The 144179-nt window shown below is 41.3% G+C and overlaps 2 protein-coding genes and 1 long non-coding RNA gene across 4 annotated transcripts in view; 2 read left to right on the top strand and 1 right to left on the bottom strand.

Annotated features, from left to right (window-relative positions):
* Window positions 1–11339: 11339 nt before the first annotated feature.
* On the top strand, window positions 11340–119238 carry nova1 (NOVA alternative splicing regulator 1). 2 transcript variants are annotated; one of them, XM_061898072.1, is made up of 4 exons: window positions 11340–11583; window positions 44630–44773; window positions 105461–105627; window positions 108630–119238. In XM_061898072.1, the coding sequence occupies exons 1-4, from the start codon at window positions 11415–11417 to the stop codon at window positions 109647–109649; spliced, it is 1500 nt and encodes a 499-aa protein (XP_061754056.1). In that variant the 5' UTR covers window positions 11340–11414; the 3' UTR covers window positions 109650–119238. The 2 variants fall into 2 exon arrangements, with proteins under 2 accessions (XP_061754056.1, XP_061754057.1); XM_061898073.1 differs by lacking the exon at window positions 11340–11583 and adding an exon at window positions 35592–35869.
* On the bottom strand, window positions 20035–68186 carry LOC133551406 (uncharacterized). Its single transcript, XR_009806490.1, has 3 exons — window positions 68049–68186; window positions 66666–66696; window positions 20035–20599 (listed from the first exon to the last, which is right to left on the bottom strand). It is a non-coding gene; the product is annotated as an uncharacterized LOC133551406 (long non-coding RNA).
* A 19918-nt stretch (window positions 119239–139156) lies between the features above and the next one.
* nccrp1 (P1, F-box associated domain containing) overlaps window positions 139157–144179 on the top strand; it is a 12377-nt gene continuing 7354 nt past the window's right edge. The window contains exons 1-2 of the mRNA XM_061898069.1: window positions 139157–139622; window positions 144055–144135. Coding sequence (XP_061754053.1) covers window positions 139481–139622; window positions 144055–144135 — 223 coding nt within the window. The 5' untranslated portion in view covers window positions 139157–139480. The remainder of the gene's footprint in view (window positions 139623–144054; window positions 144136–144179) is intronic.

Below are 144179 nucleotides of genomic sequence, written 5' to 3' on the forward strand. Positions count from 1 at the left end.
ATGCCCACCTGCTGCCGGGCACTAATCAGAGAGCTATTTATTCACCTTGCTCGCTGGCTTCGTTGTTTGCAGTATGCACCATGTTATGTTTGGTTATTCCTGTGTCCTAGTTCGAGAGTCCTGTGCAAAGATTGACCTTAACCTCTGCATTCGATAGGCACGCGTCCTTTTTGTTTGTTTCCTGTTTTTGGTTTGTGTATGATTTATGAAGAATAAATCATATCCTACTTTCACACTTTCGTCTGGAGTTGTCCGTCTGCATCTTTGTAAAACGACCCCGCATAAACAGTATCGGCCACATATATCTATATTTTTTGTTTCTTAAAGGGACGCACACATCGAGGCTTCTGAGTGACACTCAAACGCACAGGTCAGCTGTCTAATAGTTTGCTTCTTGTGTAGGCAAAGCAGGAACAACAGCGTGTAACAATAAATTAAATCTTTATTGCTTTAAGAAGGGGGACCGGAGGGTGTGTTCCAACTATCGTGGGATCACACTCCTCAGCCTTCCCGGTAAGGTTTATTCAGGTGTACTGGAGAGGAGGCTACGTCGGATAGTCGAACCTCGGATTCAGGAGGAACAGTGTGGTTTTCGTCCTGGTCGTGGAACTGTGAACCAGCTCTATACTCTCGGCAGGGTTCTTGAGGGTGCATGGGAGTTTGCCCAACCAGTTTACATGTGCTTTGTGGACGTGGAGAAGGCATTCGACGTGTCGGGAAGTCCTGTGGGGAGTGCTCAGAGAGTATGGGGTATCGGACTGTCTTATTGTGGCGGTCCGTTCCCTGTACGATCAGTGCTAGAGCTTGGTCCGCATTGCCGGCAGTAAGTCGAACACATTTCCAGTGAGGGTTGGACTCCGCCAAGGCTGTCCTTTGTCACCGATTCTGTTCATAACTTTTATGGACAGAATTTCTAGGCGCAGTCAAGGCGTTGAGGGGTTCCGGTTTGGTAACCGCAGGATTAGGTCTCTGCTTTTTGCAGATGATGTGGTCCTGATGGCTTCATCTGACCGGGATCTTCAGCTCTCGCTGGATCGGTTCGCAGCCGAGTGTGAAGCGACCGGAATGAGAATCAGCACCTCCAAGTCGAGTCCATGGTTCTCGCCCGGAAAAGGGTGGAGTGCCATCTCCGGGTTGGGGAGGAGACCCTGCCCCAAGTGGAGGAATTCAAGTACCTAGGAGTCTTGTTCACGAGTGAGGGAAGAGTGGATCGTGAGATCGACAGGCGGATCGGTGCGGCGTCTTCAGTAATGCGGACGTTGTACCGATCCGTTGTGGTGAAGAAGGAGCTGAGCCGGAAGGCAAAGCTCTCAATTTACCGGTCGATCTACGTTCCCATCCTCACCTATGGTCATGAGCTTTGGGTCATGACCGAAAGGATAAGATCACGGGTACAAGCGGCCGAAATGAGTTTCCTCCGCCGTGTGGCGGGGCTCTCCCTTAAAGATAGGGTGAGAAGCTCTGCCATCCGGGAGGAACTCAAAGTAGAGCCGCTGCTCCTTCACATCGAGAGGAGCCAGATGAGGTGGTTCGGGCATCTGGTCAGGATGCCACCCGAACGCCTCCCTAGGGAGGTGTTTAGGGCACGTCCAACCGGTAGGAGGCCACGGGGAAGACCCAGGACACGTTGGGAAGACTATGTCTCCCGGCTGGCCTGGGAACGCTTCGGGATCCCCCGGGAAGAGCTAGACGAAGTGGCTGGGGAGAGGGAAGTCTGGGTTTCCCTGCTTAGGCTGTTGCCCCCGCGACCCGACCTCGGATAAGCGGAAGATGATGGATGGATGGATTTATTGCTCAAACGGCAACATTTTCGTCCTCTCTTGTAGTTCAGACCTATACTTCCTCCTCCTGTCTACTGTGCTAAGCCTGCTAAGTAATGTAACATATTAACATTAAGCAATGCACCATCATGCTCACTTGCTAGTTTGCATAAATATATACATCCATCCATTTTCTGCCGCTTATTCCCTTTGGGGTCACGGGGGCATACTTGCCAACCCTCACGGATTTTCCGGGAGACTCCCGAAATTCAGCGCCTCTCCCGAAAACATCCCAGAACAAATTTTCTCCCGAAAATCTCATGAAATTCAGGCGTAGTTGGAGGCCACGCCCCCTCCAGCTCCATGCAAACCTGACTCAATGTTGTGACCCTCTTAAACAGGACAATACTGCCATCTACTGTACATAGAATAGAATGTACATATATTCTACATTAAAAAAAACAAAAAAAACTTAGATTTATATCGCGCTTTTCTAAACACTCATTTGGTGAATTATACGGCACCCCTCTTAACCGCGCCCCCCACCCCAACCACGCCCCCAACTACGCCTCCGCCCACCACCCGAAATCGGAGGTCTCAAGGTTGGCAAGTATGCGTGGGCGGCGCTGGTGCCTAACTCAGCTACAATCGGGCGGAAGGCGGGGTACACCCTGCACAAAACGCCACCTCATCACAGGGCCTACACAGATAGACAACATTTTACACTCACATTCACACACTAGGGCCAATTTAGTGTTGCCAATCAACCTATCCCCAGGTGCATGTCTTTGGAGGTGGGAGGAAGCCGGAGTACCCGGAGGGAACCCATGCATTCACGGGGAGAACATGCAAACTCCACACAGAAAGATCCCGAGCCCGGGATTGAACCCTGACTACTCAGGACCTTCGTATTGTGAGACGGATGCACTAACCTCTCTGCCACCGTGAAACCCAAAATTTGTATATTCATTCAATATTTATATATCCGTAGCAAGCCAATTAACAGCAGTTTTCTAACTCGCAAAGCTGACTTCACAAAGAGGCAGCAATTACATGTTACAGAAGTTGAATTGTGATGATAATTTCTCCTCGCCTTTCATTTACCAACAGAAAAATTACGCTAGAGCTCCCTCTCAGCAGTTCACAAATGTGGGTAAATGATTGTTTAAGATGGACAAACACTTTTAAGCATAAAACTAACCACGGAGAATGTCTCCAACTTGTGGAGGACCGAGCATACAGCGTACAATAAGCGAGTCTTTAATAGTGTTTTTAATATAGTCATAATCAATATTAGCTATAATGAATTTCAACAAGGGCAGCATGGTGGAAAATAGGTTAGTGCATGTGCCTCACAATACGAAGGTCCAGAGTAGTCCTGAGTTCAATCCCGGGCTCAGGATCTTTCTGTGTGGATTTTGCATGTTCTTCCCGTGACTACGTGGGTTCCCTCCGGGTACTCCGGCTTCCTCCCACTTCCAAAGACATGCACCTGGGGATAGGTTGATTGGCAACACTAAATTGGCCCTAGTGTGTGAATGTGAGTGCGATGAGGTGGCGACTTGTCCAGGGTGTACCCCGCCATCCGCCCAAATGCAGTTGAGATAGGATCCAGCACCACCCGCGACCGCAAAAGGGAAAAGCGGTATAAAATGGATGGATTGATGGAATTGAAACAGTACAGAAAATTGACATTGAGCGCTGAGTGTGTGGTGTTACTGACCTCTAGAGTCTACTGTTAAACCCATGTGGTATAAAACAAGTAATACATCAATACAATAATTGGTGAAATCATGTGCTAATTGAGTTTACGGTTATAAAGAACACTTAAAACATTGACAAGCACAAGATGATTCTATGTGTTATGAATTAAAATAAGCTTCGAAAACACAGCCACTTTTGCCACAAAAACAACAAAAAAGACACAACATTCTTGAAGAACTGTCCAAGAAAAATGTTGGCAAAGTACACACTTTAAAATGCTGGGTTATTTTGATATATCCCAATTTATGAGTTGTGAGTGTTGGGCTAAATTTTGGAGTTATTTTTATGAAGCGCAATTCTTTTTTTTTTTATAAGGGTATGAGTAAGCATTACTCAACTATTGGGTTAAATAATTTAACCCAATACTTTGGTTGCGAATAACCCAACATCAAGTTATCATAACCCAACTTTTTGGTTAAATAATTCAGCGCTAAAGTTGGGTTGAAAAAATTAACCCTAAATGTTGGGTTAACATAACTCAAATAAAGGGTTCGTCCTTTTCTGAACCAGCAGTTGGGTTAAAATTGGTTTATTTTTAACCCAACATTTTTTAGTGTACTGATGAGGTACAAAATGTATCAAAGTTGGCCTCTCACCAAATTGGCTGTCTGCTATTTTTTTATTGAAAAATGTATTTATTGGAGAATTACCTGCCAAAAGTTTGCAGTTGTGTATGTCTGATTTTAAACATCATCGAAAGTGTAATTCAGGAGTTTTCATTGAGGTTATGTTTGCCTTTAGATGGCCACTTGTAACTGTGAATAAAATCCATCCATCCATTTCCCACCGCTTGTCCCTTTCGGGGTCACGGGGGGTGCTGGAGCCAATCCCAGCTGCACTCGTGCGGAAGGCAGGGAGTATATATATATATATATATATACGTATATATATATATAGATATATATATATATATATATATGTATGTATATATATATATATATATATACATATATATATATCTATATATATATCTATATATATATATATATATCTATAGTGCAATAATAGTGTACATGGGAAAACAGTTAAAAAGTTTATTATATGGTAAAAAACAAACAAACTCACTTGCCAGAATTTTACCGTAATATCCTGCGATGAGGTGGCGACTTGTCCAGGGTGTACCCTGCCTACCGCCCGAATCCAGCTGAGATAGGCTCCAGCAGCCCCCGTGATCCCGAAAGGGACAAGCGGTAGAAAATGGATGGATGGATCTACAGTCATTTTTAAAGTGTACAATTTGATGAATAACTTGCTTTGAAATCATTACTCAAGCAGATATTTAAGTATTATTCCTTAACCAAACCTTTTATTTTTTGGTAATTACGTAATATAATATTCTGTTGCCTTATTAGATTATATTAAAGTTGAAAATATATTAATTTGCATGCAGTACATGTATTTGTTTTACGTCAAAATGTAGAGAACATCTATGTTCAGTATGAAAAGATTAAGGCATATTATTTCCGGGCTTTCGCATGATGTGACGGTCCACATCTGGCCCTTGGGCCTTGAGTTTGATTCTTGTGGTCCTTTACCGTACCCAAACCTAAATCTTAAATCAATATCAAAATCTTAGCTCTAAATCTTCAATCTGAACCTAAATGTTAAATCTAAACCTAAATCTAAACGTGAGCACAAAATCTATCGCCAAGTGTAGAAGTGAACATTTAACATTTAGCTCTTACTTTTGGATTTAAGATTTATATTTAACATTTAGGTTTAGATTTAACATTTCCGTTTAACATTTACGTTTAGATTTAAAGGAGCCATATGTAATAATTTCATGTCAAGGCGTCATTAAATGGCCCTGATATATCAAAAGGCATTAATATATCATGTTCTTTTCGAATACCTTTATAACTGATAACAGAAATTCAGCCGGGATATGCTCATATATAAATTAGATTCACAGCCCCGAAATATTGTTATTGTTTTTATTTCGATGTCCCGTCCTCTACCGTTTGACCAATTAGAAAGTCTGTGTCACATCCAGTTTGCCAGTTACACACCGCCACCTTCGTCTGGCTACTGCCACTGGTAAAGTTACTAAATATGTCAGACTTTAGTAAATCTAGAAGGTGTCGTTACAATTCTCAACTTATTAATAACAAAGCCAGGAACAAAACGAGGATTTGTATCAAGGATGCCTTTGAAGGATGGAGATGATTGAAGGCGGAGAATATTTTTTTTAATCTGGCGCCAAATTTGCTAATTTCCTCCTTGATAGGTAAGGCATTTACGTTTTCTTATTACTTGTAATAAATCGAAATGGACATTTCCTATGTAAACTATATTGTCCAAAACAGTCTATGATCTTATCTAACAAAGCTAGTATCTTCCTGCATTGAATGCTTATAGCATGCTAGCCCGGTCAATGACACATCGACATACAGGCTAACGGGGGAAATACATGCCCGTTAGCCTGTATGTCGAAAACAGGAGCGTATTAGAAAGTATTCAGTATAAAACATGTTGGCATCATCTAAAGCCATTACCACGGTGAACTCTAATAGGCACTGATTTTATAGTTTAGCACCTCTCTGTGTGCAATTTCCATTTACTTTCCACCCACAGTCAGAATGTTTCTGTATATGTGTATATCAGGGGTCTCAGACACACGGGCCAATTGCGGCTCGCGAGACGTTATTTTGCGGCCCCCACCTTAATATCAAAGTTTAATGTTAGTGCGGCCCGCGAGTTTTGTTTGAACAGCTCTTGACAGAGTTGTTATCTAGGTCCAAAATGGCTCTTTCAACGTTCTGGGTTGCCTACCCCTGCGTTAGTGGAAAAGCAGCAAATGAGAGACGTTGCCATGGAGACGAGGGTTTTCTTACGTGTATGGCTGCAGACACACTGCAACACCTGTCTGTCAGTAATTATAGTCCTCAATAATCTGGACCGATTCAAACCGTTATTTGTTTTTTTAAATAAATGATAAATGGGTTGTACTTGTATAGCGCTTTTCTACCTTCAAGGTACTCAAAGCGCTTTGACACTACTTCCACATTTACCCATTCACACACACATTCACACACTGATGGAAGGAGCTGCCATGCAAGGCGCTAACCAGCACCCATCAGGAGCAAGGGTGAAGTGTCTTGCTCAGGACACAACCGACATGATGAGGTTGGTACTAGGTGGGGATTGAACCAGGAACCCTCGGGTTGCGCACGTCCACTTTTCCACTGCGCCACGCCGTTTGTATTGTTTAATTTGCATTGCCTCACACAAGGAACACTACATGTATTTGTATATGACGCCGGATAACACTTCGGGAGCCGTCACTTTTTTGCATTCGCTATCCGCCGACCGCCGTGTTGCTGCAGGGAGGAATAGCGGAGTGACACACATTGGGGAAATAACATTATTCTCCGTGCGTCGGCTAAATACAAATATATTCCACAACCCCAAACATGTCTTTTTCAAAGCCTGCATTGAAGAGAAAGGTTTGTGATGAGCAAAGATGATTCCAGGAAAAGTGGGAGATGCAATATCTCTTTGTTGAGCACAGGGACACCCTGACGCATCTTATTTGCACAGAGAAAGTTGCGGTGCACAAGGGATACAATTTGAAACGTCATTATACAACTAGACATGCTGAGGAGTATGCAAAGATTTTTGAAGAAAACTTTTCTTGCGGCCCAGCCTCACTTAGACTCTGTATCCAGTGGCCCCCAGGTGAATTGAGTTTGAGACCCCTGCTGTAAAACAATTAGAAGCACACAGATAGAACGATACTTAGATTTTTTGCAACAGCAACAGCGAACAGTCACTCACAGCAAACCTGAACCACTGTGATGTGGAAGATGGAAGATGTGGAACACAAATTTACCAAAAATGACTCCAGGGCGTGGCCAACTCTGCTGCTCACTGCTCCCCTCACCTCTCACGCATTGGTACTTTACCTTTAACTTTAATATTGAGCATTCACATTTAGATTTAAGATTAATATTAATGGGCAGCACAGTGGGCAGGGGTTAGTGCGTCTGCCTCACAATACGAAGGTCCTGAATAGTCCTGGGTTCAATCCCGGGCTCGGGATCTTTCTGTGTGGAGTTTGCATGTTCTCCCCATGACTGCATGGGTTCCCTCCGGGTACTCCGGTTTCCTCGCACCTCCAAAAACATGCACCGGGGGATAGATTGATTGGCAACACTAAATTGGCCCGAGTGTGCGAATGTGAGTGTGAATATTGTCTGTCTATCTGTGTTTGCCCTGTGATGAGGTCACGACTTGTCCAGGGTGTACTCCGCCTTCTGCCCGATTGTAGCTGGGATAGGCACTGTCACGCTTTCGGCGCACTTGCTGCGCAGAGTTGCCACTTCGTGGATGCACAACGACCAGTCAGCAGGAGTGCAGGTAAGAAACTGATATTTAATATAATAAAACAAAAGAACACTGATACAAAAGGACAAAATAAAGCGCGTGCCTACGCACAGAAGCTAACGCTAAACTTAGCAGGAGACAAAAGTACAAAAATATAACGTGCCGACCGCACGCAAAGATAAGGCGGAATTTATCACATGGAAAGACATACAACAGAATACTTAACGTGACTTGTTGCAAAAGCAAACAATGGACCGAGGAAAAACTGAGGAATCAGGTTGGCTTAAATACACAAATAATAATCAAAAACAGGTGTATGAGGAGCCCGTGAGGAGGAGCACATTACGTTGCCATGGTGACTAAACAAACAGGGAAGTGCTCAAACACAAGGGATCGGCAGAGTCCAGAACTAAACATGAACAAAGACATATAAACGGCAAAACAATAAACGATCCGCGTAGCGGATTGTGACAGGCACCAGCGCCCCCAAAGAAAATGGATGGATGATTATTTAACATTTAGGTTTTGATTTAACGTTGAGGTACAATATTATAGTCAACATTTAAAGGCCTACTGAAACCCACTACTACCGACCACACAGTCTGATAGTTTATATATCAATGATGAAATATTAACATTGCAACACATGCCAATACGGCCTTTTTAGTTTACTAAATTGCAATTTTAAATTTCCCGCGACTTTCTTGTTGAAAATGTCGCGAAATGATGACGCATACACGTAACGTCACTGACGTCAGGAAATATTAGCTCAGCACCAGATACGGCTAAAAGTCGTCTGCTTTAACCGCATAATTACACAGTATTTTGGACATCTGTGTTGCTGAATCTTTTGCAATTTGTTCATTTAATAATGGAGACTAAAAAGAACAATGCTGTTGGTGGAAAGCGGTGGATTGCAGCTGTCTTTAGCACTGAGACACAGCCGATGTTTCTTTGTTTGTTCGGAAGCGGAGCGGTCAAGCGAACATGGATGGGGAAATTGTGATATATAACTTACAGCAGCGGCAGCTGTGAGCTTGGCTTCTTGGCTTCTCTCTGAGACACTTCGTGTTCACCGCAGCCATCCGACCTCAAGGTATGTCTTTACAATCTTTAAAATCTCACTAAAACACTATTAAAACAATAAGCAGATAAGGGATCTTTCAGAATTATCCTAGTAAATGTGTCTAATTACATCTGAAACGCTCACTCTGCCGTTGCCCGGAGACGTCGCTTTTTTTTTTTCTAGTCCTTCACTTTTAATATTGTAATTCATGAATCTTTCATCCTCGCTCAAATTGATGGGGAAATTGTCGCTTTCCCGGTCCGAATTGCTCTTACTGCTGGTGGCTCCCATTATAAACTATGTGAATATGTGTGGAGCTGTCCCGCCAAATTTCTTCCCCCCTACAAAAACCACCCCCCCCATTTACATCCAGGGTCATGATTAATACAGATGTTTTGTTAACGCTGTATTATAAAAATATAGCGCTATATTATAAAAAATATAACGCTATATTATAAAAATACAGACGTTTTGTTAACGCTATATAATAAAAAAAAAAAAAAAAAATAAAAACTATTTACAAACACAAGCTATGGGATGACGCATTTACTCCCGGGGTCACGTTTCCTCACGTTTTCTCTTACATCATCCAATAGCTTGTGTTTGTAATTTTTTTTTTTTTTTTAATAATATAGCATTAACAAAACGTCTGTATTTTTATAATATAATGTTATATTTTTATGATACAGCTATAACAAAACGTCTGTATTAATCATGACCCTGGAAGTAAATGGGGGGGGTGGAGGTTTTTGTAGGGAGGGAAGAAATTTGGCGTGACAGAGCCCTGCAACTCGTGACGTCACGCACACATACTTCCGGTAAAGGCAGGGCTTTTCTATTAGCGACCAAAAGTTGCAAACTTTATTGTGGATGTTCTCTACTAAATCCTTTCAGCAAAAATATGGCAATATCGCAAAATGATCAAGTATGACACATAGAATGGACCTGCTATTCCCGTTTAAAGGCCTACTGAAATTAGATTTTCTTATTCAAACGGGGATAGCAGGTCCATTCTATGTGTCATACTTGATAATTTTGCGATATTGCCATATTTTTGCTGAAAGGATTTATTAGAGAACATCCACGATAAAGTTTGCAACTTTCGGTGCTAAGAGAAATGCCCTGCCTCTAACTGAAGTCGCACACGATGACGTCGCATGTGTGGGGGCTCCTCACATATTCACATTATTTTTAATGGGAGCTTCCAACAAAAAGTGCTATTCGGACCGAGAAAACGACACTTTCCCCATTAATTTGAGTGAGGATGAAAGATTTGTGGTTGAGGATATTGATAGCGACGGACTAGAAAAAAAAAAAAGTTTAAAAAAAACGCGATTGGGACGGATTCCGATGTTTTTAGACACATTTAATAGGATAATTCTGGGAAATCCCTTATCTTTCTATTGTGTTGTTAGTGTTTTAGTTGAGTTAAATAGTACCTGATAGTCGGAAGGGTGTCTCCACGGGTGTCTTGATGCGCAGTGTCTCAGGGGAGTCGACGGCAGCTGCATGGACGACACAAGCTCAGCTTTTCTCCGGTAAGAAGCGACTTTTTAACCACAATTTTCTCACCGAAACCTGCTGGTTGACATTCCGTCGTGATTCATGTTTGCTTGACCGCGCTCTGATCCATAGTAAAGTTTCACCTCCAGGAATTTTAAACAAGGAATCACCGTGTGTTTGTGTGGCTAAAGGCTAAAGCTTCCCAAATCCATCATTTTACTGTGACTTCTCCAATATTAATTGAACAAATTGCAAAAGATTCAGCAACACAGATGTCCAAAAAACTGTATAATTGTGCCGTTTAAGCAGACAACATTTAGCTGTGTGTGTGCGTAGCGCTCATACTTCCTAAAAAACCGTGACGTCTTGCGTACACGTCATCATTACACGACGTTTTGGAGACGAAACTCGCGGGAAATTTAAAATTGTAATTTAGAAAACTAAAAAGGTCGTATTGGCATTTGTTGCAATGTTAATATATCATCATTGATATATAAACTATCAGACTGCGTGGTGGGTAGTAGTGGGTTTCAGTAGGCCTTTAAATGTGATGAAAATCAACTAAATCTGAAAAGTGAGTTAATTCTGAGAAATATATTTGTGATCAAAGTGTGACTGAACTTTTTATATTCGGCACCCTATGCGAGAGAAATGAATTAGTTGTCATGTTTCTTTGCAGACTGCAGCCGGTGTCGCTATTGTGTGTGTGGGATTGGGGGTGCCAGTGACTTTGGTTGAGCGCCTCAACAATAAAGCAGCGTGAAATGAAAAGAGCGCCTTTCATTCAATGGGGTTTATATTTAGCTCGGTGTGTGTGCGTGTGGGAGGGGGGCAGCAGTAAGTGGAGACCCCCAGTCCTGCAGGAGAAGATCCGTTGGACGCCAAAACTTGCTCGTTTGGCGGCGCGCGTCATCGTTTCTTGCGGCGGGAGAGACGCAGAGAAGGAAGAACGCACGTTTTTTTCTCTCTCTCTCCCAGCTCCAGAAAAAAAGATAATGGCCGGTGGTGGCGAAGCAGCCATGGAGCATAACGGGATCTTTTCCACGTCGAACCTGCACAACCTGCAGCAGAGCCACATGGAGGCTGACAACGCGGACTCCCGCAAGCGGCCGCTGGAAACTCCGGAGGAGGAGGCCGGATGTACCAAGCGCACCAACACGGGAGGTGAGGACAACAAAGCCGCTCATCCGCTGTGTTGACGTCGCCTTTCGTTCCGTGTGTGTTGCTTCGACACAAACGCACTGTTGTGGCGCACTTGCTCGCACTTTGGCGTGCACGCCAACATGTAGCACACTGGAACTACCCGGATGTTGCAATCAAAACGGTCAAAAATTGTGAGCTGTGCAGTGATGGATAGGATGGGCATAGTTTGAATTTGAACCGTTCTAGAAAGTTTGGACGGTTTATATCAGGTTTTTTTGGGATAAGATGTCCCCATTTTTTAACTAGAAAAAATATCCCGTTTAAAGGGGAAGTTGCAGTTCCTTCACAATCCCTATCTAAGACAAAAACACACATCCATCCACAAATTTTCTACCGCTTGTCCCTTTTGGGGTTGCAGGGGGTGGTGCTGGAGCCTATCTCAACTGCATTCGAGCCTAACCTGACTGTCGCCAGATCCTTGTAGTTCGCTGAGCTCCACACAAGGATTTGGGCTCGAGGGCAATGCAAACTCCTTCAAGATAGCAAAAAATATTGAACCAATCAGGATCGCCAGGCGGGATTTCATAGATGTGACGTAGTGCCGAAGCGACTGTTTGATTCAAACAACAAGGATCTGGGTTCGAGGGCAATGCAAACTCCTTCAAAATAGTACAAAATATTGAACCAATCAGGATCGCCAGGCGGGATTTCATAGATGTGACGTAGTGCCGAAGCGACTGTTTGATTCACACGACAAGTATCTGGGCTCGAGGGCAATGCAAACTCCTTCAAAATAGTACAAAATATTGAACCAATCAGGATCGCCAGGCGGGATTTCATAGATGTGACGTAGTGCCGAAGCGACTGTATGATTCAAACAACAAGGATCTGGGCTCGAGGGAAATGCAAACTCCTTCAAGATAGCAAAAAATATTGAACCAATCAGGATCGCCAGGCGGGATTTCATAGATGTGACGTAGTGCCGAAGCGACTTTTTGATTCAAACAACAAGGATCTAGGTTCGAGGGCAATGCAAACTCCTTCAAAATAGTACAAAATATTGAACCAATCAGGATCGCCAGGCGGGATTTCATAGATGTGACGTAGTGCCGAAGCGACTGTTTGATTCAAACAACAAGGATCTGGGCTCGAGGGCAATGCAAACTCCTTCAAGATAGCAAAAAATAATGAACCAATCAGGATCGCCAGGCTGGATTTCATAGATGTGACGTAGTGCCGAAGCGACTGTTTGATTCAAACAACAAGGATCTGGGCTCAAGGGCAATGCAAACTCCTTCAAGATAGCAAAAAATAATGAACCAATCAGGATGGCCGGACGGGATTTCATAGATGTGACGTAGTGCCGAAGCGACTGTTTGATTCAAACAACAATGGCGGCATGCGGCGAGGAGTCTTGTGCTGGGATTGATTCTGCTACTGCTACTGTTTTTTCGAATCTATCGAATATTAATTATTGAAAAGATGAACAGAAATTTTCGCTCTATTGTTATCCTATATATCAGCTGTTCTGTTTTGGATTTCCCAGCATCGCTCTCATCAGCGTCACGGGTTGATTAGGATGTGAGTGGTTGAAGTAACACTCATTCAAGATAACAGACAAATGGTTTATCCAATCACATACAATTATTTATTGTTTTACAATCTCCCGCCTTCTGAAATACACCTCCTATTGAGAAGTCCCGGATCCTTGTGTGGAGCTCAGCGAACTACAACGATCTGGCGAGAGTCAGGTTAAGGTGCAACCTGGACAAGTCGGCACCTCATCGCAGGGCCCAAGAACACACATATGTTTTATTTTGTATGCTTTGTAAATCGTAAATACGAGCTTGCAATAAGTATAGCTAACAATGCAGGTCATTGGGATTCGATCTATTCAAATGCTTTAAACTTTGATAGTGCTCTATCAATGTTTTGTATACACGCTGTAATTATACATGTAAGATGGCAACAGGCACATTCATCCATCCATCCATCCATTTTCTGCCGCTTATTCCCGTTCGGGGTCGCGGGGGGCGCTGGCGCCTATCTCAGCTACAATCGGGCATTCATAAGAACATGTATTATTTACGTGTTTTTGTCGACTGGGGCTACTCCAAGGAACTTCAAACTTCTTATTAGGGGTTGAGGTGCTGGGACCATAATAGCTGAATAGACAAGCGTTTGTCAACAACAAAAGCATTTTACACTGGAATTAGGCATATATTCAGGAAGAAGTACGTCATGCCTGCATACAATATCACAACAAATGGTAATCCTTTGGGTATTGTCAGTACTATCAGAAAACAAAGACTAAAACAAACTACAACCAACGCTCGCAATAATTATACAGGTGAAAATAAATAGAGCATGCTCAGCAGCCTAATGTACGCCCAAAACTAAAGAGGAGACATTTTACCAAGGTATGCCTACGTATAAGCTACTGTTTCAAACATTTCAGATTGCCATATAACTTGGTCCACAATATGCAAACATGAATGAGGAATTATTTTATCATGTGATTAGGCTGTCTCCATACGTTTCACATTTCCATGATGACGCTGTAAGTATACATGGAAGAACATGTATTATTTACGTATTTTCGTCATTTTAAAGGCCTACTGAAACCCTCTACTACCCACCACACAGTCTGTTAGTTTATATATCAATGATGAAATATTAACATTGCAACACATGCCAATACGACCTTTTTAGTTGACTAAATTACAATTTTAAATTTCCCGCGAAGTGTCTTGTTGAAAACGTAGGGGAATGCTGACGTGTATGCATGACGTCACAGACTGTTAGGAAATATGAGCGCTGCACACACACACAGCTAAAAGTCGTCTGCTTTAACGGCATTATTACACAGTATTTTGGACATCTGTGTTGCTGAATCTTTTGCAATTTGTTCAATTAATATTGGAGAAGTCAAAGTAGAAAGATGGAGTTGGGAAGCTTTAGCCTTTAGCCACACAAACACATGGTGATTCCTTGTTTAAAATTCCTGGAGGTGAAACTTTACTATGGATCAGAGCGGTCAAGCAAACATGGATCCCGACCAAATGTCAACCAGCAGTTTTCGGTGAGAAAATTGTGGTAAAAAGTCGCCACTTACCGGAGATCTGCTGAGCTTGTGGCGTCCATACAGCTGCCCTCGACTTCCATCAGACACTGGCGTCAACACACCCTTCCGACTATCAGGTACTATTAAACTCACTAAAACACTAGCAACACAATAGAAAGATAAGGGAATTCCCAGAATTATCCTAGTAAATGTGTCTAAAAATATCTGAATCCGTCCCATGGCAATCACGTTTTTTTTTTTGTTTGTTTTGGTTTTTTCTAGTCCGTTGCTATCAATATCCTCAAACACGAACCTTTCATCCTCGCTCAAATTAATGGGGAAATTGTCGTTTTCTCGGTCCGAATAGCTCTTTTTGTTGGAGGCTCCCATTAAGAACAATGTGAGGATGTGTGGAGCCATCAACATGTGACGTCATCATCTGCGACATCCGTTGGAGGCAGGGCTTTTCTGTTAGCAACCAATAGTTGCGAACTTGATCGTCGATGTTCTCTACTAAATCCTTTCAGCGAAAATAATGCAATATTGCGAAATGATCAAGTATGACACATAGAATGGACCTGCTATCTCTGTTTAAATAAGAAAATCTCATTTCAGTAGGCCTTTAAGCATACTGCTGCGCAATTATTTCACAGACGCATTACAACATTTACTAGTTCCCTGAACATCAACTACAACTAATCGTGGCAGATTTCATGACAACCTACTTTGGGACAAATGATGATCCAGAACATAGCTACAAGAGGGGGAAGAGACCCTTCAAATGACTGTCAACATTTTTAAAGATTAATAAACTCACAAAATTAATATATTTCAAGTCAACAAAATTACCGGCAGTAGTGGATAAATCCGCTGGAAAGGGGACACAATACACTATCATCTTCCCTCATCTCTGTCCCCCTGTCTACTGTTGTCACAAACGAAAGCCAATCATTTTAAATTTCCTCTCGTAGATAGGTGGGACAAGTTGGGAATACATCCACTCACAATTCTTCAAAGCATACAAATGAGAGAGAGTGGGTGCTCGTTATGAAGTAGAGCCAATCATATGTTTTTCCTTGTGAGTTGAGGAAGCTGAAAAAAAAATGTGTGGATTTAACGTGTTCTGCATCGTAATATGTGAACACCTGAGGGAAAGTGAAGAGGATACATTTTATTTTTGACGCTATATGAAGCCATCAGCAGGCGAGTCATCGTGAAATTTACACAACTGTAAGTTAAAGGGGAATTGCAGCTTTTTCTTTTAGAATGTTGCCTATTGTTCGCAACTCTTATGAGACAAGAAGAAAAAGGTATTCAGATTTTTTTTTTGCATTCTACTTTGTATTAATCATAGGCCTGGGCCGATATTCGGTAAGTCCTTTAATTGACGATAAATTAAAATGAAGTCAGTAAGTTTTTTCAGCATCGATAAATCGTCATCTGCATGCTTCAAGAGTATTCACGCTTTCCGTCGCTTTCAGCAGCTTCGTACGTTTGTGCTATAGCGGAATGATAAGAAGGGGGTGAATTATCTTGTCATCGTTAAGTGTTGGCGACTTTGTGGGGGAACTTGCAAGGCAAAAAGCCTGCTAGCTTCACACAGTGCAACTAGTTAGCATGCAGCAGCTAACATGGACAAAATGAACACAAAACAAAATACCACTGCACCACTGTGGGAATATTCTAGTTTAAACCTTTGGATCAAGTTGAGCGTATCAACACCAAGTAGCTAGTTAGATAAGCACGACAAACCTGCATGCCCTCTTAAAACTGAGGCATTTGGTTAATTATCCAGGTCAGTGCAAAAATGGTGTGCGTTTATAGAAAATTTGGTTGTTATCACTACATCGCCAAAGACATGCTACCCTTTTATATCGTTGAAAAACCAACATTTCTATTGTGCTGCAAATGTTTGACAGACCTTTGTCATGTTGTCTTGTCATGTCAGTTTTTCCTCGCTGGGAATCTGCCAGTCTTATTTTTTTTTGCATATGACTTGTTAAAGGCCTACTGAAATGAGATTTTCTTATTTAAACAGTGATAGCAGGTCCATTCTATGTGTCATACTTGATCATTTCGCGATATTGCCATATTTTTGCTGAAAGGATTTGTAGAGAACATGGACCATAAAGTTCGCACCTTTTGGTCGCTAATAAAAAATGTGTGAGGGCTCCTCACATCCTCACATTGTTTATAATGGGAGCCTCCAACAAAAAGAGCTATTTGGACCGAGAAAACGACAATTTCCCCATTAATCTGAGCGAGGATGAAAGATTTGTGGCTAAAGATATTGATAGCGAAAGACTAGAAAAAAATAAAATAAAATAAAAAAGTAAAAAAAAAAAAAAATTGCATTGTTAGCGATTCAGATGTTTTTAGACACATTTACTAGAATAATTCTGGGAAATCCCTTATCTTTCTATTGTGTTGCTAGTGTTTTAGTGAGATTATATAGTACCTGATAGTCGGAGGGGTGTGTCCACGGGTGTCTTGATGCCAGTCTCTGAGGTAATTAGTCACGGCAGCAGCAGCACGACAGAAGTTCAGGTGATTCCCGGTAAGAGGCGACTTTTTACCACAATTTTCTCACAGAAACCTGCCGGTTGACAAGTGGTCGGGATCCGTGTTCGCTTGATCGCTCTTATCCATGGTAAAACTTCACTTCCGGGAATTTTAAATAAGGAAACACCGTGTGTTTGTGTGGCTAAAGGCTAAAGCTTCCCACCTCCATCTTTCTACTTTGACTTCTCCATTACTAATTGAACAAATTGCAAAAGATTCAGCAACACAGATGTCCAGAATACTGTTTAATTGCGCGATGAAAAGAGACGGCTTTTAGCCGCTAGTGTTGCTGCGCTAATGTGTCCCCTCCAACTCGAGATGTCACACACACGCGTCATCATTCCGCGACGTTTTCAACAAGAAACTCCGCGGGAAATTTAAAATTGTAATTTAGTAAACTAAACCGGCCGTATTGGCATGTGTTGCAATGTTAATATTTCATCAGTGATATATAAACTATCAGACTGCGTGGTCGGTAGTAGTGGGTTTCAGTAGGCCTTTAAAGGGGAACATTATCACCAGACCTATGTAAGCGTCAATATATACCTTGATGTTGCAGCAAAAAGACCATATATTTTTTTAACCGATTTCCGAACTCTAAATGGGTGAATTTTGGCGAATTAAACGCCTTTCTGTTTATCGCTCATGTGGTGATGACGTCAGAACGTGACGTCTCCGGGGTAATACAGCCGCCATTTTCATTTTCAACACATTACAAACAGCTCTGTTATTTTCGTTTTTTTGACTATTTTTTGGAACCGTGGAGACATCATGCCTCGTCGGTGTGTTGTCGGAGGGTGTAACAACACTAACAGGGAGGGATTCAAGTTGCGCCACTGGCCCGAAGATGCGAAAGTGTCTGCCGCCAGACCGCCATTGAATGTACCAAACTGTCTCCACATTTTACCGGCGATGACAGACATGACACAGAGATGTATGGATAACCTGCAGATGCATTTGCAACGATAAAGTCAACTAAATCACAAAGGTGAGTTTTGTTGATGTTGACTTATGTGCTAATCAGACATATTTGGTTGCTAACATGCTACGCTAATCGATGCTAACATGCTATTTACCGGCGGTGCTAAGGCAGACATGGCACAGAGATGTTTGGATAACCTGCAGATGCATTTGCAACTATAAAGTCAACTGAATCAAAAAGGTGAGTTTTGTTGATGTTGACTGCCAGCTAATCGATGCTAACATGCTATACTAATCGATGCTAACATGCTATTTACCGGCGGTGCTAAAGCAGATATGGCACAGAGATGTATGGATAACCTGCAGATACATTTGCAACTATATTACGTTTCCTTCCACCCACATTTAATGCGAAAAAAACACTTACCAATCGACGGATTTAAGTTGTTCCAGTGTCAAGAGATGCGAAAGTCCTGATCGTTTGGTCCGCACATTTTACCGGCGATGCTAACGCAGCTATTCGGCCATGATATGGCTACGAATAGCGTCAATAGCTATTGGCTCAATAGCTTCAGTTTCTTCTTCAATACTTTCATTCTCCAACCATCCGTTTCAATACATGCGTAATCTGTTGAATCGCTTAAACCGCTGAAATCCGAGCTAATGTCGCTATATCTTGCTGTGGTATCTGCCATTGTTTGTTTACATTGGCAGCACTGTATGACGTCACAGGGAAATGGATCATCGCATCGCAAATAGCGAAAATCAAGCACTTTAAAGCTTTTTTTTAGGGCTACTCGGTGACCGGTAAAATTTAGAAATAAACTTCCAAAAATACAACAAGCCACTGGGAACTGATTTTTATTGTTTTTAACCCTTTTGAAATTATGATAATGTTCCCCTTTAATACATCTGGTTATAAAGTAGAGTTTATATTGTAATTGCATTTTTGTCTAATAATGTCCTAACGTGATTGCCAGAAATTTACAACTCTACCTCTGCCTACACTTTCAATAGTGAAATGAAGCTTTGTTTGTCAATACTTAAAATGTAGCCATTCTATTTATTGTCTTGCTTGTGTATATTTGAGGCCTCTCCCCGAACATGTTGTATTGCTTTTAGTTGTGATTTTCAATCAAGTGCGACATTTTGCTAACCAAGTAAATGTTATTGTTAATATATCTTTGTTTCATTTTACTTGGATATTTAAATGTTTGTTTCTTAATGGGCGTTAATGTATCTCGTATTTGCGTTAGCATTTAAGCTGGCTTATGAGCTACTGCTAGCATGCTTCTCCAGTAAAAGAGCAGTATCACTGGTCAGTTGATTTATTAAAGTGATATCAATCACGGTTTTACAACAATTTTACTATAAAAGGGTAAAACTAATTGTCGGGAGTTGTACCGCCGTTTATCAATTAACCTTTTTTTGTTACATCCCTCCTATACAGCGATCTAAATGTGAGAATTTGGACATAGTTTAAGTGATTCTGATCACACATAGTGACCTATGAGACAAGCGCAAGGTACAATATCGGTTGAAATAAACCACGTAAAAGTGCCGCTAGCAACAAAAGTAACTAACGCCAATGGCCTTCAGTTGGCTGCTTAGCAACTATGAAAACGCACACTAGAGAACACAACTCCCAGCCGGAACTTTCCAGGATCAGAGATGGAATCTCAAGAAACAGATGAACAGAATATGAGAATGTTAGTGCAAAAAATTAGATAGATTAGATAGTACTTTATTTATTCCGTCAGGAGAGTTCCTTCAGGAAAATTAAAATTTTCAATACAATCCCATTCAAGTTTAGACAAACATTACAGGGAGACAGAACAGGATCGCTGACGGGTCTGCCGGCTTCCAGCGCCCCTTACAAAAAAGATGAGATACAGGTAAACAAGGGGGGGAGGGGGGATGGGAGAAAAAAATAGAAGATTAAAATAAAATAAAATAAAAATCGGTCTTAGGCTGGGCCCTGGAGAGGGGGTGCAGACTGAGGCCAAGGGAAAAAAACAACAACTCATAGCCATGGTACACATCCCTCTTCCATGTGTGTAAGAGGGAAACATCAAACATCAAAGAACACAGAGGACATTAAAGACATTAAAGCAGCATATACAAGCAGACACTTCTACATACAGCTATGAATAAAAAGTAAAATAAACATATGCACTGTGGTGGCCTCTGCGGTGTTCCACGCCATCGTCCGCTGGGGTGGAGGGAGCATGGCCAAAGACAGGAGCAGACCCAACAAAGCAACCGAGACAGCAGACTCCACTCTCGGCCAGTGTCCAGTCCGCATGGATGAGCGAGGATACGTCCAAGGTGACTGAGGTGTCCGACACCTGCTCACCCAGCCAAGACACCACGAAGCCTCTCCGTCCCAGCGCTCAGTGCTAGCTCCGCAGACCTGTCCCCTCATCCGCATCTCCTCCAGTCCCTCCAAACTCTGCAGTCCTGTCCCCTCAGCCGCATCTCCGCCAGTCCCTCCAAACAAAATACACAACCTACAATTATATATCAGAAGTGCATCCATCCAATTTTCTACCGCTTGTCTCTTTTGGAGTCGTAGGGGGCTGCAGCCTATCCCAGCTGCACTCGGGCAGAAGGCGGAGTACATCCTGGACAAGTTGCGACCTCATCACAGGGCCAACACTGATAGACAGACGTTGATTCACTCTTACATTCACATACAGGGGCCGATTTAGTGTTTCCTATCCCCAAGTGCATGTCTTTGGAGGTGGAAGGAATCCATAGGACCCAAAGGGAACCCACACAGTCACGGGGAGAACATGCAAACTCCACACAGAAAGACCCTGAGCCCGGAAAATCGAACCCAGGACCTTCCCGCTGTGCGGCACTATGGCAAACCACTGGTCCACCCAGATATCATAAGTCTACAATAAATATAGAATGTCAACAATTAGATATTACAGGTTTCAAATATCAGATATTGAAAGTGTAGAATCACAGAATGACAGAGAGAAATTATTTTCCTGCTAATATAAGGAAGTTCAAAGATGAAATGACGATTCACAGAGAGAGCAGTGAGACAGGTCCTACAAAAGGAAAATCCAGCATTGCGCCAATGTTGAATGCCAAGCAACAAGATAACACCAATCTATCAGACGTTTACATGACCGAGCACCTCTTTAAACACAATGCAGACATCGCCAAGAAAGCTCGTGACTTAAGGAAAAAGGGAAAAAATTAAGGGAACTTGGAGTGCCAACTGCAAAATTTACATCAGGCTGAATTGATGTAATAAGATTAATAAGTCCTTTTTTTTTTCTTTTTTTTCTTTTTCTTCTTTGTCATGAAAAAGGGACGTTTTTGTCATGAAAAAGCGAGTTTTTTGTGGTTGGTGCACTATTTGTAAGTGTATATTGTGTTTTTTATGTTGATTTAATAGAAATATAAAAAAATAAATAAATGTTTTTTTTATTTATTTATTTTTTTTATATAAAAAATTCTTCCGCGGCCCGGTGGTTGGGGACCACTAATCTAGAGAGTATTTAAGGATCTGGACAAAAAAAAAAGTTCACAGCAATTTCACAACAACAATGATAATGGAGTCCGACAAAAAACAAACATCTACATTCAACATCAACACTACCACGTTCCAAGGGATGACTGAACAAGAAGACCTTGATTCAGGAGAACATTCATCTACACTCAAAGACATTCATACAGCAACACAAAAAACTTGCCGAACATTAAAATATGGACGTGAAAACCTTCTGCAACATACACCATAAATATATGTAATTAGAGAATAATATAAATCCAAATGTAATTTTCTCTCCTACATCAGGAATCATTGTTTTTAATATACAGATGAACAATGTAACAGCAACAATAAATCCAACAAGAAACTGGGAATTATTCATTACAAAAGCAGAAGATTGTGTAACATGAAGCATTTTTTTGTAAATGTTCAACAAACCCTGTAAAATGATCGCTACCTCAGAAACGTAGATTAATGATAACAAGGAATTGATTTTTATCTGGAAGGATACCAAAAAGGGACAAGCGGTAGAAAATGGATGAATGGATATGAACTAAATTAAATCAACAGAACCAACAGGAACAAAGGAGGTTAGCGGTGTTTGTGATGAAGAACCTGAAATACAAAGTGGTAAAAACATGTAATTTCCCTCTCAGTCGTCCTCAGACGAGCTTCCATCGGAATCTTCAATCATTCCGGTTCTCCATACACCCGGCCAGCTCCGTAGGGCTTTCAGCTCCCACATCTTTCTTCAGGATGTCCACGTATGTTAGTGCGGGACGTCCTCACGATCGATGCCCATGCGTTGGTTCCTATAGGACCAGCCTGCAGGCCGGGAGCTCTCGAATACTGTGGCAGTGGCCGGCCAGCCTCATCCTCCTAGCTGTTACCTTCTTGCTGAGCCTCGGCAGTTGCCCGTACAGGTCCTTGTTGGTGATGTGGATCTTCTGGTCCACATTCAGAACAGCTTGTATCATTCTGGTGTAGCACCCTTATAGTGACTTCTGCAGGGTGGGTGTCAGGGTCCAGCTTTCGCAGCCATACAGGAGGATAGACTCCACAGTGGCGTGGAATAGACTCAGCTCTATGTGTCGGGAGAGATTCGAGCACCACACTCTTGACATATCATTCAGGGCCCTCCACGCTAGTGCCTTCCTGACCTTAAGGTCTTGTTCTGTGTTCATCCAGGAACCCAAATACTTGAAGTCATTGACCTCTCGCAGAGCATTACCATGGTGATTACCTCAGTCTTCTTTGCGTTCAGTCTGAGGCCAACCCTGATACAAAGCACCTCCACTCTGTTCAGGACTTCCTGTGCCTGCTCAATGCGATCAGCCAACAGGCAGGTGTCATCTGTGCAGTCTAGGTCTGCCAGGGCTACAGCAGGGGCTCTACTAGGCCGGGGGTTGGCAACCCGCGGCTCTATCTTTAGCGCCGCCCTAGTGGCTCTCTGGAGCTTTTTCAAAACTGTATGAAAAATGGAAAAAAATGAGGGGGTAAAAAACATATTTTTTGTTTTAAAATGGTTTCTGTAGGAGGACAAACATGACACAAACCTCCCTAATTGCTAAAAAGCACACTGTTTGTATTAAACATGCTTCACTGATTCGAGTATTTGGCGAGCGCCGTTTTGTCCTACTTATTTTGGCGGTCGTTGGAACTCACCGTGGTTTGTTTAGATGTATACCTTTCGAGGACGTGTTTTATGCCACTTTCTTTTTCTGTTTCATTTTGTCCACCAAACTTTTAACGTTGTGCATGAATGCACAAAGGTGAGTTTTGTTGATGTAATTGTCTTGTGCAGTGCTATTCAGACATATTTGGTCACTGCATGACTGCAAGCTAATTGATGCTAACATGCTATTTAGGCTAGCTATATGTACATATTGCATCATTATGCCTCATTTGTAGGTATATTTGAGCTCATTTAGTTTACTTTAAGTCCTCTTAATTCAATTTATATCTCATGACAAACTATCTGTATGTAATATGGCTCTTAATTATCGGGGGGGGGGGTGTCCTTTTTTTTTCTTTTTTTTCTTTTTCTTCTTTGTCACGAAAAAGGGACGTTTTTGTCTTGAAAAAGCGAGTTTTTTGTGGTTGGTGCACTATTTGTAAGTGTATATTGTGTTTTTTATGTTGATTTAAAAAAAAAATTTTTTTAAAAAAGTTTTTTTTATTTATTTATGTTTTTTATATAAAAAATTATTCTGCGGCCACGGCCCGGTGGTTGAGGACCACTAATCTAGAGAGTAGAACAGGGGTAGAGAACCTATTGCTCTCGAGCCACATGTGGCTCGTTTGATGACTGCATCAGGCTCTCAGATAAATCTTAGCTGATGTTGCTGTGATGGGTCAAATGCAGAGAATAATTTCGCCACATCTAGTATGTGTGTGACTATCATTGGTACTTTAACTTTAATCCAGTAAGTAATAAATAATTCCGCTGGTAATCACAGTATTAAAAATAAGGACAGGTCATCTGGTAATCACAGTGTTAAAAATAATGAAGAACATGACAGTAAAATAATGTGACTATACGTTAAAGCAAGGGTCGGCAACCCGTGGCTCTAGGGCCGCATTTGGCACCGCTGTAGAGGCTCCCTGGAGCTTTTTTAAAAATGTATGAAAATGGAAAAAAGATGAGGGGGAAAATATATTCTTTGTTTTAACATAATTTTTGTAAAAAAAACATGACATAAAAACTTCCTAAATGTTAGAAAAAACACTGTTTATATTAAACATGCTTCACTTATAAGAGTATTTGGTGAGCATCCTTTTAATCCTACTAATAATATCAGTGGTCTTTGAACTCACCGCAGTTTGATTGATTGAATTTATAAATTTGGGAAAAATTGCTTCGGTTTGTTCCTTTTGGAACAACCGAGGTACCATTGTTTACATAATTGAGTTTATTTGAGTGTAATTTTTGGAACACAGCCACAGCCCGACACTTTCCATCCTCAATAGTCTCAAGTCGTTATTTTGGCGGTAGGAGAGTGACTAACTCAAGGGGTTGCAGTTCACAATAAAAAAAAATTGAAATAAGGAGAAGTGGCTATATTTTGTGATATAACGATTGAAAATGTCATATCACGGTTATTGTGACCAAAATGATCACGGTTATCATTAGAGGTGGGAATCTTTGGCCACCTCACAATTCGATTAGGATTACAATTCAGGAGCTACTATTCGATTAAAAATCGATAGTTGATGCATCTTTAATTTATGTATTTAGATGCTGTTTTACATTTATTTTATTTTCACTAAATACGCGTTTATCAATATTAAAAACAGTGCATTTGTAATAATAAACTGTTAAATTAATTCCCATCTTTATTAAATTAATGAAAATGTGTGCAAAACTGGAACATTAGTGCCCGATAATAAAGGAGCTGGTCGGATTTCTCGGTGAAGTGGCTCGCTGCAGTCAGCCAAGTTTGTAACTATTTATTTAAAATTTATAAATCGATTATCGATTATTCACATTTACTAATTGATTTTGTAATCGTCCATGTCCGATGCAAAGGGTCATCTCAGGCCGCACACACCCCCTCAAGAGACCTGGTTTCTAATCGCATAATCTAGATGTGTTAGTCTGACTTTGGAAAAACCGAACACAATCAGATTTAGGGTTTTTCTATGAGTTGAAGGATGCTTATTTAGAGCCAAACTATTTGAGAAATCAGGAGTTTTACCACGGTTTAATCGTTACGTCCTGTGCGCAATGAGACAACACACTCTTTGCACCCACAGAAACTAAGTTTAAAATAAGATGTAGTTCCAGCGTTTAGATCTTTCCCCATCTTTACTGAACAATGGCGCCATTCTGCTTTTGTCATACCCACTTGTCTTTCTCCGATTATGTCTTTCGTTGGGAAAATTCCAAGGAAGAGACTTAGAGGACAGAAGAGGGTTTTTGTCGTTAGCCAAAGTCTGTGCTGCACTGCATTTGTTTATTGAGTATACTCCTAACTGGAGGCATATTTCCTGTGACTTACTTTAAATGTGTATTTTGTAGGAACCAAACCTACAGTTACAATCCCAAACATTAGATTACGAATCCATGCACAGTTACACCCCTAGTGAAGTGTACTAATAGATATTCCCACCACTGATAACCATCTGTTTCTCTCTTACTGTATGTCAGACAAAGAATTAGTCTGGTTATTAGATGAAGACATTTTTTTTCCCCCTTGACAAGTAGGAACTATGTGGCTGTCAAAACACTGGAATCGCATTGACAATGTACAATAGTTTCTGATGGTGTGAGTCTTTATGAGGCCTGGATCATTTTGAAATCACAGTATAGTAAAGTATCCATCACAATAAAAAGTCACTCTTAATTGTTGGGTAGAATAACTAAATCATTCATTGTTTGGGATTATCTTTATGTTTTTGATTAACATTCTAAGACCAAAGGACTCCCGTATAGAGGGGAGCTGGGTTGCATCTGTGTGGCTATGTTGATTGTTACACGAAAGTCATCTCAATAAACACATGTTATATATTCACATAACCAGAAAAACGTAACCTACTAGCTGAAACAAACCAAATTTCAAGAAGACAGTTGAAACTCCAGGATTTTAAATGGGCAAATGTCGACTTGTCCAGGGTGTACGCCGCTTTCCGTCGGAATGCAGCTTCGATAAGATCCAGCAACTCCCGCCACCCCAAAAGGGACAAACGGTAGAAAAATGGATCGATGGAAATGTCGGAAACTATGACACGATTCATGACAAGTCAGTCGGGCTGGGCCAAATGGAAAAACAATTATCACAATAAATGTTTTTATTGATTAATAACCTGATGATTTGTATTGTTTTTAACCTGCTAGTTTTAAAGCACCTGTACTAAAAACTAAAAAAACTAGAGATTAGTTTAAACTATTATAAACATACTGAATAAACAACAACAGTGTCATAACGGAGAGGTTTTCACAGCTTGCTGCGAAGTTTGTTCTCCCGGGATGCAAACAGACTATTCCGGACCAGGCGTGAAGGTAGGAACATATTTATTAATCTAACTCAAGTAGGGCTCCAACTAACGATTAATTTGTTAATCGGTTAATCTATTGATTATTATTTTGATTAATAATCGGATAAAAAAGATAAACTATATTTCTATCCTTTCTAATACTTTATTTTAAAAAACAGCATAGACTTAGACAAACTTTAATGATCCACAAGGGAAATTGTTCTGGCACCATGTCCTTTCGACTTGCCAAACATAACAATAACAAGGCAGGTATTAGAAAAATGTTGTTGTTTTTTTTATAAAGTGCACCATTGTCCTGCACAATAGCAATAATTTGCCTAGGGGAATTTCAAACCTGTCTACTACCTATTCGAACCATTCTGCAATGTTGGATGCTGAATGTCTTTCCTCTAGTGGCATGGTCATAAGGCAGATTGACTTCATGTTCCATTCGTCTCCAACCTAATGGCATGTATTGCCAAGGTAGGCTTCCTTGGCTACACTTGTCCACACATCAGTGGTCAGAACAATTTTGCTCTGGGTGGCTTTAATGTCAGTTTTCACAGCTTGAAATGTCTGCTCATACTTCTTCTCCATCAGTTTGGTAAAATGGGTCCTCGAGGGAAGAGTGTAACCAGGGTTTAGGATGTAAATCCTTTTTCTGAAACCGTCATCCTCCACCATTGATAGTGGCCTCATGTCAGTCACCAACATATTTAGGACACTATCAGTCAATGCAGCCGCTTGCTGTGGCGAGCACACCTTCCTTTGGACCAAGTCTCTAATGCTGGCTTGTTTCTTTCTGAAATGAGAGAAACCATATAATGAACGTACATAGTAGCAACATTTACATGTAACTCAATACATACTTAGTTGATTTATTTGATAATTTCTGATGTAAAAGACACATTTTTTCATATCATAGTCACTGTTGCCTAGTTTTTCTTGTTATATTGTTATTTTTACTGTTATATTTTTATTCTTATGTTGCTTTTTTATTTTTATTCTTATTGTAATATTTCCTTTTTTTTTTTTTCCCATTTAAACACCCGTTATTTACTTTTTAAATTCCATCTCAATTCTGTACACTGCTGCCGGAATTTAAAAGTTTCCTGAGGGAACTCCCTGAGGGAATCAATAAAAGTACTATCTATCTATCTATCTATCTATCTATCTATCTATCTATCTATCTATCTATCTATCTATCTATCTATCTATCTATCTATCTATCTATCTATCTATCTATCTATCTATCTATCTATCTATCTATCTATCTATCTATCTATCTATCTATCTATCTATCTATCTATCTATCTATCTATCTATCTACATATCTATCTATCTAATTACACCACCACATTAAAAAAAAAGCTAAATGAAATAAATGGACATTGGGGATGCAGCATACAACAATAATAACACAGAAATGTAACTCATCAGATCAAAACTGGGTCAGATATTGTACATGTTTCTGTTGTGAATAATAAAGGATTCATTTTAGGCTGCCTGTGAATAATAGCATGGAATATTCCAGCACCTTCATAACGTTTATATTACTAAAGCGTCACTCAAATATTATATAGCTTTATCGGGTCCGGCTACATTGATCCATTATGAAACCAACCTGAGATATTTCTGTCCGTTACGTTTATTTCCAAATTGGTAAACGTGCGTTTTCGTTCTCAAAACGGAGTCAAATGTGCCGGAGACACAACAACAGAGACATAACGTTAACGTTACTCACAAAAAAGCTGAATTTATGAATGCCTGTTGCCGCTCATAACAACACAGAAAATGAAGACCTCGCACTCTCCAAGAAGTTCCTAACACTCTGAAAGTTAATACACAACAGTTGCTGCAGTGCTGCTTTAAAAAAATCTCCTCGTTAACAACATATTAAAAACACACAAAGACGGAGACAACGGATCAATGTACTCGGACTATGGACTTAAAAAGTTACGTACCGTGAGTTTTTTTCTTCATCCATGGATCCAACATGCTTCCTCTTAAGGTGCTCCCAAAGCGATGTCGTACTTCTTTGCCAGGCGAGGTCGATGCTGCACGTTTTGCAGGAAACGGTCTTCTTTGCAGTGTTTAAGGTGAAGAACTCCCACACTTTTGACGACTTAGGTCGTACACTTTTCTCCATTGCACTTACACTATAGCTCCTGTTTTCCTCCACCATTTTTCGAATGTTTCCAGACAAAGGCTACGACTTGGTCACGTGAGCTGCACATGACACAGCTTTGGCTGGCTTACTGCCACCTCATGAGACATAGCCCTGTTTTGTACTTTTTTGTACTTATTTTGATTATTGTTTCTCAGCTTTTTGTAAATGTTGCAGTTCATAAATAAAGGTTTAGGAAAGAACGAAAGGAAGAAGAAGAAGAAAAAAAAAGAGCTTCTGTGCATGCGCACTGCACACATCAAACGAATCGATGACTAAATTATTCGCCAACTGTTTTTATAATCGATTTTAATCGATTTAATCGATTAGTTGTTGCAGCCCTAAACTCAAGAAATCTTCTCAGGCCATGAGGTAAACCAACATAAACTATGGCATGGAGCAAACAAAAAACTTGTTGAATGAAACAAAACAACATAAACTGTGGCGTGGAACAAACAAAACTTAGTTGGACACGGCATGAAGCAGACAACATGAACAATGGTATCGCGTGAAAACATGCAATGACGCCAGGCCGACTGACTGGCAAAGACAGGCTTGAATAAGGGTCCGAACACCAGAAACAGGTGAAAATCATAAGTCGGCATGGGAACCAAACAAAACAAGGGAGTGCAACCAGGAACTAACAAAAAATAAAAAAAACAAATTCAGACCACCGATTAAATAATAGAATGCACAGTAACATACCCTGAGCCGTTCTGTGTGGAGTTTGCATGTTCTCCCCGTGACTGCCTGGGTTCCCTCCGGAAAATCTGGCTTCCTCCCACTTCCAAAGACATGCACCTGGGGATAGGTTGATTGGCAACACTAAATGGGCCCTAGTGTGTGAATGTGAGTGTGAATGTTGTCTGTCTTTCCATGTTGGCCCTGTGATGAGGTGGCGACTTGTCCAGGGTGTACACCGCCTTCCGCCTGAATGCAGCTAAGATAGGCTCCAGCAACCCCCGCGACCCTGTAAGGGGCACGCGGTAGAAAATGGATGGATGGATGTATTATTAATTTTCTTTTAACTTTTTTGTATTTAGGCAATTTTTCACTAATAACACGTTTTACAAGGCCACATTGAACACATCATGATAACATAACTGACCTTCGTCAGATACTAATAATTAACAATTTTGAGCATCTGACGAAGGTCAGTTGTGTTATCATGGTTTAGTTGCTCAGTAATTATGAATAATAATGTTTAATAATTACTCAGTAATTATTCGTTACTAAGTAGAACTTGAATGTGTCATAGTACAATTCAATGTAGCCTCTGATGGGTTCACACTGGAGCACTGTCCCACAGTGATTTGTGGTGACTTTTTTTTAACGAACTGGTGACCTGTCCATTTCCTACCGCTTATTCCCTTGTGGGGTCGATAGGTGCCAGCGCCCCCCGTGGCCCCACAAGGGAATAAGCGGTAGAAAATGGATGGATGGATGGGTGACCTGTCCAGAGTGCAATGCGGCCAGATGACAGCTAACGTAGACTTCAGAGTCCAGCCTTTGCCCCGTCAAAGGTAATGTTACAGACATTAAATGAATGAACAAGTAGGCTAATTGTTTCATCCACCCTCGGTAGTTCTACTCTCTTTTCATTCTTAGAAAAAGTTTTTTTTATTGTCGACGGCATGGTCTTACTGCATACCTTCTTCTCAAATATTTTCTGGTGTTTCTTTTTTGGGGGGCATCTTAACGCTGCTGGAATTCGCTCACACCCACTTAATTCCAATGAGAATGAACCATGGGAAGAACAGTTTTGCTAGATAGTAGTAGCTGATGGTCTTTTGGTGGGTTTATGACCAACAGTAATCTGTTTTGCTCAATAAAAAGATACAGACCATCTTGAGGTGAAGGAGGAGAAGGATCCTTCTCCTCCTCGAAACGTCTCGGCTGACATCGTCATTGTTTTAACTGTCGGGATCACTTGTTGAAAAAAGTACAAAATAAATTATGTGTTTGTTTAGAGTTTAGGTTGGATTTGGATTTTGTGCGCTGCATACATTTTCTGTGCGCAAAGGTCACGGGAGAAGTGTGCAATTGCTAAGGTGCGAACCTTAGAAAGAAAATTGGTGTGGAGTCTGTGGACCAAATAATTTTTTAAGAAGGAGCCAGGGAGGTTATTGAAATTAGAATATCTTATGACTAAGTGATGGCGTTGCGCGGTTGGGAGAATGGCTGTGCCAGCAACCTGAGGGTGCCTGGTTCGATCCCCACCTTCAACCAACCTCATCACGTCCTTGAGCAAAACACTTCACCCTTGCTCCTGATGAGTCGTGGTTAGGGCCTTGTGTGTGAATGGGTGAATGTGGAAATAGTGTCAAAGCGCTTTGAGTACCTTGAAGAGAGAAAAAGTATACAAGTGTAAGCCATTTATGACTTGTGGCTTTATTTTAAAATCTGATTAATTTGAATGAATATATATTAGTTTAGCGTATGCATATTCATTTTGTCTTAGAGGCTACTGGGGGCTGTGTGTGGGCTCTTGCGGGCTCTAGGCCCTTAGAATTGTCATCACTTTCTCTTTATACAACGGCCCTGAAAATAGCAATGCTTAAAGGGGGACTGCACTTATTGGGGAATTTTCTCTTATCATTCACAGTCCTTGTGTGAGACAAGCACACACAGGTTTTTCTTTATTTATGCATTCTAACTCATAAATAAACGCTAGCAAGAGTCAGCTAACAATGGCGGTAATGGTGTTTGCCCTATTCCGCAGACCCTCCAACAATGTTTTATGTACACGGTGTGAGTATATATGTAATGTAGTACCAGGCACGATAATAATCAACATTCAAAATGTATTCATTTAACAGATGCAACATTTGCACTTTCCTTCAACAACAACTAATAATCATGACAGACTTCATGAAAGCCAACATTGACTAACTTGGGACAAATGATGATTCAGAACCTTACATTTTTTTAACCTGAATATACAAAGCAGGGTTTCAACTAGATTGCCACTATATATGTAGTGATCGGGGCATAGCTACAGGTGTGGTCAATATGATGTCATCATATATCAAATCAATGCAAACTTTATTTTACATATATGATGATCATTTTGATTTGCAATGATGCATGTATTTTCTTTAAAAACGCAAACATTTTTTTATGTATATTTAAAAACAATTATGTGTTATTAGTTATTAATAATAACATATTTTTTCTAATATCAGAATCAGCTTCATTGACCAAGTATGTTAACAAACACGGAATTTGATTTTGTAGACTGTGCTGTCTTTGTTCAATGCAATTTCAATTGTTGCTGCTTAAAGGCCTACTGAAATGAGATTTTCTTATTCAAACGGGGATAGCAGGTCCATTCTATGTGTCATATTTGATCATTTCGCGATATTGCCATATTTTTGCTGAAAGGATTTAGTAGAGAACATCCACGATAAAGTTCGCAACTGGAGAAAAGCCCTGCCTCTACCGGAAGTCGCAGACGATGACGTCACATGTTGATGGCTCCTCATATATTCACATTGATTTCAATGGGAGCCTCCAACAAAAACAGCTATTCCGACCGAGAAAACAACAATTTCCCCATTAATTTGAGCGAGGATGAAAGATTCGTGTTTGAGGATATTGATAGCGACGGACTAGAAAAAAAAAAAAAAAGGTTTTAGAAACATTTAATAGGATATTTCTGGGAAATCCCTTATCTTTCTATTGTGTTGCTAGTGTTTTAGTGAGTTTAACAGTACCTGATAGTCGGAAGTGTACGTCCACAGCCAGGTGTTGACGCGCAGTGTCTCGGGGAAGTTGACGGCAGCTGTACGGGAGGCAGAAGTTCAGCTGATATCCGGTAAGTGGCGACTTTTTGACCACAATTTTCTCACCGAAACCTGCTGGTTGACATGATCCATAGGAAAGTTTCACCTCTGTGAATTTTAAACAAGGAATCACCGTGTGTTTGTGTGGCTAAAGGCTAAAGCTTCCCAACTCCTTCTTTCTACTTTGACTTCTCCAATATTAATTGAACAAATTGCAAAAGATTCAGCAACACAGATCTCCAAAATACTGTGGAATTATGCCGTTAAAGCAGACGACTTTTAGCTGTGTGTGTGCGCAGCACTCATATTCATAACAGCCCGTGACGTCACGCGTACACGTCATCATTACACGACGTTTTCAAGAGAAAAGTCCCGGGAAATTTAAAATTGCAATTTAGTAAACTAATCCGGCCGTATTGGCATGTGTTGCAATGTTAATATTTCATCATTGATGTATAAACTATCAGACTGCGTGGTGGGTAGTAGTGGGTTTCAGTAGGCCTTTAATGTGAAATGTAAAACAGACTACGTTAGATTCTGCCCTCCCTGATTGTTAGAGTTTACTTTACCAAATGTGTAAACAGTCATTTGAATTAAATATGAAAAATATACCTTGAAGTGTTTTGTTTATATTCTAGACAATGAAGTCACTGTAAAACTAAAACTAGGCACACTAAGGAAAGTAAATTACATAAACACATGAAGTTCACACACGTATAATCGTGTTAAATTAATTATTTAGTTTTGGGGGAAAAAACAATACAGGTATGCAAGATGAAGGTTGGCTCTCACATCGCTGGCTTAATGGTAATGTACAATGGACGTAATAGATGACTCTCATTAGCTTCACTGTAAATTACTGTGAATTACTGATATATTGTTAACCTGTTTACAAAAAAATGTATGGTATAATACTGGCTGCTGTGGGTCCCAGGACTTCGCCGTAAAAAAAATAATGGCCATCAGCTTATCCCCAGGTGCATGTCTTTAAAGGTGGGAGGAGACTCCACACAGAAAGACCCTCAGCCCAGGAATCGAACCCAGGCTCTTCTCACTGTGAGGTACAAGCACAGGGGAAGTGGCTACCACCACCATCGAGTGTGAATGTGGAATGAAAGATGGGTTCTCACTTCTCTGCGAGCGCTTTGAGTATCTAGTTAATAGAAAAAGCCCTCTATAAATCTATCCATCCATCCATCCACCCATTTTCTACCGCTTGTCCCGTTCGGGGTCGCGGGGGGTGCTGGAGCCTATCTTAGCTGCATTCGAGTGGAAGGCGATGTACACCCTGGACAAGTAGCCATCTCATCACAGGGCCATATATAAATCTAATCTATTATTATTATTATTTTTATCAATATTTTTACTGAGAAATTTGTTTCAATATACAAAACTTTTCTATTTATAAAACGTGTTTACAAATAAAAATAAAAATGACAGTATCCAATCCTTCTGTGGCAGTCCAAAAGTATTATGGCAGACCTTCACAAATAAATGAATGTATGGGAACGTGTCCCTTGCTCTTAATATACTGGTAGGGGGAACGCTGGATTTTATGTTTTGTTTTTTGTCTGTGGAATAGGTTGCAGACCAATAAAAAAAACAAGCTGGAGGAGTCAAATGGCCCGCAGGCCACATTTTGACGCCCCCTAGCATACAATATAATAAGCATGGCATTGCATTGTACAGTACTGATGGTACTGATCCCCTGCTGTAATCACCAACCTCCTGACTACAACTGGTATTGATTGTGTTTCTTGTAGTGAACTGATCATTAACATGACTGTCAGTTGTAACAAAGGAAAGAAATCCCTGTGCTCTTAGAGCCGAGCCCCTCAGTCGAGCTTTAGAAGCTACGGACACGCCGAATTGAACCGAATCACCCGTCTTTTATCAGCACTTTCCGTCCCCTCACTCAAAATGAACGTCTTTCATTCGTTCGTCTTTGTAATTACCAACCGGTCGAGCCCATTTCGCTTGGCAAACCTGCGTCTTCCAAAAGCCCAGCGAGGCTCAGGCAGAACGAGTGATCATCTAAACGATGCTAATGGAGCGCTTGGCACAGGAATGTGAGCTGTAGTTCTTCCCCCCTGTTTTTTTGTTTTTTTTTGTTGGGAAGGACACAGGTGCCCTTGCAGAGCGATGTGACGTGAGCAGACTGTGAATTTGCCAGGTGGCGATGGAAGAAAGAGCGAGGGGGGAGAGATAGGAAAAACGACGATAGATGGAGTCTACAGGGAAGCTTTGTCTATATACACACTGGCTCCAATATGCTGGAAAGACCAAAAATAAACGGTTCTTGATTCACTGGTGGAGGTGGAAACGGACCACCTTGTTGTTGTTTGACCTGCTGTCTACTCACACACATGCACACACACACACATTGCAGTTGTTATGTCTCTTAAGATACCTTTCTGTGTGAGATTTATAGGCGTAGTGATTGGCTTCATCGCCCTCCTCCCCTATCCCCCACCCTCCACCATTCTGCGGCACTGCCATTTGCAATGGTTGATGAGCCCCTCCGCCCTCTCAAACATGGCCGTCTAAGGGACGGGGGGTAGGGGATGAGGGGGGGTGGCGGCGTGGGCGTACAACCCGCCGTCTACAATCACTCCTCCTCAGCGTCCTTCATCATCCGCCTACATTATCAATACACCCCCTTCAGTCGCCGCTGAAGGTCACACCGCACGCATTCGTGGTCCGTGGCTCTCGACGCGGTTGGCCTCGACGCCTCATCCCATCGGTTTCCTCGGGAGGAAAAAAAAGGCGAGTGGACGGGCCCCCGTGCTTTATAGTGCTGCGTCAAAAGAGGCGGAGCACGGGGTGAAAATTCAATTTTTTGGGACCGGCTTTGGGGGGGGCGGGGACGTGACGGCTCACACGAGGAGGCCCGCCATTGGCCAAGTGGAGTGTCATTCCCGCGCGCTGCCGCAGATGGACAGGCCACTCGATGAATATGGATGAGAGCAGTAAAAAGGGTGATGCGGCAGGGAAGACCCCCCTCCCTCCTCTTCCTCCTTCACACCGATGCAGGCTCGAACAATGCGTGCCGTCTTTCACTGAAAACACTGAGAGCCTGCATTAGCATTTTCGCAGACAATTGAAGCTGCGGCCAGCTGCTGGCATGGCTCGGACACTGCGGTGAAATCCCTTCTTCCGCACCCGCCGATGAAACAGTGGAAAAAGGTTGACTGGCCGCATTCCTTAACACTACGCTCGCACCTATGCCCAGGCTGATGTTAAGATACCCTTAAGAGATTGCGCCCCGGCATTGATGGCGATCTGACACAGGACTTGAGAAGCAGCAGATCTCATAATGGGTGAGCTTCAAAACTCTTTTTGTCTTACTTGTTGAATTTACTAGACGTGCTCATTAAGTGCTCTAAACTATGGGTCATTTTGGTAAGATGGTCCATCTAAATGCGCAATGGTTAACCAGTTGTGTGAAGAAGGGAGGACAGCCATACCCCCCTGACCCACCCCCTTTGGGTGACTTAACTAATGATATTAGCTTCAGCAGTATTTGGAAGATGGGGGTTTGAACTAAACACCCCACTGGCTCAGCATCCCGATTCGCCCCACTGTTCGAGTTCCCTTGGCGGATTGCAGCAACAGATTGCTGTGTTTACTCTACCACATGATGTCGTTGAAACCTGTTACTGTGATCTCAGACGTGAGGTTGGAATTAATTATTGATGACTACAAACATGACCGCGAGGGGTCGACCGAGAAAAGCCATAGCGGTTTTGCGTTCCCACCCCAGCCCCCCACCGCATTTACCTGACGCCAAGCTGGAAGTTACGCAGTGGGTTTTGGGCTTGTCTGTAAACAACAGGTCTTTCCATGTTGGGCTCCTGCAACAGGAGTCATTCCAATCAAATCTTCAGCATGGCTACAGGACCACGGACCATACAGTGCCAGAGTAGTAGATGCGTTACAGTGACTGTGTCGGTCATGCGTGATCTGAATTTTTTTCACCAAGGTCATTTTATAGTTATCCCAATATGCGGATTGCGGCAGGAGAAGCAACCGCCTCGTGAAAATTCAATGATTAGAAATCGAAAAATTCTCACGTTGGTGGAAATAGCATAACGAGAGGACCCAGTATGTTTACATTTCTACATAAGATTTATAGTAAATTTACAATATTGAACGCAAATTTAAAAAAAAAAGAATCAACTGACACTGACACAGTTGTCTTTCTGTTAGCTGGGAAATTATTGGGTGTCTGAATGGAACATGAGGGGCATATTAATGCAAAGAGGAGAGGGGCAACTGTTTAGGCATGACATTGCCATCCGCTGTCACGTTCCTCCACATGACACTTTAACACGTGTATTGAGGCAACAGGTTGATCTTCATGCACAGTTCTCCACCTTTAGCAATCCGTCTTTCTCCTGATGCTCCTAATTTCCTCACGGTGTTCGATTCTGTGGCTCGTAAAAAAACAAAACCTGACTAAATAACACTGGTTTATTAAAATCCAATCAAATACATTAATCCCTGTGTTTCTTTACATCGCTGCCCGGTCCAGTGGCGTCACCCTCGAGGCAGCTGAACAAGATCGAACATGACGTCATTGCATCGGTCTCAGGATTCAGGGAAGAGGGAGTGTTATTGTTATAGAGCTTCAGAAGAGGAGGATCAGAGCAAATTTTTGGGCTATGTCTTCAGTATGTTTGATTTATTTGTAGACTTTCAAAATTTTGTTTCCATATTCAAGATCACTTTTTCTATCAACAACAAATGCAGATAATTACTTGTTTAAAAAAAACTTTGCTTTTGCCAAAGAGAAAGACATTTGGCGGTTGAGTCTTCAAACCGACTCCCTTCCAAAATTGAAAGTGCCTAGGAAATACACCAGAGCAATTTAATTGGCAACCTGGAGGCCAAATCGGCCCCGGGAATGACACCAGACCGGCTCGCTAGTTCAGTTCAAAAACCTGGAAGAGACTAACATCTTTTGCAGCAGATACCTAAAAACACAAGAGCGCTGTAATATAGGATCTTTGACTAGCTTTTTGGCAGTTGGTCCTTAAATCAGAATCAGAATCAGGTTTATTGACCAAGTATGTTTAATACACAATTAATTTGACTTGGTAGACTATGCTTTCTTTGGTCAATGCAAGAAACTAAAACAGCAAAGAACTCCTGTTGTATAGAAAGGGCTTGTTTTCCATATTAAATGACCTTGATAAAATAAATAGACAACATTTAAAAATTTACTGCAGAAGATGCTGGTTCAAAGGAATTTACAAACTAAGAATAATAGTGAAAGGAGAAGTCTGGCCCATCAGTCCTCAGCCGTCTGGATATGTGTTCCCCAAAACTATGTAGTTGAATAACCCCGAAGTACACCCTCTAATAAACGTATAACAGCATGTCGTTGTCACTGATTGATGCATACCTCGGTTTTAGGGTCATGGATCGATTCATTTTGAGTACATTAAGGGGGCAAAATGCAAAAAATAAAACTACTTTGATTTATGATTTCTTAAATGAAGCAGAAAAACTGCAAATCCCTGATAAGTAATTTGTCAATAAACACAATAAAAAAAACTTTGAGACTAAGGCTGAAGCCCACTTCTCCACCTTAACCCTTCACCCTTCGTCTTATCCCTTGTTCTCACTCTTTCAAACTGAAGGCCAAGACATATTGGTGAAAAACACGCCCGAGGATATTAGAAACCAATTGTTTCCCACTACATTATGACCCCAAGCTGTAAACATGCTACACTACATTGTACTACAATATGTTACATCACAGTTATTGGACAGATACACTAATGAGTTAATAAAAGCAAACCTTGTGGTATTCAGACGTTACAATATGTACAAATGTTTAGTTATCAATTTTGAAATAAAAAACAACAACATTTTAAACATCCATCCATCTTCTTCCGCTTATCCGAGGTCAGGTCGTGGGGCAGCAGCCTAAGCAGGGAAGCCCAGACTTCCTTCTCCCCAACCACTTTGGGTCTTCCCCGTTGCCTCCTACCGGTTGGACGTGCCCTAAACACCTCTCTAGGGAGGCGTTCGAGTGGCATCCTGACCAGATGCCCGAACCACCTCATCTGGCTCCTCTCGATGTGGAGGAGCAGGGGCTTTACTTTGAGCTCCTCCCGGATGGCAGAGCTTCTCACCCTATCTCTAAGGGAGAGCACCGCCACCCGGCGGAGGAAACTCATTTCGGCCGCTTGTACCCGTGATCTTATCCTTTCGGTCATGACCCAAAGCTCATGACCATAGGTGAGGATGGGAACGTAGATCGACCGGTAAATTGAGAGCTTTGCCTTCCGGCTCAGCTCCTTCTTCACCACAACGGATCGGTACAACGTCCGCATTACTGAAGACGCCGTACCGATCCGCCTGTGGATCTCACGATCCACTCTTCCCCCACTCGTGAACAAGACTTCTAGGTACTTGAACTCCTCCAGTTGGGGCAGGGTCTCCGCCCCAACTCGGAGATGCCACTCCACCCTTTTCCGGGAGAGAACCATGGACTCGGACTTGGAGGTGCTGATTCTCATTCCGGTCGCTTCACACTCGGCTGCGAACCGATCCAGGGAGAGCTGAAGATCCCGGCCAGATGAAACCATCAGGACCACATCATCTGCAAAAAGCAGAGACCTGATCCCACGGCCACCAAACCGAAACCCCTCAACGCCTTGACTGCGCCTAGAAATTCTGTCCATAAAAGTTATGAACAGAATCGGTGACAAAGGGCAGCCTTAATGGAGTCCAACCCTCACTGGAAATGTGTCCGACTTACTGCCGGCAATGCGGACCAAGCTCTGACACTGATCGTACAGGGAGCGGACCGCCACAATAAGACAGTCCGATACCCCATACTCTCTGAGCACTCCCCACAGGACTTCCCGAGGGACACGGTAGAATGCCTTCTCCGAGTCCACAAAGCACATGTAGACTGGTTGGGCAAACTCCCATGCACCCTCAAGAACCCTGCCGAGAGTATAGAGCTGGTCCACAGTTCCACGACCAGGACGAAAACCACACTGTTCCTCCTGAATCCGAAGTTCGACTATCCGACGTAGCCTCCTCTCCAGTACACCTGAATAAACCTTACCGGGAAGACTGAGGAGTATGATCCCACAATAGTTGGAACACACCCTCCGGTCCCCCTTCTTAAAGAGACGGACCACCACCCCGGTCTGCCAATTACAGAGGTACCGCCCGTGATGTCCACGCGATGCTGCAGAGTCTTGTCAACCAAGACAGCCCGACAGCATCCAGAGCCTTAAGGAACTCCGGGCGGCTCTCATCCACCCCTGGGGCCTTGCCACCAAGGAGCTTTTTAACCACCTCGGCAACCTCAGTCCCAGAAATAGGAGAGCCCACCACGGATTCCCCAGGCACTGCTTCCTCATAGGAAGATGTGTTGGTGGTATTGAGGAGGTCTTCGAAGTATTCCTTGTACCTATCCACAACATCCGCAGTTGGGGTCATCAGAATACCATCCGCACCATACACGGTGTTGACATTGTACTGCTTCCTCTTCCTGAGGCGGCGGATGGTGGTCCAGAATCGCTTCAAAGCCGTCCAGAAGTCGTTTTCCATGGCTTCCCCGAACTCCTCCCATGTCCAAGTTTTTGCCTCCGTGACCGTTGAAGCTGCACACCACTTGGCCCGTCGGTACCTGTCCACTTCCTCCGGAGTCCTATGAGCCAAAAGAACCCGATAGGACACCTTCTTCATCTTGATGGCATCCCTCACCGCTGGTGTCCACCAACGGGTTCTAGGATTACCTCCCCGACAGGCACCAACTACCTTGCGGCCACAGTCCAATCGGCCGCCTCGACAATAGAGGTGCAGAACATGGTCCACTCGGACTCAATGTCCAGCACCTCCCTCGTGACATGTTCAAAGTTCTTCCGGAGGTGGGAAGTGATACTCTCTCTGACAGGAGACTCTGCCAAACATTCCCAGCAGACCCTCTTCATGCGTTTGGGCCTGCCAGGTCTGTCTGGCATCCTCCCCCACCATCACAGCCAACTCACCACCAGGTGGTGATCGGTAGAAAGCTCCGCCCCTCTCTTCACCCGAGTGTCCAAAACATGAGGCCGCAAATCCGATGACACAACTACAAAGTCGATCATGGAACTGCGGCCTAGGGTGTCCTGGTGCCAAGTGCACATATGGACACCCTTATGTTTGAACATGGTGTTTGTTATGGACAAACTGTGATGAGCACAAAAGTCCAATAACAAAACACCACTCGGGTTCAGATCCAGGCGGCCATTCTTCCCAATCACGCCTCTCCAGGTTTCACTGTCGTTGCCAACATGAGCGTTGAAGTCTTCCAGTAGGACAAGGGAATCACCCGGGGGAGCACTCTCCCGTACTCCATCGAGTGTACCCAAAAAGGGTCGGCACTCTGAACCGTTGTTTGGTGCGTAAGCACAAACAACAGTTAGGACCCGTCTCCCCAGCCGAAGGCGGAGGGAGGCTACCTTTTCGTCCACTGGGTTGAACTCCAACGTGCAGGCTTTGAACCGGGGGGCAACAAGAATTGCCACCCCAGCCCGTCGCCTCTCACTCCCGGCAACGCCAGAGTGAAAGAGAGTCCAGTCCCTCTCGAGAGAAGTGGTTCCAGAGCCCTTGCTGTGCAGCAAAGTGAGTCCGACTACATCCAGCCGGAATTTCTCTACTTTGCGCAGTAGCTCAGGTTCCTTCCCCCCCAGTGAGGTGACGTTCTACGTCCCAAGAGCTAGCTTCTGTAGCCGAGGATCGGACCGCCAAGTGCCCTGCCTGCGGCTGCCGCCCAGCTCACATTGCACCCGACCTCTATGGCCCCTGCTATGGGTGGTGAGCCCATTGGAGTAGGTGACCCACGTTGCCTCTTCGGGCTGTCCCCGGCCGGGCCCCATGGGAACAGGCCCAGCCACCAGGCGCTCGCCATTGTGCCCCACTTCCGGGCCTGACTCCAGAGGGAGGCCCAGGTGATCCATGTCCGGGTGAGGGAAATCTGAGTCCTTTGTTTGTGTTCATCATAGAGGTCTTCGACATTTTAACATTTTAAACATGGCTAATGTAAATTCTGAAAATAGATTAATTAGTAATTAATTCAATAATTTATGGTCAAGTCTGTTTGCTGTTCGTTCCAACATTGTATTTAAATTTAAAGTTAAGTTAAAGTACCAATGATTGTCACACACACAGTAGGTGTGGTAAAAAGACTCCTCTGTTTTTGACCCATCTCCTTGTTCACCCCCTCGGTGGTGAGGGGAGCAGTGGGCAGCAGTGGTGGCCGCGCCCGGGAATTATTTTTGGTGATTTAATTCCCAATTCCAACCCTTGATGCCGAGTGTCAAGCAGGGAGGTAATAAGTCCCATTTTTATAGTCTTTGGTATAACTGGGCCGGGGTTTTAACTCACAACCTAATGATCTCAGGGCGGAAGGCAGGGTACACTCTGAACAAGTCGCCACCTCGTGGCAGCGCCAACACAGATAGACAGACAACATTCACACTCACATTCACGCACTACGGCCAATTTAGTGTTGCCAATCAACCTATCCCCAGGTGCATGTTTTTGGAGGTGGGAGGAAGCCAGAGTACCCGGAAGGAAGCCACGCAGTCATGGGGAGAACATGCAAACTCCACACAGGGAACAAACCCAGGACCTTTTTGTTGTGAGGCACACAAACTGAACCCTTTTTTCTACCTTGCTGCCCATTCTTAAAATGGCTAAAGTAAATTTTGAGAGAAAGATTAGCCGTCTTATTATTCATGAAATGTAGTAATATGTAGTGAAGTCCATTTGCTGCGAGCCTGACATCGTAATTTACTAGCTTCAACAGTGTTAGCTAGTTCGTATGATGAACAGTTTTAAAAATCAAAAACAACATTCTACACATGGCTAATGTAAATTATGAAAGGAGAGTAGCTGTCTAATCATTCATGAAATGTAGTAAATGGTAGTGAAGTCCATTTTGCTGCCACATTGACATCATATACTTTACTAGTTACAATTGGTTAGCTAGCTCGTTTGACGAGCGCTGTTTTAAATAAAACATGCAAAACATGGCTGGTGTAAATTTTTAAAGTAGATTAACTTTCTAATCACTCATAAATGTAGTAAATTGTTGTGGAGTCTGTTTGCTGTTATTTTGACATTATAGTTTACTAGCTAAAGTCACGTTAGCTTGCTCATATGACAACCAATTTCACAATTGACACATAAACATGGCAATTTTTACATGGTGTAGGATTGAGTACCCGATAAAACATGAGTGTCAATGGAATGAAAATCAATCATGCTTATGATTACTTAGATGTATGTGCAGGTTGCATTGAAGTGTGGTTGGGACCAAATTTTGTTTTGAGGGGTATACATTATTTGGCACTCAGCCCTTTCCTTAGCCTTGCAGGAAATTAGGTACACCATTTGCTTGACATGAACACGCAAAATTGACGCCAAAGGGCTATGATAAGAGGTAAGGGGGAGAATTGGATTTCAGCCTGATTATACTTTGATAATTTCAAGATTATTCAACACCAATGTGTGGGATGCATTGTTTGGGCGCTTGATTCTGTGAAATAAAACCTTGGCAATGTAAACGGACTGGTTTATGATAATCAAGATGGTATTCCAAAACTTGTGAGCATTTTAGGCGAAAGCTGAATCATACAAAAAGTGTGGCATACTACTTTTTGTAATAGTTTACAAGGTTTCTTCCTACGAGGGTTGTACAATACACCGGTATTAGTATAGTACCGCGATACTAATGAATCTGATTCAGTACTATACCGCCTCGGAAATGTCCAAACGCCATGGGTGGATCTACACCTAACATCCACTGTAATGATACCAAAGTACAGTTGCGTATCTAGTCGATACTACTAACATTACGTCAATATTTTTTGGCATTTTTTTTGTAATTATTATGTTTATAAACTCAGGAAATATGTCCCTAGACACATGAGGACTTTCAATATGACCAATGTATGATCCTGTAACGACTTGGTATCATCCAAAACTAATCCAAACAACTAATCCAGAAGAATAAGTGATTATTACATTTTAACAGAAGTGTATATAGAACATGTTAAAAGAGACAGTAAGAAGATATTCATACTATATAAACAAGTAGATTAATAATTCATTTTCTACCACTTGTCCTTTAGAATTTTGACAAAATAATAGAATGGAAAATAACACAAGATATAACTGCATATGTCAGCAGCTAAATTAAGAGCCTTTGTTTGCTTAATTACTAATAAAAGACAAGCTGTCTTGTATGTTCACTATTTTATTTAAGGACTAACTTGCAATAAGAAACTTATGTTAATGTACCGTGAGATTTTTTGTTAAAATAAGGCCAATAATGCCATTTTTTGTGGTCCCCTTTATTTAGAAAAGTGTCGAAAAGTACCGAAAAGTATCGAATTAATTTTGGTACCAGTACCGGCACCAAATATTGGTATCGGAACATCACTAACTCCTACTAAAGTGCAACGATTCAGAGTTACAATTTAGTTCCTTACTGGCTTAAGTGCAGCATTATTAGTTCCAGCGTGGATCACAATGCAACATCCCTGTTGAACAATGGTGGCACACTGCTCTCGTCTTATCTGCTTGTCTTTGACCGTTTACGTATTTCATTTGGAAGGCCCAAGTGTTAACGGCAGAAGACGGTGCTGTGGGTTCTCAATGTGCAACCATGTGTGTAACAGTAGTCAAAGGCACTCTGCTCTTTTTCCTTTATTGTAACGCATCAGCGTGTTGCGCAGGTTGCATTGAATATACTTATTTATACCCTTCTTTTTATACCTGAGTAACAATAACTGCATTTTGGAGAGAGGTAGCTTAAAACCCATTGAAAAGAGTTAAAATTAGGCCCTTGCAATCTGGAAAGGAGGTCATCATTTCTTCTAAAAGAAATCTAGGACAGGACACGGAACATATTTCCAGTCTCTGGTTGCACTAAAGCTGCATTTTCCCATTGCGAATGTTTGGCGTTTAAAGGCATTGGAGAGGAGTATGGCGTACAGTATATGATCACGTTGCCGGGCTACTTTACGGGATGTGACCTTTTTTATATTATGTTTCTCTCACAGAGGAGGGTGAGTACTTCCTGAAGGTGCTGATCCCCAGCTATGCAGCCGGCTCTATAATTGGCAAGGGCGGCCAGACCATTGTACAACTACAGAAAGAGACGGGGGCCACCATTAAGCTGTCCAAATCCAAAGACTTCTACCCAGGTAAACCACATTCATATGTCCTCTGTTTTTCTCTAATAAAATAATAATTTGAGTCATAAACACATTATTACTCTTGTGAACTTGAAATAATACAATGTATGTCTATATAGTGTCTTGCTCAAGTTTTAAATAAGACCCATGGTAAACTTCAATGCCAGTAAATGGGCTTGACCCTAACCATTGTTCTCGTAATTGTATCCAAAGAAACACTGCTTTACGAAACACTACAAAAGGTGACAGACAGATCAATGTTAAAGCGGAACCAAACTATCCTTTTTACCAAATTCAAATGGCTGAAGAGTAGAGCAGCCTGTGTTTGTCCTTCATGCCTCATGGGAGGCTTGAAACAGCTAAAAAAATAACAGGTGCTGTAGAGGTGGGAAAAATGATCAATTCTTTGATGCGGACACACACAGGACGAAGGAGAAGAGGACAAGCTATTGCTAGCCACGGTTCTAACCTATCTTGAATGTAAAAAGGAATAGTTGCTGTGTACACTTCAACAGAAGCCTAATAGGCACTGCGTTACAGAAAAGAGTAACCTGTTATGAAGAGGAAATAAGCGAGTGGATTAATAAGTCAGGGGAGACAATAATATCCACGCAGTACGGCAACACGTCTGTCATTCATACATATGAACGAGCAGAGAGACGCCAAACGTCTTTGAGCCGCAAGTTTATGGCGACTGGGGCCAAGGTGTCTGAACATTCTGCTGTGTTTGAGGGCACAAAAATTAAATCAAGGATGCCTGTTCCCCAAGTAAGGACTTTTATTTATTTGTTCATGTAGCAGGCTACAAAAGTTCTCACGTATCAAGTCTTCCATACTGTATTTATAGCCAGAGGAGGAAATTTGCATACATATTGTTAATCCATCCATTTTCTACCGCTTGTCCCTTTTATGGGTCGCGGGGGGTGCTGCGGGGTACACCCTGGACAAGTCGCCACCTCATCACAGGGCCAACACAGATAGACAGACAACATTCACACTCACATTCACACACTCGGGCCAATTTAGTGTTGCCAATCAACCTATCCCCAGGTGCATGTCCTTGGAGGTGGGAGGAAGCCGGAGTACCCGGAGGGAACCCATGCAGTCACGAGGAGAACATGCAAACTCCACACAGAAAGATCCCAAGCCCGGGATTAAACTCAGGACCTTCGCATTGTGAGGCACATGCACTAACCCCTGTGTTAACATTATTAATAATTAAATGTAATACATTGAGAATATATAAAAATAGTATTTGATGTATTAACAATATACAGTATAGTAGTGATATTTGTAATATCAAAATTGTATTTATAATCCAATCTCAGCTCCTGAATCGTAATCAAATTGTGAGCTCCCCAAAGATTCTAAAGTAGCTTGAAACAACACAAGAAATAAGGGCATAATAAAGTTTAAGAAGTGTAGATGTAACCACATTACAGCAGAACGTATACAGGTATTAATAGTAAATTAACAAATACATTAATAAAAATTAGAGAGAGAATAATATAGGAACTGGTATGCTGCTGTGACGCGCTGTTTAGCGAGCACTGCCAGGCACACAGATCAATCCATAAATCAGTAGTGTCGATCGCAATGATAGTATCAATAGGGGAGTGATTAGGTCAATATTTTTATTTTCACAAACTATTTTTTTTTTTGTTCTTGTTAATGTTTACAAACTCAGAATATAATTCCGTGGACACAGGAGGACTTTGAGGGCAAAAACCAAAGGGTTTAAATGAGTAATATATAGTAGTTTTTGATTGTGTTAAGTTATTGTGTAGGGGTGTCAAAAAAATAGATTTTCAAACATTGGTTTATTGGATTTTTTTTTTACAAAGCGTTACCAGAGATACATACAATAGAGGCCCCCCACCCCAAAAGATTTAGTAAAAAACAAAAAAAATTCAAATAAGTACAGGCAAATATTAAAGTCACAGACAACTGCACTTCTGAATGTCCTCTGACATTTCAATTATGTTTCAGTCAGGGTTAAATTGGAGATCAGACTCTTTTACATATTTTAGGAAAAGACCCCATATTTTTGGACATTCTACAGGACAACTATTCAATGTCAGCCTAATGTTTCCAATTTAAGGAAATAAAGAATATTTCCAATCCAGTGGGTGTGAAAAGGAGACACCACAGCCTTCCGATTTAGCACGAGTCTGACAGCCAACAAAGTACTGAATGCCACCAAATTATTTTTTGATTTGCTGAGAGAACATGACATAAGAGCTACACCGAACAGTCCACTGAGAGCAGTGATTCTCAAACTATGGTTGTATGCGGGCTCCATCTGGTGGTACACCAAAGAATCACTTAATTCAATACTCAACAACAGTGTTACTATTCAAACTGTGTGCAGTGTTACAGTGGCCGAATTATTAAATACAATTGTTAAATAAAACCTCTGACTTGTTTTTAATGAATACTTAGGCCTTCTACGTCACTGTATTTCAATGTTGGTCATTATGGTGGCACTTGAGTGTTTTCTGAGATAATACTTGGTGGAAAAAAGTTTGAGAACCACTGACTTAGAGGGTTTGGTTCAATCTGTTCCCCAATTACCAAAAGACAAAGTATTAAAAATTCCAGTCGAACAACTGTAGAGTGATGGGCAGACCCAAAACATATGTATTAAGTTCCCTGGAGATGGTTGATATTGATCTCTTAGTATCGATATTTCGTCATACATCTTAGCCATCGGACGTTGTTATGATAAGTAGGATATATTAGTTTGCATTGAATAAAGCTATGTCAGGCACAAATAGAAGACTTAAGAACTCTTCTTAAAATCTTTGTCCAGCTATTCTCAGATAGAATCACTCCTAAATCTTCCTCCCAAAGTTACTTAATTGAATTCTGAGCGACTCAGGGCGTGAAACAAAAATGTGATAATTAATTGCATGCCATTGATCCTTTTAAAGTTGGAAGTGGTGTCAGAAACACATCTAAAACTGTGTCAGTCGGTGAATCTGGCAACCTAAGGAAAGTATTATGATCAAAACTGCAGATCTGTAGATTATCTAAAAAAGTGTTGCTTAGGGAGTGAAAACATATTACAAAGTTGCTGAAAAGAGGCAAAAGTGTTGTCAATGTATAAATCTTTAATTTTGTTGCTCCCCAGGCGTGACCACCTTAAAAAGGCAGTATCGAGAAAAACGCAGTGATTGGTGCAAAACTAGAAATAGCCTGTAAACCAAAATAGCGCTTAAACTGAACTCAAATCCTAAATGAGTTTTTTGCGATTGAATTTTTAGTAAAAGCAAAAGTAAATGAGTCAATGAGAGAGTGAACCAGAGCCCTTAGAGATACTGATTTAGTTGAGTTTTCCTCTTCCGATTCTTTTTTGTAGCGATTCTTAATAGATTAAAAAAAGTCAAAAATTGTTTTTTTTGTGTGTTTTTTTTTTTAGAAAACTCCTCTGTCCAGCCACCCAGGCAAATCATATTGTTGATGTAGATGCCCAGATATGCTGTGCAGATTTACTTAAAGAGAAGTCTGGGATATTTCTCTTGTTGCCTTTCTTGTGTTTGAAGTTAATAAATGTTTGGCTATAATTTTACTATACAAACAAACGTGATACAAGCATTTATCAGAGCTCATCATATATTTTATGAATCACAGAACTGACACCCAATGTTATTTAAAAAAAAAGTACTGTTTTTGAATCGAGAATCATTTTGAATCCCCCAAGAATCAAATCTTGTGGTGCCCAATGATTCACACTCATATTAATGTAAACTATTGACTTAGTTTTAATCAAACTACTAATGAAGTTTGATCGTTTAATCAAACTACTAATGAAGTTTGATTATTATTATTACTATCATTAAAATTTGTCCAGGTCTAAGTCTAAACAATTGTATGAATAACAATAAATTGAGGAACAAGTTTGAATATTGTTTTAATATAGTCAATAGTACTTACCATGTATACATTTCAAAATGTATGGTTAATACTTGTGATCGTTATCATCTGATTTAACAAATGGATGATCGAAATCGGCAGTTTAAGACCCTTATCGGAACATCCTTATCTCGAACGCATAAACATCAAGATAGATAGGTAAATGGCGTTTTTTTATGTGGTTTTCAAAAATAAACTTAAACTTTTGTAAACGTATACTCTTGTAGAAATAATCCTAATAGCATTCATTACTATATTTCAAGGATTGAGATTTATATACTAGTTAAACAGCCCATCCATCCATTTTCTACCACTTATTCCCTTTGGGTTCGCAGGGGGCGCTGGTGCCTAAAAATAATTTTTTTACCCTGCGTCTAAAAAAAACTTAGAATCGAGAATTTTGTGAAACCAGAATGGAAATAAGGAAGTGGGTTCTACTGTAGTAATGGGATTACACAACTAAGGTTTGACTTTTGTGAGTGCTGTTGGAAGAAGAGGGCTCGGACCTGGCATGATTGCTCATGCAGGCGTGCTGGCTCCCAACCTTGGTGTGTGATACAATCAATGTGATGCATGTTATGAATGATAAGTATGGAAACTCGAAATATTCCACCAAGTCAAAGCCCACAGAACGCAGGAACACATGCACACAATGTTGTGATTACTCCTCCCACCAATGATCACAAAGTTCCCTTGCATAATAAAAAAAAAACAAAAAAACTGCATAGCCCATGGTGAGGGCAGGTCATCACAGTAGAAGGAGTCAAATCCGGTGAATAAGATTCTGTGGAAACTGTCAATGTCGACCAAATCATCAAGTCTTGGTCCACATTGATGTTTTTATTACAAAAAAGTACCCACACAAGTCCATCTGCATTATCAACCAAAATGGGTCATTTATATTAAAATGTGTCTGTATGTTGACTTGTGGTGTAATATTGTAAATTTCATCAATATTGCTTGGGTGTTTTTGTAAAAGCAGATTAGTGGTAGTAATTTAATGTTAAGAAAATATCATATCACAGTTATCAGGACTAGGGCTGGGCCGATTACACATTTTGCTGGATGATGTATTGCTCCACCAATTATTGCCAATAAACAATATTATTGTTAGCATTATTCTGTCACCAAATTCAGCGCTAATGTAATTATAATATATAGTGATAATGCAAGTGGCCGTTTAAGAGGATACATATTTTATTTGTTATTACTTCAGAACTGTTTACCATTGCACTCAGGGCTGGGCGATATTGGCTTTTATTAATATTGCGACATTTTTATGCCATATTGCGATATACGATATATATTACGATATTTTGCCTTGGCCTTGAATGAACACTTGATGCATATAATCACAGCAGTATGATGATTCTATGTGTCTACATTCAAACATTCTTGTTCATACTGCATTAATATATGCTACTTTTAAACTTTCATGCAGAGAGGGAAATCACAACTAAGTCAATTGACCAAAACTGTATTTATTAAATACTCTTCATTCTCTCACGGGTGACCTTTTAAATGAAAGAACAAATTAATAGTGTTGCTACCTTTTTGTAGTAACATTTCTGCTGCATACTTTGCATTGATTGATTGAAACTTTTATTAGTAGATTGCACAGTACAGTACATATTCCGTACAATTGACCACTAAATAGTAACACCCAAATACGTTTTTCAACTTGTTTAAGTCGGGGTCCACGTTAATCAATTCATGGTACAAATATACACTATGAGCATAATACAGTCATCACACAGGTTAATCATCATAGTATATACATTGAACAGCATATTGCTGTTGTCTGCTGAATATCTTCCAACTTGAAGCCAAACCACCGCCAGATGATGGACCCCCTGCTCTTTATGTTGGGCATTTATTGTTCTTCCTCCATTTGTGATAAGTTTCGCACCATCTCTCTCTCTCTGATCGGCGAGAGCTATGACGCTAGACTCGCGCGAGTATGTGACGTATGTAAGAAGGCGGGCTTGTTTTCCGTATCTGTCAGAATGAGAGACGAGGAGTGAGAGAGAAACGCCTGTTGTGTAATGCACGCAGCTAAAAGCAACTCGACCTGCCTCAGCTAACGTTAGCTCTCGGCGAGAGCGTGTGACGCTACACGCGCGACAGTATGTGACGTATGTAAGAAGGCGGGCTTATTTTACGTCTCTGTGGGAAGGACGGACGAGAAGGAGTGAGACACGCCAGTAATGTAATGCACGCAGCTTAAAGCAACTGTGTGAGAACATATAATCGAATATTACGATATAGTCATTTTCTATATCGCACAGATACAAACCTGCGATATATCGTATATATCGATATATCGCCCAACCCTAATTGCACTGTAATCGCAAGGTAAATAACTTTTAGTAATCCGAAACAAAAACAAAACATAAAGTGGACTCTCATGTCTGTAAGCAAAAATGTTACCTAATTTTTTTCCCAATTGGAAGAACGAGGTCAGGCGTTGTCTTTTATTGATGCCATCACAACATTCTTGCTTGTTTGTCCTTGTTGATGGGCTCATATTTCCCATCTAGGTTGAAGCTGAAATATTCCCACAACGGGACATTTGGCCTTGTAATCAATACTTTTTCCTCTTTATTTTTGTTACTTGGCAGTACTTCTCACTAGCAAGTCGCGAGTAAGGAGTCGATGCCCTTGAATCCTGTGTATGTTAGCGAGCCTGATCGTCGCCCTCCGAGACAAAGATTGTGGATGACTAAAAAAAGGGCTCACTGCGTTCAGTTAATACTACTATCAAAAAACCCCGCTCACGTGCTGAAAGCAAAGTGAGACCTCTTTCTCCCTGTTTGAGAGACGTACAAAACACACACGGATATAACAATTTATTGACATCAGCAAAGTTATTGACTTTATTTTTATTTATCGTTTGATTAATGGACTTATTGACTACCGGTCCAGGCCTAATGATGACCAAAATGATCAGGGTTATTATTATTGTCACTGTATTGTTGAATGTGCTCAAAACGTACTTATAAACACACTGAAATCAATTTTTTTATTAACTAAAATAGACACACTGTTCGAGACACCACCATCTTGCATGTTTTGTGTTTCTTATACGTCACTTGTAATGTTTTAGTTTTAGTGTTTTATATGTTTTAATTGCTAAGCTGTTATTATTTTTAAATATTGGTTTGTACTGTAGCACTTTAGCCTTTCTTGAAATAAAATAAAACCTATTTGTATTATGTATTATTTCTGGCGCGCGTTGTGGCATCCTACTCTATTCAGCGATCTTTGAACCAACCGTAAAAACGCCTATGTCTTGTATCCCTTTGAGTATTGTAAGATCACTTTGTTCTAAGAGAGCACAGTTTGTAGGTTCAATGTGCACAATTGAATATATTAGTTTCTCAGACAAAAATATGTTTATATAAGTTTAGTTTTGGGTATGTTGTCTCTTAATGGGGCAATAGGTTAATGTCGCTTGTTTTCATGTTAGCATTTGAGCTTGCAAGCTGGTGCTAGCCAGTCTCTCAACTTATCAAAGTCGAGTTATCAATCACTGTTTTTCAATAATTTTTTATATAAAACTGGTAACACTAACCATCAGGAATTTTACCGGTTATTACTATAATAAAATGAAAAAAGGGTGTGGGGTAAAAAGAAAGGTACAGCCACTTACCTTTTTTCTTTGGCGGTAGACTTCTCAGGTGTTCTCTAATCCCTCTTATCACAACTAACAAATTGCACCCAATTTCAATTGTGCACTTGTGGACAAAAAATATGTTAACATACTGCTATAAGCTGAATTTTCTTTATTATACACCTATATGTCTTATGTGTCTGGTAAATTTGTACGCAATGACTAGTTTGAATTATCTCAACACAAGTCAACCAACCCGAGAGATGTCGGCCTGAACTGGTACCACTGTCACAGTAAATCATTTCTTCTGTCAGTGTAAAGTCATCTAAAAAATTATAGAACATTGTTTTTATCGTCGAGGACATACTTTACTCATAAATGAAGGATGTTCACTGTGCGGAATTTGGCTTTTGTCCAAAGTTTTGAATCCTGTTTCTCGCAGATAAAAAAAAAAAAGGCCTGTTTGAGGCGCTGGTCTGTTTGTCAGGCTCTCTCTTGAGGTGCCCTTGAGCAAGAAATAAATCTCCCCCAGACTACCACTACAGAGTACATGCTTACTCCCTTTCCTGTATGCGTGTAAAAGAGTTATCTGCATGCTCTAATGCTTGCACAACAAAACACACAGCGAGAACATTAAAATTTCCCTTCAGGGACAAAATGGGTATGAAAAAAGATGTACAGTAACAGCATTTCAGGAGTTGCATGAATTTAGCAGGGGATGCTGGTGCTTGCTTTGTCATGGCTATATATTATTTTCAGATATGCTGAACAAGTAACATTTTTGCAAAATTCCACATGTTCGAAAATATGTAGGAATAAGCAGATCTTTTATACTTCCACTTTTTTCCAAGTATATTCCTGATAATTCAGCCACAGCATGCATTTGCTGTTGATGTCAATGCCGCTCTTATATACTGTATATTTTAGTTTTGGAAAAGCTTCCCTCTTATGTCAGACCTGTCCATCTTCACATTTTCCACAAGAAAATTCCCATATTTTTCCCACTTTCCAAGCGTCCTCTAAAAGTTTCCCGCAATTTCCTGTTCCTTAAATTTAATTTAGAACATATATATATATATATATATATATATATATATATATATATATATATATATATATATATATGTATATATATATATATATATATATATATCACTAGCGATATACAAGGATATATATCCTTATATATATACATATATATTTACATATTATCCAGTACTATTGCAATAACTTAGCATCCGGTCCGTTCTGCAACACCCAGGCAAATGTTTGCTTAACAGATCCTGTAGCTGGTAAAGGCCTTGAAAATAAAAGCATGCCAGTCATTAAACAAACTCTGATAGACAGACCAAAGAATTTGCCTAATTTTCCAGAGAAATGTCCTTTATTTTCAAATTGGGGTGTCCAGATCTGGTATAGATATAGGATGACGTTTTGATATCAGTAGAAAATTAGGTATTGGATTATACCGGAGTGCATCTACAACGTCTGATATCAAAACTTTAAAAAAGAAGTCTGTTTTGTCTGCGCTAACGACCCTTATTGCTAGTTTAGTAGACAGATAACAGGTTGTCTTACTTTGAGAGGCTTTTTGAAGAATTTCCCCTAGGGAACAATAAAGTACTTTCTATTCTATTCCATTCTATTAAAGGCGACCTATAATGCAAAACCAATTTCTCGTACCTATTTGAGCCTGTTTTATTTTGTGTCTTTGGGCTCTGCGGAAGTCCTGAACATTTGAAATCGGAGATATTTATAAAAACAATCATACATCCCTCTAAACGAGCCATTTGAAAATATCCCCATTTGTGATGTTTTTCCCATTTGTGACATCAACGGATATCTCCATATATGGTACAACGTTTTGCGCGAGTCTGCCATTGTAGTCAAAGGGTGTCTTTTTTTTCTCTATTCTCTTGTGGGGCAGACTGGCTTGTACATGCACATGCATCCTCTGCTGTTTCCAATTCTAATCTCAAAGTAGAGACACGTAAGTAAGACCTCACAAAAAAACGGCAGAAAACAGCTTGAAGTTAATCTGTGAAAACAGAATTTTGACCAAAGGACCACCTTTACACGGTATGCAGACCAAAAGGAAGTGTTTTAATTGTAGAACAAAATCATGATATAAAGGGGAATTGCAATGTTTTTTCGGAATGTTGCCTATAATTCACAATCATTTTGAAACACAAGAACACTTTTTTAATGCATTCTGAATAGTAAAATGATGTGGACATAAATTGGAAAATTGGCCAACTTTGACAGCAAATTTAGACCCAGAGGAGACAAGAAAGGCAACTGGTTTCCACCCACCTTTTTTTTAACCCTTTGTGAGGATTACGAGTCATTCTTCATCTAAACAACGATATAGGAATATTAGTTCATATAATCAGTCGACATCCCAATGAGAGCAGACATTGGACAGTAAGTGATATATTACTATGTTTGTTGGCTCTCATTAAGTCTGCAGTTTGTAGTGATATGTGATTTTGTCAAAGGAAAAACGAACACCATGATACGTCTATGAAATAATTGCGCCACCGTATGCTTAAAATGAGCAATAAACGTAAATATTACATGTTATTACAAATGTGCCCATTACTATATTACATAAATACTTGCAGTGTGTATATAAAATGTTGATAGAGTTGTTTACACGTTTTATAAAGTGTTTTATAGGCAGGATAGAGCGACTCAAATAGGCTCCATTATAAGCGGACTTTTGATCGCATTTGTTTACTAGTTAGAATGCTTACAAAAGAAAAACGTGTTCTTGTCTTACACAAGGATGGTGAATGATAAGCAAATTTAAAAAAAAGTGCAGCTCCCTTTTAAGTCTTTACTTCAAAAAAACTGAACACAGAAATAATTTACATGAGATACAAAATAACTTCTCTGTGATATTCCAACATAAAATAAACGCATTACAAAAAATGCGCTAGCTCAATGCTAGTTTACATTAAATATGCCATATGCATGCTCCTAATTACCATTTACGATTTTACAGGGGAATTTTAACACCTCCAAATTGGGCAATCAAAACCACACTAAGACTCACGTTACAATTTATCAGCTGGTGTGTGTGATAGGTACAATACCTACAGTACCGTATAAACACTTTGTAGGACTCAACAAAATACAAGAGTGGCACATTCCACCTATGGCAATAGACTACTTACAGACTACAACAAAGAGACTCACAAATGTAAGAAAACAACCGGTTTGTAGAGCGGTTGTGCCAGCAACTTAAGGGTTCCAGGTTCGATCCCCACTTCCGCCATCCTACTCACTGCCCTTGTGTCCTTGGCAAGATACTTTACGCACCTGCTCCCAGTGCCACCCTAGCTGGTTTAAAAATGTGACTTAGATCACTTACTTTACTATGTAAAAAGCGCTATGTAAATATAATTTACTTCACTTCACTAACAACCAAATAGCATACAGTCCATTCCAGCCTCAAGCAGTTCTATTCGGCAGTGCCAGGACCTAGCATGCAGACCCACGTGATTAATGGTAAATGGTTGTACTTGTATAGTGCTTTTCTACCCCTTTTTAAGGAGCCCAAAGCGCTTTGACAGTATTTCCAAATTCACCCATTCATACACACTTTCACACACTGATGGCGGGAGCTGCCATGCAAGGCGCTAACCAGGAGCCCATCAGGAGCAAGGGTGAATTGTCTTGCCCAAGGACACAACGGACGTGACTAGGATGGTAGAAGGTGGGGATTGAACCAGTAACCCTCAAATTGCTGGCACGGCCACTCTCCCAACTGCGCCACGCCGCCCCTCCCAACAATGTATTACTTCGTCAAGCCTTTTCTACTATTACACACTACAATAGGTCAAATGTATTTATTATACAGGCTGAAATTGTATGAAATTGACATCAGTATTAGCCAATAGTTAAGGGTCCAATATCGTATCAGAAGTGAAGAACTTGTATCGGTACATCCCTAATTCCAAATGCAAACTAGGATAGGTATGTCTTACCTTGATGCTCAATGTGTGTTAACTGTTTTAAAATATGTATACATTCTGCATCCTTTTGAAGATTATCATTTGCATTACAGTGGCTTATATTGGTTAACTGTAGTACATCTGCCCCACAGTCAGGATATCAAGGGTTGGAATATTAGTGTGGATTATGAAGTTAGCTTCTTAGGTTAATTGTAGTCTAAATTGTGCACCAGTGTGACTGTATGTGTGAATGGTGGCCTACGCATGTTCTGTGATTGACTGGCGACCAACCAGCTCAAAACAAAATATTTGGAAATATTTTGGCCCCCCATGGAGGCTGTGGGTCTCTCAACACCTCACTGTTGTGTTTGTATATTCTGTTTTTTTTTCTCAAGTAAGCTGGGTTGATGATAATTAACTTGTTTTCTATCCCTTTATCCAAATTAGAATCAATGAGAGAACCAATAAAGAACCGAACCGTTAAGCAGAATCTTATCAATTCCCATCCTTAGATACCGCCCATCACTAATAGGTACTAGAGTGATTGGGTCGATAGATTTATTTTCACAAAATAGTTTTGTTGTGGTTTTTCTTAATTTTTACAAATTCATGGAATAATTCCTTGGACACAGGAGGACTTTGTGGGCAAAAACCCATCCATCCATTATCTTCCGCTTATCGGAGGTCGGGTCGCGGGGGCAACAGCCTAAGCAGGGAAACCCAGACTTCCCTCTCCCCAGCCACTTCGTCTAGCTCTTCCCGGGGGATCCCGAGGCGTTCCCAGGCCAGCCGGGAGACATAGTCTTCCCAACGTGTCCTGGGTCTCCCCCGTGGCCTCCTACCGGTTGGACATGCCCTAAACACCTCCCTAGGGAGGCGTTCGGGTGGCATCCTGACCAGATGCCCGAATCACCTCATCTGGCTCCTCTCGATGTGAAGGAGCAGCGGCTTTACTTTGAGTTCCTCCCCGATGGCAGAGCTTCTCACCCTATCTCTAAGGGAGAGCCCCGCCACACGGCGGAGGAAACTCATTTTGGCCGCTTGTACCCGTGATCTTATCCTTTCGGTCATGACCCAAAGCTCATGACCATAGGTGAGGATGGGAACGTAGATCGACCGGTAAATTGAGAGCTATGCCTTCCGGCTCAGCTCCTTCTTCACCACAACGGATTGGTACACCGTCCGCATTACTGAAGACGCCGCACCAATCCGCCTGTCGATCTCACGATCCACTCTTCCCTCACTCGTGAACAAGACTCCTAGGTACTTGAACTCCTTCACTTGGGGCAGGGTCTCCTCTCCAACCCGGAGATGGCATTCCACCCTTTTCCGGGCGAGAACCATGGACTCTGACTTGGAGGTGCTAATTCTCATTCCGGTCGCTTCACACTCAGCTGCGAACCGATCCAGCGAGAGCTGAAGATCCCGGTCAGATGAACCCATCAGGACCACATCATCTGCAAAAAGCAGAGACCTGATCCCACGGCCACCAAACCGAAACCCCTCAACGCCTTGACTGCGCCTAGAAATTCTGTCCATAAAAGTTATGAACAGAATCGGTGACAAAGGACAGCCTTGGCGGCGTCCAACCCTCACTGGAAATGTGTTCGACTTACTGCCGGCAATGCGGACCAAGCTCTGGCACTGATCGTACAGGGAGCGGACCGCCACAATAAGACAGTCCGATACCCCATACTCTCTGAGCACTCCCCACAGGACTTCCCGAGGGACACGGTCGAATGCCTTCTCCAAGTCCACAAAGCACATGTAGACTGGTTGGGCAAACTCCCATGCACCCTCAAAACCCTGCCGAGAGTATAGAGCTGGTCCACAGTTCCACGACCAGGACGAAAACCACACTGTTCCTCCTGAATCCGAGGTTCGACTATCCGGCATAGCCTCCTCTCCAGTACACCTGAATAAACCTTACCGGGAAAGCTGAGGAGTGTGATCCCACGATAGTGGGAACACACCCTCCGGTCCCCCTTCTTAAAGAGAGGAACCACCACCCCGGTCTGCCAATCCAGAGGTACCGCCCCCGATGTCCACGCGATGCTGCAAAGTCTTGTCAACCAAGACAGCCCCACAGCATCCAGAGCCTTAAGGAACTCCGGGCGGATCTCGAACACCCCTGGGGCCTTGCCACCGAGGAGCTTTTTAACTACCTTAGCGACCTCAGCGTCAGAAATAGGAGAGTCCACCACAGATTCCCCAGGCACTGCTTCCTCATAGGAAGACGTGTTGGTGGGATTGAGGAGGTCTTCGAAGTATTCCTTCCACCTATCCACAACATCGCAGTTGAGGTCAGCAGAACACCATCCGCACCATACACGGTGTTGATAGTGCACTGCTTCCCCTTCCTGAGGCGGCGGACGGTGGTCCAGAATCGCTTCGAAGCCGTCCGGAAGTCGTTTTCCATAGCTTCCCCGAACTCCTCCCATGTCCGAGTTTCTGCCTCCGCGACCGCTGAAGCTGCACACCGCTTGGCCTGTCGGTACCTGTCCACTGCCTCCGGAGTCCTATGAGCCAAAAGGACCCGATATGACTCCTTCTTCAGCTTGACGGCATCCCTCACCGCTGGTGTCCACCAAGGGGTTTTAGGATTGCCGCCCTGACAGGCACCAACTACCTTGCGGCCACAGCTCCGATCTGCCGCCTCGACAATAGAGGTGCGGAACATGGTCCACTCGGACTCAATGTCCAGCACCTCCCTCGTGACATGTTCTAAGATTTTTCCGGGCAAAAACCAAAATATTTAAATGAATATTCAATAGTAGTGTTTGCTATTGTTTAGTTTTTGAGTACTATGGACATTGTTTTGCTCAAACAATTTCATGGAATAAAAGAGAATAAGGAACTACTTAAAATATTGTGCTGATATTGTTACACTCAATAGAACTCATCATAAATAAATTGAGTTTAAACATGTGGACAGTGGGCCTCATTCAGCAACTGTTTTTAGGAACAAATTTTGTTCTTAGGCCCACTTACAAAGTTTTTAAGGAGATTTTTGTATTTACCATTCTTTTCATAGCTGGGATTTGTTTGTAGGTAAGAACAAAATCTACAAGTGCTCCAGAGCACTCTTAGGGTGGCCTATTTGTTCTTAGGTGTAACAAGTTCCCTTACTGCTATTGTCTAATGTTAAATTAATATGTTAGATAGATAGACAGATAGATAGATAGATAGATAGATAGATAGATAGATAGATAGATAGATAGATAGATAGATAGATAGATAGATAGATAGATAGATAGATAGCAAAATGAGCAATATATTGACATTTTAAAATACCGTGTGCGTACACGCGCACGCACACGCACACACACAATGGCAATGCTTTTGCTGCTACTGCAAGATGCTGCAGATCGTGCCCTGGGGAGGGAGTGTATATTTCACGACCATGTCGACCTATTTGCCCTACGTGACGAATATTTATTTGAATGCTGCAGTCCCCCCTTTCTTAAACTTACGTTTTGACATTATATATTTCCCCCGCGGGACAATACGAATTTCTCCTTTGTAATTTGTTTGTGTTTTCTCCGTGTGTTTGATATTCGGTTTTTCCGCCGGAATTGTGCCCTTATATGGTCAATTAAGGGCGTTTACCTATGCAAATAACGGAATTAAGGGTATTTACCTATGCATATTGGAGAAATAATGGCGTGTTTATATGCAAATTATGATAGACACGCACGCGCTAACCATTTGGCATTCAGCAACTTAAAAACAGCAGGTGGGAACAATTTGACCGTTTAAAATCACGTCATGAATTTGAATGGACTCCTCTTGGGGAATCACTTAGGAAGAAAGATAAGAGAAAAAGTTAGGAACTTATTGCTGAATGGGGCCCAGTATTAGTCTCGGCCGACCTCACTCCTAGATGATCGGAATCGGCAGCATTAAACCCTGATCGGATATCCTTAGTTCAGATACAAACAAGCCATCGGCGCCTTACCACAATTCAAAGTGGTTGCCTAACAACCAAAAGTTATGGCGAGTTTACAGCTGTCTTAAAGTGCTTCCAACGTCGCAGAGTGATATAAGTTGACTGGCTGAAACCTCAAATTGATCTGTGAACGGCGCAAGGTACAAATTTGTTGAAACAAACAAGTTAAAAGTGCCGCAAGTCGCTAAAGCAACTGCCGTTTAAGACACAGGAGGCACTGACGTCATCGACCTGCCGCGATGCCAAAAGCCAAAGGAAAGACTGAAATCCCGAAACGTTTGGTGTCAGCTGACACAGGACACGACTGGGAACAAGATTTGAGACTGGACACAGGACATGATGGTAATCAAGAAGGGCTACTACAAAAAATACTCCATGAATTTAAAGAAGAAATTAAAAAAGAATGGAAATAAATGATGGGTGGATGGAAAGAAAATATGACAGAAATGAAAGAAAAAATTAAAGAAATAAAAGAAAAGATCTGAGAAAAACGGCTTCACGGTGGCAGAGGGGTCTGCCTCACAATACAAAGGTCCTGAGTCGTCCTGGGTTAAATCCCAGGCTCGGGATCTTTCTGTGTGGAGTTTGCATGTTCTCCCTGTGAATGCGTGGGTTCCCTCCGGGTACTCCGGCTTCCTCCCACTTCCAAAGACATGCACCTAGGGATAAGTTGATTGCCAACACTAAATTGGCCCTAGTGTGTAAATGTGAGTGTGAATGTTGTCTGTCTATCTGTGTTGGCCCTGCGATGTCCAGGGTGTACAACACCTTCCACCCGATTGTAGCTGAGATAGGCACCAGCGCCCCCCGCAACCCCAAAGGGAATAAGCGGTAGAAAATTGATGGATGGATCTAAGAAAAGCAACAACAGAACACAAACAAGATGTGAAAAGTCTGCAGCAAAATATAGAAAGTCTGCAAACTCAGAACAACACCAGAAAAAATTAAGTCGCTGATATGTGCCAACAAATGAAGACCCATCGAGAAGACATGCGCCAACAAATGAAGACCCTTCAAGAAGACAACTACATGCTGTGGAATATCATAGATGAAGTAGAGCAGGATAAAAGAATGAATGATTTCATCGTGACAGGGAACCGAATTAAACCAAGATCCTGTGCCAAAGCTGTGAAAAATGAAGGTGAACCAGATTAAATGGATATTGTCTCAGCAGAACAGCAAGTTGTCAACTTTCTGCAATCAAAGGAAATTGAAATCAACATTAATACCATCGAAACATGCATCCCACTGAACAGAAGAAACAAAAACGCCACTCCAGTCATGCTCGTAAAACACGCAAACAGAAAATCTAAAATGGCATTGCTAAGACAGGGAAAGAAGCTGAAGGGAACAAATGTGTACATGGATGAGGATCTCACAAAACCTAATGCTGGAATCGCCAAGAAACACGGGACTTGAGAAAGCAGGGAAAAATCCAGGGAACTTGGAGCGCCAACTGTAAAATCTACATCAAGCTGAATGGAGGTCCAGAAGCAAGAGAGTACTTGTTGTCTATGACATCAAGGATCTGGACAATTTTTAAAGTTTACACAGCTTCCACAACAACGATGATAATGGACTCTGACAGAAAACAAGCACCTAAATTCAACATCAACACTACTATGCTCCAAGGGACGACTAAAAAAGAAGACCTAAAATCAGGATTGCATCCACCTACACTTATAGAGATTGAAACAATATCAAAAATTGTTGAACAAGAAATTATGGAACTTAAAAACTTCTGCAACAAAGATCACAAAAAACAGGATTTGGAAAACAATATAGATCCAGATACAAATGTTTTCTACCATATCAGTAATAATTGTTTTTATTACACAGATGAGCAATACAGGGCTTCACGGTGGCAGTGCGTCTGCCTCACAATACGAAGTTCCTGCAGTCCTGGGTTCAAATCCAGGCTCGGGATCTTTCTGTGTGGAGTTTGCATGTTCTCTCCGTGAATGCGTGGGTTCCCTCCGGGTACTCCGGCTTCCTCCCACTTCCAAAGACATGCACCTGGGGATAGGTTGATTGGCAACACTAAAAAAATTGGCCCTAGTGTGTGAATGTGAGTGTGAATGTTGTCTGTCTATCTGTGTTGGCCCTGCGATAAGGTGGCGACTTGTCCAGGGTGTACCCTGCCTTCCGCCCGATTGTAGCTGAGATAGGCGCCAGCGCTCCCCGCAACCCCGAAAGGGAATAAGCGGTAGAAAATGGATGGATGGATGGAGATGAGCAATACAATAGCAACATTAAATGTCATAACAAAGTGTCAATTATTCATTTTAACAGCAGAAGCTTGTATGCAAACTACAACAACATTAACAAATTCAAATTCAAAGTGATCGCAGTCACACAAACATGGATTGATGATAAAAAAGGAATAGATTTTGATCTGGAAGGATATGAACTAAACTATATTAACAGAACCAACAAAAATGGAGGAGGAGTAGCTGTGTATGTCATGAAGAACCTGAACTACAATGTGGTAAAAAACATGTCATTTGCTATAGATAATATATCTTATATAGTATTACCATTGAAATATGTCAGGAAAAAATCCAAAACATATTCATCAGTTGTATATATAGATCACCTAAGTCAATTGTAGAAACATTTGAAGAATGGATCAAGGCAACTTACATGGACAATGGTAAAAAAATCATTTTCTTATGCGGTGACTTTAAGAAGCAAAAGTCTACAATGTACAGCATCAGTTTAAATCCTAAAATCACAAAGCCAAGCAGAATCACAGGACACTGTGCCACGCTTATTGATAATATTTTTACCAATGATTTTGATAATAACACTTCCAGTGGTCTACTTATAACCGACGTTAGTGATCATCTGCCAGTTTTTACAATATATGATGGAAACTGCAAAAAGAACATGGAAGACAAAAGTACATTTCAAAGACTGTGCACAGAGAAGAGGATGATTGCTTTCAAAATGGAGCTACAAAAGCAAGATTGGGACAATGTGTACAATGAAAAAGAGGTTGACGAAGCATACGAACATTTCTTAAACAAGTTCATAATACTTTATGACAAACATTGTCCATGGAAACAACTCAGTCATAAGCAGAGAAAGAATAATCAACCATGGATGACAAAACAATTAAAAAATGCTTGTAAGAAGAATACACTATAAAGAAAATGTATAGCACAAAGAACTACAGAGGCAGAAATTAAGTACATAAAGTATAAGAACAAGTTAACAAACATACTACGATCATGTAGAAAAGAATATTACAGTGAATTTTTGGACAGGAACAAAAATAATATGAGAGCAACATGGGGCATTCTCAATAGCATTATTAAAAATGGCACTAAGAGTGATTACCCCCAATACTTATAAAGACGGAAATAAACATAATGACAACATAAAGGAAGTAGTTGAAAGCTTTAATAATTACTTTCTAAATTTTGGACCAAAATTGGAAGAAAGGATTCCAGACCCAGTTCCAATTTAGGACTATTATGATACCATAGAGCGAAATCCCAACTCCATGTTCCTCAGTAATGTGACACAGGAGGAAATAGTTACAATCGTGAAAAAATGTAAATCTAAGACTTCAACTGATTGTAACGGAATTGATATGGAAACGATAAAAAAGGTTATTGAAGAGATCTCAGGACCATTAATGTATATTAGTAACCTATCATTTCAAACAGGTACATTTCCAAACAAAATGAAAATAGCTAAAGTTGCACCAATTTATAAGACTGGAGACAAACATATTTTAAAAATTATAGACCTGTTTCTTGACTTCCACAATTTTCTAAAATCATTGAAAAACTGTTCAATAACATATTACAGAGTTTCATAAATAAAAATAGAACACTCGCAGAGAACCAATATGGATACAAAGCTAATGTTTCAACTTAAATGGCTTTAATTGAAATTTCAGAAGAAATTACCAATGCAATAGATAGTAAAAAACAATGTGCGGCAGCAGTGTTTATGGATCTAACTAAAGCATTTGACACAATTAATCACAATATTTTAATCAAAAAACTAGAACGATATGGCATCAAAAGGCTGGTCTCAAATTGGATAAGAAGTTATCTAACAAACGGGAAACGATACGTGAAGCTAGGCAAACACTTCTACAACGCTAAATATATCCTGTGGTATACCTCAGGGATCAATACTAGGACTTAAATTATTCAATCTAAATGACATTTGTAAAGTTACAAAAGATTTGAAGTTAGTATTATTTGCGGCTGATACAACAGCGTTTTGTTCAGGAGAGAACACACAGAAGATAATACAAATAACAGAAGAAATTAAAAATAAAAAAAATGTTTGACAAAAACAGACAATCGTTGAATCTCAGTAAAACTAAAATATTGCTATTTGGTAACAGTAGAAGAGAAAGTCAGACACAAATACAAATAAACGGAATAGAAATTGAAAGAGTAAATAAAACCAAATTTCTAGGTATAATGATTGACGATAGATTGAACTGGAAATCTCATGTAAAAAATATACAACATAAAGTAGCAAGAAACACGTCAATCATGAATAAAGCTAAATATGTTCTAGACCAAAAATCACTTCATATTCTCTACTGCTCACTAGTGTTACCATATCTGAGTTACTGTGTAGAAATATGGGGAAATATTTACAAAAGTACACTTTATTCACTAACAGTGTTACAAAAAAGATCAGTTAGAGTAATACATAATTTTGGATATAGAGAACATACAAACCCTTTATTTATTGAATCAAAGTCGGGCTGGGCGATATTGTTATGCCATATTGCGATATACGATATATAGTACGATATTTTGCCTTGGCCTTGAATGAACACTTGATGCATATAATCACAGCAGTATGATGATTCTATGTGTCTACATTAAAACATTCTTCTTCATATTGCATTAATATATGCTACTTTTAAACTTTCATGCAGAGAGGGAAATCACAACTAAGTCAATTGACCAAAACTGTATTTATTAAATACCCTTCATTCTCTCACAAGTGACTTTTTAAATGAAAGAACAAATTAATAGTGTTGCTACCTTTTTGTAGTAACACTTCTGCTGCATACTTTGCATATTGCTGTTGTCTGCTGAATATCTTCGCACTTGAAGCCAAACCACCGCCAGATGATGGATCCCCTGCTCTTTATTTTGGGCATTTATTGTTGTTCTTCCTCCATTTTTGATCAGTTTCGCACCTTCTCTCTTGTATTGTCACAAGCTCCGCTCTGCTCGACCTGCCTCAGCTAACGTTAGCCATGCTGCTACCTCTCTGCTCGGCGAGAGCATATAACGCTAGACGTGCGACAGTATGTGACGTATGTAAGAAGGCGGGCTTGTTTTACGTCTCTGTGAGAAGGACAGACGAAAAGGAGTGAGAAACGCCAGTAATGTAATACCCAAAGCTAAAAGCAACTGTGTGAGAACATAATCGAATATTACAATATAGCCATTTTCTATATCGCACAGAGACAAACCTGCGATATATCGTTTATATCCATATATCACCCAGCCCTAAATCAAAGATACTGAAATTCCACGACATAGTGAATTTGCAAACAGCTAAAATTATACACAAAGCAAACTATAACCTGCCACCCAAGAATATATATATATATATATATATATATATATTTGTTAGCCGTTTGTGAAGCTTTGTGCGCGTGCGCTACGTTCGCTCGCATCCTGTGCATCTACTGGGGGCTTAGCCCCCCCTGTCCTTAAAAGCTAGTGACGCCCCTGGTAGTCAGTCTTCAATGTTGGTAGATATTTCCAGACACATTTTGGCTGATGAAGCATGCTAACACCATTACCCACAGTTCACGCCCTCATCTGTCCTCATGGGACAGTTTAGAGCGCACCATCACAGCAGCACAATTACACACGACAGAAATCTGGGACCCCACTTCACACTTAAAGTCCAACAGGTTTGGTACGTGTGAGTGCACTGCTTCACGCCCCGGCATGGCCCGCTTGCTCTCTTTTGGCATGATTAGAAGAGGTAGTTTGACGCTGAGTCATAAAGTAGAATGACTATAATGTGAACCCTCCTCGCAGGTTACAATGATGAGTTGGTATGCATGAAAAATCTGTCCACATCTGAATCGCGATTGTTATTTAATACGTATCTGAATCCATTCCAAATTTTGAAGACAATTTAAAAAAACAAAAATCATCTTATAGTCCATATTCGCTGCATGTTTACATTGCACGTGAATAGGTAAGAGGAGATGATGTAACGTGTTTTAACATATTTTTATTAGAATTTACATACCAAATAATATATTGCGACAATCGGTTTGACTCGAGTAGGGGCGCAACGATTAATCATTAACAATTAAAAATGCTTCAATATATATTCCATTGCTTCAGTTAATCATTTGAGTGTAACTTCTAAAAAAAAAAAAAAATCACACATTTTTGGACCTTTTAAATTTTCTAGACATATTTTCTGCACGGCCGCTGCAACAGAGCATACCTGAGAGGAGTGGTTGTGTGGGTGCCGTGATCTGTGAGGCAGAAAAGAGCAGAGAGTGGTTGTTTTTTTAAGCTTTAGCACAAATGTTAAAAGTGCAGTATAAATGTCGTTAATATGCATTTATTAAAATAAATAATGAAGCAAAGCAAAAAAATCTAATTATTTCCTACAATTAGCATTGATGCTAAATGTGTTTTATCTGATTAATCAGACAAACTAATCAGAGTACGCGATGACTAAAATAATTGATAGCTGCAGAATCGTTTCTGAATCATTTCGTCACCCTAACAAGTGGAATTGAATCGTGACTTTTTGTAAGATTCACATCTCTAATGATAACTGACACAATTAGAAATATAATAAATACGGCAAATCTGCTATCAGGCATTTGCCACCCTGCAAATTTACAGATTTTGGGTAAAAAAAGATTTCTTTACCTCTCCAAAATTAAAAAAGCTCTAAATCGCATACATCCTCATTCCATCCATCCATTTTCTACCGCTTATTCCCTTTCGGGGTTGCGGGGGTCGCTGGCGCCTATCTCAGCTACAATCGGGCGGAAGGCAGGGTACACCCTGGACAAGTCGCCACCTCATCGCAGGGCCAACACAGATAGACGGACAACATTCACACTCACATTCACACACTAGGGCCAATTTAGTGTTGCCAATCAACCTATCCCCAGGTGCATTTCTTTGGAGGTGGGAGGAAGCCGGAGTACCCGGACGAAACCCACGCAGTCACGGGGAGGACATGCAAACTCCACACAGAAAGGTCCCGAGCCCAGAATTGAACCCAGAACTACTCAGGACCTTCGTATTTGTGAGGCAGACGCACTAACCCCTCCCCTACCGTGCTGCCCTCCACCGCATCCATCCTAATAATTTAAACATATGTCATAATAAATAGTAAAGTGTACAATTTTTTCCCACATGTGTACAATTTTAAAGGGACAAATACTAATTTAACATCACTTTTACCAGCGACTCCTTTTGACAAAGACAACGATGAGCAGAAAAGGAGGAGGGGAGTGGAAAGCCACTTGGACGCCATCTTTGTACTTGGTTACGATTTCCTTCTTGAATGTATTAGTATTTCTCACATTATTTTTGTCAAATTACTGGCACTCGCAACTTTTTTTTGGCCCCATGGTGAATTACTTCGCATCATACTAAAAAAGAAAAAAAAATGTACACAGTGAGTTACCAACACGTGGGATTATTTGTTTGGTACTTGTTCCCGCAAAATGATACACGGACAAAGATACTAACCCACCATGTTGGACTGTTTGGTTAATGAGACGGCATACAAAAACCAACAGCAAAAATTGCTAAACATTGATTCATATGAAAAGTGACAAACCAAGGTGCCACTTGAGCTTACAATACGACCGGCCGTGTTTGAGTGCTCCCTCAGAATCCATCCAACGTCACTTCATGCCTCCCATCTGTCCCTTAAAGACATGAAAGCGTGAATTCAAAAAAGGTCCTGACGGGGACTGTAAAATGATTCCGCGGTGTGGATGGCTGATGAGTGAGTAGAGATAGTGAAGAGTGGGGATGATGCATGATTGTATGCGAGAGAGGGGACAGGCGGGCCATCCCAGAAATAGCCTCTTTCAATCTCTCTCAGTAGACATGACCCCTCTCCCAGCTGTACTCAAGCTACTCCAACACAGGCCAAGTCCCCCCCCCAACCCCCAGCCAGTATTTCTTTCAGTTTAGGTTCCGAGTAGTCAGGGACAGACAAAATGACATCATACTGACTTTTTACTCGCACGCCCCGCCCTCAAATTGTTCATATTTGGCCAAAAACTAAACTTTTCCCTTGGCTAGTGCAGTGTACTGTCCTGCATATGCACCCACTCATACTTTGCAAGACACACACACACACACACACACACACACACACACACACTGCATTGTGCGAGCATCTTGCAAGAGAACAGATCTGTGGGATTTCACCATTGAAACTTAAATAAACAAGAACATAAAGAAATGAAACAGCAATTATTTTGTGAAGTCTAAATGACATTGTCTTGGTTGTGGTGATGTCATAGCAACATCAAAGCAACATCAAATACAATTATATTACAGTTGAACGCGTTCAAGTCAATGCCACTTATGTTGATAACCCGTCTATGTGGACCAGTTCATCAAGTCCTGGTCCACTGTGTTCTTTTTGTTAAAACTGCCTGCTTTGATTGACAACTCCAAAATACTGTAGCTGAGTGGTTCCCCAACTTTTATCACCAAGTACAACCTCAGACAACACTTGGCTGTCCAAGTACCACCATAATGCCAAACATTTAAATACAGTAGCGTAGAAGGCCCAAGTGTTCATTAAAAACAAGGCAGAGGTTTTATTTTACAAATATATTTAATATTTTTGGCCACTGTAACATTAAACACAGTGTGAACAGTAACACTGTGTTTCAATATAAGAAATCAAAACCCTGTACTGTGCTTTAATCAAATGATTCTGTGGCGTACCACTAGAGGGAGCCTCACTGCTGTAGATGGTTGATCGATATTGGAGCCTTGTATATTAGCCGATAGCAGTATTGATCTGATACGATATCAACACGGCATACTTTTAATCATTTTAGTATGTGTTATGTAGTGGTGAATATTAGAAAAAGCCTGTGCAATATTAGAATAAGACTGAGCAAGGGAAATTAGTCAAACAGAGAAAATGATCAGTACGAAAAACACTAACCTATTTATTATTAACTGTTTGCTAAAACAGTTAATAATAACATAAAGACAACTTATGTTGTCTTTAAGTTGAAGTGGCATGGTAATTGTTTTTTGGTGACACATTGTGTCCATAATAGTTAATTATTATAAGCTATTGACATAGTAAATTGAATGATGCGGACACGTTTGGATACTGGATAATTTCTAATACGCCTTTAACTTGGAGACTTTGTATGTCTAAGTAATATATAACTATAATTATTTGATAGATGTCTCTTTTGACTAATGTGTTGTTTTACACTGCAATGACATTCAATTTAGGACACTTACAGTATTAGATATTTCTAGCTTGTGTGCTATTGTGTAGCTGCTCACTCCTAGTAGCCTATAGCCTACCATGTTTACCTTTTGTAAATGACTTGACTAAAATACAAGTCAAAGACCAAACTTGTGTGCTTATTGGAGTATATTTAGATATTAATTGGCTGTCCAGCTTTGTACAACAGGACTGCTTGTATTGGAGTTAAGTGTGTTATGTATTGCAGAGAACGTGACGGCAAACGGACACCAGGTGGCAGTAGTGTATGGAGATTTAATATATATATGTTAAATCATATATCTATAATAATCAAACAATAGAAAACGAACTAAGGGAATGGAATGTGAACTATAGACAAGGATAGAGGGAGGCAGTCAAAGTCCAGAGGTAGAAGAGAGACGCACAGCTCTCTTTCCAGGCAACGGGGGGCACTGCGGAGGAGACACAAGGAAACACACTGAGAACATGGAGAGGGAAAATCACGGGGAAAGCAGGATCGCATAACGCAGGATTACAGCTTACTGAACGTCAGTAGAGAACTAAGTTCCCGCGCTGATCCTCTGTCCACTTATACAGCCTCACGTCATTAGTCACAGGTGTGGACTGCGGCCAGCTGCAGCGGAGAGTGGGCGCGGTCCGCTTGATGAGCGCGGGGGCGTGTCCGGGTGCGCTGTCAGCGCACCCTCTGGGTAGAACCACAGCGGAGGAAGATGGAGACCGCATATACCACAACAGTATCCCCCCCTATGGAAAGATTCCAGATGTCCAGGAATCTGAACTCCCCCAAAAGCAGGAACAAAAGTCAAGGGAGGGTGGAGGGGCGAACTGGTGGTGGGTCGCCGGCCCAGGTTTCCCCAAATCCACCGGGGACGAGTCTGGTGGGGGCGGCGAGTAAAACGTCGCTGAGGCCGGCGAGGCGGGCGACCAAGGAACGGCCACCATCTTGGTTGTCGGGGAGGCGGACTCGAGTGGCGCCATGGTGCGTCTCGCCAGAAACGAGGGGATGTCGGAGGCGTGGAAGCAGCAGAAGAAGTCGTCTGAGGTGTAGAGGAATAGGCGGACGTCATCGGCGGCGTGGAAGCGGCAGGCGTTATTGGAGACAGAGGCGAGGAGAGCGGCTGAAGTCCACGCTGCAGGCCGAGGGGCAGCGGTCAAGGCCAGCCTGGGAGCTGGTGGAGACACAGGGGCCAGCCTGGGGACTGCCGCTAGCTCGAAGTCTAGCTCGGGGACAGGCGCTAGCTCAGAGGCTAGGTTGTGCTAGCTTGGGCGCGAGGATAGAGGGAGGCAGTCAAAGTCCAGAGGTAGAAGAGAGACGCACAGCTCTCTTTCCAGGCAACGGGGGGCACTGCGGAGGAGACACAAGGAAACACACTGAGAACATGGAGAGGGAAAATCACAGGGAAAGCAGGATCGCATAACGCAGGATTACAGTTTACTGAACGTCAGTAGAGAACGAAGTTCCCGCGCTGATCCTTGGTCCACTTATACAGCCTCACGTCATTAGTCACAGGTGTGGACTGCGGCCAGCTGCAGCGGAGAGTGGGCGCTTGATGAGCGCGGGGGCCTGTCCGGGTGCGCCACAGCGGAGGAAGATGGAGACCACATGTACCACAACAAAGTGTCTATGAAGGTTCTCTCATCAAGGTCATTGTAATTCCACGGACTGTTTGGTTTGTCTTAGAAGACGTTTTGCCTCTCAACCGAGAAGGCTTCATCAGTTCATGCCCATAGACCCAAAGGCCTACTGAAACCCGCTACTACCGACCACGCAGTCTGATAGTTTATATATCAATGATGAAATATTAACATTGCAACACATGCCAATACGGCCGGTTTAGTTTACTAAATTGCAATTTTAAATTTACCGCAGAGTTTCTTGTTGAAAATGTCGCGGAATGATGACGCATGCGTGTGACGTCACGGACTGTCAGGAAATATTAGCGCAGCACTATTTGCGGCTAAAAGTTGTCTCTTTTCATCGCGCAATCAAACAGTATAATGGAAATCTGTGTTGCTGAATCTTTTGCAATTTGTTCAATTAATTATGGAGAAGTAAAAGTAGAAAGATGGAGCTGGGAATCTTTAGCCCTTAGCCACACAAACACACGGTGATTCCTTCTGTAAAATTCCCAAAGGTGGAGCTTTACTATGGATCAGAGCGGTCAAGTAAACATGGATCCCGACCACTCGTCAACCGGCAGATTTCGGTGAGAAAATTGTGTTAAAAAGTCGCCTCTTACCGGAGATCAGTGGAGTTTGCGCCGTCCTTGTATCTGCGGTCAGACACTGGCCTCAAGACACCCGTGGACACACCCCTCCGACTATCAGGTACTATTTAATCTCACTAAAACACTAGCAACACAATAGAAGGATAAGGGATTTCCCAGAATTATCCTAGTAAATGTGTCTAAAAACATCTGAATCTGTCCCATTGCAATCGCCTTATTTTTTTTTAAACTTTTTTTTATTTTATTTTATTTTTTTAGTCCTTCGCTATCAATATCATCATTCACAAATCTTTCATCCTCGCTCAAATTAATGGGGAAATTGTCGTTTTCTCGGTCCGAATAGCTCTTGCTGCTGGAGGCTCCCATTAAAAATAATGTGAGGACGGGAGGAGCCCTCACCCTTTTGCCGTCATCGTCTGCTACTTCCGGTAAAGGCAAGGCTTTTTTATTAGCACCAAAAGTTGCAAATTTCATCGTTGATGTTCTCTACTAAATCCTTTCAGCAAAAATATGGCAATATCGCGAAATGATCAAGTATGAAACATAGAATGGACTTGCTATCCCCGTTTAAATAAGAAAATCTCATTTCAGTAGGCCTTTAAATTGGTCAAATCTAGTCTAGCGGCTGGTGCGGGAACCCCAAATATATATACTCCAAAACCGTAAGGGTGTGCCTGGGCAAAGATGGTTTCGCCCTAAGGTATTGAGATAAAAAACTGCTTGGATGCAAACAAGCAATCTTACTGTCAAAGCCAAAGACAGTCGTTGAAGTATAATTTCCCCTCATTAGCATTGAGGTATTGTGTGGCAGAACAATGGCTGTGGATTCACCACTACCAGTCCAAAATAGTCAGAATCCCCCACGTTAGCATTCCATTCATTTGCAAACAAATGGCACAAATGACATTCTTGTCACGGAAGGTGACCAGAATGTTTCTAACTCCTGTTATTGGAGGCTAAATGTCAGAGTTTTTTTAGGAATGGTTGAAAGGACAGTGTTGTATGTGGGAGAGAGGTTGTGTCGTAGACCACCTACTGTGTTCAGTCGTTTCACCCTGACAGGCCACAGGACAGTCACAATCCTTCTGAAAGCGCAAAAACAACTCTTGAATGAGAGAGTAAGACAAGTGAAGTTTACAATTGAAACCCTCAGAGTAAAATCTGATGAATTACTCCTCAAATTGCAGTATATCTTGCCTGAAGAGGTCTGTGAAAAGGTGATTCATTTCACAATCAAAGCCCAACTCACACAACACAACTTAGTAATAACACCTCTACATTGCAAGCACGGATTTGGAGGCAAACAACTTGAAATTATTTATCCAGCAGAAATCTTACCCAACCAGAAAAAGGTCTATTTGCAAATGGGTTTAACTTTGCTATGACTCCATATCAGGTTCCTACAGTTGATTTAATCCCAAAAACAACCTAACAGAAACCGAAGGGGAGCAAATATGGCTGAAAGTGACAGCAACTATTTCTAATGCGAAAGCCCACCCCCAAATCTCTACTTTGAGGAGAGGAAGGCAGTAACATCACTGGGCAAGGGTGAAAACATCAGAATCCGTAGCTGAGATAGGCGCCAGCGCCCCCCGCGACCCCAAAAGGGAATAAGCGGGAGAAAATGGATGGATGGCATTACACCTAGATGAATGAAGGATGAAAACATCACAATCCTGCCAGCTGATAAGGGAGATGCACAGTAATTCTCAACACAACTGACTATCAAAACCAGTTGCTTATGTTCCTCAAATACTATAACACATTTGAAATGCTCAAAAGGGACCCCCCACGTGGGTACAAGAGGGGAATCAAAAGTCAGAAGCCATCAACCAGGGTTTGTATTATCAATTATACCCACAAAAAAACATCCCTGGCTTTTATGGCCTTCCCAAAACACAAAGATGGGGCGACCCTCAGACACATTGTCAGTAGCATTAACTCTGTGACAAACAAAATTACTAAGTATGTAGCCAACATCTTTGGACCTTTGGTTGGCAAAACTCACCATTATGTCCAAAACTCAATTGACTTTGTAGCGGAGATTAGAGATCTAAAACTGGACAAAAATGAAACTGTAGTTTTAATTCGATGTCACCTCCTTGTTCACCTGTATTCCAACCCAGGATGCAGTAGAGACTTTGAGGCAACGACTACAAGGTGATCACACCTTACAAGATAGATTCACACTAAACCCAGAATAGATTTGCCTTTTGCTGGAACTTTGCCTTAACACTACATACTTTCAATTAATGGGAATGTTTTACCGACAAAAAACATGGGATTACCTGTATACTCAATAGTAGCAACTTTTTACATGGAGGAGATGGAAAAGAGAGCTCTGAGCTATTTTAAGGGAACAACAACGAGTCATTGGTCCTGATATGTAGATGACGCATGGGTGAAAATCAGAAACCTAGAAGTGCAAGTCTTCACCGAGCACATTGCCTTAGTGGACAAAAACAACAAGTTCACATGTGAGGCTGTCAAAGACAAAACGTTGCCTTTTTTGGATTGTGATGTCCACATGGGAGAAAACAGGGGCCTCCATGTCGGGGTTTACCGAAAACCCACACATACCTTTTAATACCTACTTTTTCACTCAGACCACCCACCAAAACACAAACTGGGCATTATTAGAACCCTACAACACAGAGCTAATAATGTTCCACCAGCCCACAGGCCAAAGAGAAGGAGCACAGGCATTTGAGGGAAGTCCTCAAAACCTGTGGGCATCCCAGCTGGCCGTTTGTGAGAAGTGCAACCAGTTCCAGAATAACAAGAATCAGAATCAAAATCAAAATAGTTTTTATTGCCATTGTTTGAGAGTGAGTTCAAAAACGAGTAATTTTTCTTGGTGCAATCGTGCTCAGCCGACTCATGGCACAGCATAGACGGGGAAACTCTTCAGGCCAAGACTCAACTGTCTACCTGCACCTCAGAGAGAACCAGCACTCCTTTGAGAACAAACATGTACAGATACTGGACAGGGAGGACAGATGGTACGATAGAGGAGTGAGGGAAGCCATCGATGTCAAGGTTGAAAAACCATCCCTGAACAGAGAAGTTGGTCGCGACACCACTTGTCTCCCACATACAACACTGTCCTTTCAACCATTCTTAAAATATTATGCAATTTAGCCTACAATAAATAACGGGAGTTAGAAATATTCTGGTCACAGAAGGTGACCTGTATGCCATTGGAGCCATTTGTTTACAACTGAATGGAATACTTACATGGAGGATTCTGACTATTTTAGAGTGGTAGTAGTAGATCCACAGCGATCGTTCTGCCACACAATACCTCAAAGCTAACGAGGGAAAATGAGATGCAATAAATAGGTTTAATCAAATTGTGAGTAGTTTCCGACACAACTGTTTTTTAAATGTTTCATCATTAGTCGCTTTTAATTTTGCAATTAATTGTATGGGAATTTTTTAAGTAACACTGTATTTTTGTTATATTGCAAAATAAGCTAATGCATGTTTAATAATATTGAAATAAATACAACTACTTTGATGAACAGGGAAATTAAAAGAGGGCTTACTGAAAATATGCGAAGGTATCTCTTTATCCAAATTGTAGAACTTTCTACTTCATGTACGTTTGCTTGTTTATCTTTGAATTTTCATTCGCCCCTTTTTTTTCTGCATGCACAACTTTTATCCTCACGTGGAATATATTAAAGCTTTCACATCAACCCAGGTTTGCCGACGTCCACTTTACTTGCTACTTTTAATGCTATATCATATGTCGGCATAATTAAATCCACACTGTGAAATAAAAACCTCCATGGATTATAAAATTCGATGAGCTTGGAAATGCTCTTTTATGGGCATATTGTTGAGGAAATACAAGTGGTGAGACATAAGCCTGAGTAGTAGTTATGGGCCTGTGGGAATATGATGGCAAACAGTATTTGTGGTTAACTGAATATAATGCGTCTTTTTGCCATTTATTGGGAGAAGAACTGTAACTGTATGCTATAATCCCGGTTCGGTATGTACCTTGTTTTAAGGTACACTTATAAAACATAAAAAAGCTACGAAAACCAAATATATGCTAAGCTATTTAAACAAACGATCAACATCTTGGCTTTGTGTCACAATAACAGTTAAAACAGTCAGAATTATGTTTTTTTTTTTTTAATAACTGTTACATGTTTGACTTTGAATTGACTTTAATGTTTAATGACATGTTTAAAGGCTAAATTATTTGAACCAGTACCTTTAAATGTTTCCCCAGGCTGGTTCCCTCCCTGGAGTCTAATATAATTTGTTAAATGATGGACTATGTGCAGAAAAGTTGTCGTATGTTAGCATGTATGCTACATGTATGCTAACGAGCACGGCTAATGGAAATCCTCACGAATAAAGATATCTAATTTTCAACTTTTTCTGCCTTAAAGTAATAGACAATCAAACTTGACCATCTAGAACGGTGGTCCCAAACGCATGGTACATTTTTTGAGGCCCTTTACTTAACTTTGTAGCTTGGTATAATTGCAGCCAGCAATCAGTGTTACGGTATTTTTCGGACCGTATGTCGCACCAGATTATAAAGAGCACTGCCAATGAGTGGGTCTGTTCGGGTTTATTTTCAATCAAAAGGCATACGGGATGAAAGGCGCATTAAAAGGGTCATATGATTTTTTTCAAAATTTTTAAAATACTTTTTTGTAATCAACATAACATGTAATTGTGTTTTTTGGTCAATAGGTTGCATAGATTATGTTTGACAGACCATCTTCAAGCCGCTTTTTGATCGTCTCTTCATGATGCGCCGTTTTGTGAGTTTAATTGGCATAGCTCCACTTCGACAGTGTCTTTTCCCCGTCATCTTTGTTGTACCAACAGTTTTTAGGGTTTTCATAGCAAATTTACTGACAGATATGTATGCTACTTTGTATTACAAATGGCATCAGCGGAGGATGGATGCCCCACAACAAGAGGATAGAGAAAAAGAAGCAGCTTGTTGACTATGGCGCGGGCTAAAAAGGCGGACGCGCACACATTTTCGGGACTTATGCAGGTCCTAAATACACAACAGCAGGAACCAATATGTAAGAAAAGTTGTTTTTGCAAAATGGGTCAAAACGCCAGATAATGTCCCCTAATAGGTGCCATTTTTGGGTCTTCATAGACACACCATAGTAGTACTCGATGAGATTTCCATACTGTCATGACGGCGCGCATAGATACGGCTCTCCATTCTCAGTGCTTTGTGTTTTGGTATGTTTTGTTTTGTGCGTTTATGTGTGAAAACACCACAGTATGTTGGGCGAATCCTACATACAGTCGCCAGGAATTACTATGTTTGGGATTTCGCTGAGCAACGCTGACCACGATCACGTCAGACTTCCAACGTCCTACCGGGGGACATAGCCAGGACTCCTGGGTCTCGTTGGGTGGTTTTACCCGGCAGTAAGCCCAAGAGGAGGCAAAAACAAAGGATGAAAAAGCGAGGCTGCAGGGCCGGTCTGCTAGGGCAGCTAAGGAGACAACCTTTGAAACCGCCGCTTCCCAGTATTTTCTTCTCCAACGCTAGATCCATTGGTTTACCGTTGTCATGTTAATGGGTGTCTACATACCACTCGATGCTAATGCTAACATAGTTTTGGGAAAGCTATACAAAGCAGTTAGCAGTTATCCTAACGCAGTGCACATCGTAGCGAGAGACTTTAACCATGCTGATAATCTACTTGTTAGTATCATTTACTGAACAGGCGGTGTTAACCTGCTGTTCACACGTATCGCTCATGTGTGACTACTGGCCCCTCTTATCATTATACCATGTATCAGATAAAATTGCTTTGTGGTCGATAAGCACATGCATCCATCCATCCATTTCCTACCGCTTGTCTCTCTTGGCAACTAAAATTATTACGTACATTTTGTGCAGCGGGTTATAAAGCGCACTTTCAATTTTTTTTAACAAATGAGGTGGTAGAAAATGGATGGAAATGGATGGAGGTGGTGGGTGGCCTTGGGTACTCAACTCGCCTCCCTCCCACAGACAAGGGATAGTTGGTTAGTGGTCGAATCAGACTACTCCAAATTTAATCATACATTAGTCGACTATTCTAAGATACCTCTAATGTTTACCATTCCGTATCATTTCCTGGAGCCTTACTTATTAAGGTCTGGTCAAATACCCAATTGTTGCCAAAGGCAGGCTTTATGGCATTTAGCAACTGTTAACACCACACTTTAAAATCTTGCACATTCACTTTACATGTCACAATTCATATTAGTTATGAGGAGCTAAGCCTGCTGGAATCCACACCTTGTTCAATTCATACGTAAAAGTCCTCAGGCTAGGTGTGAACAGTTTCACACACACCATGAACAGTTGGCCACCTTACAGAAACTAAAAACGGAATCGTTGCATATTTAGAAACAAAAGTCTAAAGGGGACATACTTAGTCCTGCAATTCCAAGGATAATCCAAAATAGTCTGAACATGTCAATGGATGCCATTCACAAGAGCTCTCCATTGGCTAAACCAGGAGTTCTTAACCTTTTTGACCTCGAGGCCCAACTTTTTCACTACAGAGAGACCCAAGGGCCCACTCAAATATGTGCACTGAATTAGTCATAGTCATATTCAATAATTACATCGAACCTACTTACAGTTTACAACCTTGTCAAATTATATGAAACCATGTCTTAATCACAAAGGTTATTATTTATTTGACACATCAACCTTAGGCTTAGTTCAGGCTGATTACAAAAATAAGTACTAACCAAATAAATGATAAATGGGTTGTACTCGTATAGCGCTTTTCTACCTTCAAGGTACTCAAAGCGCTTTGACACTACTTCCACATTTACCCATTCACACACACATTCACACACTGATGGAGGGAGCTGCCATGCAAGGCGCTAACCAGCACAACGGACGTGACAAGGTTGGTACTAGGTGGGGATTGAACCAGAGACCCTCGGGTTGCGCACGGCCACTCTTCCACTGCGCCACGCTGTCCCATGTGTAGCTATGTTTTTGTTTACATTGTCCCCTTTGAAATAAACAAGTCTTAATCTTAAATGTTTCTTAACTTAATTGTCATTCAAATTAAAGTGTAAATGAAAATACAGCTTTACCACTTTTGCACTTAAGAAGCTTCTCCTAACCTTATCCTATGGTTAAAATGAACACTGGATTTAAACCAATCAATGCCAGTGTGTCTGATCGCTTAACTATCAGACTCGTCTTTGACTTTTCTGGCATCTTTTTTGCATGGCTCGCAAGGATCGACACGAACTTGACGGACTGTAATGCAACCACTTTTTAGCTTTAGTCATAACTAATGTTCATGTCCGTTAATATATGACAAGGAAGCCCAAGTGTTCTCAAAGAGGAGACTTTAATGAAAACATTGTCTTTACAAAGGACAGTTTTTGTTAAATAACACAACTTTTCATTAGAATAAGTTTAAATAGTCATAAAAACTATTAAATAGGGACGGTGTGGCGCAGTGGAAGAGTGACTGCGCCCAACCCGAGGGTCCCTGGTTCAATCCCCACCTAGTACCAACCTCGTCACGTCCGTTGTGTCCTGAGCAAGACACTTCACCCTTGCTCCTGATGGGTGCTGGTTAGCGCCTTGCATGGCAGCTCCCTCTATCAGTGTGTGAATGTGTGTGTGAATGGGTAAATGTGGAAGTAGTGTCAAACCGCTTTGAGTACCTTGAAGGTAGAAAAGCGCTATACAAGTACAACCCATTTATCATTTATTTATAAATACAATAGGCAGTTTTATTACTGCAGCGCAAAATTATTGACCCACACCCCCCTTCCCTCAAACTAAACACAACTGTTTACTGTTTAGGATTTTGGTCAGTTTAAAAAAGGTATACTATTAAAACAGCCATACCTAAAACACACAAAATAGTCACAGTATGTAGTATAATAAGCGGAAAAAAAACATTTTTAAAATACAATTGTGCTATTTTTCCGCTTCCCTCTTGCGGCGCCCCCTAGAGAATGACATACTGGGAAAATACCCACGTGGCCCATATCCAAATTCGGTACTGCTCCCGCTAGCCAATACTAGCAGGACTACGTCTTGCCCCTCACCAAACCAATAAATGTAATTATGAATACGATGAGGTGGCGATTTGTCCAGGGTGTAGCCCGCCTTCTGCCTGAATCCAGCTGGCGAGGCTCACGCACTAGCGGTGAAAAATGAATGTAATATCTGTATGTTTACACACCTAGTGGTTACAAACCAGCATTGCAAATTCAGCTGCACAGCAATATCAAATTCCATTTAATCAACCGTGTTAATTAGGTGACATTATTTTGTCAACTAACTGCCCATCTAACGAGCAAACCGAGAAATGTTTGCTTATCATGACATTATATGTGTGAATGACTTTGAAAACGTGTGATGACAGTAATTACGGCAGTGTGTGGCCAATAGGGAAGGCATCGAACTGCGGATTTAACGTGAAGGCTGCGGTGGATTCTTAGCAGGGAAGAGCTTAAGCAACTAAGCAGAGGAATTACAACTTTGTTCAGCCAAAATCAAGATGAAAAATCTGAGGACTGTGACGATAAGTCCCAGGAGCGTTTCTCTCTCCCCTTTCTGCCAACAAAAAGGCCGGCTAGTCAAAAGTATGAAATATTTCCAGTGAAATCTGTCACCTGGGATTCAAAATCAGAGTAATTTTGGTGTTGGAATCTAAAAGGATGGCTGTGCGGTGAATGGGCACGTGGTTGCATGTTGTAAAGGCATTTCATTTATGATAGCATTTGTGCCTTACACCAACAAACAAGCACAGTGGCTTGGCAGCTGCAGGGTTGCACTGCGACACACTTTCAAGATGCAAACATTATCTTTCACCACAAGTGTCTGTACACTTGCCTTATTACATCTTTTTGCTTCAGTCTGTTTTTTTTTAATCTTCACACACAGTGAACCCTGTCTTGATTAACATAGTGTTTTATGCATCTGTGCTGCATTAATGGGAACAAAAGGATAAAACGATGAAGAATAGGACATTACGTCCACAGTCACACCTGAGACTTTTATAATCCATTAAACAAGGCTACAACGTTTGGGAATGTTACTAATAATGAAGAATTTACGAGGGCCTGTAAAAGCCCACATTAACTTAAAAGCAATGTTTGGAATGTTTCCCTCGTCACTTTTGGTCGTTTCAAAAATGATCAGCAGGTGCCGAGCATCGACGCCACCTGTGCTTCTCTGTGGTCCCAAATGTTTAATTTGCAGCGTGTTTATTTACCACCGCCACATATAAGCTCTCAGTGTATTCTCATGGGTGGTGGTTCTCAACGGGTTGGCTACCAAACCTAACATCGCCCCTTTTAATGACAAGCAGCGACCCAAATTGCAAACAATCTTCAACTCACATTTGTCAAATATCTTACATTTAATGAAAATACAGTGCAGTTTGAATTAGAAGCAGCGTAAAAGCTAACACATTAGTATGGAGAACATATTCACTAGGGCTGCGAATCTTTGGGTGTCCCACGATTCGATTCAATATCGATTCTTGGGGTGACGATTCGCTTTAAAATAGTTTTTTTTTTTTTATTCAACACGATTCTCAATTCAAAAACAATTCATTCAATGTAAGGGATTTCAGCAGTATCTACCCCAGTCTGCTGACATGCAAGCAGAGTAGTAGATTTTTGTAAAAAGCTTTTATAATTGTAAAGGACAATGTTTTATCAACGGATTGCAATAATGTAAATTTGTTTTACTATTAAACGGACCAAAATTATGACTTATTTTATATTTGTAAAAATATTGGACACAATGTGTTGTCAAGCTTATGAGCTGCGATGCAAGTATAAGCCACTGTGACACTATTGTTCTTTTTTTTTATTTTTATAAATGTCTAGTCATAATGTCAATGAGGGATTTTTAATCACTGCTCTGCTGAAATTATAACTAATATTGATACTGTTGTTGACAATATTCATTTTTGTTTCACTACTTTTGGTTTGTTCTGTGTCAGCATCAGAATCAGGATCAGCTTTATTGTCATTACGCAGGGTAACGAGATTGAGGCCATTCCATACAGTACGATGTGTGCATGCAAGAAAACAATGTGTAAATGTATAAAAAATATTAAAAATATAGAAGTGCAAAGAAAGATGTGGAAGACAACAGTGTACACTCAATACTCTCTGTACAATGTACACTCTGTACACTCTGTGCAAATGTACACCCTATACACTCTGTACAAATGTGACTCTGTACAAATGTACAGTAGGAGAAATGAATATTTACATGAATATCTACATCAATCAATCAATCAATGTTTACTTATATACCCCTAAATCACTAGTTTCTCAAAGGGCTGCACAAACCCCAACACAAACCACTACGACATCCTCGGTAGGCCCACATAAGGGCAAGGAAAACTCACACCCAGTGGGACGTCGGTGACAATGATGACTATGAGAACCTTGGAGAGGAGGAAAGCAATGGATGTCGAGCAGGTCTAACATGATACTGTGAAAGTTCAATCCATAATGGATCCAACACAGTCGCAAGAGTCCAGTCCAAAGCGGATCCAACACAGTAGCGAGAGTCCCGTTCACAGCGGAGCCAGCAGGAAAACATCCCAAGCGGAGGCGGATCAGCAGCGCAGAGATGTCCCCAGCCGATACACAGGCGAGCAGTACATGGCCACCGGATCGGACCGGACCCCCTCCACAAGAAAGAGTGGGACATAGGAGAAAAAGAAAAGAAACGGCAGATCAACTGGTCTAAAAAGGGAGTCTATTTAAAGGCTAGAGTATACAAATGAGTTTTAAGGTGAGACTTAAATGCTTCTACTGAGGTGGTATCTCGAACTTTTACCGGGAGGGCATTCCAGAGTACTGGAGCCCGAAATGAAAACGCTCTATAGCCCACAGACTTTTGTTGGGCTTTGGGAATCACTAATAAGCCGGAGTCCTTTGAACGCAGATTTCTTGCCGGGACATATGGTACAATACAATCGGCAAGATAGGATGGAGCTAGACCGTGTAGTATTTTATACGTAAGTAGTAAAACCTTAAAGTCACATCTTAAGTGCACAGGAACCCAGTGCAGGTGAGCCAGTACAGGCGTAATGTGATCAAACTTTCTTGTTCTTGTCAAAAGTCTAGCAGCCGCATTTTGTACCAACTGTAATCTTTTAATGCTAGACATGGGGAGACCCGAAAATAATACGTTACAGTAATCGAGACGAGACGTAACAAACGCATGGATAATGATCTCAGCGTCTTTAGTGGACAGAATGGAGCGAATTTTAGCGATATTACGGAGATGAAAGAAGGCCGTTTTAGTAACGCTTTTAATGTGTGACTCAAAGGAGAGAGTTGGGTCAAAGATAACACCCAGATTCTTTACCGTGTCGCCTTGTTTAATTATTTGGTTGTCAAATGTTAGAGTTGTATTATTAAATAGAGGTCGGTGTCTAGCAGGACCGATAATCAGCATTTCCATTTTTTTGGCGTTGAGTTGCAAAAAGTTAGCGGACATCCATTGTTTAATTTCATTAAGACACGCCTCCTTCTGACTACAATCCGGCGTGTTGGTCAGCGAGGTTGTTCTCCGAAGACCAGGCTGTCAGCTTCAGGACTTTCTCCCTGTAGGCATCCTCGTCACCCCTGGAGATGAGCCCGACCACTGTGGTATCGTCAGCAAATTTGACGATAAGGTCGTCATTGTGGGATGGACTGCAGTCATTGGTGTAAAGGCAGTAGAGGAGAGGGCTCAGCACATAGCCCTGTGGGGAGCCGATGCTCAGCGTGCGGGTGGATGAGAGGTGGGGGCCAAGTCTCACATTCTGGGGTTGGTCCGTTAGGAAGTCCCTTATCCAGGCACTTCTGAGAGGTGGGTGGCCAAGAGTGTCCAGTTTATTGCAGAGTCTGTCTGGTATTATTGTATTGAAGGCAGAACTATAATCCACAGAGAGCATGCGGACGTAGCTTTGCTGCTGCTCCAGGTGGTTCAGAGCAGAGTGGAGAGCAACAGCGATGGCGTCCTCTGTGGATCTGTTCGCCCGGTATGTGAACTGGTAGAGGTCGAAGTCTGGAGGGATGTGGTCCTTGATGTGCTGGAGAACCAGTCTCTCGAAGCACTTCATGATTACCGGAGTGAGGGCCACAGGTCGGTAATCATTTAGGCTGGTGATGGGAGACTTCTTCGGCATCGGGATTATTGTAGATGACTTCAGGCAGGATGGAATGACTGCCTGAGCCAGGGAGAGGTTGAAGATCCTGGTGATGGGGGGAGCGAGCTGGTGGGCGCACGCCCTGAGCACCTTTCCAGGTACTCCGTCTGGTCCGGCAGCCTTCCTAGGGTTCACAGCCAGGAGCACTCGTCTGACACTGTGCTCCTGTACAGTGAGTGGAGTGGTGCCGGAGCCCGGTGGGGGCGGGGGCAGAGCTGGAGCAGATGAGTGTCGCTGGAGGGTTTTGAAACGGGCAAAGAAACAGTTAAGATCCTCTGCCAGTGACGCACTCTGACCCGCAGTTGTCACATCGCAGCCTCTGAAGTTTGTGATGTCATGAATGCCCCGCCACACCTCCCGTGAGTTATTGCTGGACAGATGGGACTCTATGCACCTCCTGTGGTACGCCTTTGCTTTTTTAATCCCTCTCTTCAGGCCGGCTCTAGCAGCACTGTACAGTGCCCTGTCCCCTGACCTGAAGGCTGCGTCTCGGGCCCTGAGGAGTGTGCGGACCTGGCTGGTCAACCAGGGTTTCTTGTTGGGGTAAATCCGGATGTTTTTTTCCACAGTCACATTCCCGATGCAGAACTGTATGTAGTCCAGCACCGTTCCTGTGGCTGTCTCCAGCTCCTGTTGTTGGAAGAGGTCCCAGTCTGTGTGTTGGAAGCAGTCCGGAAGTTTGGGGAGAGGTGAGGGCCAAGTCTCACATTCTGTGACAGGCCTGGCCTGGCGTCTGATGGGGGTGTAGGTAGGAGAGAGCAGGAGATAAAGATGCTCTGACTGTCCAAGGTGGGGGAGGGTTGTAGCTCTGTATGCGTGCTTCATGTTGGTGTACACGTGGTCCAGGGTGTTCTTTCCCCTTGTAGAACACTTCACGTGCTGGTAGAATTTAGGGAGTACAGTCTTCAGATTAGCCTTATTAAAATCCCCTGCTATGATATGAACACCGTCGGGGTGGGCCCGCTGCTGTTCGTTGACGGTGTTCAGCAGAAGAGAGAGCACTGTGTTTACTTTGGCGTCCGGTGATGATAACAACAGACAGCTCTCTCAGGAGAAAAAAAGGCCGACATCTAACAGACATGTACTCCACGTCCGGGCAACAGTGCTGTTCAATGATTGTCCCGTTGTTGCACCAGTTCTCATGCACGTAAATACAGAGCCCCCCTCCACTGCTTTTACCAGAGTCCTTAGTTCTGTCCCGGCGGAGCAGAGTGCGGCCGGCTAGCTGGATGTTAGCATTGGGTATTTCCGAGTGAAGCCGGGTTTCGGTGATAATCATAGCACAACAGTCCCGAACATACTGTAGCGGTTTCCAGCGAGTTGTAACTCTAGGTCGTCCATCTTCTGTACGAGGGATCTGGCATTGGAGAGGAACAGGCTCGGTAGAAGTGGCTTGTGGGGTTGTTTCCTAAGCCTGAGCAAGACGCCGGACCTGTGGCCACGCTTCTGCTTCCTCTCCCTCCTCCGTCTGCGCCGTCTCCCAGACCCGACAACAAACCACGGAGAGGCCGATGCTTTGTTATGTCGTCTGGGATGTTGTGCTCGTGGTGAAAGTCGCTCGAAACAGATATCTGGTGCGAGTTCCCGATATCCAAGAGTGACTTCCGGGTCTACCGGGTGTTTGCAGTACAGGTGGTGCACAAAAGGAAAAAAAAACAATAAGAAAAGAAGGAGGAAAGTGCACTGAAATGGAGAGCCCTAAGTCGGTGCGTCCGTGCGCGCCGCCATCTTGGAAAAAGATGTGTCTTCTCTCGATTGCTCTGTTTATTGCAGTTCTGAGTGTTGCTGGGTCTGGTTTGGTTTTGGAATTGGATTGCATTGTTATGGTATTGCTATGTATTGTTTTGTTGGTTTGATTAAAAAAAAAAAATTGAAAAAATGTAAAAAATAAATAAATAAAAAACTCAATTTTTTAAAAATGAGAATCGATTCTGAATCGCACAACGTGAGAATCGCGATTCAAATTCCAATCGATTTTTTCCCACAGCCCTAATATTCACCATTAATTAGTTGCTTATTAACATGCAAATTAGTAAAATATTGGCTCTTAATTAGTCATTATTAAGTACTTATTAACAGAGGTGGGACCAAGTCATTGTTTTGCAAGTCACAAGTAAGTCTCAAGTCTTTGCCCTCAAGTCTCGAGTCAAGTCTCGAGTCAAGACAGGCAAGTCCCAAGTCAAGTCCAAAGTCAAGACTGGAAAGTCTCAAGTCAAGTCCCAAGTCCTGCATTTTGAGTTTTGAGTCATTTCAAGTCCTTTTAACCCCAGACTAATATATTTACACAGATTGTGTATGATTTTAAAACGCTGTATGCATTTATTAAAACAAGTGCATTTGAAACTGCAGGAAAAAAATAGTGCTGACATTGCACTTCATAATAGCACTATTAACACGTCATTTTAAACATTTAACTCATTCCTTTACAGAATAAACACATTTTAAAAAAACAAGTGCAACTGTACTTATTTGCACAAACGTGTTAACATTGTATTTCCATGGCATTTTGCATTGTAACTAGTTCAACAGCAGTTTCTATCCTGTTCTTACCTTATCTCATTGATCTCATCTCATATTCAATGTGTGTTTATGTGTGCGTACACATGAAAAACATAACAAATACATGAACATAACAATGAACAGAGTCGTACTTTTTAGATGTCAGGGCCCTATGCAATATGTACACATATTCTTAATATAGTATACATTTTAACCGACCTTTATTTGACTATTTCTGTCTTTTTGTAGGTGGCTAAAATACGCGGTGCTGCTGACCGCCGTCTAACGTTGCGTTACTGTGTGTGATGCATTCACCAACGTAACGTTATGTGTAGGTACGTTATGCAACCCCGCTAAAAAAAAAATCACCTGACAAAAAGTATGAATAAAGTAGCGAACTGCAGTGGACGCAACAGATTGTCGTGTTTGCAATGACATTATAACCATAGACATCTTATAAGTAGACACAGCATTGGCTGCTATTACGCGAGCAATTTGGCCGCCATCTTGAAGAGGGGACAAGGTGCCAGCGAGCAGCCTAAACTGACAGGTAGAAAACAAAGATGTTGGGCTGGTGTTCAGCGTTTTCCTGCTCAAATGAGAGGACTGTTGAAAATAGGATTCTGGGGCTTACTTTTCATAAGTAAGATTTAACATTAACGTACTATTGGTTGTATTTTGTGAAAATAATATCACCACAGAGTTGAGAAGGAGCAAAGATCTTCAATATTTCAAGTATGTGAAAATCACAAAGAAATCTTCTGAGGGAGGATGACCCCGCCCCTACAGGTATTTGGTTAACAAACTTTCAGCCCCACCTAAAACAAAATTCACCAGCCACCACTGATTATGATGCATTCTCATTTTAGGAAAAATATAAGACAATACTCTCTTAACAGTCTAATTGTAACCAGGAATAAGTCTTCAAGTAACAATATTCAAATACTAACTTTGTTGGGTAAGACAGACTTCTGTTTTATTCTGAATCCAGTGAAACAGATTGGTGGTTTTAGTTCATATAAAGACTTTCAGGTGTTTACGTATGTTTAAGTATTTGGCAGACACTTTTGTCCAAACCAACATACATAAAAAATACATATAAAACAATCACTGTAAACAGTATTATTTAAGGGAAGAATGTAATACAAAATATCAATACAAAGTGTCAAGACAGAATAAACTCTCTGTTGCTGCAAAAACGGAGATACAGTCTATAGGTCCCTAAGATATATAGATATCTAATGTATTCATACATTGTTTGTGTAGGATATACACATGTATTTATAACTTAATCATATTGTTTCTTCAATTTAAAAATAGCTGACCGTTTTTTTCCCCCTTCTCTGGGATTATTATTCCCAGTTTTGATCTCGGACGTCTGGTCACTTATAGTATATAAGAATATTATATTATTGTTAAGCAAACTATGAACACGCCAAAACATGTGTCCTTTATGATAGCTACACGTATGACAAAAAAGCGGGTGGAAATGAGTGGTATTCAGTGAGGTAAAATGAATTAAATGCGCTGACAGTTCATTGCTCCTGCCAAATAAATTGCACTGAGTGGAGTGGATCACCACTCCAAGATGGCGGCCCCGCGTCTCGTCAGTGCCAGTAGGCAGTAGCGCTCGATGCTGCGTGTACTTATAAGATGTCTATGGTTCTAACGTTAGCAGTGAGTTTACAGCCTCACTGAATTAACTACACAACAAATAAAAGTTACGTTACTCAGCCAATAAACGTTAGCTTTCATTTAAAACTTACCCTTCATTGTGCATCTTGAAATGTCAAACGAAGTAGGAAGTTGTTGCGTCTCCGTCTGAAATCTTCGAACCGCATTCTTTGCATACTGGAAATCGTTTTTTGTTGACCAACTCGTAGTTTTAATCCCCGAACGAAAATATTTTTGGCATAATTTTTCCTCACTGGCGGGTTGTTTGAGAGATCTTCTTCGTTCGTTTTCCTGCAATTTGATTGGCTGAATGCTGTGTGACGAAAATAACGTGGTGTAATTTGATTGGCTGTTGTTCTGACAAGTAGCGCGCACACGCTGAAATACACGCGTACACAAAGGAAGATACGGAGCGCTCCTGAATAACTTTTTAATCGTTGGGTTTTGGGGAAAGTAGCAAGTCATGTCAAGTCATAAGGCTCAAGTCCAAGACAAGTCATTGATGTTAAAGTCTAAGTCGAGTTGCAAGTCTTTTTACATTTTGTCAAGTCAAGTCTAAAGTCATCAAATTCATGACTCGAGTCTGACTCGAGTCCAAGTCATGTGACTCGAGACCACACCCCTGCTTATTAATGCCTTATTCTGCATGAACCTAACCCTAACCAAATAACTGTAAATTAATCCAATCAGTCCACTTTATTTGTATAGCACATTTAAACAACATAAATGTTTCCAAAGTGCTGCACAATATTAAAAACAATATTCAAATATCCTTAGCCCCACCAATGACTGAATAAAAAATAAAACCAATATACAAATGAATATGATTAAAAACGATTTTAAAGGGTAAAACCAATTAAAACAATAAATAGAAATCAAAATAAAAACATAACACAGAAAAGACAGAGGACCATACAACTCACGCAGTGTTAAAAGCCAAAGAATAAAAGTGGGTCTTAAGACGAGACTTAAAACACTCCACTGTAGAGGGGCAGAGTATTCCAGAGCTTAGGGTCTTAGATACTTACAATTCCTAGTGTGGTAATACTGAAGTTTATTCTCCAAGGTGCATATTTTTATATCGGCTGGAGGGCTGCAATTTCTACCTTGACAGCACTTGCTGCTTTACCACATTGCCTCATTCACACGCTGCTGATTGGAGGCCAAGCAGCTCATCATTCTCAACTCATCTGCGCTCACATTATGATGACAAAGCATCGAGAGCAATTAGGGCTTCAGTGTCTCGCTGAATGACATTTCACCATCCGAGGAACTTGGACTGCACCAGTAATCTCCTCTGCAGCCTCTTCACCATCTGAGCCCTTTCAGACCAAAATGGTTTCTTTTTAGAACAAAGAATGGACTCTTCATACACTTTTTCTGGAAATCCACTACAAAAATGTATCATTTGCTTTATTATCAACCCATTTCAGTCGACATCACCGGCTGACTCACGTCGACATAACCGAAAACGAATCTAACCATTGCTTGCACATTTACTTGTGGCTAAGAATGTAAGTATATAAAAATGTTGTATCATGGTTATTACAACCCAAATTATCCTGGTTAACATAATTATCTTGGTATTGTTGAACGTGCTCAAAAAGTTATACACAAGCTGACATTTTTTAACTAACTTGTATCTTTTTTTAAATTGACGGAAAAATACGAGTCATACCAACGACTATAAAAATGGGACCCTTTACCTCCATGCTTGGCACATCAAGGGTTTGAATTGGGGGTTAAATCACCAAAAATCAATCCCGGGCGCGACCACCGCTGCTGCCCGTGTGTGACAAGCATTGGTACTTTAACTTTTAACTTTCCTTGGCCGAAGATTTGTTCAGATTTATTCAGTGTCACAATTGACTTAGCTGGAGTAGGACCCCAATGCAGAGCAAAAATAAATAAGAATGACAACTAAAAGTGCACTCAGAAAGGAGTGAGGGAAAATAACTCAGGATGTACATAAAAGGTGTTGAGAGGAAACAGTTCCCATTACACGGCAACGCCAGGGAAGAGCCACAGGAAAGAGAAGTGTGAGTGGAGCCAAAGCAGAGGAGATGAACACGACAGGAAAGCTAAAGTAGTCAGGAGGAAATTAGTATTAAGTGTGCTTGCGGGTAGCTTTGCACCGTGACTCAGAAATCAGGCAGTGCAACAACAAAAAAATAAAGGCGGCAGCAGTGCTGCCAGATCATGACATCCATCCATCCATTTCCTACCGCTTATTCCCTTTTGGGGTCGCGGGGGGCGCTGGTGCCTATCTCAGCTACAATCGGGCGGAAGGCGGTGTAGACCCTGGACAAGTCGCCACCTCATCGCAGGGCCAACACAGATAGACAGACAACATTCACACTCACATTCACACACTAGGGCCAATTTAGTGTTGCCAATCAACCTATCCCCAGGTGCATTTATTTGGAAGTGGGAGGAAGCCAGAGTACCCGGAGGGAACCCACGCATTCACGGGGAGAACATGCATACTCCACACAGAAAGATCCCGAGCCTGGGATTAAACCCAGGACTGCAGGACCTTCGTAGTGTGAGGCAGATGCACTAACCCCTCTTCCACCGTGAAGCACGCCAGATCATGACATATTATACTAATTTTGATTTGATTTTATTTTCTTCTGTTTTAATTTGTAAAGTGTTTAAAGTGTTTTTTATTGATAAAAGGCTCAACAGCTGTTGCACATCTGGCTTATGTGACGTCACTTCCTGTTGTCGACACCTCTGTGTCATATTCTGCTGAGTATAAATCAATTATTCTCTGCTATACATTCAATGTGTATAATTGAAAACTTTAGTTGCAAAGACCGCAATGTGTTTGTCCAAGTTTAGATTGGGGCATAACTTCTTTTAATGGGGAAAGACATTAAAAGTCTCTTGTATTCATTTTATCATTTAAAGTAGCGAGCCATTAGCACGCTTGGTTGCTACTCCAGTAAATGAGCAGTATCACTGGTCCATGAGTTTTTCGAAACGCCACAATCAATCACCGTTTGACAATAATTTTAATTTAAAACGATCATACTAAACGTCCAAATAAAGTTTTTCTTAGAGCCCCCAATTTAACCAGGGGCGGCTCTCGCTATGACGGCTACGCAAGTCAAATTTTATTGTAAGTTACAACTTTTACCTACTGCATATGAATGCTAAATTAACACTTAAGTCAATCATGATGTACACAGAACACATAAATGACGTATAAAATTCAGTAAGAAAAAGATTAAATACAATAATTCAATAATATAGCAATAAAAAAAAAGAAATGTCTTACTTTTATTGCTTTTTTTTTGTAATGTAGGGAGAGGCAAGCTCATTAATGCCTCCCGTCAGCCCACACGCAGGTGGAGGAAGTGTTAATAATTTCACCACTACGCTGCTCAGTTTTCCCTGTTCATTTCATAGTGGAAGCCATTCACATGTTCAAAATGACCATATTTATCCTTGATGATGATCCCAGCGTTTAAGAGCCCCGAACTGAATGTCGTCAATGTTAATCGCCATTTCACTTCAGTTTCCATTTTATGAATGCCGTGCCACCAGTCCGCCTCTTACTTGGGGGTTATAATGGAGGGAAACGGCCCCTGTTGTTTCTCAGCGTATCGACATGCGACTGTGAATTTTAATACTGGGTGCACATAACTACTTTTCTTTTTCATCTGGATCGTTACTGTTTATGCAGTTACCAAGCAAGAATGCACCCAAACTTCATTTAAGTGTAGCACATGGGCCAAGAAAGGACCTGCTTTGGTTATTGATTCCATTAAAGGCCTACTGAAACCCACTACTACCGACCACGCAGTCTGATAGTTTATATATCAATGATGAAATATTAACATTGCAACACATGCCAATACGGCCGGTTTAGTTTACTAAATTACAATTTTAAATTTCCTGCGGAGTTTCCTGTTGAAAATGTCGCGGAATGATGACGCGTGTTTGTGACGTTATTGGTTGGAGGGGACATATTAGCCCAGCACCACTTACGGCTAAAAGTCGTCTCTTTTCATCGCGCAATCACGCAGTATTTTGGACATCTCTGTTGCTGAATCTTTTGCAATTTGTTCAATTAATAATGGAGACATCAAATAAGAATGCTGTTGTTGGAAAGCGGTGGTATGCAGCTGCCTTTATCACCGAAACACAGCCGGTGTTTCTTTGTTTGTTGTGAAGTTTAAACACAGATCGGTCAAGTTTCTCTACGTCAACCAGCAAGTTTTTGGATGGGAAAATTGTGATATTAAGTCGGCTCTTACCGGAGGCTTGAGTGGATTACGCGACCTCATCCTGCAGCTCAAAAAGGCAACTGTGATCTTGGCTCCTCAGCTTCTCTCAGAGACACTGGCGTTCACCACAGCCATTCGACTTTCAGGTATGACTTCACAATCTCACTAAAATACTATTAACACAATAAGCAGATAAGGGATTTTCCAGAATTATCCTAGTAAATGTGTCTAAATGCATCTGAAACTCTCCCACTGCCGCCACCTGTAGCCATCGCCTTTTCTTTTTTTTTTCTTTTTTTTGTGCTTCACTCTAACTTTCCTCATCCAAAAATCTTTCATCCTCGCTCAAATTAATGGGTAAATCGTCGCTTTCTCGGTCCGAATTGCTCTTATTGCTGGTGGCTCACATTATAAACAATGTGAGGATGTGAGGAGCCCTCACACCGGTGACGTCACGCCCACATCGTCTGCTACTTCCGGTACAGGCAAGGCTTTTTTATTAGCGACCAAAAGTTGCGAACTTTATCGTCGATGTTCTTCACTAAATCCTTTCAGCAAAAATATGGCAATATCGCAAAATGATCAAGTACGACACATAGAATGGACCTTCTCTCCCCGTTTGAATAAGAAAATCTCATTTCAGTTGGCCTTTAAAATTATTATGTCTTACTTTATTTGTGGCAGTTTAACCGAAGGGGTAGAAATTACAGTATAACCCATGGTTAGATATTTGCTAACGGTTTTGATAATAACATGACGAAGCATTATAATGGTGAGTTGCAGCCTTACTGTGGTGTGAGTACTGCAGAGCACGGATGTCCAGATTACGGCCTGCAGGCTAAGAAGTGCGGCCCACCAATGTTTTCAGTTTGGCCTGCAAGACGTTCCAAGATTATTGTGAAGTCTGACCCGCAACTCGTGTTGAATTCAATTTTAATCAGTTCACAGTCTGATGTCGCAAATATGCCGCCATTTTATAGACAACATGGAAGACTTTGATCAACAACCAAGAGTTATCTAATGAAGTACAAAGCATCAATTTATATGTTCCAATCCAAACAACCTTCCCCGCTAATGGAACAAATAAACTATTACCAACACAGAAAGTCAACACACTGTCGCACATTATACACATAACCTGCTCACTGAACTTCACGCAATATAAAAAATGTCCAAACACAATTTAAAATGACACCCATATAAGTCATACTACAAGACATAATGGGTAATATGCAAAACATATTCTCTCCAAAGTTTGACATGTTGGGCGCATGTTAGCTGCTTAATATTTCTGATTGAAAACAAACTTTAAGGAGGTCATCAGGGATGTAAATAATGTAAGAGTCGAACTTACTTTCACACACTCTCAATATTCAATGTTTTATCAGGGTCAGGAAATGATGTGTGCGATTGTGATTGTTGTTACGTAACAATCAACTACTTTGCTATGTGGCAAAAAAAAGTGTCGTCATGTGTGTATTTTACATGTTTAATATGCAGACTAAAAGCATTGCAATGGCCGGTGACGTGTAAAAGCAGCTGTGTAAAATTGACCAGCACGAGCACACAGGCACTCTGATTGAGAGCACGTAGAGTTGATTTGGAAAAAATAACAATAAAAAAACAGAGGTATTTTGTCTTAAAATTCTAACTACAACTGAAGTTAGTGTACCGGTAATATTTTAATATCAAATTAATTTAGATGCTTAATCCAATTACATTACATATATATTCAATATTATATATCACTACACCACACTACACTAGCTTCAGAAATGTATAAATACACATATATATATATATATATATATATCGTATATTACCAAATAGTAGCCCGGGCATTTATTTCACAAAATCATTTTTGGAGACGGGCGTTTAAAAAAAGCAGGCGGTTATTTGCACAAAGCTTTTATTTATTTTTGCACCAGCCTGCACCAGGCCATTATTTGGTTAGAATGGTTACTGTCCAGTATTTTTTTTTCGTATAAAAAACTTTCAATGTAAAAGCTATTGTAAACATACAAACAAAAAAACAAGACAATCAAAAGACAAGAGATCAACAAGGCCTCAACATGGCAGTAGTGCAACAATTGTCAAATAGAATACCAATACTGAAAATAAATAAAGTTTTTAAATAAAGCAGCCTACCGGGAATAATACAATTATGGTACCAAGTACTCAAGTATAAAACCCACCATCAAAACATACCATTAATAGTGTCACTTAAATAAAATAAAGGCTGCAGTATTTCAAGTTTGAAATAAAACAGCATACAGGAAAAATAAAATTATGGTACCAAGTACTCTATAAAACCATCAAAACAATAATACTGCAGCAAATGCAACCCCAAATGCAATTCAAACCCACTCGACATCCTCCTCCTCCTCCCTTCCTTCCTCCTCCTCTCCCTCACCCCCTTCATCATCATCCTCCGCTTCAATCACAAGTTCATTGAGGAACTGCTGTTCCTCATCACTCTCCTCCTCTTCCTGAACCACAGTAGCACCCGGCTGTCTAGCCCTCAACAGCATCTCTCTGCCTGCCTGACATGGCTGTCCCTCCTTGAGGCAGTAAATGAGCTGGTCCTCACTACCATCAGCTGCCACCTTCAACCCACACACCTTGTGTGATACCAGAAAGCTACAATCAGCTATGGCTACTGTTTGCAACACACGCAAACTCACATACACACAGCCAGCCAGCCTACCTTGAATGAGTTGATCAGAGTGTCCCGATCCAGAGCATCCAAGGCTCCCAGGACCCAGTCGACCAGGAAGCGGCGGGAAGGGGCTCTCAGGTTCCCTGACTTGGTGTAGGTCTTGTCTTTGTCACCAGCCATCCAGTTATCTTCGTAGTCACGGAGCTGCGCTTTGAAAGGGCTATTCCACACAACATCCGGGGCCTGCAGGTACTTTGTGCAACCTCCAGATATAAGAACCATTGTAAAGTTGTAGCCCCTTTTGAGCTCTGCCTTTGTGGCCTCGCTTATATGGCATCGGTACGAGTCCCATGCAAGTAGCCTCCGTTCGAAGTGAAATTTCCCCACTGCCCTCTGGAGCCAATCCTTTGTCAGGTCATCATTAAACCAGCCATTCTTGGAGGAAGCTATGATCACCCCGGGGATGCTCTGCATAGCCTTTACATCACAGAGAGCACCTTTAAACACGATGTAAGACTTCAGCTTTGTCCCGTCTGCTTTGGCTGCAAGAGCCACCGTGACGCGTGCCTTCTCGTTGCTGGTGGTTTTGAGGCAGATGGAGCGGGCGCCCCTCTTATTGACCGTACTAAAACCAACCATGTCAAACCAGACGGCTGTTTCATCCATGGCGATGATATTCTTGGGCTGGATTTTCTTGGCCTCTATCTGTTTAGTAGAGTGTCCTTCTGTGCAACAGTTGTTCTCCTCCTGAGGGTTAAGTTGTTCCGACGCAGGAATATATTAAGCCAGCCACTCGTTGTACCAAACACCACCCAGGTGTCTCTCGTGTCACTCGCGGTGGCATACAACTCCTTGGCCTTAATGCGGATCATTTTGCGGGACACACGGTGGTTCAGTCCACAAACGTGATGTATCCACTGACACAAATTAGCATCAAGCTCAACGCTCACTTTCTTCCTACCTCCGCCAGATAAGCGAGCCCGTTTTCCATCGATTGCCTACTGAGATAGTAGTTCTCCCTTTTTTTGTTTCCATTCGCGTACACGTTTTGGGTCAACGTTAAACTGCCTGGCCGCTGCCAAACCAGAATTCTGCTTCGCATACTTCACAACCGCTAGCTTGAACTTTAAGTAAAACTTTCTGTTCTTCTTCTCCCTTAAAGTATTCCCGTCCATCAGTTGTGGTGTACCGCTATACATGGGCTATCATTAGGAAGAGGCATTTAATTCACAAAATGGGTTCAGACCCCGGGCGTCTATTATGACATGGGCGGTTATTTACCCAAGGGCGTTTACTTGGTAATATACGGTATATATAAGACATGCACCTTCGGGATAGGTTGATTGGAAACACTAAATTGGCCCTAGTGTGTGAATGTGAGTGTGAATGTTGTCAGTCTATCTGTGTTGGCCCTGCGATGAGGTGGCGACTTGTCCAGGGTGTTCCGTCCGATTGTAGTTGAGATAGGCACCAGCGACCCCAAAGGGAATAAGCAGTAGAAAAATGGATGGATATATATATATATACAAACCCCGTTTCAAAATGAGTTGGGAAATTGTGTTAGATGTAAATATAATTGGAATACAATGATTTGCAAATCATTTCAACCCATATTTAATTGAATATGCTCCAAAGACAACATATTTGAAGTTAAAACTGATAAACATTTTTTTTTGCAAATAATCATTAACTTTAGAATTTAATGCCAGCAACACGTGACAAAGAAGTTGGGAAAGGTGGCAATAAATACTGATAAAGTTGAGGAATGCTCATCAAACACTTATTTGGAAGATCCCACAGGTGTGCAGGCTAATTGGGAACAGGTGGGTGCCATGATTGGGTATAAAAACAGGTTCAATGAAATGCTAAGTAATTCACAAACAAGGACGGGGTGAGGGTCACCAATCTGTAAGCAAATTGTCGAACAGTTTTAGAACATTTCTCGACAAGCTATTGCAGGGAATTTAGGGATTTTACCATCTACGGTCCGTAAAATCATCAAAAAGGTTCAGAGAATCTGGAGAAATCCCTGCACGTAAGCGATGATATTACGGACGTTTGATCCCTCAGGCGGTACTGCATCAAAAACCGACATCAGTTTGTAAAGGATATCACCACATGGGCTCAGGAACACTTCATAAAACTACTGTCAGTAACTACAGTTGGTCGCTACATCTGTAAGTGCAAGTCAAAACTCTACTATGCAAAGCGAAAGCCATTTATCAACAACACCAAGGAACGCCGCCGGCTTCACTGGGCCCGAGCTCATCTAAGACGGACTGATGCTAAGTGGTAAAGTGTTCTGTGATCTGACGAGTCCACATTTCAAATTATATTTGGAAACTGTGGACGTGGTGTCCTCCGGAACAAAGAGGAAAATAACCATCGGGATTGTTATAGGTGCAAAGTTCAAAGGCCAGCATCTGTGATGGTATGGGGATGTATTAGTGCCCAAGGCATGGGTAACTTACACATCTGTCAAGGCACCATTAATGCTGAAGGGTCCATACAGGTTTTGGAATAACATATGTTGTCATCCAAGCAACGTTATCATGGACGTCCCTGCTTATTTCAGCAAAACAATGCCAAGCCACGTGTTACAACAGCGTGGGTTCATAAAAAAAAGAGTGCGGGTACTTTCCTGGCCTGCCTGCAGTCCAGACATGTCTCCCATCGAAAATGTGTGGCGCATTAGGAAATGTAAAATACGACAGCGCAGACCCCGGACTGTTAACGACTAAAGCTCTACATAAAGCAAGAATGGGAAATAATTTCATTTTCAAAGCTTCAACAATTAGTTTCCTCAGTTCCCAAACGTTTATTGAGTGTTTTTAAAAGAAAATGTGATGTAACACCGTGGTGAACATGCCCTTTCCCAACTACTTTGGCACGTGTTGCAGCCATGAAATTCTAAACTAATTATTATTTGCAAAAAAAAAAAAAAAGTTTATGAGTTTGAATATCAAATATCTTGTCTTTGTAGTGCATTTGAATGAATATGGGTTAAAAAGGATTCGGAAATCATTCTATTCAGGTTATATTTGCATCCAACACAATTTCCCAACTCATGGAAACAGGGTTTTTGTATATATGTATATATATATATATATATATATATATATATATATATATATATATATATATATATATATATATGTATATATATATATATGTAATATAGAATATGTATAGTATATACATTGTAAATATATATATATATCTATACATACATAAATATTATAATATATTTGTGGAAGTTTCTTGCGTCTCGCCCGGCTTCTTCTGACCACAGTATCACACAGCTCAGGATACAGGTTTGACACAGTATTTAATACATCTTTTACTTTACACAATTGTCCGTCCGTCCAGCTTTTCAGCTGTCCCTTGTTCGTCTCTGTGTGTCTGTCCTGCGTCCTCCTGCGTCCTCCTGCGTCCTCAGGCCTCCCTCCATTTCATGGTCTCCAGCGCTACTAATAAAGGGAACAGGTGATTAGATCACTCGTTCCAGCTGAGGTATCCACTCACCTGTTGGCTGCTTCATGGCCGGCCCCTGCACACACCCCGCCCGCAGGGGACGCGCGGAACACGCCCCTCTCCACAATATTAATAAATAATACTGTGTATATAGAAAAGGCTATTTACGTGTGTATAGGCTATATGTTTGTATATATATGTATGTATATATATATATATATATATATATATATATATATATATATATATATATATACACGGGAAGGTTGACAGGTACGCTTACATGACATAGACATATAACAGAGGCAGAAAGAAGACAGAGAGGCGCCGTATGCATAAGGGTGTTTGTTTTAAAAATCGTCACCTGTTTCCATGCCTCAGCTCCTTTGCCATGGTAACGGAATGCTGGTTGGGCCATTAATGTGGGAGTAGAAAGAACCCCAGATGTTACGCCTTTTCTGCAATGGTGTGCTGAAACAGTTACATCAATAAAGAGGAATCTTTCTTCCACCCCTGAGGTTCACTAACCGAGTGTGTGTCTTTCAGCTGTTTTTCTCTGTTGTTTCTCAGTTGTCTGATTGTACAAAAGGGTAAGGGAATAAATAGCTCAGTAATTTGGTTGCTTTGTGAAGTGTCAACCATTGCTTTTCCATTGCCAAGTAGTCTTAATATAAATGTAGATGTAACTCTCTTCTTTTAATTGTGCCATGCTGTTAGTGGTTAGTAAGTAAATGTAACTAGTTTGTCCACACCAAGCTTTACGACCTTAAAGACACACTGACCACTGCTGCATGCTCAGATCTGCATACTACATTTTGTTAGTCTGGATACGTCAGCCACACCGCGCTACCGAAACCACTCTGTTTACGCTGTCTGCTGCAGCACAACAGCCAATCTACTTCTGTGCCAGTGTAGTACCAGCGACTCTCCCGACGTACGTAGCTTGGACAAATTACATCTTAATGTTGACTGATCTCCTCTCTGAGCTGCTACCTTACCGTGGTAGAGGAGTTTGCGTGTCCCAATGATCCTAGGAGCTATGTTGTCTGGGGGTTTTCATGCCCCCTGGTAGGGTCTCCCAAGACAAACAGGTCCTAGGTGAGTGATCAGACAAAGAGCAGCTCAAAGACTTCTATGGAATTACAACGAAATGAACCCAGATTTCCCTCGCCCGGACGTGGGTCACCGGGGCCCCGCTCTGGAGCCAGGCCCGGAGTTGGGGCACGATGGCGAGCGCCTGGTGGTCGGGCCTGTTCCCATGGGGCCCGGCCGGGCACAGCCCGAAGAGGCAACGTGGGTCATCCCTCCAATGGGCTCACCATTCATAGGAGGGGCCATAGAGGTCGGGTGCATTGTGAGCTGGGCGGCAGCCGAAGGCAGGGCACTTGGCGGTCCGATCCTCGGCTACAGAAGCTAGCTCTTGGGACGTGGAACGTCACCTCACTGGGGGGGAAGGAGCCTGAGCTAGTGCGCGAGGTAGAGAAGTTCCGGCTGGATATAGTCGGACTCACCTCGACGCACAGCAAGGGCTCTGGAACCAGTTCTCTCGAGAGGGACTGGACCCTCTTCCACTCTGGCGTTGCCGGCAGTGAGAGGCGACGGGCTGGGGTGGCAATTCTGGTTGCCCCCCGGCTCAAAGCCTGTACGTTTGAGTTCAACCCAGTGGACGAGAGGGTAGCTTCCCTTCGCCTTCGGGTGGGGGGACGGATCCTGACTGTTGTTTGTGCTTACGCACCAAACAGCAGTTCAGAATACCCACCCTTTTTGGGTACACTCGAGAGAGTACTGGAAAGTGCTCCTCCGGGTGATTCCCTTGTCCTACTGGGAGACTTCAACGCTCATGTTGGCAACGACAGTGAAACCTGGAGAGGCGTGATTGGGAAGAATGGTCGCCCGGATCTAAACCCGAGTGGTGTTTTGTTATTGGACTTTTGTGCTCGTCACAGTTTGTCGATAACAAACACCATGTTCAAACATAAGGGTGTCCATATGTGCACTTGGCACCAGGACACCCTAGGCCGCAGTTCCATGATCGACTTTGTAGTTGTGTCATCGGATTTGCGGCCTTATGTTTTGGACACTCGGGTGAAGAGAGGGGCGGAGCTTTCTACCGATCACCACCTGGTGGTGAGTTGGCTGCAATGGTGGGGGAGGATGCCGGACAGACCTGGCAGGCCCAAGCGCATTGTGAGGGTCTGCTGGGAACGTCTGGCAGAGTCTCCTGTCAGAGAGAGTTTCAATTCACACCTCCGGGAGAACTTTGAACATGTCACGAGGGAGGTGCGGGACATTGAGTCCGAGTGGACCATGTTCCGAACCTCTATTGTCGAGGCGGCTGATTGGAGCTGTGGCCGCAAGGTTGTTGGTGCCTGTCGTGGCGGTAATCCCAGAACCCGTTGGTGGACACCAGCAGTGAGGGATGCCGTCAAGCTGAAGAAGGAGTCCTATCGGGTTCTTTTGGCTCATAGGACTCCGGAGGCAGTGGACGGGTACCGACGGGCCAAGCGGTGTGCAGCTTTAGCGGTCGCGGAGGCAAAAACTCGGACATGGGAAGAGTTCGGGGAAGCCATGGAAAACGACTTCCGGACGGCTTCGAAGCGATTCTGGACCACCATACGGCGCCTCAGGAAGGGGAAGCAGTGCACTATCAACACCGTGTATGGTGCGGATGGTGTTCTGCTGACTTCGACTGCGGATGTTGTGGATCGGTGGAGGGAATACTTCGAAGACCTCCTCAATCCCACCAACACGTCTTTCTTTGAGGAAGCGGTGCCTGGGGAATCTGTAGTGGACTCTCCTATTTCTGGGGCTGAGGTCGCTGAGGTAGTTAAAAAGCTCCTCGGCGGCAAGGCCCCGGGGGTGGATGAGTTCCGCCCGGAGTTCCTTAAGGCTCTGGATGCTGTGGGGCTGTCTTGGTTGACAAGACTCTGCAGCATCGCGTGGACATCACGGGCGGTACCTCTGGATTGGCAGACCGGGGTGGTGGTCCCTCTCTTTAAGAAGGGGGACCGGAGGGTGTGTTCCAACTATCGTGGGATCACACTCCTCAGCCTTCCCGGTAAGGTTTATTCAGGTGTACTGGAGAGGAGGCTTCGCCGGATAGTCGAAACTCGGATTCAGGAGGAACAGTGTGGTTTTCGTCCTGGTCGAGGAACTGTGGACCAGCTCTATACTCTCGGCAGGGTTCTTGAGGGTGCATGGGAGTTTGCCCAACCAGTCTACATGTGCTTTGTGGACTTGGAGAAGGCATTCGACCGTGTCCCTCGGGAAGTCCTGTGGGGAGTGCTCAGAGAGTATGGGGTATCGGAATGTCTTATTGTGGCAGTCCGCTCCCTGTATGATCAGTGTCAGAGCTTGGTCCGCATTGCTGGCAGTAAGTCGGACACGTTTCCAGTGAAGGTTGGACTCCGCCAAGGCTGTCCTTTGTCACCGATTCTGTTCATAACTTTTATGGACAGAATTTCTAGGCGCAGTCAAGGCGTTGAGGGGTTCCGGTTTGGTGGCCACGGGATTAGGTCTCTGCTTTTTGCAGATGATGTAGTCCTGATGGCTTCATCTGGCCGGGATCTTCAGCTCTCACTGGATCGGTTCGCAGCCGAGTGTGAAGCGACCGGAATGAGAATCAGCACCTCCAAGTCCGAGTCCATGGTTCTCGCCCGGAAAAGGGTGGAGTGCCATCTCCGGGTTGGGGAGGAGACCCTGCCCCAAGTGGAGGAGTTCAAGTACCTAGGAGTCTTGTTCACGAGTGGGGGAAGAGTGGATCGTGAGATCGACAGGCGGATCGGTGCGGCGTCTTCAGTAATGCGGACGTTGTATCGATCCGTTGTGGTGAAGAAGGAGCTCAGCCGGAAGGCAAAGCTCTCAATTTACCGGTCGATCTACGTTCCCATCCTCACCTATGGTCATGAGCTTTGGGTCATGACCGAAAGGATAAGATCACGGGTACAAGCGGCCGAAATGAGTTTCCTCCGCCGGGTGGCGGGGCTCTCCCTTAGAGTTAGGGTGAGAAGCTCTGCCATCCGGGAGGAGCTCAACGTAAAGCCGCTGCTCCTCCACATCGAGAGGAGCCAGATGAGGTGGTTCGGGCATCTGGTCAGGATGCCACCCGAACGCCTCCCTAGGGATGTGTTTAGGGCACGTCCAGCTGGTAGGAGGCCACGGGGAAGACCCAGGACACGTTGGAAAGACTATGTCTCCCGGCTGGCCTGGGAACGCCTCGGGATCCCCCGGGAAGAGCTAGACGAAGTGGCTGGAGATAGGGAAGTCTGGGCTTCCCTGCTTAGGCTGCTGCCCCCGCGACCCGACCTCGGATAAGCGGAAGATGATGGATGGATGGATGGATGTTGACTGATGTTTTGAATAACCAATGGTTCGCCAATTTTGAAAACACATCCTGTTTGATGGCTTTACATTTATTATAAAAGCATGGAAAAAACGGCGCAACGGAAATACTGTATAATAACAGTGCATTAACATTCAGTGTATAGGAGTTCCTCTGTATACGAACAAGTATATGTCTTTTTTTTTGTGTGTGAGTGCAAGTATTGCTCACACTGAGCACAGAACACATTAGGACATAAACACATACTGTAATATTCTTACACCACGCACACAAATTTAGTTTTCAGGCGAGTGTCACATTTACAAACAAAACTGCTTTGGTAGATGTGTTTTACATAGGAGTGTGTAAACGTATTCACTTCTGATACAACACTGATATTGGAGCCATGAGTATTTGCCTGTACGATCTGTTATCAGCACAAATTATAGATACTTTTATTATTTTGTAAGGTGTAATGTTAGAAAAGGTTTCATCTAGCAAAATGACTCACACAGCTAACTGGTAGCTATGCAACATATTAACCTATTATTCTTAACTGTCAAGATTGAATTTATGCTGTATTTAAGTTAAAGTGAAGTGATAATTGCTTTTTGGCCACCATAATTTATGAAGTAACGGTAAGCTCATGATGTAGACACCTTTGTTACTGCATACTTTTATTATACAGTAGGTAAGTGAAATGCGGCTACCATGTCTCCCTTAAAATACAAGGAAAGACCAACCTTGTGTGCTCATTGGAGGACATTTAGATGTTAACTGGCTGTCCATCTTTGCACAAGTAAACACGCCGCCGACTGGTTGTATTGGAAATGCCAGCAGATACTAGTTTTTTGGCAATCAGGCCGATGTCAAATATCAATATTGAATCGAGACAGCCGTAGTCGTCAACAAGGAACATAAAAACTGATGGCTGTCTTTATTCAAACTACTTTTGGTCAGTAAGTTTCACTTTCATTCTGACTGTCCAAGCAAGGACTGTGGTGTGGTTTGTTTTCCCGGATTGCAAAGGAACTGGACCGGTCGTGGCATGAAGGTAAAAATATATTTAATATTTTACTCAAAAATTACCAAACAAAAGGCACTCATAGCAGGGGCAAAAAAATGTACTAAGGAAACAAAAAACAACCCGGAGGCGAGCATGCCTAACGCAGGTAAAAGCAAAGGCAAAACTGAGGACATGAAACATGAACTAAAAAACTCACTAAATTGTGGCTTGAAAACAAAACTTACACATGGGCAGAAACTATGGAAATGAAACAAAACTTACTTGGCAGAGTATGGCATGAACAGCAAAATCAGAGTATTGAGTATAGTCATAACCGGAGTGTTGAGTATGACGCCAGGCTGACTGCCTGGCAACTACAAGCTTAAATAATACAAACATGATTAGTGACAGGTGCGTGAGTCCGAACACATGACAGGTGAAACTAATGCTCGTCATGGTGACAAAACAAGAGTGCACAAAGAGTTCAAAAACCAACAGAACATAACCAAACAAAACATGATCACAAAGACATGACACTGACTGGGAGAATAATTCAGTTTACAAGCTTTGAAAGCCATGCCTCTTCTCCAAATGGTTCAAGAACAGTCTATAGAGCAGGGGTAGGGAACCTATGGCTCTAGAGCCAGATGTGGCTCTTTTGATGACTGCATCTGGCTTTCGGATAAATCTGAGCTGACGTTGCTTAACAGGATAAGTAATGAATAATTCCACTTGTAATCACAGTGTTAAAAACAACGTTCAAAATATAAAACATTCTCATGCATTTTTATGTTCAAGAAGTTGCGTTAATGGTAAGAAGTAATTTATTTATTATTGGTTAGTGTGAGGCTTGCCCTCCTGGGGGTTCTTCAGACCACCAAGAGCCTGTTTTAGGGTTACAACATTGTTTTATTTTATTTTTCTCTCAGTTGCTTTACAGCAATTGTCTTTTTCTCTTTCGTCCTTACTCGCGCTCTCGCTCCAGCCCCAACCCTGTCTCTCCTCCTGGCTGCTGCTTATAACAGAGCGACAGGTGATTAGATAAAAAGGCCCAGGTGGGCCATCTACGCACCGGTCGCTTATTTTGAGGCCGGTCCTGGCAACATCCCGCTTTGCTGCAGGCCACGCCCCCTCCACAGTTAGCTTCAGAATAACAATGTTATTACAAAGAACAAGAGACTTATTATACTCTGGAAATGTTGGTCTTACTTAAAAATGCACGCGTTTAGTTGTGTTCAGTGTTAAAAAAAAATATTATATGGCTCTTAGGGAAATACATTTTAAAATATTTGGCTTCTTGGCTCTCTAAGCCAAAAAGGTTCCCGACCCCTGCTATAGGGTTTACTCTTTTAAGCATTTTAGCCAACAACAAATCACAGAATTTGAAGGGTTATCCTGTAAATTTGCAAAACACCAACAAATTAAAAGGTGCAGTAATGTAACTAACCATTTGCATTTGTCCTCTTTGTCTGTCATTTTAGGAACAACAGAGCGTGTCTGCCTGATCCAGGGTACTGTCGAAGCCCTCAACGGTGTCCACAACTTCATTGCTGAGAAAGTCCGTGAGATGCCCCAGAGTGCCCAGAAGCCAGAACCAGTCAGCATACTGCAGCCACAGACCACAGTCAACCCTGATCGTATCAAACAGGTGAGTTAGTGTAAAGCAAAGACTCAAAATAACGACGGTCTCCTCCACTACAAAAAAGAAAACATATATATCAGCCATCAGCTGTTGAAAACAAATTCTAAATATACTGGGTGGGCCAAAAGTAGGTAAATGTTTTTAAATGAATGTCTTTACGCTGGTTTACCCTAATTGTGTTAAATACATGAATGTCTGCCTAAATGTGCAGACAACAGCTGAAGAGTTTGTATGCAGGTGTGTACATTCTCCCGCCAAAATAAATCACAGCACAGGCTACTTTCAGGCCCTGTTTTGTGCATATGCAAGATTTGTAAATGGGTGAAGCGGTTCTGGATCGTCAAAATTGTACAACTTTCTTTCATGGTGGCTTATTTTGCACGTACAGTCAATAAAATAAGCAAAGACATGTAGTGCACCTGTGCTATTTAGAGTCAACTGATGATGATGTCATGAATTACGAGGGAGCTGGGGGAAAATGACTTCGAGGTGAGAGTTGAGAGTAGGCTAACAGGCACGTTTAGTAATAAAGACATGTTACACACAACCTGAGTTTGAGTTTGGGCACTCAATTCCACAGAATTAAACGCAGGAAAACAGTCTAGTTTTTTAAATGCAATGTTGAGCTGTATAATGAACAAGACAGTGTATGAAAATCCAGATGTATTTTTACAGGGTATGTGAAAGCCATGGTACATTGTAATAATAGATTACTCCGGGTTAGGAATGGTTGCTGAATTTGGTACTTTTAAGTACATAAACTCACATAAACTCAAACGGTACAATATTCCCCTCCACATTACAACATTGTTCACACTTTTTTATTTATACAAAACAATCTTTATACTTTTTTTAATTGAACTTTAATTATTTTAATGCATGTTTTGTACTAAAATAAATTAATGGGAAAGAAATTGCACACACTCTTTTCAGTGCAAAATAAAAATGTGTACATCACTAAAACATAAATTCATAAACCTTACTACAACTTTGACTGGGATGTGGACTTAGTACCTTCGGCTTCTTAAGACAAGAGCTATTGTGAGAGCCACTGGGACAGTCGGGGGACGTCTGCCATTAATCTCTCATCTGTGATAGCGGGAAGCAGCTCGGAATACGTTTGCAATAAAATTTCATATGAAGCGCCCTGTCATTCGTGAATTGACATTTTACATGCGCTTCCTTATGCAGAACAGAGTGCCCCATGGATTGCAGCGTCATACTCACAATGCCTGTTTTGCTTTTAGGGCGGGGCAGCCTAGCATTAAATAATTTGTAGGCTCAAAACAAAATTAACTTTCTGACTACGGCCCCAAACCGAGGACAAAAAGAAATGAATGCATATTTGCAAATGAGTAAAATATTTGCAAATGAGTAAAATATAACAACAGGGTGCACATTTAATTGACATCGAATCAGCATCAAGGTTTTAATTAATGCAATAAAAAAACGCAAGCGGCTGAGTTTTTTTTCCTCCACCAGCATTTGAGTGGCAGACATGTTCATCAATCACAATTGTTGAGCCTTCCGTTTCTTCCTCACGTCTTACTCTGTGCATCGCTCTCTAGCGCATTTATTTACAGAATTATTCACTGAACACAGTGAGACCTCTTTTCTGTCATTCACAATATTTGTCTTGGCGGGATGAGAGCGACTCAGCGACACCGCAAACACAGGTAGGACAGACAAGAGCCTTGCGAGTCGCCAGTAAGAAGTGCTGCAAATGTACCGATACGAAAACCTAATGTCCCATTGTGGGAATGTTTCAGCTTCAAATGGGATGGGCAATATGAGCCCATAAACACGGACAAAAGAGCAAGAAACAAACAAAAAGACAACGTCTGGCCTAGTTTTTCCAAATTGGAAAAAAAATACACTTTAGGATTTTCAATATATATTTAAGTAAAACTTTTGCTTCAGAATCAGAATCAGACATACTTGATTAATCCCCGAGGGGAAATTATAGTTTTCAGCACAATCCCATTCAAGGTCAGAAAAACATTACAGGGAGACAGAACAGGATCGCTGACGGGTCTGCCAACTTGCAGCGCCCCTTACAGAAAAGGTGAGATACATACAGGTAAACAAGTGGGGGGAATGTCAGAAAAAAATATTTATTTTTTTAAATGGGTCTAACCCTGGAGAGGGGGTCCAGACTGAGGCCAAGGGGGGAAAAAACAACTCATAGCCATTGCACACATCCCTCTTACTTGTGTGTAAGAGGGAAACATCGATCATGAAAGAACACAAAGGACAATAAAGACATTAAAAGAGCAGAGCTGATGCAAACAGCCACTTCTACATACAGCAATGAATAAAAAGTAAACGAAACATATACAATGTGGTGGCCTCTGTGGTGCTCCACGCCATCGTCTGCTGGGGTGGAGGGAGCATGGCCAGAGACGGGAGCAACCAAGAGAGCTGACTCCATTCTCGGCCGCCCACCAACTCTCGGCCAGTGTCCAGAAATGAGAGTGCATTTAATTATTTTTTTTTAAATTTTTTATTTAGGATAACAAAGTTATTTACCGACGAGTACCAATTCCAATTCTCAGGTACTGGAGAGCATCTGTCCCTCGCTGTTTCTGCTGAGAAAAATTCCGGCCCTTGGACAAATGTTTTTGATGAACCCTGCAATACTGCGTCCAGCCAGAGGGGGCCTTTATAGATTTTTATTTAGTCATACCATTCGTCACTGTGTACAGCCTATAAATTGTATGGTCTTTATGTGGTAGGCGTCAAACATTGTGTTTATTAGTTACCACTGATTCTCTGGGCCATGTACTGCAGGCTGGTAGGGTCAGGTATAAGTGAGGATGTGAGGTTATTTTTACCTCCTGTTTTTCATAGCAAGACAGAGCCATGTGACAGCTGTAGCCTAAAACCTTAGGTTTAAGAAATTGCTGAGTAAAACGGGCGCTGCCATATTAGCCTTCTTTCTGTTCTCATGCTGTTAAGACAGTGTTGTTGTTTTACTGCTACTACATATGGTTTATATTTTTCTGCAGGCGAAATTGATCGTGCCAAACAGCACAGCAGGGCTGATTATTGGCAAGGGAGGCGCCACAGTCAAAGCAGTGATGGAGCAGTCAGGAGCGTGGGTGCAGCTCTCCCAGAAGCCAGAGGGCATCAACCTGCAGGAGCGAGTGGTAACAATCAGTGGTGAGCCTGAACAGAACCGCAAGGCAGTGGAGATCATCGTACAAAAAATCCAGGAGGACCCTCAGAGCAGCAGCTGCCTCAACATCAGTTACTCCAATGTCTCCGGCCCAGTCGCCAACTCCAACCCCACCGGATCCCCGTACGCTAACACCGCCGAGGTGCTGCCTAATGCAGCTGCAGCAGCTGCAACTGCCTCCAGCCTTCTGGGTCAGGCCGGCTTGACGGGAATGGGTGCCTTCCCTGCTGCCATGTCGAGCTTCTCTGGCAATGACCTGCTGGCCATCACATCGGCCCTCAACACACTAGCCAGCTATGGCTACAACACTAACACCTTGGGCCTGGGCCTTAACCCCGCAGCTGCCTCTGGTGTCCTAGCTGCAGTAGCAGCTAGTGCCAACCCGGCTGCAGCTGCTGCAGCTAACCTCTTAGCCTCCTATGCTAGCGATGCCTCCGGCAGCGCTGGCCACCCTGTGACCGGCCTTGGCGGGTTCTCCCTAGGTTCTCTTGCAGCTGCTACAGGGGCTTCCAATGGGTACCTGAACGCCTCATCCCCACTGATGGCCTCCTCCTTATTAGCAACGGAGAAGCTGGCAGACGGAGCCAAGGACGTGGTGGAAATTGCTGTACCTGAAAATCTAGTTGGGGCCATTTTGGGGAAAGGAGGGAAAACACTGGTTGAATACCAGGAGCTAACAGGAGCCCGCATCCAGATCTCCAAAAAGGGAGAGTTCATTCCTGGTACTCGGAACCGTAAAGTTACCATAACAGGGTCGCCAGCCGCTACGCAAGCAGCGCAGTATCTGATCAGCCAGCGGATCACCTACGAGCAGGGCGTGCGAGCTACCAACCCGCAAAAAGTGGGTTAAAAAGAAAAAAAGGAGGAAGAAAGGAAAGGATGAGGACAGAGCTAGAGGAGAATTCTAAAGGGTCAAAAGAGGAAAAAAAAAGAAATGTCCAAATATTTAATATTTCAGAATCAAATGAGAGGATTTCAAAGGAGGAGGAGGGGGAGACACCGAAGACAAAGTGTGTGTGATATTTGAATGTTTTGGGACTGATGTCCTGATCTTTTTTAAAAGTTTGTGTCCAGTCCTTTTTGATGATGGTTATCAGAGTAAGCTGAACTTGTCCACTGCCAAGGTGCAGATTCAAGGGTGAGACCACATGGTTTCACTTTCCTCTAAAACCTCATTAATGAGTTTCTTTACTTAGGTTTTGTTTTGTTTTTGTTTTGTTTTTTTGTTTTTTCTATATATTCTTGTTTGGTTTAATCGTTTTGATGTAACTTGCAGACCTCAGCTCCCGGTGAGTTGAATGTCCAGTGAGGTCCCAGCAAACCAACTGGGCTGTTTCACAGGCCTTTGTACGCAATGTGCAAGGCGTTGGCGATGGGGTGGGGCAGCGGGGCTCAAAGCCAGCATGTGAGATAACCTCACTTTATGAGAAGCAAATAATTTCCTTAAAGATATCACACATTTGTAGATTTTTTTGGGGGGTGGGGAATCTTGAAAAATGAAGTTTAAAAATGTGGGTATTTTATATTTTTAACCATTATTTATTGATATGATCTGATTCAATGACAGATGATTTGAACCTGTAAATGCAGGTTAATCTGAATGTAAAAAAAATTGCCTATTGGTATTTTTTATTTACAGGGATCAAGTGTTGTCTCGCAGTGAAAGAAATGTACAAGTTAAGCCCAGTCTGAGTTTAACAGTTGCCGTCTGCAAGGTTCGTTCTGGGGTTCAATAATCTACATGAGATAATAGAGGAGACACACAGGAATGTATAAATATATTTCACATGAACACACTTAGCTAATGCGCCTATAAATGCACAAACATATTTAATCATTGAGACAAACACTCCAAAAACAAACAAACCTTTCTTGGTGCTACAGGATTGGCTATAAATCATCACTATTAGAAAACCAGATTCTCCCACTCACTCCTGGTTTAAATAGGCTGATTTGTCATCAAGGGTTAGGAATAAGGGTGTGCGATACTGCTATTGTTGCTATCAACCTGATAACAAGTAAATACAGGGGAAGTACAGTGGTATCTTGGTTTTCCGTTCCAAAAGGTCTGAGGGCCAAATTGCATCCATCCAACCAAAATACTAACAGTTTTTGTAAAAAAAAATATTTCAGTTTTACATGCAAATAAATATAAATGATGAATGAAATAGATAAATGAATGAGTGATGAGTGGAAAGGTAGGATGTTAGGGGAGCGAGACTACTTTGCTGTGAGTTCTTCCTTGAATTCATTACTTAGTCATCAACACGTTGGATTCTTTGTTTAGACCAACAGACCAGTTTGTTTGTCATGATATTTAGCTGTGCATTAACTGAGACAATATGCAAAAACCGTGGCCACATTTTTATTTGATCATACGAAAATTGGGGCATATGAAAACCGAGGTACCACTGTATAACAATATAACAACGTAACATTACGACTAACCCAATAAAAAAAACATTGAGCTATCAGTGAAAATAAACATAGAGAACTGAAAAATATCTGTTTCATCACTACCCTTGGTATTAATGCTATATATATTTGGATCGATCCGCCCACCCCAAAATAGTAGGCTGGATCATAGGTATAACTAGATACATTGTGCCTACATGGCAGCCATCTTAGCCTGGGCTACTTTCCTGACTTGCTTATTTCGACTTTACGGCGTATTTTGGAACCGAATGCAGCATAATGTCCAGGCATTTTTGTTGTCTTTCATTTCCATGCCGTCTACAGCAATGTAATGCCTTTGCACTTTGCCCCTACTAGCTTAAGCTGGCCACAGGCACGCAATTCAAAGGGGCGTAACGGACGAATCTAGTTTTATCTATGACCTGGAAGACGTGACAGCCTCTCTTGCATGATAAAATAGGGTCGGTTATTAATTTCAATACAGTTTTAAAGTCTCAAGCCAGCCCTTACTCCCTAAAATTTACTAACAAAGGTTTGCCTTATTGTCATATGCGCATATCCCTATTTTGCCATAAATTTAGATGTACTTTTGAGCCGAAAATTGTCCATTTCACAAAGAAAAGCTGTACTCACCAGTATCTGTGAAAAAACAAAACATGCCTTCACATAAGGGTACCAAATATTCAAGAGACATTCTCTAAAGAAAGGGAATGACACTTGAAAAGAAGTCTTGGTCACAATTCCTCTGTGAGCCATCCTTCTGCATTTGCATCGAGACAAAAAAGATGTGTTCAATTCATCCGGGCAGCCTTTTATCCGACCCAAAACATGCGACTCATCATTAACTTTGGGAGGAGCATACAGAAACCATCAGAAAAAATATCTTGGAATCACTGTCTTTCATGGACAATAGTTGTTCTCGTGGAGGGAGGCAAACTATTTAGAGCATTTCCAAGCACTTCAAGAGTACCTTGGCCTCCCTGTGTGCTGCTATCCATCGCGTTCATTTCGAAGACTGCACTGTGAGACATTAAGAACACGATGCGAGGTTCGTCTATTACTTAGTGGGGTGAGAGAATATTTTCTTCCATGTCACATAGATAGACCAAGACCCGATCCCCATAAGCGCATCTTTCAGTTTCTGGCATCAGCACTGACACACTCAATTTTTAAAGGATGCACTCCAACGAATGTTTAGTGTGTCGTCTATTAGATCATGGTCAATACATCATAATTTCAACAGTCCCTGTCAAGCAAAAAAAGGAACTCTGTGATCGGCTTTTTGAAAACACGGAGCTGTAGGGGTATCAAAGAAAATCTGAACCATTTGTGGGTTGTTTTTGTTGTTTTTTCCTTCAAAGTCTTTTGTTTCTGCAGTTTTCATGATAATTCATGACGTTTTTCAAAGTACATGAATTTATCTGTGTTAACGTTTTAGTCGCGGTGAGCCTCTCTTCCTGTATGGCTACAAAGTCATCCATTACCAATCTGGCTACTAGTGAAATCTTTGTCTACTAGAACATTTGCACTGCCCAATGTTTTAGCGAATAAGAAACAAGCACAAAAAGGGGACGTTTATCAATGCAAATGGACTGCTTGATTGCAGGGAGCTCTTCTCAAACCTCTGTCATCGAAACATAATGCCAAATCTCTCTGCACCTCATTAACTTTCCTCTTAATCCCGCACCTACATATTGCCCGTTGTTATGATTCTTAGGGTGCGTTCACACTTTGTGCACTGGTCCGGAGAAAAAATGCTTAAAAAAAAGAAAATAAAACTTGGTGTGTACTTTATTGCGGGTCAGTTCACACCAAACAATGTTCAGTGAAGCATATGCATTGTCGCGTGTCGACTGTACCATTTTTGTGACGTGTCTGTTGACACACCCAAAACAATATGTTGTCTTCCTGGTTATACTGTATATGGTTTGTAGGGCTTGTGTTTCTGTGGTAAAATCTTTACCAATATAGATTACACTGGACCCCGTATATGTCCGTCTAACACCTAAATTATACATGCAGTCTCTACACTGCATGTATACACTTCAATGCGTTCTAATCTTTCCGTAGTTCTTCTTCTGGATTGACAGTGTGACATGCAGTTATCTGGTGGAACACTCGGGAGACAAGGTTTTCCTCTTAATGACAAACCGGAAATCGTTGTATAACTTGTTTACTAAACTGTTCAGTTTGTCTTAGAATTGGCTTTCGAGTATTTAGTCGATTGACTAATCAAATCCCTGTCCCCTGCTTAAAACGATGTCAACATACTCATATAATAGGATCGTTTTTGTTGACGTGAAATTCAAAACCTAAAGGGGCCTTTTTCATGTAAAAGTTGGTAATTCCATTACTATCATTTGCGGGGGGTTTTTTGCAAAAAAACATTTGTGGATATTTTTTGGTCGTTTTTCTAAACCTTTTCTTGGTTTTTACGAACCATTTCCTGGTTTCAGTTGCAATTAGTCCTTGTCCGGTCCAAGGTTTGGCGACAAAACACATCGTATTAACAAAGTTAATCCTAACCCAACCAAGTGTGAACGCACTTTTAGGTGTCACCTGTGCTTTTACCTCCTGTGCAGTACACTGTGCTCTCTCTCCCCTTCTTTCTCCTGTCTTGTCTTCTGCCGGGTGGTGTCGGGCGTGCTGCGGGGTGGCAGTTATGACCCTTGTCGTATGGGTATGAAAATATTTAGCAAGGCTAAAAATGCACAGTAAAAATAAAACCTGCCTCCAAAACTGTGACACCCGCTCTGAGACCAACCAGCAACAATTCCCTTAAAGTGTTCCATTTAGTCAATAACGAGAACAAGTCTTATTTTAAAGGGTTTGGACCACAAACTGTGGTCCTCTAAGAGAAGAGGTCTTGTTGTTTTTCAAATGTCCGCAGATATTCATATTCCAACTGAACAAACAAAGCTCAGCCTGTAGACAACGCGAGCATAATTTAAAAGTACGTCGGGAACTCGTTTGTAACCTTAAGCTGAAACAATGACATCTTTTATGCATATCCTCTTATCTGAAAATGACTCCAATTCATTTCTGTGGAATAGGAATATGTCACGTCATATGATCTATATGTACTTTATCGTAGCTATTCTAGTTTGTAGTCTAAATGCAGTCCGGCGTTGTCGATACAATGTGAACTATGTTATACTTGTGTGGATGATGAGAGTGCCAACTAAGCCTGATTAAGATTAGCTTTGCAATTTGTTTGTGCATTCTGATGACTCATCAAACGGTGGCGTCCACGTTTCTGTCACTGATGATTTAGTTTGACCGTAAGAAAACGTAAAGAATATTGGAAGCAATATAGTAGCATGTTGTCCTGTTTTGTGTTTTATGTCTGTTGTACGAACTTTTGAAGTTACTTCAATTTTGAATGAATAGGTTTACATGTACTTTTTTGTAAGTTATAAAGATGCTGCTATTTGATAAGTAAACTATACAAAGTATTTTAGTTGAAAAGATGTCTGGTCGGTTGGTTAGAAACACGGGCATACAAAGAGGTGTATAGAATACTACAGTATTGGTAAGGTAGTACAAGTAATACTAGACTCCATAGTACACCCTGTGCCAAACTAGACCTCTGCAGCTTCTGAAATTGTAGATGTGCGATCAATTCTTAGATATCAATAACTTGTTTAGAAGTGCTGATCAAGTGCCAACCAAACACTGTCTTTTAAGTTAAAAAAAAAAAAAAAGATAATCATGAAGAAAACAAAGGAGAAAAAACTGTCTGTGCATTGTTTTATCCCATAGGTACATAGAATATAAGTAAAAGATTGTGATTTTTATGTTGTTTTACATGCCATGCATCCCTTGTGTGTTTGACCTGTGGCTTAAGTACTGCTGTTTTCTCACAAATGTCTCTATAGGCCAGCATGGACTAAGCATAACATGTTATACGCATTCATAACATAGTCATTAACAATCAAAAATGTGTTTGTGGAGTTAGGTGTTATCTTTTTGCACGTCTTCTAATGCATGGTATCAAAAAGAAAACCTTTGGAGGAGAGGGGGAAAATAAAAAAAGAACAAAAATTTTGCGAGGCGACTCCAGACATTCAAAGACATAACACTGCATGCGGTCAAATGTAAAGCGCTTACGTTTACTCGACTCATGTTTATCCAGTTGTGTTTTAATGTTGTTAGTTGGAAGGGAGTTTTTTATTGTCATGTTGGCCCAAAAACGGCACTAACACAGCACTCATCTCAGAAAAGACGTTTTGGTTTATGGGCCTCAGGGGTGTCACGGTACGCCGTAGTCACGGTTTGGTATGTACCTTGACTTTTAAGGTTGTTCTGGGAACAAAATGCAAAACTGCTTAGCTTTTGTGGAGACGGCTTGAATTATTATCATTTTTTTAGTAAAACTGCAAACTGCTGGCAGGTAATTCTCTAATAAAAACATTTTCAAATATATAGCATACAGAAAGATTAAAGAAGGGGGGGGACACTTTGATTAGAGATCATTAAACCAATCCAAAGTATGTCAATGGATGCTAAGCTATCTGAACAAAACAACATCATCTTAACTGTGTGTTATAAGTCACAAAGCAAGCCACTGGCATATATATTAGTTTATCTCGTTAATATTTTTTACAAGATGCCAAAAGCCACAACAGTAAAAGTTTAAACACTGTGAATTACCGTTTTATTTTTCGTTAGGTCCCCTTTACCCTGTTCCTGACCTGGCACATTGCTTTTTTTGTCGTATCCACTTGCCGTTTACGTTTTTTTTTACTTGGAAGGCCATCTGGTTTTCAAGCTCTGGCTTCTTCTTGGCAAGGGCCGGACCACCAGTGTATTTGTTTACCAAGTAGACGCGATTAACACTTCCTGTCCCTCACTTTATGTGTGCCGTGTGGGGAAATCGGTGCGCCTTCGTACCGAACTGATTACCAGTACCGTTACACCCCTAATAGGTACAGCAAGAACTTTGAACAAAAAAAAAATAAGTGAAATGAGCAAACGTGAAGATGTAATTCAATTAAATTGTCTTCTTGTTTTGTCTTGTTTTTGTTTTGTTTGGGTTTTATTAAGGATATCAGACATACAAGGATACTAGACATTTATTCAACAACCAGGTTGAACCTCATGTAGCCTGTCCCAAGATGTGATTCATTTTATTTTATGTCACAGCTTGAAAGCCTAGATCTAATCTATGAATGTACACATTACTGTTTGAATCCGTCTTTAATGTCAAATCAGGGCAGGAATGTCACAAACATGTAGAGTTAATATCTATGTCAATAACAGATTTCAGCTATAGTCAGGTAGGCCTCTCACGGCCATTATCATGAACCAGACATGTTTTACCCAATTTCCAATTCTTGTTTGTTTGGTGTTGCATAACTGCACTTTACTGATAATGGGGTCATAGTAGGTGTGAGATGAAGCAAACCATGTTTTGAAGTTTTCTTATGTTCGGATGTCATTCTTTTTGTTGTTGTTGTATTTATTTATTTTCCCTAATCCTGTTGGGTGTATTACGGAAAGGGCTGGAGTCTCAGACAAAATGGAGAAGTAGCGCCTGCTTCTTCTCTCAAATTGTGTTCTCCTTCACATTCCCTTCAGCAGAAGTTTGTGTCTATCACAGAGTGCTTTGTTTTTAACAAGGAATACTTTGCTTTTCTATCTATAACTGTTTATGTGTTTTGCAAATCGGAAAATGTGCATCATTACCGTAGATATTTTCTCTGTGGGGGGCTGTCGCCACCGAGGGATGCATTCTGATCCAACAGTCTGGTCTGAGAGGCTTCATCGGCACCAGCAAAAAAAGCACGATTCTCCCTGAAAATAGCAGAGGAAAATGAGATGTCGTGAATAATACTTATGTCTCTTAAGCTACCAGCCCCCCACCGCCCTGCCTCCTCATTGCATTTACTTATCCATGATACAAACGCCAAGTGGATTACTGTTAGCATTCCAAAAGAAGATTCTGTCCACACATGTTTCGGACATTCATTGGCCGCCTCATGAAGGCTCGGACTGGCAAACGCGACACTCTTAAAACCTCCTATGGAATCACAGCCTACGTGACACCGCCGTTCAGTCTTTTAGTCCGGTGAAAACCGTGTTCACCCTTTAAAAAATATCCAAGTATTTCAGAGAGCATCCATCCGAGGAAAGATGATACCTTTTTGTGTATTTTTGTTGTCTTTGACCCTCCTAACCTCACATGAACCTGTTGACTTCTACACCCTCAAGAACTCATGTATACGTTGGATTTGCTACACCACTTTTTTTTTTTTTTTTACTTTGTCAAAATGCAAGGAATGTCGTTTGTTTTCTACAGAAGGGTCGAGTGCCTTGCAAGATGTTTTTAACATTGTACAGCGGAACCCGTTTTTGTCGACAGCTGGCTTATGTCAACCGACTTGTATTGCTAAAAGGTGCCCAACATACATACATTTTGTCAACAATAAATTGGACAAGCGTTGTAATATTGTTAATGTCCTCATTATTGCGGCAAAAAAAACTGTGACATAGCCATTTTCAATTTACACCTCATGAAAATGTGCACACAGTGACTTCCTGTTCAATACTAAGCAGGCTCAAAAAGCATGGGAGGATTAACCAACAAAATTCACCCATTGTTTTTTTGAGGTTTTTTAGTCATTGTGGTCAGGAAAGTAAAATATTGCGGCTGTGAATCTTAAAACAACTCAAAACTCGATTTGATTCTCAAGTTTAAAAAGATGCTAGTAACATACTACATGGTGTATATTATATAAAACCTTTTTAAAACAGGTTACAGTTTACAAAAGCTCCTATTGGCTGCTGAAGAATACGCACAGCGAGTAAGCAGGGAGATGGCCTAAAAAAAATCAAATCGTAATTAGTAACGTTTGAATTAAAATTGTGAAAAAAATTTAATTGATAGCCGCACTTGGACAAACTCACGGACAGACTCGTGCTAGCTAGCTTAAATGCTAACATTAATACAAGCTACATTAATATATTTCCACACTAAAGGGTCATATTATGATTTTTTTTTTCCTACATATAAAACACTTCCTTTTAACATGTAATGGTGGTTCTTTGGTCAACGTTTTGCAAAGATTATGTTTTACAGACCTTAGTAATCAAGCCGCTTTCTGACCGTCTCCTTAGAATGCACCGTTTTGTGGGCGGTTTTATTTGCGTTCCTCCACTTCGACTGCGTCTTCTCCCTTTCAACCATGTTGTAGTTTTTAGCACTTCCATATTGAGTCTACTGACAGATATAAGTTCAAACTACTTCATATTATAAATGGCAACATCAGGGGATGCATGTGCACGTACGAGCCAGTCTGCTCCGCAGCAAGAGGATAGAGAAAAAGAAGGCGCTTATTGACTTCAACATCACCACAATAGCTGACTCGCGTAAAGCTCTGGGGGTAAATCTCTACTGTATATGGAGTTATCCGCTGAGGTTTACCAATTCGAAAAACATTACAAATTGAGCAAATTCCAAACGGCTCGTTTGGAGTAAGTATAAAGAAAGGCAAGATTGTTTTATAAATGTCTTGGCCATGGTTTGATTTCAAATTTGCAGGACTTGTGCAAATCCCAAATACACAAAAACTGGTACTAATAGGTAAGAAAAGTTAGTTATGCATAATAGGTCCACTTTAAGAAACGACATTCCATAAGCTTAACTTATATAAACACATTACTGTCTAAGCAACTAAGTTATTCAATTATGTGTGTGATCGATTTATACTCAGAGGACAACAAAACTTGGTTGAAATATTTCAGTATGTATATAAGTACACTGTTAGCGAATTCAACAGTACCGTAATAATAATGATACCCGTGATCATTTTGGTCACAATAACCATGATATAAAATTTTCATATCGTTCCATTCCTAATCGTAGTAAATAGGAATTGCAGATGTGAATCAATATTTACAACTTTGATTGATTGAGTCATTTAAACTTTTTTTAGTAGATAGCACAGTTCAGTACATTTTCTGTACAATTGACCACTAAATGGTAACACCCAAATAAGTTTTTCTACTTGTTTAAGTTAATCAATTGATAGATTTATTAGTTTAATCACACTTTTTAACTGTAATTAATCATGTCTAAATCACAGTTCATTATTGGTTTGCATATTCAAATTAAAGAAGAAAAAAAAGACCCCAATATTTTGACACAAATGCAATTTTTTTGTCAGAATATCATATTATTTTTTGTAAATGTTTTACTTGAATATGCTCATTTGTTTGTACAACACTTGGTAACAGCCTCGTTTAAAGTGAATATTTTGACCAACTGCAACAATATCGCAAATACCAAGGTGCTAATTTACTGAACACATCCATATACATAACTAATCTGCATTTATACATTGTTGGTATGAGATTTGTTACAATTAATCGCATGTGTTAAGTTTGGCAGCCCTAATGAAAAGATAAGAATCTAAATATATATGCACAAATGGAGGAAACCCCATTAAAAAATTGTTTATTATAGCCCATTCTCTGGGAAAAAAATCTCACGTAAATGATTTTTGGTTTTGGTTATGTCGACAGCTGTTTACATCGGCGTGAGTAAGGGTGTCGACTTAAACGGGTTCCACTGTACCTTCTTTTCTTTATGTTTTTTACATCCCATTGTTTACATCTTGGAGAAAAAAAATGGACTGACAGCATACATGCTAATAATTAGTGCGTTTGAAACCAAGCGATGTTTTGTTGATTGGTGGATTTCTCCCGCATGCGACGGGAATCTGAGAGCATTCAAAGTGTCAACAACGCGAAGGGCTTCTGATGGCAGAATGTACGGTACATTTCATCTCGAATAGAGAGTCGCATCATATTCACAAATGTAAGGATGATGCCTTGTAGTGCCATGGTAGAAAACGTGTGAACGGGTTTTATGGCATTTTTTTTTTTTTTTTGTCAAAATGAGTGCCAAATAATTCTATAACTGAGCCAAATGTTACTTTACCGAAACGGTGAATTAATCCATTCCTCTCGACAAACATTCGCCTAATTTGAAGTCATAAGTCACTGTTATGCTGCCAGTCTGTTTTCTTGTCAAAGAAGCAGTATATTTTATAGATGCTGAACTGTTGAAGAAAAGACAGTTGCTAAGCTGGGAGACAGGGAGGATAAAAAAAAAACTGTCATTGTTTTATTATTATATTATTTGAACGTTATTCATGAATAGATTTACTGGTAATTACTATTTAATGTAACTGTAGTACTGTGTTTGTAAAATAAATTCAGTGAGTTGTGTTTTATGACTCGTGGACTACCAGTGAAGTCAGCATTTCAGTGTTAATAATAATTGAATTGTTTTTTAAAGATTATTTTTGCGACGGCAACAGAGTCATTATAAATGTTCATTTTAACATCACTTGTCTTCTGCTTCTTTTTTTGTTCTCCACTCCAGTCTGACAGCGCATGATGAGGCAGTGGTAGTGCCTCGGGTTTTGACAGAAATCCGTTGCAAAAGGTCAGACGAAAACTGAAGCAATTTTTCCCATAAGAAATCATTTAAATCCATACAAAAAAAACAAACATCAATAATTATAGTTTTCTCAAGCAGAAAACAATGAAATTGACAAATGAACATTTAACATCACTTTTCACAGGATTTAAAACTATTGCTGGTGAAGATATATGGAGAGAAATGGGTGTCTTTTCAAGCAACCAATCATTTTCGACCAAATGAAAGCATTTGTTAAAAAAAAATAATTAACCATTTTTTAGTTGCATATGAGGTGGCGACTTGTCCAGGGTGTACCCCGCCTTTTGCCCGTATGCAGCTGAGTTAGGCTCCAGCACCCCCAGTGACCCCAAAAAGGGACAAGCGGTGGGAAATGGATGGATGGATAAATCCATTATTTTCCGTGGCGAATCATTTTCTTTGTTTGGTACCTTCAAGGTGCTTTGACACTATTTCCACATTCACACACTGATGGCGGGAGCTGCCATGCAAGGGCCTCACCATGACCCATCAGGAGCAAGGGTGAAGTGTCTTGCCCAAGGAATCAAGGAACGTGACTAGGATGGCGGAAGCTGGGGATCTAACCAGGAACCCTCAAGTTGCTGGCACGGCCGCTCTACAAACCGGGCCACACCGTCCCCTTTTATTAGATTTAGATTAGATTACATTAGATTAGCACAAAGTCAAAGTCTTTCCCACTACACTCGCACACCCCGCCTCCCTCTTCCTTGCCTTCATGCCCTCATCCAATCCCCAGTAAAGAGATAGCTCAGAGGGGAGCTATGACAAGGAGTCAGTCGCAAGTTGCCAACCCCAGTTCGAACCCCAAACAGCACATTTGCTTTATTGACCTTTTAAAACCATGCCAGTGCAGGCGGCATGTTTGCATTTTTGTTGCTATGGTAACTGCTACCAAGCTACACAAGCCATGCATCAGGGCTATTCAGCTAAATTACTATAGGGGCCACAGGTCTATCTTCAGCGTTATTCTTCTACGTATTTATATTGTTAATGTAAGACTTGATTATGTTTACCTCACCAAATATACAAAAAAGTCATGCTCAGGTTTTAAGGTTATCGTACGGTCAAACATCATCCCTCGGATTTGAGTGGCCAAACAAAGAATCTGAGTACAACTGCAAAATAATCCACCGTGGGGCCAAAGAAAGTTGCGAGACTCAGCACTTATATAGAGAACTCGTAGCAAAGTACAAATGGGGCGGTATAGCTCGGTTGGTAGAGTGGCCGTGCCAGCAACTTGAGGGTTTCAGGTTCGATCCCCGCTTTGGCCATCTTAGTCACTGCCGTTGTGTCCTTGGGCAAGACACTTTACCCACCTGCTCCCAGTGCCACCCACACTGGTTTAAAAATGTAACTTAGATATTGGGTTTCAAATGTAAAGCGCTTTGAGTCAATAGAGAAAAGCGCTATACAAATATAATTCACTTCAAATGTAGCATCCGTGTGGCTCTTCCCTCTCCCTCTCCGCTCAGAGCTGTTGTCGCCAACAAAGTGTTTGACAGAGGTAAAACTCATGTTAAATGTTCATTTGTACATTTATTTGCCATTTATATGTAATTCACATTGTTTTCTGCCTGTAAAACCACAATTATTCGTCCTAAAATGTGTTTTATGTTACTATTTTTGGGTGTGTGTACAGGATTAATTGGAATTATATTATTTATTGGGCAAAAAATGTATACGTTTTTTGTACGATTCAGCCTTAGTTAGATCTTTTGGAGCGGATTACTAATAAACACAGTGATAGGACTGTATTTAACAGTTTTTTTCACTAATTAGGTTCAAGCCTTCCAAATGTGTAACCTTGGTCACACACACAAAAAAACCTGTGTAAAGTACTATGAATGTCCTGATCCAACATTGATATCGGATATTGGTCTGATATCAAGTATCGGATGATCTAAAATCTTTCATAAAAGCTCCAATAAAAGCAGTCCTGCAGCGTGTTTACTCGTGTAAAGTTTGACAAGTTAACGTCTAAATGTCCTCCAAGAGGCACACAAAGTTGTCATTTTCTTGTGTTTTAGTCAAGTCTTTTGCAAACGTGTAAATATGCTACGGTTACAGGCTACTTTAGCTAGCAGCTACACAGCAGCTAAGCACACAATAGCACACAAGCTAGACATACATGTAAGTAGGGATGTGTATCTTACAACAACAAACAACTTCATCGATGCCAATTTTTGGGTTGAAGATTCGATTCAGAATTCTTGATTGAAAGTCCGTAAAAAATATGTAATATTTGTTATGTCAATTATAATAAAACCTTTTTAAAAGACATTACGTTACACACGCTCCTCTTGGCGCTAGCGTATTGACGCTGTGGATATGGCTTAAAGAAAGAATTTTCAAAAATCAATTATTGGAATATTTTGAAAGGATTCAAGGTTGAAATGTGTGAAGAAAGGCTATATAAGTAAACTTGGGTTTATTGATTGATTGATTGATGAGTGAAACAAAAAAGAATTCCAATTTGGATGTGAATACATTTTTCCCGGCACTCCTAACTGTAAGTGTCCTTAATTTAACAATACTGCCGTCAGTGGCCTAGTGGTTAGAGTGTTCGCCCTGAGATCGGTAGGTTGGGAGTTCAAACCCCAGCCGAATCATACCAAAGACTATAAAACTGGGACCCATTACCTCCCTGCTTGGCACTCAGCATCAAGGGTTGGAATTGGGGGTTAAACCCCCATAAATGATTCCCGGGCGCGGCACCGCTGCTGTTCACTGCTCCCCTCACTTCCCAGGGGGTGATCAAGGGGATGGGTCAAATGCAGAGGACACATTTCACCACACCTAGTGTGTGTGTGACAATCAATGGTACTTTAACTTTAAATTTAAAGTCTAAAACAGCACAGTTGTCAATGTACTCAAGTATCAAATTACTACGGTTATATATTTCTTTCACATACAAAGTCTCCAAGGCAGAAGTACACTCCAATTACAAACATGTCCGTATCATTCAACTTATTGCCTCATGAACTAAACTTAATGAGTTATTGTGGCCACTAGAACAATTTCCACTCCACTTCAATTTAAGACAGCATAAGTCCATGGGTTAGTGTTTTTCATACCTACAGTATACCTTTGTTCTCGGTTTGACCAATTACATTTGATCGAACCCTTTCTGACATTTTACACTTTAAAATAATGAAAATGAGTGGAATTTTGTGCTGATATCGTATCGGATGAAGTATCAAATAACTACAGTGGACTATTACTTACAGATACAAAGTCTCCAAAGCAAAAGCATATTTGAAAGCATCCAATAACAAACGTATCATTCAACTCATGCACTTTCGTTCACAATCATTATGAGAGACAAGAAGACAAAAGTATTTTTTTTTTTTGGGTTTCTAAAGATGATGAAAAACGCTTTGCAAAAGCAGTTAATGGGAGTCTCCATTGTAGCCTTCAAAGCCCTCTGAAACAACTTCAAAACCCTCCATCAACGTTTTATATACGCACAGTAAGTATATATTTGTATAATGTAGTAACATACACGATCATAAAAATATGTAATATGTACAACATTTACCCAATTTTGGTCGTTTTAAGCATTACCAGAACTTATTTCCTCAACAGAAATAAATATTCTGTTCCCATAGCAAGAAATTTGTGTTCCTACTTCCGGAAACAAACCCTTGTGTGTTCTAATCATGGAGGACTTGGTAATAGACAACGAAGATGGCTATTTTTTTGACAAATGAGGATTCCAGAACCAAGGAACCAAATGAGCTGGACCAAACGAACAACTGTCCATTAACTAAGTCACTATAATATCGGTCATGATACATGCAGCACATTATGCTCGTTATTACAACTACTTACACTCTTGACCTATCGGTGCACAAACAAAACATGAAATCTGGGCTAAAACTTCACAGATACTGTAATGTGATTGTTTTTGTTTTTTCAGTCAGTACTGATTGGTGTCCTATCGCATTGTGTTTTGCTTTACAAACTCAAAAGTCATTCAGCTGATGACATAGAAGCTATCTTACGGCTAATGCTGTGGAATCTTGTCACAAGGCGATGTGTTACTAAACTGGAAAAAGAGTTCCTCAGCGTTCGCTCTTACAATACCAATGTCGCTACAACTTGGTCAATTATGCAGCTTGCATAACGTAAATGAATATTGTTGGCGGTTGTTGGATGCATTTTTAAAGTGACTTGCAGGCAGAATTAATTGTTCCCATTAGCTGCATTGCGAGCCACATTGAACAAGCTGAATATTACAAATAAGAATGCACAAAAAAAACTTTTGTCTTGTCTCCAAAATTAAAAAAGAAAGTGCAGTTCCCCTTTAACTTAATGAATTATTGTTGCCACTAGTGACCACAAAAAATAGTATCACCACTTAATTTTGACTTAAAGACAGTTTTAGTCCATTCAATATGGATTATGATATATAGGTTAGTATTTGTCAAGAAGTGGACTATGGTGCGGTTTGTTTTCTGGTGCAAAGCGATTGGAACGAGAGAGGAGCATGGATAATCGGCATGGATAACAAGGGTGTGTAGAGAGTGATGTCGCCAGACTGACTGCCTGGCAACTACAGGCTTAAATAGTGGTGCAGTGATTGACAGGTGCGTAAGTCCAAACAAATCAGGTGCATGAGTCCTGAACACATAACAGGTGAAACTAATGAGTTGTCATGGTGACAAAACAAACAGGAGTGCACAATGAGTCCAAAACCAAACAGAACGTGACCACAAAACATGACAGTATTGGATTAATATCAGTATCGGCCAAGGCTCCAAATCAATACTCGTTGGTATCATAATGCATTGGAGCAATTTTGTATCGGGACCCCCTTATAAAATACTACATTTTGTAATATTGTATCGCAATACTGCTTTCTCTTGTCCAATGTGTGTTTATGAAAGATAAATAACCCTTAAAATATCAAGAAATGAAATTTCCAACAATAAATGGCGATGCGTTTATTTACGTACATTTAAACGCATCCCGTGAATCCCAGCAGCAACATGAATTTAAGCCACATTTTATTCCTGCTCTGAGACAAGGTAGCAATGGGCTTGAATGATAAAATTGCGTTGTCAAGGAAACAGGTTGTTCTGAAGACTGCAAATATGTCGCACTGGGATGCTCTTATACAATATTTTAACCTGCAGCCTCTCTCGGGCTGAAATACTCAAGCTGCTCCTTTCGCTCCTTCAAAGTCAAGCAGGTAATTGCAGAGGTAATATATGCATTCATAATTCACAGACATTCAATAAGCAGTCTATCACCATCAGAAATATTGGAACCATTCACTGCAAATCTCATTTACAAAAGCAAATCACGGCTTTAGAAAACCTTGAGGTGGCAGAGCGATGTATTCAAATGATGAATGGGGTGGGGGCTGCTTGAGAGTAGCGACCCACACTCCACATTGCTCCTGCTGTAACCATGGATACCTCTATTTCATGGATGGAGTCATTTTAGCTGGGGTGGGGTCTGAATGGATAGATATCACTTTATGCACTGCACACAGCACACTGCATCAGGACTTAAACAGCAACAACGGCAGCGGATATCGCGATCATTTAATGAGCGTCTCATAGTTCTGTGTATCGTTCCTTTTGAATAAAGTGCAGTGCTGGACGCAACATCTGCAGTTATCATCAGACCTGCAAGGCTTTATTAATCCATCAAATGCATCATCCATGTCCGCACACACAGTGGAACCCGTTTAACTCGACATCACTTGGATTTTCTGACTTACGTCGACATAAGCGATGGTCGACATAAGCGGTTGCCGACATCTACTAGCCCTTGCATGCACATTTAAAGATGACAAATCCAGTACTGATGTTGATAAAGGGTTTTTCAAGCTGCGGCTGTTTGTGGACATCAGTTTTCTCCATTTGTAAAAATGGGGAGGAAAAAATGGCAAATTAGTTTACGGATAAATAATTTTATTTAACACAAACGCAATTCAGCTTCAGCCATAATGATGAACTTAATACTACGACTTAAACAGACCCATTTTTCATTAAAATCTGCGTATGTCGACTTTTTGTAACTTAAATAGGTTGAGCTGTTTCAACTATTTTGTCTACTGTGTGTATGTACTGTATGTACATTTTGTGCACATATCGGGTGTCCTGATCCAATATCAGCAAAAAAAATAGTATCTAATAATATCGGCTTGCATCGAAAATCTCTGATAGAAGCAATTAACATTGACAGTGCATCTGGAAAATATTCACAGCGCTTTACTCTTTCCACAGGTTGTTATATTACAGCCTTATTTTGAAATCGAATACATTCATTTTGGCCTCAGACAATACCCTATGACAGTGGTTCTCAGCCTTTTTTCAGTGATGTACCTCATGTGAAAATTTTTTTTAATTGAAGTACCCCCTTGTCAGAGCAAAGCATTTTTGGTTGAAAAAAAGAGATAAAGAAGTAAAATACAGCACTATGTCATCAGTTTCTGAATTATTAAATTGTATAACAGTGCAAAATGTTGCTCATTTGTAGTGGTCTTTCTTGAACTATTTGGGGAAAAAGATGTAAAAACAACTAAAAACTTGTTGAAAAATAAACAAGTGATTCAATTATAAATAAAGATTTCTACACATAGAAGTAATCATCAACTTAAAGTGCCCTCTTTGGGGATTGAAATAGAGATCCATCTGGATTCATGAACTTAATTCTAAACATTTTTTCTCAAAAAAATAAATCTTTAACATCAATATTAATGGAACATGTCCCCCCAAAAAAATCTAGCTGTCAACAGTGGATATTGCATTGTTGTATTTTTTTTCACAGTTTATGAACTTACATTCATATTTTTGTTGAAGTATTATTCAATAAATGTATTTATGGAGGATTTTTGAATTGTTGCTATTTTTAGAATATTTTTTAAAAAATCTCACGTACCGCTTGGCATGCCTTCAAGTACCCCAGGGGTACGAGTACCCCCATTTGAGAGCCACTGCCCTATAATGACATTAACCACTGCCCTATAATGACATTAACCTTTTTTATTTTTATTTTGCAAATTTATGAAAAATAAAAACAAAAAATCACATGAACATACAGTAAGTATTCACAACTTTTGCTCAATAATTTGTTGATGCACCTTTGTCAGAAATTACAGTCTCGAGTCGTTTTGCATACAATGCCACAAGCTTGGCACACCTATCTTTGGGCAGTTTCACCCATTCCTTTTTGCAGCACCTCTCAAGCTCCATCGGGTTGGATGACAAGTGTTGGTTTTCATCCAGGATGTCTCTGTAGTTTGCTGCATTCATCTTAGTCGAGTCAGGGAGAAAACCAAAAACCCCATAGTCACTCTGTCAGAACTACAGCACTCATCTATGGAGAGGGGAGAACCTTCCAGAAGGACAACCATCTCTGCAGCAATCCACCAATCCTACCTTTATGGTAGAAAATGCACCTGAAAGACCACAAGAAAAAAAATTATCTGGTCTAATGAGACAAAGATTAAACTTTTGGTAAGAATGCCAGGTGTAATGTTTGGAGGAAACCAGGCACCGCTCATCACCAGACCAATACCATCCCTGCAGGGAATTATGGTGGTGGCAGCATCATGCTGTGGGGATGTTTTTCCGCAGCAGGAACTTGCAGTCTAGTCAGGACAGAGACAAAGATGAATGCAGCAATATACAGAGATATCCTGGATGAAAACCAATGCTTCTCATCCAACCTGATGGAGCTTGAGAGGTGCTGCAAAGAGGAATGGGCAAAACTGCCCAAAGATAGGTGTGCCAAGCTTGTGGCATTGTATTCAAAAAGACTTGAGGCTGTAATTTGCTGCCAAAAATGCAACAACAAAGTGTTGAGCAATCGTTGTTAATATGTATGTAAATGTGATTGGTTTGTATTTGTTGTATTCTTTATACATTAGCAACATTAAAAAATATATTTTTCACATTGGGGTATTGTCTGTCGGACAAAGGGACAAAAATGGATTGATTGCATAAAGGAATAAGGCTGTAACATGACAAAATGTGGAAAAAATTAAGCGCTGTGAACACTTTCCGTATGCACTGTAATTGTCCTTCAAAAAGCACTCAAGTAACAATAGGAACAACAGGGTTTCCCATTTATTGTAGACTCATGGCTGCCAGGAATAAAGGGGAAGTGCACTTTCTGGGGAATTTTGCCTATTGTTCACAATCATTATGCAAGACATGAAGATGGATGTATTTTTTCTTTAATGCATTCTAAATAGTAAATGCATTTGATCAAAAGTCTGCTTACGATGGAGCGTAAAAAAACATCCAAACCCCTCCATTGAGGTTTTGTATACATTATGTAATATGTAATGTAGTGACAGGCACATTTATAATAGCATTTAATATCTATGTATTTTGATCATTTTAAGCATACGTGGCGCATTAAGTTAAAAAATGCATCACATTTGCTTTTTTCTTCTTCATCACTGATTTCTTTCTGCTCACTGCAGACTTCTTGAAAGCCAACAAACATAATAAAACATCACTCACTGGACACGGTCTGCTGTCATTAGGATGCAGACTGTCAGGATGTTCATATATTCCCAGTTAGATGAAGAATGTCTCATAATCCTCACTAAGAAATGGGGCAGGCGGGGGCTGTTCCTGCCAGTTCCAGGTCCTTAATGGCTGTCAAAGTGTTCCAACTTGTCAGGTTATATCTTTAGTCATCTCCTTTTTAGGTGAGAGACATGATTTATGAACCAGAATAAACTTGCAGGGAGCAAGAAAGTGAGGAAGCAGCAGACCATCTGATAATGTAAACATTGGGAGACACAAAAGTAATCGCAGCGCCGCTATAAATAGTTTTTTCTACGTTAGCGTTTGTGATAACAATATCACTAATACTTAATTAATATTCAAATCACGGTATGTAAATTATTTTTAAAGTGTTGTTGTTGGCAGTTTTTGAATAGTTATTTATCAGATTTTTTGGTTGGAAATGTTTTTTTTATATATATATATATCTACCCGTCATCATGTCTCTCATAATGAATGTGAACGATATGCAAAAAAACATTTTAAAAAAGTGCAGTTTCCCTTAAAATTTGGCCCACGACAGACAGATTTGGCATCCTTTTTTTTCTAAGATTTGGCATTTTACCCTACCCCTCATGCATTTTACAGAAAACCTTAGTTCATCCCTGTTTTTTTGTTTCAAACTGAAGTAGGAATTACTGAATAATAAATAGCTAGATCATAAAAAAAAATGCAAACGACCTTACAAGTATGGGTTTTTAACAATATAAAATCTGTCTAGACATGATATAACACCCACATAGTCACATTACACTCTTTTAATACAATATAATCATGCTGTCAGAGGCTGAGCCAATCAGTGGCCACGATACTGAACAGTGCTCTGTGATTGGTTTGGTCTTCTCTGGTGACCAATACTATACTATTGACATTTTGTAGTTCATTTAGCCAATTGTATGTTTTAAAATGCTTAATTTAGGCCAAAATTACGTGGAATATGCTTTCAGAAATGTAATAACTCTATAATGGTGAATCTGGAAACTTTAAAGGAGCAATGTGTAATAATTTATTGCCAAGTCAGTATTAATTGGCCCTGTTATGTCAAAAGGCATTAATAAATCATGTTCTTTTCAAATACCTCTATAACTGATAACAGTAGTTCAGACGGGATATGCTTTTTTTAAAAATTAGATTTACAGCCCGGAAATCTTGTTTTTTTTTTTTATTTCGTTGTACCGCCCTCTACTGTTTGACCAATTAAAAAGTCAGTCAGTGTGTCACATTCAGGTTGCCTGTTACGCACCGCCACCTTCATCTGGCTACTGCCACTGGTAAAGTTACTAAACATGTCAGACTTCAGTAAATCTAAAAGGCGTCGTTAAGATTCTCAACTTATTCATGACAAAGCCTGGAACAAAACAAGGATTTGTATCAAGGATGCCTTTGAAGGATGGAGACGATTGAAGGCGGAGAAGATTTTTTCATCTGACGCCAAACTTGCTAATTTCCTTCTTGAAAGGTAAGTAAGGCATTTAAGTTTTGTTATTACCTGTAATAAATGGAAATGAACATTTTGTATGTAAACTATATTGTCTAAAACAGTCTATGATCTTCTCTAACAAAGCTAGTATGTTCGTGCAACGAATGCTTTGATGACGCTTCGCTCCTAGTGAAATGCTTAGCATGCTAGCACGGTCAATGACACATTGACATACATGCTAACGGGGAAGATATATGCCCATTAGCCTGTATGTCGATGTGTCATCCAACTGACAGGGCAAAATATATTTTCGACAAATAAAACCTATGAGGATATGGGTAATGTCACTGCCTATTTCCTTTTCAATATGCTGATAGGCTGAGTAAATGGGTTCCAACATTAGCACGGCGGTCATTATGGTAATGTGAAACGTATGGAGACAGCCTAATCACATGATAAAATAGTTCCTCATTTGTGTAGCCTATAGACATACCTTGGTAAAACTTCTCCCCTTTAGTTTTGGGCGTACATTAGGCTGCTAAGCATGCTGTACTTATATTCACCTGTATAACCATTGCCTGTGAGTGTAAATGTTGTCTGTCGATCTGTGTTGGCCCTGCGATGAGGTGGCGACTTGTCCTAGGTGTACCCCGCCTTAGGCCCGAATGCAGATGAGATAGGCTCCAGCGACCCCGCGTGACCCTGAATGGGAAAAGCGGTAGTAAATGGATGGATGGTTGGATAACCATTGCCAGCATTGGTTGTAGTTTGTTTTAGTTTTGTTTTCTGATAGTACTGACTATGGGCTCACCACCCATAGCAGGGGCCATAGAGGTCGGTGAAGATGTGAGCTGGGCGGCAGCCGAAGGCAGGGCTCTTGGCGATCCGATCCTCGGCTACATAAGCTAGCTCTTGGGACGTGGAACGTCACCTCAATGGGGGGAAAGGAGCCTGAGCTAGTGCTCGAAGTAGAGGAATTCCGGTTAGATGTAGTCGGACTCACTTCGACGCACAGCAAGGGCTCTGGAACCCCTTCTCTTGAAAGGGGTTGGACTGTCTTCCACTCTGGCGTGGCCGGCAGTGAGAGGCGACGGGCTGTGGTGGCAAATCTCGTTGCACCTCGGCTCAAAGCCTGCATGTTGGAGTTCAACCCAGTGGATGAAAGGGTAGCCTCCCTCCGCCTTCGGGTGGGGGGACGGATCCTGACTGTTGTTTGTGCTTATGCACCAAACAACAGTTCAGAGTACCCACCCTTTTGGGGTACACTCGAGGGAGTACTAGAGCGTGCTCCCTCGGATGATTCCCTTGTTCGGCTGGGGGACTTCAACGCTCATGTTGGCAATGACAGTGAAACCTGGAGAGGCGTGATTGGGAAGAATGGCCGCCCATATCTGAACCCGAGTGTTGTTTTGTTATTGGACTTTTCTGCTTGTCACCATTTGTCCATAACAAACACCATGTTCAAACATAAGGGTGTCCATATGTGCACTTGGCACCAGGAAACCCTAGGCCGCAGTTCTATGATCGACTTTGTAGTTGTGTCATCGGATTTGCGGCCTCATGTTTTGGACACTCGGGTGAAGAGCGGGGCGGACCTTTCTACCGATCACCACCTGGTGGTGAGTTTGCTGCGATGGTGGGGGAGGATGCCGGACAGACCTGGCAGGCCCAAACGCATTGTGAGGGTTTGCTGGAAATGTCTGGCAGAGTCTCCTGTCAGAGAAAATTTCAATTCCCATCTCCGGAAGAACTTTGAACATGTCACGAGGGAGGTGCAGGACATTGAGTCCGAGTGGACCATGTTCCGCACCTCTATTGTCGAGGCGGCTGATTGGAGCTGTGGCCGCATGGTAGTTGGTGCCTGTCGGGGCGGTAATCTTACAACCCGTTGGTGTAGACGAGTGGTGAGGAATGCCGTCAAGCTGAAGAAGGAGTCCTATTGGGTTCTTTTGGCTCAAAGGACTCCAGAGGCAGTAAACGGGTACCGACAGAGCAAGCGGTGTGCAGCTTCACCGGTCGTGGAGGCAAAAACTCGGACATGGGAAGAGTTCGGGGAAACCATGGAAAACGACTTCCGGATTGCTTCGAAGCGATTCTGGACCACCTTTTTCTCTCGTGAATCAAAGCGCTTTACATAGTGAAACCCAATATCTAAGTTACATTTTACACCAGTGTGGGTGGCACTGGGAGCAGGTGGGTAAAGTGTCTTGCCCAAGGACACAACGGCAGTGACTAGGATGGCGGAAGCGGGGATCGAACCTGCAACCCTCAAGTTGCTGGCACGGCCGCTCTACCAAACCGAGCTATACGGATGGTGTTCTGCTGACCTTAACTGCAGATGTTGTGGTTAGGTGGAAGGAATACTTCAAAGACCTCCTCAATCCCACCAACACGTCTTTCTACAATTAAGCAGTGCCTGGGGAATCTGTGGTGGGCTCTCCTATTTCTGGGGCTGAGGTTGCTGATTGATATTGATTGATTGATACTTTTATTAGTAGATTGCACAGTTCAGTACATATTCCGTACAATTGACCACTAAATGGTAACACCCGGATAAGTTTTTCAACTTGTTTAAGTCGGGGTCCACGTTAATCAATTCATGGTAGAAGGGAGGGCTGAGGGAGTTAAAAATCTCCTCGGTGGCAGGACCCGGGGGTGGATGAGAGCCGCCCGGAGTTCCTTAAGGCTCTGGATGCTGTGGGGCTGTCTTGGTTGACAAGACTCTGCAGCAACGTGTGGACATCGGGGGCGGTACCTCTGGATCGGCAGACCGGGGTGGTGGTCCCTCTCTTTAAGAAGGGGCACCGGAGAGTGTGTTCCAACTATCGTGGGATCACACTCCTCAGCCTTCCCGGTAAGGTTTATTCAGGTGTACTGGAGAGGAGGCTACGCCGGATAGTCGAACCTCGGATTCAGGAGGAACAGTGTGGTTTTTGACCTGGTCGTGGAACTGTCGACCAGCTCTATACTCTCGACTGGGTTCTTGAGGGTAAATGGGAGTTTGCCCAACCAGTCTACATGTGCTTTGTGGACTTGGAGAAGGCATTCGACCGTGTGCCTCGGAAAGTCTTGTGGGGCATGCTTAGAGAGTATGGGGTATCGGACTGTCTTATTGTGGCGGTCCGCTCCCTGTACGATCAGTGTCAGAGCTTGGTCCGCATTGCCGGCAGTAAGTCGGACACGTTTTCAGTGAGGGTTGGTGTGACAGGTTTGTGTCGTGGGGTCTTCAGGACCGAAGGATCACAGCAGGAGTTCAAGTTGACAATTCTTTTTAATCTTTTTACACACAACATTTCTTCTTTTGTTTGTTCCCAAAAGGATTTTCTTTTCATTTTTAATTTTCACAACAGTTCATCTTCTTCGTTCACTCCCCAAGTCTTTTCAGTCTCAGTTCGTTCACTCACAAAGTTTTTAACTCGCTCAGTCCTCCCACAACCCTTCTGGCGTCCTCAGCACCTCCTGGGTCCTTCTGGCTTTTCAGCCCCGCCCTGCAGTCACCAACGCTGCTAAATAGAGACAGGTGATTAGATAACTCGTTCCAGCTGAGGTATCCACTCACCTGCCATCTTGCTTCCAGCCGGCTCCTGTGCATGCCATTGCCAACAGGCGGCGCGTGACCACGCCCCTCCTCCCACAGTTGGACTCCGCCAAGGCTGCCCTTTGTCACCGATTCTGTTCATAACTTTTATGGACAGAATTTGTAGGTGCAGTCAAGGCGTTGAGGGGTTCCGGTTTGGTGGCCGCGGGATTAGGTCTCTGCTTTTTGCAGATTATGTGGTCCTGATGGCTTCATCTGGTCGGGATCTCCAGCTCTCACTGGATCGGTTCGCAGCCGAGTGTGAAGCGACCAGAATGAGAATCAGCACCTCCAAGTCTGAGTCCATGGTTCTCTCCAGGAAAAGGGTGGAGTACATTTTATCTATACTCAAGTTTTACGCCAAGGTCAATTATGCATATAATTATATAATTAGACGATGATGTCACATGCTGGTCTCGTGGAGTAAACATAAATAATACAGACAAATTAATATAATTGTTTTATGATACGCAATGTTTTTAGCATAATAAAGTCCCTTGTGCAAAATAAGTACAGAAAAGCTAAACATTCCAATAACTCATTCCGTGAATTTATAAACAACATAAAAATGAGACAACATGCATACTTGCCAACCCTCCCGGATTTTCCGGGAGACTCTCGAAATTCAGCGCTTCTCCCGAAAACCTCACGGAAGAAATGTTCTCCTGAAAATCCCCCGAAATTCAGCCAGAGCTGGAGGCCACGCCCCTTCCAGCTCCTTGCGGACCTGAGTGGGGACAGCCTGTTTTCACGCCTGCTTTCACACTATATAAACAGCTTGCTTGCCCAATCACGTTACAACATCTACGGATTTGAATAAAAAACTGCACACACAAGGAGATGAAGCAGAAGAACGAGGAAGTTACAGCCATGGCGACGCCGTCTGTAATAGAGTGATTCTATGTTGTCTGCTGCCATCTCCTGGTGAATGTTGGCTATAGCGTTATGGGGTTGCTTTTTGATTGGCCAACGATTTACGTGGAGTTGGGCACCTGACAGCAAGTGAGGGAGTCTGTTCTGAAGCCCACAGTAAAGAGACGTAACTTCATCACCTCGCCTGGTTATTGACTCCAACCCAATATATTACACCGTCGACGAGCAAAATGAAGAAATAAATGGCAGAACAAAGGTTATCAAATAGTGAAAGGTAAGTGTTTTTTTTAGTAACCAGCAAGCACAGTACAGTTAGTAGAACAACTGTGTTTTATTACTGTGTATTTGATAGGTGCCGTCTGAAATTCAACTAATTATTTTATTTATATATATAATAAAATAAATAGATATAGCTCGAATTCATTGAAAGTCAAGTATTCATATATATATATATATATATATATATATATATATATATATATATATATGAAATACTCGAGTTGGTGAATTGTAAATGTAAATATATTCCTCCCCTCTTAACCACGCCCCCGCTCCAACCACGCCTCCGCCTCCACCCCCCCACCACAACCCCCCCATCCCCTCACCCCAACACCCCCCACCTACCTTCCGAAATCGGAGGTCTCAAGGTTGGCAAGTATGCAACATGTAACATTTGATTTGGTATGTTATTCTTATTTATTTTTGGAAATTAATTTATAATAGGCAGGGATTCTTATTTACATATTATTGATTAACATTACTGTTATTTTCAAGTAACACATTTGATTTAAAAAAAAAAATGTATTTCATTCGGGCCCGCATTTTGGTTCCCACCTATTGTTTCCGTGTGCCCGAATAGGGAACGGACGGGGGAGGAAACAGAGAGGCAAAAAGAAAAGAGAGCGCAAGAAGTGTGTTGCTGTCCGAAATAACGTTAAGTCAAGCGTGTCCTGGAAGGAAAGCAACTAAACTATCGTCTAAACAAGTCAAGAGTTCCTGGCCTTTAACCCAAAGCCGTCGAAGTTGGTGAAAACTGAAAAATATCATTCTTGTGCGTAGTGTCTGCATACACCATCGATGCGATACCGACACTACCCTGATATCGATAACCCATCTATCCATCCATTTATTACCGCTTGTCCTTTTCAGGGTTTCGGGGGGTGATTTATATTGATCGATCCTAATAGTATGATGTGCAATACCACTGACCTTTTTCCGATTCGATCCAGAGTACTATTCAGTCTGGTATTGGCGATACCGAGCAAATACAGATACTTTGGGCAAACATACCCAATACGCCTGCTAAAATAATTTTTAAAAATGTGTATTTCGAATAATAACATATAGCATAAATAATACAGGACAATAGTAACTTATTATTTGAAAACTTATATTGAAGTTTTGGTATAAATATAGCTAATTAAAAAAAAAACAAAGGACGAATTCATACAAGGTACTGGAAAATTATATTCCAAACCATATAAAATCAAGAAAAAAAATATTCAATAAGAACTACTATTAGAATACAATGCAATTCAAAATTTAGTTACATGAACATTTGAACGTGAAAATACTGATCATGGTCACGTGGACACTCAACAAAAGCATCCAACATCGACACATTGCCTCTATCACAAGTTGGATTACCTTTTACAGCAGGGGTCACCAACCTTTTTGAAACCAAAAGCTACTTCTTGGGTACTGATTAATGCAAAGGGCTACCAGTTTGATGCACACTTAAATAAATTCCCAGAAATAGCCAATTTGCTCAATTTACCTTTAATATATATATATATGTATATATATATATATATATATATATGGGTATTTCTGTTTCTCATTCCGTCGTACATTTTCTTTCCTTTTATGGAAGGTTTTTTGTACAGAATAAATGATGACACTTAATTGAACGGTTTGAAAGAGGAGAAAACAGGAAAAAAATGAAAATTAAATTTTGAAACATAGTTTATCTTCAATCTCGACTCTTTAAAATTCAAAATTCAACCGTAAAAAAGAATAGAAAATCTAGCTAATTCTAATCTTTTTGAAAAAATTTTAAAAATAATTTATGAAACATCATTAGTCATTTTTCCTGATTATGATTAATTTTAGAATTTTGATGACATGTTTTAATTAGGTTAAAATCCAATTTGCATTTTGTTGGAATATATAACAAATTGGACCAAGTTATATTTCTAACAAAGACAAATCATTATTTCTTCTAGATTTTCCAGAACAAAATCTTTTAAAGAAATTCAAAAGATTTTGAAATAAGATTTAAATTTGATTTTAAAGATTTTCTAGATTTGCCAGAATATTGTTTTTGAATTTTAATCATAATAAGTTTGAAGAAATCCATCCATCCATCCATCATCTTCCGCTTATCCGAGGTCGGGTCGCGGGGGCAGCAGCCTAAGCAGGGAAGCCCAGACTTCCCTATCTCCAGCCACTTCGTCTAGCTCTTCCCGGGGGATCCCGAGGCGTTCCCAGGCCAGCCGGGAGACATAGTCTTTCCAACGTGTCCTGGGTCTTCCCCGTGGCCTCCTACCAGCTGGACGTGCCCTAAACACATCCCTAGGGAGGCGTTCGGGTGGCATCCTGACCAGATGCCCGAACCACCTCATCTGGCTCCTCTCGATGTGGAGGAGCAGCGGCTTTACGTTGAGCTCCTCCCGGATGGCAGAGCTTCTCACCCTATCTCTAAGGGAGAGCCCCGCCACCCGGCGGAGGAAACTCATTTCGGCCGCTTGTACCCGTGATCTTATCCTTTCGGTCATGACCCAAAGCTCATGACCATAGGTGAGGATGGGAACGTAGATCGACCGGTAAATTGAGAGCTTTGCCTTCCGGCTCAGCTCCTTCTTCACCACAACGGATCGATACAACGTCCGCATTACTGAAGACGCCGCACCGATCCGCCTGTCGATCTCACGATCCACTCTTCCCCCACTCGTGAATAAGACTCCTAGGTACTTGAACTCCTCCACTTGGGGCAGGGTCTCCTCCCCAACCCGGAGATGGCACTCCACCCTTTTCCGGGCGAGAACCATGGACTCGGACTTGGAGGTGCTGATTCTCATTCCGGTCGCTTCACACTCGGCTGCGAACCGATCCAGTGAGAGCTGAAGATCCCGGCCAGATGAAGCCATCAGGACTACATCATCTGCAAAAAGCAGAGACCTAATCCCGTGGCCACCAAACCGGAACCCCTCAACGCCTTGACTGCGCCTAGAAATTCTGTCCATAAAAGTTATGAACAGAATCGGTGACAAAGGACAGCCTTGGCGGAGTCCAACCTTCACTGGAAACGTGTCCGACTTACTGCCAGCAATGCGGACCAAGCTCTGACACTGCTCATACAGGGAGCGGACTGCCACAATAAGACATTCCGATACCCCATACTCTCTGAGCATTCCCCACAGGACTTCCCGAGGGACACGGTCGAATGCCTTCTCCAAGTCCACAAAGCACATGTAGACTGGTTGGGCAAACTCCCATGCACCCTCAAGAACCCTGCCGAGAGTATAGAGCTGGTCCACAGTTCCACGACCAGGACGAAAACCACACTGTTCCTCCTGAATCCGAGGTTCGACTATCCGGCGAAGCCTCCTCTCCAGTACACCTGAATAAACCTTACCGGGAAGGCTGAGTTTGAAGAAATATTTCACAAATATTATTTGTCGAAAAAAAAGAAGCTAAAATGAAGAATGAAATTAAAATGTATTTATTATTCCTTACAATAAATAAATAAATTTACTTAAACATAGATTTAAATTGTCAGGAAAAAAAGGAAGGAATTTAAAAGGTATATGTGTTTAAAAATCCTAAAATAATTTTTAAGGTTATATTTTTTCTCTAAAATTGTCTTTCTGAAAGTTATAAGAAGCAAAGTAAAAAAATTAATGAATTTATTTAAACAAGTGAAGACCAAGTCTTTAAAATATTTTCTATTTGAGTTTTGTCTCTCTTAGAATTAAAAATGTCGAGCAAAGCGAGACCAGCTTGCTAGTAAATAAATAAATAAATAAAAAATAGAGGCAGCTCACTGGTAAGTGCTGCTATTTGAGCTATTTTTAGAACAGGCGGGAGGGCTACTCCTCTGGTCCTTACGGGCTACCTGGTGCCCGTGGGCACCGCGTTGGTGACCCCTGTTTTACACCATGTTCCTGTTAATGATGCATATTATCTAAAAAAAAAACTACTAAAGTATCGATGTTTTTAATTTGAGATTCGATATTACAGCCTAAATATTTGTTATCGATATTTCAGTATCGATGCGCACATCATACGCCCTGATAAATGACAGCAATTGCAACACTACTGGGTGTGTCGCACTAGACCAGCAGTGATACTGAAGTTGAACAACCGCACAGCACACAATTCTTGCCGAACAATGACTGCTCCCGAGTGGAAGAAAAGGTGCGATGAAGAGTGGGGTTTGCGTGGAATGGCGATGCCGGACAGCGTAGACTGGAAGTCTGCATATGAAGCTAAACCATTTGGAAGAAATTTGCTGAAGAATCCTTCACCTCACGGTACTTTTTTCTTTTTACTTTCGTCCTCACTTCCTACTCCCAGGATATAGTCAGAGGAAATGCAAAATTGCCTTAAACATAATTTTAATTTTATAATGTTTTGTAGCTACAATAACGCATTTTTAAAGCTTTAATGCCAACTTTACACGTTATCAACCACACTTCCTTATTGTTTCCACCTTTTCCTGGTTATGTGCCAATCAACACTCACGTTAAGGTGCATTCATGAACCTCGGAATTTCAGTCATTGATCGATGGCTTAAAACGTCATTACGTCAACGAACAAACTTGTGTTATTGTAAAAATGTTGACACCTCCAACATATTTAATTATGATCCAGAAGCTATTGGAGTGACGATGAGACCGTTGTAAGCTTTATTGCCAACTTTAAACCCCTGTGTCCAGCCACTACTTCGCTACGTCAGCGCAGCTGCCATCTTACGGCAGTCATGACTGCCCCATTAACTAGTACCTGACTCATGAGCAGCGATGTGTTTTGTTTTATGAATCTCTTATTTGCGCGACTGTCAATATTTGTACTATTCATACAGTTATAGTTGTCAATGTAGAAAATAGTAGCAATCATAGAGATAACATTGTTGGTAACACTTTAGTGTGGGGAACATATAAGAAACACTTAAGAGTTATTTGGACACTAATGGAACATATTTTAAGTAACAAAGACTTAATTTAGGGTTATTTGGTTAGGGTTAAAGGGTTATGATTAGCGTTGGGGTTAGGATTGTACTGGTTGTATAAAAAGGCCATGCAGAATAACGCATTTATAAGTACTAAATAATGACTAAGTGCCAATATGTTACCAATTTGCATGTTAATAAGCAACTAATTAATGGTAATTATCTGTGTTGGCCCTGTGACGACTTGTCCAGGGTGTACCCCGCCTACCGCCTAAATGCAGCTGAGATAGGCTCCAGCACCCCCCGCGACCCCAAAAGGGACAAGCTGTAGAAAATGGATGGATGTCCCCCATACTAAAGTGTTACTTATTTTTTTTACTGGACACAGTGTAGCATATCTCTTGTGGATTAAGTTACATGATGAGACTTAAAGTTAGTATTTTTTGCAGACAACACAACTGTTTTTTGTCCAGGAGAGAGCACACATAAGCTAATATAAATAATAATAGAATTGATTAATACAATGAAGAGATGGCTTGACAAAAACAGACTTTCCTTTAACCACTGTAAAACTAAAACAATGCTGTTCGGGCATATTAGAAGAGAAAGTCAAATACAAATACTAATAGACAAAGATAGATATTGAAAAAGTAAAATAAAATAACCTTTTGAGTGTAATAATAAATGAACATACGAACTGGAATTTTCATGTAAAAAATATTCAACATAAAGTGACAAGAAATATTTGAATAATGAATAAAGCAAAGTAAGTTCTGCGTGCGACATATATTCCGGAGCAACTTATGTGTGAAATTATTAACACATTACCGTAAAATATAAAATAATATTATTTATCTCATTCGCGGAAGAGACGAAGAAAATGTCAGCAATCGTCACACACACGTCAGCAATCGTCACATACAGGTCAACCAATAAGAATTCCGCGTGGGAGGGTCGTGGGAGAAGTGCATTGTGGGTCATGGAATGCTAACTGCTATATGTTATATGCTACTGCCGTAGCTATTAAAATAAATAATTTCATCATTGGCGGTAATTTATAAAAGCTGAGAAGGGCTGAACAAAAATGGCACAGATTACAAGCTGGACGTAGTGAAATATGCAGCAGAAAACGACAAGAGGAAGCGGCGCATACCTTTGGAGTTGGCAGAGTTGTTTAGAAGCGACATCGAGGAAGAAGATTTCATCGTATTTATCGATTAGGAGTGACAGATTGTTTGGTAAACGTATAGCATGTTCTATATGATATAGTTATTTGAATGACTTACCATAATATGTTACGTTAACATACCAGGCACGTTCTCAGTTCCAATCCAATCCACTTATATCGCACATTTAAACAACAAAATGTTTCCAAAGGGCTGCACAACAATATTAAAAACAACATTCAAATAGTATCTTAAGCTCCACCAATGACTGAATAAAAACAAGAAAATAAAAAATAAATACATATAATACATATGTTGGTTATTTATGCGTCACATAACATACACTTATTCAGTCTGTTGTTCACTATCCTTTATTTATTTTAAATTGCCTTTCAAATGTCTATTCCTGGTGTTGGATTTTATCAAATAAATTTCCCCCAAAAATGCGACTTATACTTCAGTGCGACGTATGTATGTTTTTTTCCTTCTTTACTATGCATTTTCAGCTGGTGCTGATCCGGAGTGATTTATAATCCGAAAAAGATGGTATTCTCAAAAAAAAAGAAAAATTTACTTCAGAGGAAAAACTTACTTCAAACGTGCACGTACAACACTTAAGACCTTTGTGGAATTAAGTTATGGAATGGATTAAGCAAATTAATTAAACAAAGTAAGTACTAATATGATCCAGTTTTAGAGACTGTTCAGATTAAATGGGTTTACCAAGTACAAGGAAGAACAATCTTGCAAAATATCTTCAACCTTATTGAGGACGAGATATTTTTCATCTCAGTATGTTAATCATGACTGACTATTAAAAGAACTGCTGTACTATTCATTAATTGATGTAATTGTGTTACAAAAAGAAGACAATAAGTGAACATATGTTAATATATAATTTTATCTACAATATTAGTTCCACACTTTTTTAAATCATGCCAGTTACACTTGTATTATGTCAATATATTTTGTGAGGTATTGTTTTATATTTTGTGTTAGAAATCATATGCAGTAGTCATAAAGGTGAGACTCTTTGAACACAACAATATTTGATGCATTTAGTATTCAGTGTATTCAGTTGAATTGGATTACTGATTATTAAATCCAAAACTAAATATTAAAAGAATCAATAGTCGTATTTTGGGCAGGAATTTTCTCTCGTTTTGCCTCTGTTTGGCCGTGTGCCCCTAGGGAAATGGTATGTGCCACATTGGCCATGATACCCCGACGGACACATCTTTTTTCTTCTGTGGAGTTTTCATGTCATTACGGCTTCGTTGACGAGTGGTGGGTTAAATTCTGCCTCGTGTGAACTGCCGCAGTCCCACACAAAGCACAGGGCTATACTACACCAAGTAGTACCTGTGTTCTCTCTAAAGTGCACACATGCGCAATAGCAATTTGCTCACGTGTCCTCTGCACACAGCAAATCTATGCCGCGCCCAAAATATCATGCTATCTGAACTTTAAACAAAATAAACACAACTCTATTCGTTCTGTACGATTTTGCAATACTACTGAGTGACTGACGGGGGATAACAAGCGTCCTGAAGCGATAAAACAATGTTCATCAACACTGTTTAATTAATGTAACGTTTGTCAATATGGTTTAAAAGGACAGGAATGCTATTGGTCACTTTTATTTATTTATATTCGGCCCTAACCCAACCAGATACATTAGTAAAAAAAACTTTAATTTAGAAAAAAATGGTAATTTGCTGCAGTTCAAACCATGCTTTTAACCAACTCTTTATCATCTGTCATATTAACAGCAGCCGCCTCTCTCTCACTCACCTGCACTAACACACACACTCATGGCACTTAGCAACTGATGAGTTTATGGCCACACAAAATGTCAGTCAACTCCAACACCACACAAAGTCTAAATGCCCGGTCGTTGCACTGTGACTCCTCAATTAGATGTGTGCTTATTCTACAGTCAAATTATTATGAATGTTAACTTATGGATAAGAATCATGAAATATTGTTTCTCGATTAAAGAAATGGTTTGATTGATTGATACTTTTATTAGTAGATTGCACAGTACAGTACATATTCCGTACAATTGACCACTAAATGGTAACACCTGAATAAGTTTTTCAACTTGTTTAAGTCGGGGTCCACGTTAATCAATTCATGGTAATAGAAATACATATTTTACAGACAGAAAGTTCGGGAATTTACACTTTATTTGACACTTACATCTCCATGTGCAACATGAGAATATTTTAAGGGGAACTAAATGTGATCTCTGAAAGGTGTACAAAGTCTGTCCAAATTAGGAGTCCCACCCAGACTTACAATACTAGTACAGAGCTCATGAAAAACAAGATTATTTTTGTTATTTTCATTTTTAGGTTATTACCGTTTATCCTCACATCCATAGATGATAGATACAGTTTTATTGTGCTCCTTAGTAATACAAATTAATTGATTGTGTGCAGGTATGCTAGAGATAGAGGTCCATATGTCACAATGAGTAGTACTTGTGTTTGAAAAAGTTTAAGGAATATTGTGTGCATGTATGACTGGTCGACACACCTTGTCAGAGAGACATTCTTTGTCATGTTTGCAGTGAACTGCAATAGGTGTGGTGTTTTTACACTTTGTCCCCGATAATTCAAATAGGCTTGAGTAAAGATATCCCTCCTCCTGAACCTGAGATGCCAGATGCACCCATGCATGGTCCTCCACGCTTTGAACCGGAAGGTAAGAAATGGCTTTTTTATGTGTATGTGCGTGTGCGTGCGTGC

Source organism: Nerophis ophidion, linkage group LG04 (assembly GCF_033978795.1).
Source record: "Nerophis ophidion isolate RoL-2023_Sa linkage group LG04, RoL_Noph_v1.0, whole genome shotgun sequence".
NCBI classification, from domain to species: domain Eukaryota; kingdom Metazoa; phylum Chordata; class Actinopteri; order Syngnathiformes; family Syngnathidae; genus Nerophis; species Nerophis ophidion.

Excerpts from the sequence above, each read along its gene's own strand:
- nova1 (XM_061898072.1), top strand. The coding sequence starts at position 11,415 with ATGGCCGGTGGTGGCGAAGCAGCCATGGAGCATAACGGGATCTTTTCC. Across the intron at positions 44,774-105,460 it reads ATCCAAAGACTTCTACCCAG|GAACAACAGAGCGTGTCTGC; the intron begins GTAAACCACATT and ends CTGTCATTTTAG. Across the intron at positions 105,628-108,629 it reads ACCCTGATCGTATCAAACAG|GCGAAATTGATCGTGCCAAA; the intron begins GTGAGTTAGTGT and ends ATTTTTCTGCAG.